This window comes from Aptenodytes patagonicus, chromosome 8, assembly GCF_965638725.1.
Source record: "Aptenodytes patagonicus chromosome 8, bAptPat1.pri.cur, whole genome shotgun sequence".
NCBI classification, from domain to species: Eukaryota; Metazoa; Chordata; class Aves; order Sphenisciformes; family Spheniscidae; genus Aptenodytes; species Aptenodytes patagonicus.
Window position 1 is genome coordinate 5,914,278 of NC_134956.1, and position 142,160 is coordinate 6,056,437.

Here is a 142,160-nt window from a genome sequence, read left to right on the forward strand (position 1 = left end):
ACTCTTCTCTGATCTGCTTTCAAAGAGAATCTATTAATTTCTATATCAAGGAGGACTGATGCTCAACCCCTGAGCTAAACATACAGCCCAACAGAACATGAAATTCAACATTTGGCTATTCCCTGATGATCTCTTTTCCCGCTCCCATTGTATAATGGGATGGCAGCTTGTACATGTCCCCATCATGTGAGTGGTGTATTTCCACTTTCGTGACAACTGGTCGCGTATGAGGTTTTGTCCCTGCCAATTGTCACACAGAGGTGCCTGCCTAAAATATGTTCAAACACTTGTTGTAGAAACTGCTGTGTACCTCCCCGTGTCCTTCTAGATAAGAATATGTTGTCCATGCTGTCTGGGCTGGGCAGAAAGACTGGACATCACTGGTCTATGATATTGCCACAACACATTGACTTGTGTCACCTGGACTTCTCAGGACTTACAAAAACGGGCAGACAGCCTCCACACCTGCTCTGAGCCCTGACAACAAACACGCTGACATCTTTGTGGCTGGCAGCATTTCAGATCAAGAGCTAATACTTTAACAGGCTCCTTGATAGCTTGTAACACACAAATCAACACAAAGCTAGCATTCAGCAAATAAAATAGCCTTTCCTTAACTCTCTGTAAGAGTCTTTCAACAAAACATAGCTTTCTTATAAATCCAGTTGTATCAGGAAAAACAGAAAAAAGCCCAAGAGTATGAGTTAAAAGTGGTCAGCCAAGTGCTAACCACCACTCCATCAGAGACAGTCTATTTTTCCCCTCATTTGGCACATAGTGCAGTAGACCATATGTGGGGAGGGCTGCTAGTAACCCTGGCTGGAGGAACATCTTCTTGCATCCAGATGCTGTGAGTATGAGAGGTCCAGCCCTTAGAGCAGACATACTGCTCACTCCTGCTCACCATTCATATCACAGGACAGGTTCTCATTCTGTGCTACTATCTTCTCTCCTCCGACACATGCCTACTAGGACTGGGTACACTCTCAGGGAGAGGATGATAGGACGTGGTCTGCCAGGCAGCTTCCCACAAAACTGAAGTTTCCTATAGAGCTGAGGTACAGATAATGAGCAATACGTACGGACAGACAACTAATTCTATGTCCTTTTAGCTGACCTGCCATGCCTCATCTGCACGTGTAGAACAACACAGGCAATTCCAGCTAGAGCTCTTCCCCACTGCTTCTCTCCTCCTCTTCTTTGGACTAAGCAATGTCCAGTGGCAGATGGGAAAGAGATGACAGAGACATGAAACTACACCACATTTACTGGCAGTGAGAACCTTATTTTAATGGTACTGTGGGAAGGAAAAAAAAAAGTGAACTTGACAACAAAAGCTCAGACTAAATTTTTTGAGGCTTCGCACCAGAGTATATCTCTCTACATATGTAAATATGTAATTGATTCGAACTTCTGAATTGAAAGCATTTGGGCCACAATACTTGAAATACTTTCATGTGTACTTAACTCTAGGATATATAACTTCAAAGATGTAAGCAGGCAAAGTCACTGTTGACACAGAAATCATTGTCATACAAACAGAAGACTAGTCTTTTTTTTTTTTTTAAAAATCACTTTGGCAGAATGTTATATCTGATTAACAGAAATTTGAATTAAATTTCTCCTTTCACGTATGCAGTAGTTAATTCTAATCAAGCAAGCTCAAGGTTTTCAGTTGCCTGGATAGGACTAATTAAATTCTTCCACATTATTACTTCAACATATGCAATCATACATAGCACACAAATACCAACTTTCTTTTTAACAAATTTGAACCTTCTTTTTAGATTTTCACTGGAAATAATTTTCTGAAGTTGGGAACAAAATCTGCTCCAAAGGGAAATACACAATCTCAGGAATCCTACAAAGAAAAGTTTCAGAGTTAAAAGAAATGCTTTAAAATGAATTTGCTTAGTACAGAACACCACCACCATTTAGGTTTCATATAGAAATGAAGCAACTCTATATTAGACTGAAGTTATGGGAAGAAGGTTTGATGCATATGTGTGTGTGTGAATGACTATAGATATGCTATGAAAGCAAACAATATTAACAAACTAAAGTAATCACTTATTATTACTGAGTTCCTGTTAGCCAGGCATATAGTTATTTTAACTTGAGATGACGGAAGCTTCAAGTGATAGCACCAGATGCCTTATGACACAGAGTCGTGTACTTTTGGAGCTAATGATTGCTTACTAGATAGTTGTTCCAGGATCCTCGAGGAACAGCTTAGAAACTGACTTTGTGCAGGAACGACAAATTAATCGAGAACACATTTGATAGCTCTAGCGAGTGCCAGCCAAGGTTTGAGCTGGATGCAGAGAATCTATTACGAAACAAGGAGGCAGACCTAGCTGAGTCACTTTAAATCAGGAAATTCAATTCCTTCCTACTCCTCAGATTTTAAATATCCTATAGCAAAAAGCTTCAATAGGATTTTTTTTTCTTCATGTTTAGAGAAGAAACTGAAATACTGCAGTCAAGTCTCTCTAAAGGAAGTACTCATGACCTCCAAAAAGTGTAAAATACATCAATCTAACAAAATTAAGAAGAAAATCAAAGGATTAAAAGGAAGATAACTAGTCCATCTCATTTTACTCTTTGTAGTTAAGTGAAGTATTCCACACAAAGACTTAAAAGCCAGGAGGAGGAAATAAAAGTATTTCTGCTCTAAGTGGCTACTTCTCAGTGAGATAATGTACAACCAGCACCAAGAGATTTTGGAATAACAGTTCTATGACCCAGGACACTAGCATGGTGCTTTACAGAGTTGATTGGAAAAAAGCTTAACTTCCACGGGAAATGGGATTCTAAAGTAACAATTTCCGAAGAAATTTAAACACGTTTATTCTGAATAAAGCTGAGAAACAGCAAAGGTTATAACATCCTGTGCAGGAGTTGAAAGGGCTGATGGCTCTACTTACACCCCCCCATTCACCACAGCACCTCAGATGTGAGAAATGATGTTGGAGGAAGTGCATCAACCTCTGGGAGAAGTCTCAGCGAGGCAAGCACGGCAGAGCTGCTCGCCACACCATCATGCAGGGGACTTCTATGACTCTGAAGGGAGACCAGCATCCTTTTGGGTTATCTCTAAAGGAGGCACTCATAAACACTGGAGAGTATACCCACAGCCCATTCTCAAACAGTAAGAAAAAGTATTAAGTTCTACTTGGGTTCATTTCTTTGCGGAGGTCTTTTATTACCCTCAGAGGGATATCTTTCCTACTATTACCCATTGCTTGGAACTTTCCTCCTTAGCATTTTACATACAATGTAGCTTCTTGTTTCCTGCCAGGTAGTGGGATTCCTTGAAAATCTTCCAACACTTTACACCGCTAAAAGAAGGTCAGAAATAAGAGAAGAGGTGGTACAACTGTAATTGAGCCAAAAACTGTATCACAGAAGGTTAGCTTTGAGACAACTGATTAGATTTTTACTCAAGACAAGTGTCAAACTGTCGTGGTCACAGTGATGAACTGCAAGATAGAAATGCAAAATCTCTGAAAGCAAAAAAGAAAGTTAACTGCACCTTGACAAGGTTTCTGCAAGCAGAAAGGGAGCTCACTCAGGCAACTTTGGGAGAGCAGAACTTAATCTGCAAAGCGTATTTGTTCAGTTATTAGTTGCTCTGAAAAAAGGGCCATTTACTTGGTATACTAACAGCATTTACTCAAAAGTCTCATTTATAAACATCAAGCTGAGCCTTGCTTTAGACTACCTCAGAAAAAAAATGCAGTCTGTATTGTATATCTATCTTTAGGGAAACATGATTATTTCCGAATTCAGACACTGCTCTGAGTTGGAGCAGCAGCTAATATCCTAACCAGAATTTCCTTGACCATTACTCAAGAGGTAGCATTTTTATTTTAAAAAAACTCAGTCCTCCTCCCCCACCAGTATTTCTCTTCTAACACATTCCATTCTAATTTTAGTCTTTTGAGAAGTTTCTTTTCCAGACCAACCCACTCTTTTTCACATTTAAATAATTTTCAGTTTTTTTAAAGAGCTCAGCTTTAGCAGGTGTTTCAGTAGCTAAGCAATAAGAAATCTCTTGAGAACATATTCCATGTTTCCCAAATGGATTAGCCTGGAAGTTTTGGGAGAACAGTGTTAGGCAAAATAACCTTGCCATTTAATTTCAAAACTGGAATAAAACTCTTAAGAAAGACAAAAGAGACAAAAACACACACCCCCCAAAAAGAAGCACTTATGCTCACTGTTAACAAATAAAGAAGGTGCAATAAGAAACAGTTGTTACTCTAGCAATACCAGTAATTAACTTGAATGCAGTAAAATTCAATAGAAATAAATTTAGAAGCTTAACATGGAAGAAAACAATGCAACTCCTCCTTTTTTGAATTATTCAGCTTCAGTGCAGCCCCAGGACCAAGAATGCTAAATGGTTTGCAACCACGGACCAAATAAGTACATTTCAGTGGCTAACAGTGGAAAAAACCCAGCATGCTGTCAAAGCAGCAGAGACTTCACTAGTAATTTGGGCTTGCAGCCCCACGCAGCTAAAACATGTTTATTACCAGATCCGGAAGCTGAACTGAAGCAAGGTCAAGATACCCGTATACTATCTTCAAGTATTACCCCTCTTCAGACAAAAGATAGCCTGGCCCTTCATGTCACCTCCAGGTATTTGAAAGCTTCATTTTTTCTCTTTTGGCTTCTGGAAGCTAAAAAAAACCTGCAGTACATTTCAGCAATTGCTTCTTTTTGCAGTCTCAAGTAGTATGAGGAAACCCACTGACAATGATGCCTCCGTGCCTCTATGCAGTTAGAGCAGACCTACGAGATCTTGGCACCTGGTAGATTCATAAGGCAGGAAATTTTGAAATAAAGTTAATGCTAGGCATCATTTACAGATTTACCAATACAGGTGTTCACCTATAGTGACAGGGTTCTCTTCCACATTTCCCTAGAGTGCAGGAACATCCTCCTCCTCCAGTGGTAAAAAGGACGAATAAAAAGTTGAATCTATCCTGCTATGTCTGTACAGCGGTAGCACCTGGAGTAAAAAAAATAAGCTGGAGTAGAATACAACAGCAGACATTTCTTATCTTATTCTTCAACATGACATATCATCCCCCATTTCTACTCGCTTTGCCTGATTAAATTTTTCTAACCACACAGACTAAGAAAAATAATCCTATTTTAAAGCTGTACTTAATACTCAAAAAGCATTTTCTTACCTGGTACAAACACTTAAGGGAAACGTTTCTTCAGCAAATGTTATGACCTAGGAGTGCTCTAACCTCAATTTTCCAGATGTGAGATGCATTTAACTATGTACCTGAAGTAAACTTGCTTCTTGGCCTGCAAGAATTTTTAACAGGTTTTTTTTTTTGAGGTTTCAAGTATGTGTTCTCTGTCTTCCAAGTTTGCTTCCTTGTCTTCATCCTGTTTAGGCTCTCTAAAAGAGAATTAACTATGTTCATTCTGTTATGCCAGCTCCACTACTGAGAACAGCCAGGTGAAGAGGGAAAATACTGGAACCTAGGAAAAAGAGAATTCTGGTATTTCCACAAAAAACCCTCTAAAACTTGTACTCTTGGAAGAAAGGAGTTCTCCCACATGTAAATTCATTCCCTGCTTGCCTTCACTCCCTTTGTCCCTGTGGTTTGGTAGTGAGCGTGAAAGGGCACTGGTGAATAAGCTGGGGTGCGTCCTCAAGGACAAGTTTTCCTCCCATTAAGTAGAGCTGAGCTGGCTCCCATGGCTGGCTTCATCCTTATGAAGCATGCAAATATATCAAAGCAGCTGGACATAGATTAACATCTCTTCCCTACCTTTAACACAGGTTTAAAATAGTACATGTACTTATGATTACATGCAAGTAATTAAAAGCTTCAGTTCTCTCCTCCTCACTTAATCTTCCTTTTCTCAAAAGTGCCTTTGTCTAAACATGGGCCAAATAACATCTGAATTGAAAAGAGGACGGGAAATTAGATCAAACTGAGTATGTAGCATTCTCATTATCCCTCATGTCAGACAAGTCAGAAGCAGTTACATAATTGGGCCTCTAGACTCTAGGCAGTGAAGTGTTAAGAGAGAAAAGCAATCCCAGGACTGCACGCTGGGTTTTGACAAATAGAAAAACACCGAAGTAGGCCAAGAGCTTACCATTAGTTTTTAATTGTACCATGTCAAAAAAAAGGTTCATCGTATGGCACACGGTCAAAGAGCTAAGGAATTGTGTAGTGCAAGAAATGGTAAAGTGAGGAAAGGAATTTTACCTGTGCTTGTGTACATCCTTGTGTGTGAATCAGAGAAAGTACACTTGCCAGTGAGCGAGCAAGAATGCATGTGTACGAGAGGAGTACAGTGCAGAGAAATACAAGGGGAGGCAGCGGCCCATAAGCAATTGCTATGAAAAGGAATGGGGGTGGGGAATTGTGCACAGCCCTTTTTTAGCTTCTGCTGTAAAAAATAAATAGACCTTTTAATCTGTGTTCTCCTCGAAGCCTTCTCTATTGACCATTCATTTCTTCTTTCCCTTCCCAGCTCTTTACCTCCTCTATATGGCTGATGAATATGCAAATGCATAATCAGTTCTATAATAGCCTATCCTTTCTAAAAAACAGGCTATAAATTTGGATCCTAAGCAGCAGGTTCTAAAGAGACCATTATACTATATGGCTGGGGGAAGAGGCAAGACCCAAATACCACCACTAGCACACCAGAGTTCTTTATAATGTGTGTGAATGCAGCTAGAAGGCGGGCCCTTCTTATAAGAGAGCTAGCAGCCAGAAAGGAAAGATCTTCTGCAAAATGTACACATGAATCTCATCACAGGCTCCCGCAGGGCACAGCGCACGTGCTAGCAACAGGCAGTGCTCCCTGCAGTCTTTGGCAAGAACGCTATGTGACACAGGCCCCGAGATCCCGTAGGTTTTTGTTTGAATTGGTGCCAGCTACGGGAATTGCGGGAGCTCTCGGGAAAGCCCACTCACCTGGACGCTGATGGAGACGCGCAGGTGGCCAGGCCTGGCCAGGCCCAGCGCGCCGGGCACCCCGAGGCCTCCAGCGGCTGCAGCGGGGCGCCGCGGGCAGCAGGTGGCGCCGCGGAGCCGGGGCGGGGGGTGCTGCGCTGCCCGCGCCTGCACACGCTTACACGTGCGTGTAAGCGTCTATATACGCGTATGTGTGTCTACATAGACAGGCAAACACCACGGCCACCCTCACAGCCGCTGGGGGAACGTCTGCACCCCCCGTGAGGGGTGACAACAAGCACAGCCCCCAGACCTGGCCCCTGGCAGGTTCTCACAGCTCCGGTTGACTCGGGCACAGTTAAAACAAGACCAGAGCTCTTATACCCCGCTCCCATCGTGTTACAGAAGACAGCTGTGTTACAAGCAGGACAGCAGTTTGAGGGTCCATACGTTGCACGTCAGCCGCTTCCCAGCTCCCAAGGAGTTGCCTCCTTTCTTCTGTAAAATAAGCATAAACAATTCTGTACAACACTTGCATACACTTCCATGTCTGCCATTTTGAGGCCCTCCTCGGGTTCCCACCAGGCTTTACAGTATTCCTGGATGTTGTCACTGCAGGGTAGAACGCAAGGACTATTAGTCCAAATTTAGTGACGTGGTATTGTCCTACTATACAGGGACTGAAAGCTGCAGGTGCTGTGCCCAAATGCATCAGTTCATCACTCCAGCTTCTGAACTGCAGTGCGGTAAAGACTGGAACCCCAGAGGAAGGAATCGGGTCCAGATGTGCTTTACAGTTCCCCATGGAAAACCATTCAGGAACAGATACATGTCTTCAAGCTCCAGACTGAACTGACAAGCAAGACTTTCACAAATATTTGCTGGAAATTGAGAGTTCCTGCTCAAACTTTGGGCAAGACAGAAGCAAAAACGTGGGTTGCAACAGTTTCAATACCACTCTACCCAAGGCAGCCAGGACATCACCACTTTATACACAGGTTGCCCTATTAACTGGGATAGTGGGAGCGTGTATCACCCTGACGGGGCAGAGAGAGGGAAAGGTAGGAGTGATGTACGTAGCACCCTTAAAAAGATTTGGATAAAGGGACAGAAACTTGGATCTGGCTCTAGTCCCAACTGATGCTCCCTGAACACGTCACAACTCTTCATTCATTGTATTATCATTTACAGGTAGTGAATAATATTTGCATAATTCATAGGAGTAATGTGATAAAATAAATATATACAGGACATGCTATAGTCAGAGATACCTAGATAAACACAAAATAATTTTAAGATACATCTTTGCAGAGATTGATATTTAAAAACAAACCCCTGTAATCTTAAAAAATGCTCAGTTGGGTAGCCTTTGAATGTGGACATCATTGAACACTTTCCTTCTCTCTTTTCCCATCACCTTCAACACAGATGTACCTCGCAAAGCAATACAAACTCTGCAAAATCTCAACAAAAACAGGGATGACAGGAGGAAGGAATGTTGTAACACGATTTATTACAATCAGTTTATAAAACCCTACAAAGAAGAATGGAGGTCTCATCCAACACCTTGAAGATGGGAACAGGGCTCCCCAGACAACGTCCAAAGCCTCAAGTTGATCTTTGTTGGAGGTAACAAGATCTATGTGGCAGTCAGATTTGACGATTCAGATCCTCTCTGGAGCCTTGATTTCCTTTTTGTCTTTTAACATTCTTCTGAGCCTATTAACACAGCGGTACTCTGTGTGCCTACCACAAAGCAGTTTTTGCCTGCATCACTGGAAGCACATAATTTTCATCCTAGACTCTGATAATACTTTCACAAATATTTGCTTCACCTCAACTAAAAAAAACCCCAAAATACAGCAAGAGGAAATATTTTGATCACAAAGTAAAACAAATTAGCAAACCAAGGCTAGGATCCCATAAAACAAGAATTAGAATAGGAAAAAAAAACAATGGGTGGATATACTTATAGGTAATCTCCCTCAGGTGGCGAAAATCTTTGGATCCAGAAACACTGACAAAACACTGCAAATGAAGTAGCACCCTCCCCCCTCCCTGACCCCAGGAAACAAACCAACCCCAGCACTCCAAAATTTGCTATTATCAGCACATCTTAGGCACAGGATCTGGAGATAATTACCAGATGGGATGCTGGCAGGCACCAGGGTCCATTCAGAGAACATGCATTTGCCACTTCTTCCCAAATTTCAGAAGTCTCTCTTCTAGAGCAGTCTCTTGTACACAATTGCATGTCCAGTTGCAAGCCCTAGAGGTTGTGGATCCAAGAGGAAGAACAATATTCTCTGCAGGATACTTTCAACTAATTAAATCCTTATTAAAACTCTTCACATAAAGTACCACTTAAATTAAAAACATTACAAGACAGGGATCTGACAGTGGCATAGACACGACATAATGGTTACAGTTTAGAAAACTTACATGTTATCAAATGAGAATCCATGACAAACTCAAATCTTCACGAGACTACATGAAGACTTTATGAAAATGGAAATGTATGGATGCTTTTTCCTGTAACAGAAATAACTGTTTACTGTTTAGGTGATATTCTGTAACTATAGGAGGTAAGGTTGGAAATATTGACTATTACCAATTCTAACATGAAAAGCTGTCCAGATGCATCCATAATAGAACTACACCTGTGCTGCTCATATAAAGAACAGTGACATTTTTCTCCTTTCTCAGTACTCAAGTTTGAACTACTAAAACGCTCCTAGCAGGACACTTGGCATTTTTTCTATTCCCAAGTTTAAAACAGTAGCAGAAGTTATTCTTGTAGATGGCTGTTAAAGCCTCAGTGCATTAGCACGCTGAGACTGCCTCCTGTTCTCTCCTCTCGTCCGATGCAGTTAAAGCCAAAACAAAAACCCGTAACATTTCTGGTATTACTGTACCTTCCCTAGCAATATGCAACAGAATCATGTCATATACATTAGCTTTTAAAAGCAAAGCCCTGATTCAAGTTATAAAAATGTAATTTTTCACACTGCTCCCTCTTTGCAGGATAGCTTCTTCACGGTCTCATTGCCTTTGTGGTACGGATTGAGTTATCATACTGATTTTAAATTGTTCCTTTTCGTTTTTACCTCCCACCCACAGGTCCTCGGCTTCTCTTGTCATTGGTTGTTGCACCCTGGGGCTGCAGAAGAAGTGCCTGCCTGCTTCTGCTTCTTACGGCGTTTGTTCAGAAGGCGGTTGTTGGATGTTTTCAAGTCTTTGATTTTCACCTGATCATAGTCCACCCTCATGGTAGCCAAAGCACTGGTCATCTCCTCCTGAAACCAAGGAAACAATTTATTGAAAGCTCTGAGGCAGAGAGCACACAGCCACCCAACACTACTGCCAGGAGATGAATGTACAAAAAGGAACCCTCTGTTACACTACGGCCAGAAATAGCTGAGCCCTTTCTGCTGCACTGGACTATGACTAAAGGCTTCGTTCTACTCATGGACTCATTCAGGAGGAACTATTCACACAGTGTTTCATATGTGAGCAAGCAGGACCACACTCCGCTGGCCTAAATTCCGTGTCCCTATGCCCAGCACTTCTTACTGGCTGGCTCTGGGCCTTCACCAGCTACTGAGCCTGGGCTTCTCATACCAGAGCGCTGCTTTCCTTGCTCTGTTACCAAACTAGGTTAGCAGGAACTAGAATAAAGGAGTCCCCACAAAGCTTTTTAAAAGTACGTGCTTCAAATTCACATGCTTCCTTAGTTTGAATTAATGTTTAAGTGCAGGCAAATTTTAAAATTTTTAATAAGGCTTTGAGCAAAAATCTGCTTAAGTAAATGAATGTCTATGCGTTTAGTTCAGGAAAGGAAAAACAATTAAATATTATGGGAACGCTGGTGGCCCAAGGTAATACCTCTGGGACATATGCAAAGCACAAGTATAAGAAGTTCTTGGAAACATGGAAATGAAGAATGCTAAGTGAAACTATCTGTTTGATCTCTGACTCGGGACGCAAATGTTCCCTAGGATCTATGAAATTCTACCATTACATAGTTCAACAGCTGAGACTATACATCAGTAATTTAAATAAAACCAGTAACCAGTAAAATACACTACAGGAATGTTGCAATTATCAAAATGCCAAGCATTGTAAGTGCAAAAAATTCAGAATTAATTGTAAAAACATGCCAACCTGATAAAGGCCAGCAGGAAAGAGTTAAAGCTTGTAAACAACTTTTAGTCTGCCCTACAGTTTCTCTTTGCAGGAAGCATTCAACTGTCATCAGTACAAACAGTAGGTGAGGCACCTGGTTAGATTAAGGGAAAGACATATTTTTCTCTCCCCTCACTCAATGTCACAACAAGACAAGGCTAAGGTTATTTAATGTTGTTTTACAATACAAGAACAGAGTAGAAAACCAGAATGCAGCTCAACCCTCCCACCCCATCCCCCTACATTTTCATCATATTCTTCACTATAATGAACTTCAAGTTCCCTCAACACTGTCCCTTCTCCTCTGTGGTTACATACACTGGCTCAGCAGGTAGCATCATTAGTAACTTTGATCATAAACATCATCTTTGTTGGTATTTGGCACAGCTGTGAGGCTGTCGGATGAAGCTCAAATAGCATTATTCTTTTTTAAACTGTTACCATATACACTACTGTTCTAACCAGGACTGTTTATGCTTCCCTTGTTTAACATGGTTGTATTCAAAATAGCCATAATCTCCAAGGAACTAAGCATATGCAGAGAAGCCAGCCCGTCTAATCTCTTATCAGACTTGACTTCAAGAAATCTGAACTATGATTGACTTACTTTAACTTCATCCCAGTGGTCTTTATCCTCTTGCAGGACCCGTGCAGTATGAAGAGGAGTTGGTGGCACTGCCATTGATCTCTGAGAAAAGGGAAAAATACCAAAAGAAGTGTTCTGCAAAATCACATTTGGGAAGTGACTGCTTGCTCTTTTATGTTTATGAAGGGCACAGAAGTTTATCCAACATCCTTCAGTGGCCCTCATTATTCATGCTTTCAATCACTCAAGCTGATTCACGTGTGAGGTAGAAAAGGACTACAGTCCCCACACGACAGTATCTTTAAAGAACAAAAGGAGACAAATCAGTGCTGAGTTTGTTTCACTCTGCTCCCTTCCAGTCCAACCAATAACCCTGCGTTGGGATAAATTTTTATATACATTTTCGCTTTTAACTGTCATTTCACTATTCATTAGTCAATGTTTTGAAGTGGTTAATTTGACCTTTATCTTTTAGGATTTGTCGTAGGAGACATTTTCTTGTACATACACATTAACTGAGATTAGCAGTTTATCAGATCATAAGTGTGCCCCAAAGAGGAAATTATACTATTATTCAGAGTAAGGCACAGTTCAGAAGACAATGCATCGCTTGAGATGCTCTTCCACGTAAAATTGAGATCTATGCTCACCTGCCATGAAAGATCAGTAGATACTCTAATTTGAAGTAAGGTACAATTTCTAAAGCATGAAGCACAGTTCCCTAGCTAAATTCAGCAGAATCATAGCATTTCTCGCCAGTCCATAACTCAAACTATAAATTCATATTTTATCTCCCTTATGCTTTCTACTCAAATTTGCTGTCTACTGCTGTGGCATCCTACACCAGATGCAGCTGCATGTCAACAAAGTCTAAGGAGATCCCTGTATATGTCATTGTAAATTAAGCATTACATTGGAAGCAGTGCTTATACTCCACCGAGTTAACAGCACCACTGCAGTAGTTACAGAAGTGGAAGCAGAAATCATGACTCCTGCATCCTCTGGAAAAGGACCCTAGCTGACCAGGGTATAGTTTTATCAAGTACAGCTGGGAGGAGGGAAATGGAAAACCAGTAGACTGGCTCTAGTGGTGTCCCTGAGCAGGTGTTGAAGTTGCCCTTCTATCTGCTGTGAGCTACTTCTCGTTAAATAAATCTTATCTACAAGCTAACTAGAGGATTATGTGCTCCACGTAAACTGACAATTTTTGCATAGTCCACAATAATACTTCTGCCATCCATCTAATAAAAAAAAAAAAAAAAGAAAAAAGAGGAGAGAATACCCTCCTCCATTGTTTGTGCAAAGCATCTCCCCATACACATTCCCACTTAGGGATTTAGGAAAAGAAATGAAAAACACAGACATTCACTATGTTGGACTTTCCCTCTCCCTCCCTCTGCCTCATGGGAACAATAGGTTCAGCAGAAAAAAATGCCAATCTGCAGCTCCTAGAGCATGCTTCTAGGAACGGTATTCTAGCACGGCTCTTTGGTGCAGCAGAGTCTATAGACCTTGTCTCTAATCTCCTCCTTATTAATTGGTTATATGCATATTTCAAGTAACGTGTCGCTGTAGGTGGTAGCTTCCTTAGCTATTAGGCACTCATTCCGTGAAATTCACTGCCTGCTGACTTCTGGAACACCTCCTTCTTGGGTCTTCAAACACTTAAAGCTGGCGGTATTTATTCTGAACAGTGATTACATTTTTATTTGGTTAAAAAAGACTTAGAAACATTGTCTAGGTTCTGTTCCAGTTCTACAGAGTCTTTGTAACCTTAATTTCTCAGCTTTCACAACTCTAAATGAAGACATCTATCGACTTCATCAGGATGTTACACAGCTACATTTCTGTATGATTCTAAGGGCTTTCAGATCTTCAAACAGGCATTATAGAAATGCTGACTATTAGTCATACCTCTGTTTCTGCCCCTTCCTCTGAGGATCGGCATACACAGAGAAAGCACTGTGAGGGAATAGGGCATTCTACAGTACAAGTGATTCTGTTCCTGGCTGATGATTTTTTGGGCAGCAAGAACAAGACCAGTGTCCTTTTAGGCACAAATGTGAGAAGTATAATCTATTATTTTAAGTGACACCTACGGAGCAGAGATGATATCCTGAAACTCAGCCTGGTAACTCCTGGGATTCTTGTCTCTTGTTTGAAATAATTAATATTGTACTATTAGAGTCTTTTTTCTTTTTCCCCAAAAAGCATTTTTTAAGGGAAAGTAAATTCAACCAAGTCATAGAATGAAACCTGAACTGGAACCATTAATAGCTCTCTGTACCACCCTATCTAGCAATCTCTTACAGGGCACTAAGCCGAGACCCTTGCTCCTCCCCCACGCATTTCCAAACTCTGCCAAGGATGAGAATTCCCACTAAGCATAGAACCGTGTTCACAGTAACACAGCTATGCACAATGGTGCCTGAGACCACTAATAATAGCTCTCTTTAAATCCTGCACCGATGAAGTAAGTATATAAGTTTATTTTTATATTTTTAAAGAGAGTAACACATGCATATGCTGCAGAGTCAACAGTGACTGCCTGCTCACAGAAGATATAGATACATTTGGCTTTTGCTTCCAAGGACGCTATTGTGGGTGTCTCTCTTTGTGTGTCCTCTGGTAACACCAAGAATTGTGGTTCTACAGGCAGATGACCCTCTGTGGAGGGCACAGTAGGTTAATTAAGTTATTAACAGTAATCATCATCCTTCTCTTGCTGTGCTTTGTGGAGCTACATGTAAGTTCTGCAAGTAAGAATTCATCTTGCTACCTTGTAAAAAGAGATATGAAACTCACGTTAATCCAAGGGTGATTCATAAATTGAGAAACTGTCATCCTCTCTGTTGGGTCAGTCTTCAGTAAATGGCGAATCAGCTGTTTGGCTGAAAAACAGGACCAACATGGCATGTTGTAGTCTACTACTGCATTCCCAAATAACCTTGAGAACACAAAGACCTGCTGAATGAAGATAATTTTACAGACCTCAAAACACCTTAACACGGTAACAGCAATAGGTAGAAGCCATGTACAGTGTGGTAGGTTATGAAGTTTAAAGAGGCAGAACATGAAAACATCCAAAACAAGAGGTAAGAAGGAAAGGCAAAGGATTGGGGCTTCCATCTATGCTATCTACATCACCAAATCAACTGTTTAACTGTTTTGAGAGCAAGAACTTGAGAAAAAGAGAAACATAGGAACAGAAAGCTGCCAAGCTGCCTGTCTGAAAGATGGCGAGAAGCTTGGCATTATGGACTGAATGAATGCATAAGCTGATGTTTTGAGAAATGACAGAAGACAAAAACTAGCACAGGCTGGGGGGGGGAGGCAGGGAAAGACAATAAACTTCTCTTTGACAACTGAGAGGCCACTAAAAGGACAACAAAGTCAAAGAAATTGATTGCACGAACAGGCTTTGTAACAGCTTTCTGTGAACATGGTCTCTGCCAAAGCAAGAGTACTAAGTAACTGAGATAAGAGATGATGAGAGTCTGGACTGGACAAGAGTTTCCTTAATGCAGGTGGTCAGACAGGAAACACTACATCCAAGGGATGTTGTTTAGAAAGACTGTAACATAACTTCCTTGGGGGAACCTAGAAAAACTTCTGAATAAAAGTTCTCTTTTAGAAACTTTGAGTGCAAGATGACTAAATGCTTGTAAGAAGCTGCCAGAAGTACAAGTTGAGACTTTAGTTTGTCAAGAGAGGCTGCAAGGGAGGTTTACAGAAGAGATTACCTGGAGTCTAAAATGTACAAGGAAAAAAAAAGGAGGGGACCACAAACAGAGCCCATTAAGATGATTACAGGAAGCTGGTGGGGAATTTAGAGGAAGCCTCCATAGATGATGCAATGAAGGAATGATTAAAGAAAACCATGATAAGAACAGTATAAAGGAGGGCAAAAAGAAGCTGTCTGCTGAAGGTGCCTGATCAGCCTAAAAGAGTGCACATAAACTAGCTGATCTTAATAGGTTCAAAGGTAGAGGGCACCTATCTTCATTCAGGCAAGCATACAGAAACCCTACAGATTTTCCAAGCGAATGTTCTCTCACTAATCTCCCCTAGCATTTTAATAACTGCTGTAATATGAACAAGACAAGACCCGAGGCAGATGAAATATTAAGCCAGCAACCCATAGGTAAACCATCTTCCTTATTAATGTTCGGTAGTCCATGCTGCACACGCAACCATGAGATCCAATGAGCGGTTAAAGTGCCACAGATCACAGTATTATCCAATGATAATTTGTTATTGCTAAACAGCAGACAGTAATATGATGCTAGCAACAGCAATATAAAGGGCTTGTTAGAAAAAAAGATGTGCTCAGAGGTTGCTGACCTTTCTCTCTAATATGATGGGCAGGTGAGACTTCCAGCTTATGAGACTGTCAGAATAAGAAGGAATCAAAAACATCCACTTTCAGGACACTGGTTTGAGCCCATCCAGGTCACAGCTGAACAGCAGCAGCTTTTGGTCAATGACTTATACAAAATAAATTGTTGACCTTGATTTAAGTGGTGGCTGGCAAGTTCCCACATCACAAAAAGCTAGCATGAAAACTTGCCATCCTTGCTGGCTGTATCACCAAGGAAGGAAAAGACTGAATGAGTTCTTAAGACAGTTTGCCTTTCTTCCAACTCAGCTTGCATTGCAGCTGTCCTGGCAGTCTCCTTTCTCAGGATTAAAGACTTTTGTTTCCACAGGGTTTAATCTCGGCATTCACTAGCACTAGCTGGAATTTGAAAGAAAGTTTTCAGTAGTCATTTACTTTCTGTAGTACTTAGGTTGCTGGCTAGTGTCTGAGTTCCCAGTCGTTCTCTGTATCACCTTACAAAGAATTGATTTAAATTCTAAAAAGAAGGGAAACAAAATCTAAGACAGGTTTTTAGAAATAGTCTCTTGTAAGCACTCTACCACTGCACACCATGCACATACTCATCAGTAGCAGTGAGCATTGTTACCTTCCTCTGATACTTCAGCCCACTCTGGATTGGGAAACCCATATTGCCCCATCCGAATTCGTCTCTTCATCCCTGGAGAAATGGCTTGACCAGTGTTTGAGTAGAATGGAGGGAACCCACATAGGCTGTAAGAGTGGACAAAAGAACTCTTATAACTAGGGAAGTCCTTTCATCCCTTCAAAAGTCCCATACAAGCTTACATTCTTTTGCAGGTTACATGATCCTAGTGACTAATTACTTCTAAGTGCAGATTTAATACAATGTGTCCTTTTTCCGTTCATCAAGCCTCTTTCCAAATACTTACAGAATATATGTGATGACACCCAATGACCACATGTCACATGATTTGTCATACTTCTCAGGACCAAGGACTTCTGGGGCTGAAGAAGATTAAAAAACAGATATTAACAGAGTACCAGATATCTCCTTTCTTCTCCATCACCTTATAAGTAGCAGCACACTTCAACAACAAATATTGGAGGCATTAAAAATTGCAACTCACTGCAGTAACTGGGTAGTATTTTCTATTGACAAGTTCCTAAATACATCTAATATAGCTTTAAAAAGGAGGAATGGAGCTGGCAAAACACCCTACTCTTCACCTTAGTGTCTCTCTGCTCAAGAGAGCACTAAGATTACAGAAAAGCAGAAGGAGCTATAGCTAAATGTGTACAGGGAGACACTGCACTGAACAGGCAGAAGCATATGTTCCAGAAATCAGAACAGAAAGGACCTACTTGAGTTGTGATAAAATTTTGATCGGTACCTGGGTAGCGTGTGTTTAGCTCCAGCAACTACAGAGCAATGTCTTTTTCTTTGGCCTCCAGAGCATTACATTTTTTCACTAAGTAACAAAATTATAGAGAGATACATTTAGAGGGCATTTTTTTTTTTCCCCTGGGGCAGGTGAACTGGCAGGGAGCTTGATTTTGTAAGGAAAATGATTCTCTAAACATACGAGCAATCATGCGGGTTTATAAAAAGGTGTTGAGAAGGGAAATGTCAGCCTGTTTGTATACAAATCTAAGGGCATAAAAACATATATGCGTAAATTCCTTAACATTTTATCAGTAATTCCAGCTAAAAAATATAGAAGAAAGCATCAGAAAAAAAAAATTGCTATTGTAATTCTCTGCTAACAATGAGTAACAGTATCTTTCAATACAAAAAACTATAAAAACTTACATGGTAGAAGAGAACTAATTCTTCCAAAAAAATCAAGCCCTTTTTCCTCCAAAGAAATTCCATGCGCAGACTGCCTCAGTCATACCATATGATGAATGACTATTAACTTAAAGACCAAAAGGGACATACTCTAAAATGAGTGCATAAAGGACAGTCTACTGTGGCATTCATTACACAGTGCTCTGTCTTTGGACAAAATGCAGGCTAAAATTCAGTTGTGATTAAGTGTTTTATTACTTAATTCTTCCATTTGCCAGCTTTAAGAAGCTTTACAGCTGAGGCAATACTCTCCCTGTTCTCTTTTATTGCATTAGTTAAGCTAAGGGAAGTTTTGCGAGGAAACACCCAAATAATCATGAAGCTGAGTTCAAATTATGGCTTTTATCGCATCATTCAGAGGAAACATCAGGATTACTTCAAGTGTAATCAGAAGCAACATGTTCTTTCTTCTTGATCCTCATTTGCATCCCCTGTTAAGGCTGTTTCCTCTGCAACCAAGGAAGAAAGCAGGAGCACTGAAATGTACTGGAACCAGACTAGGTTTGGGTTGGATGCCAGTTTAAATTCTGCAGGCTACCTCTTTGCATTACCTCCACAGTAGAAGATTTCCCATCCATTCCTACAGTCCACAGGCCCACTATAAGGGGAGGGATGACAGACTGAAACACAGAAGAAATGCATCTTGGATAACTTACCCACATAATAAGGAGTGTAACAGGGGGTCTGCAGTGCATTTTGTACAGTGGTTTCTTTGGCAAAGCCGAAGTCTGTGAGTTTGAGTACAGCATCCTTCTCTTTAGATGTGTAAAGCAAGTTTTCAGGCTGAAAGGCCACCAAGAGAAAGGATAAACTGGACAATGAAGAGATGTCTCTAATGAGCTGAAAGGTCAAACCATTCCCGCTTGCCTGGATCACCACCAACATCTGGGTCTTCTTACTTCTCTCACCCCCCCCACCATACGATGCAGAAAGTTCCCTCCCAACATGTAGCATTTTTGCTCAGACTAAGGATCAACATCCTTCTCAACATGGTATTTAGGAGAGCAAATCACAAGGCTCTCATCAGGTCCAACGGGCATCAAGTCTGGCTTCTTGAACCTCTCTCTAGTTCACTGCACTTACTAGGATTGTTCTGTCTGATCAACACCAGTTGATCTGACAGCATTCTGTACCGCACTCAAGTAGCTGAGGTGGAAGACATGAGAAGTCATCAGCCAAACTCTCTGTGAGCAACTGACATAACTCCATCAGAATTAACTGATGCAGACACAGTCTCCTCCCTGCTCCCCCTCCTCCTCTGTCTCCTGGAACCTCAGTTAATTCCACTCTTGCTCCACACTCCATAAAGGCTCTCCAAAACCAGAAGTGGCACAGAGGGAAGTACAAGCTCTCATGCACAAGAACAGGGACAACAGCACATCTCCAGAATCTGCAATTGTTTGAACTTGTTTTCCAGTTTCCCAGTCATAAGGAAGCTACATCCTCTCTGATGCTAGTGTTTAGGGACATATAGAAGAAGGGCGGGCTTGAAAGAAAACAGGATTTAGGATCTATTAAGCAATTTGAACCGTTTCTATGTTAATTCACTGAGTGTGTGTAGGTGGTGTTTGGGGCTAAGTGCTTCAGTTTCTGTGCTGGTGATAGGCAATGGCACATAGCTCCAGAAAAGTGAATAGATTTTTAGTCTCTGAACTGTTAAGTCATTCTCCAGTTCCTACCTAAAGAACCCTCAAACACACCCCTCAGTGATAGCAAGCAATGGCAGTTCTCCCTCCAGCTAAACACACAGAAGCACCTGTAGAAAATTAACAAACTCAGAACTGCAGAATCAATCAGATGCCTCAGTCTATCATTATGTGACCTGCTCTCCAGCACATTCCATCACACTGCTGTATCACTGCGCTAGAAATGCCTTGGTGCAGCTATCTTGTCTTCGCTTATGCTGCGCGCTTTACAGAATGAAAACAAAATACAACACTACAAACCCTGTCAAATCTCTACAACAACATTTGGGTACAAGCTTTAGCTAATAAAACATACTGTTCCACATGGTAGTAACTGAGATTTTCCCAAATATTTACATATACTATTAAAGTGGGTTGGATGCATGGAATTGGTATTATTCCTCCCATATATGCAGTTTCTCCTGTTTCTGAAGGGGGGTTTGGTGTTTGGCTTTTTTGTTTGCTTGTTTTGGGGTTGGTTTTTTTTGTTTGTTTGTTTTTAGGCAAGTATGATTCCAAAACCAACTAATAAAGACTGTACATAGAGGTATAGCATCTAGTGTAAGTTCACTTCAGGCAGTGTTATTTTTTTGTTAATTAACTGGATTGCAAGTTGGTAGTACCTCTTTAACTAACCATCTGACTACTACCAGATTCTTCTGCATTCTGTACACAACTGGAAGGCATTAGCACACATGAATACTCTGACCTTTGACTAGTTGCAAACTAGTTGTGAACAGATCCCTTCTCACACTGGCAGAGGAATAGAAACACTTCGACCATCTGATTGTACTCCTAGTTCTATTTCAACCACCACTGCCCATTTATTTTCTGCCTTAGGCTCTTTTCTCCCTGACCACACACCTTCAGGCCTCACCTTGACATCTCTATGGGCAATGTTCATTGAATGCAGATACTGGATGGCTGTTCCGATGTCTCTCATTATTTCAGAGGCCTCTATAAATACAATTTTAGAGAAAGGTCACATTAACATTCCCACTGTAATTCAGGGACATGCTTGGGAATGCTTATGACTTACAAACAGCTTGCTGGAATACAGGGCTAGCGTCAAGACTAGAAAACCTAAAATTAGCCCTAACAGCTGTGTTTTGGTTTTGCAGGCAACCATACCCCCCAATTCCCCGGCTGCTCAGCCCTCCTCCTGAGCAGGCACTGCAGCTGAACAGTTGAGACTCCTGCTTCTTATAAGCTTGTAAATTGGTGCTTTAATTTGCTCACCAGAAAAGCAGCAAGAGCAGAGCAGGTACACAAGCAACATGCAAGACTGGAGAAAGGAGCCCCAACCAGGACATATCTCTGATTGTCCAGGACACGTCCTTGGTTGTCCAAGACAGAAGTTTAACTTTCAGCTTCTAGTTCAGGGGTAATATGAGGATCTAACAGATTTTCTAAAAATAGAGCAACATAACAATATAGTAATTTTAGGATAGGTCACATCTTCATTCCTCACTGTCTTCAGAAGTTTTTCCTCAGGAGAAACAAAATCAACAGTTCTATTTTGCAAAGCCCAAACTGCCACCTTTGAAATAGTATGTTTCTAAAATTTAACATAACCCCAGTGGGAAATTCTAGTGATGGTGAGCTGCCTTGCAACAGCAGTACTCTTGAAGCCTGGAAGAGTTCAGTTACACAGGGAGAGGTTTCAGAGCAGGGAGGAGTGACATTCCCATTGTACCAAATGAGCATTATATTACATCTCCACTGACAGGGAAACGGAATTAGCAACTTCAGCCTGATCCTCTGTTTTCTGCATAGGTAGAAACCTCAGCTGCAGCAGTGAGAAAGTAGAAATTATTGTAGTGTAACCTGGAATCCTTTTTCGTGTGGCTTGAGACTGAAATTACACAATCTCAAGCAAGGACAATCAGAAGGCAGAAACACTCATCTTTGGGGAAAACCTTGCACAACCTCCTCCTTCCTGGCCCAGGCCAAAAACCCTGGCTCCTAATGGGAAGCCGTGGCTGATATATAAACAGCCAGTGAACCTGGGGAATCCAGTGGAACAGGACTCATTTATCTCAGGAAAGAATAAAGGTGGTTTTTTTGTTTAACACTCCCAGATGATTTCTGAGTAAGTATTTAGAATGTTATACACTGGTATTTAATGTAGAAAAATCATGGTTTTAGCAGAGTGGAGTCACTAATGATCACAGAACCAGCTTCTCCCCCCGGAATCTTGTATTTTAGAGAGGAACAAATAAAGTTCCTGAAAATGCTTGTTTTCCCTACATGAGTCTTTCATTCCACTTAAAGGATTCATCCCAGGCTAGGAAACAAAGGATCACAGAATAAAAAAAAGCCTGGCCTCTATACCAGACTTGCAAACCATTCACAGTAATTTACAAGCTCAGGTGTGAGTTTTTCTTCTAATTGTTTTGTCACAGTGCTAGTTACAAACACTAACATTTTTGCTCTTGAGAAGAAACAAGCTCTTGTCTGTTGTGAACAAGCAAGGAGAACCAGAGTCAAGCACACCCGTGGTACTCTGCAAATAATAAATAGCAAAGACAATAAAAATGGCAAGACTATTCTATCGCAAGCTGTCACTGACTCATAGTAGCTCTTTAAACTTGCACATAGTCCCTATTATAGATGAGCAGGCTTGTTTACAGTGTGGCTAATAACACTTCCTTTCAAGTAGTACTTTAAACCCCTCGAATAAGAGATGTTTCATCAAATGTGATTTGCTCGTTATATTCATCACCTAACAGTATAGCTGTGTACAGTGATGCTGCTTGAGGGACAGCCAGAAGAGAAATCACAGTAGGAGCTGCGTTGATCATGTTAGAGGTGGACTGGCAGGAGACCAGGGACTAGAGTAACAGAGGCTGCGGTGGTTCAGAAATGAAGAAGCTGAGCAGATTTGTATGAAGAATTTTCCTCTAAACCTTCCACTTTGTGCCTGAACTTGGCCAATTGTGGTAATTCCTGATTTTCAGGAACTTTTAAAAATAACTGTTTAATATGCAGTTGGATAGAAAACTAAAAAGAAAAAGAAATTAAAAATTACAAACAAAAATCGTATCAAAGAAAAATTCCTGTAAGGGAACTAAGCAAGGGGACAGAGAAAGGGAGAAGCAATCTTTCACAAACTTTAAAATTAAAACTTGTGATTTTTCACCTCTCTCAGTGAAAGCTTGATCTCCTCTCTCCTGGATCCTGCTAAACAGCTCTCCTCCCTCCATGCTGAAACAAAGAACACAAAAAAACCCCACACCTTACATGAGCAGAAAAGATCAAATTAACACCTGACTGTGCATCAATATAATCGCACAGAACCATGGCAGGAACAGATTAGAAGATATTACAGGCCTCCTATGCCAATGCTTCCTAAACATCACACTCATTTGAATCAATGCACAAAGCCATTCTGATACGGAATAAACAGAAAACAAAACAAGACCAAGAAGTTCTGATGCTTTCAGTTTAATGTACCCTGTCACAAGGAACATGACACACACAGCTGGGAAGTCAGATACACTGGCACTAGGAGGCTGACAGTAATCTTCTTTTATGTAAGGGTTGGAGATGAAGAAAAAAGAAAGAAGGAAGCAAAAATACTGAAAAGAATTATTAATTTGTCCCCAGTGAAGACAACAATAACTGTGGTATTACAGGTTAAGGAGAGAATAGGAAAAGTTAGAGTCAAAATAGTAGCAAAAAGGATCATGTCAGATCATAAAATTTACATCTCAAGTTGGAAGCCAATCACAATCAGAGTGCATCATATTTGTAGAGATGTATCTTTCAAGATTGTATTAATCAGTCAATGGTTTAACGAGGACAATTGTCATGGAGTACAAGGAAAACTTATTTTCTGGTTAAGGTTCCTCATTCTTCCATCATACAAGATGGCTGGAGCAGCTATACATTTCCCTGCCAATTCCATAAAGACAACAAAAGGTTTGCTGTGCAACTAAAATCGTGCTGCTGAGAAAGCTCACCTAACTCTCATCTAACTCAACACATTCTCCCACTCTATCCACCCCCTCAAAGAGCAGTGCTTGGTGGGGGGCTGCTGCTGGTCCATACCATTCCATGACAATGAGGAGGCATCTCTTTCCATGATGTATATTCTCATAAACATCCAGGACATGGACAATGTGGGGACACCCTGATGCTCGCCAATGATATTCTACTTCCTGACGGGCTTTTGGGTTGTCATACAGGAGCTGTAAAGAAACAGGAGAGACCAATGTCAGTGAGCCAGCATCATTCTGCTTTAAATTGGCACCTACATGCATTTGAGCTCAAAGATGATGGCAAAGGCTACTCTTAGCACTTTCTCCAGCCAAAGGATGCCAATCCATCGCAAGACTTTCACCGTCTCTGGGCTGTCCAACTTCCTAGATTGAAGAATACAGAAACAGCTGGTTCCTTGGAACTGGAAGGACCTTGAGTGGCAGTGAGGAGAGATTTTGAATCTGAGATGGAGACAGACCTATTTCACCCACCTCCGGATGGGAAACAGCAATTTTTTTCCTACTTGTTTACAGTACTTGCAAACAGAGGAGAATCCCTCTGCTAAGGACAATAACCCTCCCACCTGCCCCCCAGCTGCTGGGAGAAGAGACTTTTAGGTGCAATTAAAAAGTTAAAGTTCAGTGAGATTTAAAACAATAAGGACTTTCACACTGACCCTGAATGTGCTTCTTAAACACTACACAAACTTCTGACCCCATCAGGGTCAGAAAGGAACCTTTGACTATCTAGATGCTTGAACTTCTTTCTCTGTCACATGCAAGGCCAGTTTGTTTTAGAGGCGCTAATCTTGAGAAGGAAGGTAAGAGCTCATCTTTCCCGATCCTGCAACCTCGTACACAAGAAATGTGTCCCTTCCCATTTGAAGAACTGCTCTGTATCAGACTCTGCAACTGAGCTTTTGTGCAACAGGGGCACATTGCTGAATCATGCCTTTTCTTCTCTGCCTCATCTCTCTAGACACCACAAACACTTTGTGACAGAGACTGTCTCTTTACTGCACATTTATACAGTTCCTACACAATACGGCTGTGATCTGAATTTGATACTTTATGCCCTGTAGTAATATTCATTGTAATGATGGAGCAGCAACAAAACGGATGCTATATAAAGCATCGTCAAATGCATTGAAACAGAATAAAAAACAAGCAAAGAGCAACCACCTCTGATCTATTCGCCTTAGAAAAGGACTACAACAACTGTGGGGGAACTGTTTTCAAACAGGCAAACAAAAACTACCATTGCTACCCTATTAGGCCTTAGCCTGAAGCTCTTCTCACTCATGTTTGCTATCAGATCCCAGTCAAAACACAACTGCATGATAATTACTGAAAACAAGTATTAACATGTAACCTGTCATTAGGGACCTATGAATCAGCTCAGGAAAATGAGATTGCTTTTCCATCCAATTGCCAAGCTAAGGCACAAATGGTGTCACAGGCACCTCTCAATATAGGGAAACGCATGATTTAAAGGTCACAGGAAGGAAGTTGCAAATTCTGGTTTCTTTATTGACTCCAATACAGACAATTTGCATCACTGGAAAAAAAAGCTTACACTTCTTTGCTGCTTCAACATCCCTTTCAGCAAAGCAGACACAATAACATGGCAGGAAAGGCCTGTAACACTTTATGAAATGCTGGGGAAGCGCTCGGGAACCACTGGACAGAAGGTAAGAGGCTTCTCTTCTTTTCCAGGCTGGTAACGGGAAAAGGGTGACAAGTACTCCTTTGCCAAGTGCACATTTTTGTCTTTTTGTGAAGCACAGAGAGGTTGCAGGAGGGGACAAGTGGCCTCAGAAGGGCTGCTGGCTCCTTAGCTGTAACGGGCAGCGAGCCTCACCACTGTGACTGCCCTCCAGGCTCCCTCAGCTCTGCTCCAAAGGCTCCAGCGTGACACCAGATTTTCAGCGGTGCAAGGAGCTGAAGAAGCTTTCTTGCCAAGTTCAATGCCCTTGCAGCCAACCTACTTCTTCCACAGCTGTCATTCTGCACCCAGAGCACACCCTTTTGAGATCACTAACTATCCGCCTCTTCCTTCCTGCTCCAGCCTGGCTACGGCCTGATTTCCAACACAAATAACTTCCTAAAGAAAGAGATGGCTCCAATTTGGACAAAAAGCCTATTAGCGAGTCCAAGTGCAGTTGCTTTACTTCTTTCAGCCATCAGCCCATTCAGCGGCTTTTCCTTCACAGCCACTGTGTTCTAGCTCAGTAGGACTGTCTATCAGCATTTTCCCCTCTGCCCTTCTGAGTTTGGGCTGTTGCCTAGAGGTCTCTTTAAAGTTCATTAAATTACGTGTGCAACAAAGCCCAAACACCCTCAGGACTAACCAGGCCATTTAGAAAAGCATTACAGGGTTTACTGCTTGGCTATTACTGGATTAATGCCACTTCTGAGCAGGACACTTCAAAAACCTTCTCACCTATCCTGTGCTACTAATTAGACATAACCATTCTCTTTACTAACGTTAACTGCACTATAATCTGTGTATCTTATGCTTGCACAGTGTGCAGAGATGTTGTTTTTCATGTTTGTACCAAGTGCTTATGAAAATTGTTTCACAGAATTGAATTCTCACTCTCTGAAGAGCTTTTACAAGGCATTTTGATACACAAAGGATGCTGCAGTTTCTTTTCTCCACATCTACAAGCAAGTTTCATATACTCCTTAGTGCCAAGCTTGAATGTACTCACTTCAAGATGACACCTGGAGAAGCAGAGAAAAGGAAATGCAAAAATAAAGAGCAGACACACATAGCAAGCAACATCTGAAACATCAACCAACTGTTAACCTTTGGATTTCTCCTTCTGAGCCTTAAAAATAAATTAAATCTTTTCCTTTTGTCTAAAACTGGAAGTCATAACTATACCTTTTAAGACATCTTAGAGGCGCAGACACCTGTAAAATGAAAGCCAGGCAGGGTTGAAAGGTGACTATTTAGAAACAGACTGAAATTCTAGCCGTATGGTTAAATTTAACAAACTTGCAAAAAACATAAATGGACATTCTGCCATCTTCCTGAGCCTGGAGAGAGACTGTGCTTCTGTTGCTGCAATAGCTTTGATAAGACTATGACCAGGTTCCCCTGACATTCTACAAAAGTGCAGAGGTAGTTGTGAACAAACCCAGAGTTTCAGGTAAGTTTTCCAGCACTGCTGGTTCATGCTGGTTTGAGGAAAGAGCCGCTTTGTCAAACTGTATCAGCTCAAGGAGCCCCCAGTCATCCCCCTAGAGTTCCCACACAGTTCAGCTGAGTCACAGCTTGTCATGATGGGCTGTGGGCAGGATCATGAACCAACCTAACCTCAAAACAAGACAAACCCAAGAAACATGCCCCATCTCCCCATTTTTCTTGAAGCCAGATCAGTGATCCAATGTACAATGCACAGCCGCCTTTGCATAACAGCGAGGGGATGCCCATGCATGCGGTCAGGCAACACAGTTTGGAACAAGAGCTGCACAGTAGAAAACTGTATTTTTGCTGGAGCTCAGCATTACCAAACCGCTGCCTAAAAGAAGCAGATGAAGCAAGTATTAGCAGTTATTCACAGAAGATCACCAAAAACAGAGGTGACAGAAGGCAAGAAAGTACAAGAGCTGTAGAGCCCTCACCCCTAGTGATTCACACAGCTCTTCTCGATACCTGAAAAAGCTGGAGAGGGAAGGGAGCTGTGCCAGGGGGTGTGCTCTGCCTGTTTCAGAGGAACAGCAGGGCAGATGCCAGCACACACTCCAGGATGCCCTGCTAATTCAGGGTCTGGCGGTGGAGGGAGGCCTGAACTCTAAATTCTGGGGTAATGGCCTAACTCAGGTTAGCAAGCTCCTGCAAAACAAAACAGACTCTAAACTGCAGCTTGGAAGGCCAGCTTTGTGAAGTTTCTTCCTGTGCAGAATTTCTTGATAGAAAAAAAATGGAGACTAAAAAGTGACACAGTATCTTCTAATTGCTTTTCTATCGATTCAGTGTTTTGTAAGCAAGGGAGGATAGCAGGAACCCTCATACCTTAATGGTCTGATCTATACAGGAAATAGCCTTCTAAGGACTCCAGGGAGTGGCAAGTATTTTCTGGACTCTGAAATTGTAACAGAGAGAGAAAATATTCATGGGCACAGGTATGAAACAGGCTGAGGACAGGAAGCAATGACTTCTTTGTGACTTTCTCTTTAGTGCGCACTAGCAGATTACACAGATTACTATTACACCTGCTATCTGTTCCCTACATAGGGGATTAAGACCCCCACATACGCTTTTTTATTTATTTTAAACTTCAGCAATTCCTCCTAGTTCCAAACAGTTGTGGTGCTTGGATTAGACCTGTTACAGGCTCAGTTCTCATCTACTGCACGTGCCACGTTAAAGCAGCATCTGACACTGCAAGCATCTTTTATTTACTTGCACCAATTCCAGAATCTGAACTCTCCTTCAGTAGACAACCAGTTTTTGTAATCTCCATGCTCTTTTCCTCACAGGAAGGCTTCCCATTATTAAAACAGAAATGGGACCAGCAGAAACTTTCAGTCCCAGGGGTCCTCAACATGTAATACTGATATATAGGCACTTATGTATAGCTTTGTTTATTTTTCTAGCTGGGGAAAAAAAAGTCTCTGCTCAGGCATAAGTGGGTAAATGTCTAGCTTCTTTTGCTTTCTTTGCTCTTTGCATGTAGCTGTTACAAAAATGCTGAATCCTACAAATAAGCCTTGGAATCTAAATTCATGCTGATGCACAGAAACTAACACCATTTGCTGCAGAGCAGCTCTTCCAGTCATTCGTTATTCAAGAGGGGTTGATGGCAAAAGGAGGCTTGGATAATGTTTCTTTCATCTCTTCCCTCCCCTATGCTACAAAAAGAAGAGGGGGGGGAAGAAAAAAGAGCTATCACTATGGCTTTGGACACTTTGTCTTTTATTACATCCTGATTATTTGCACTACATCTATTAATTCAATGTTAACAAGCTTTATCTGTTTCCAGATCTCTTCATAAGGGATAAAGCCATCCTTTGTGTTAGAATGCTAAAGGAATTGAAATTATCGAGGTTTTCTCCTTCACGCATCAGCATTGCCAGTCAGTCAAGCTGCAGCAAGAAGCATGTGTCTTTTTGCAATGGCAGCCCAGCAAGCAGGGAAATCCACAAATGCAAATCTCAAAGAAAGCATTGAATTTTTTTTCTCAAAATAAAAAATAGGACACATTTCTGCTCAAATTATTTAGTACTGAAGCATCAGTCTATAGACAAGGGATAAAACCAGGGTAAGCACAGGTGGGTCGTCACTAAATCTTTCACTTCTCTGCTTTTATCTCAAATCCAGCTTAGGCTATTAGAAATTAAATCTGCTTGGAGGCTTCATTGAAACAAACTGTCATCCCGATTCCTGCAGAGCATTCCAAGCTGCTGCCGCAGTTGGCATTAACTGGCATCTCCATCAGTGCTCAGGTAGACAGCCAGTCCCAGAGGTGGGCTTTTCCAAGTTAATAAAGCACAGTCAAGTAGCACGATTTTCCAGCACTCCTGCCTGTGGTATCTAATCCTTTCACTCAACCTACTGAGTATCAGGGTTTTACTGTCCGCACTGAGGGACTCTTCCCTCCAGTCTTCCAGTCTCTGCTCTGCTTATCTTTTGAAATGGCAAACGCTGCAACAGATCTTTGGTATCTTGCCAGCATAAGTGAGAATGAAGAGGACTCAGAGAGGACTGCTTGCATGTGGTGTCAGAGTCACACTCTGAAACCAATTTCCTGCTGACACGCAAGGCTTCAAATTTCTTAAGCATGCATTTTAAGGGGAAAACAGGAGGAAAGAATAGAATGGACAAACTTAAAAAGAACAGGTTAACAGAGAGATGTGCTCTTTTGTAAGAGTTTGCGCACTGGACATACAGCAAATCCGCTGAAGAATTCAGCTCTCCAAGCACTCCTGCTTCTCCATCCCCAGAGAGCACACACCACAAATACTATTTTGCTCCAAGCCTCTCTCCTGCAGTGAATCAACAAGGTCTCTCAAAAATAACTTTGGTGTGGTTCTGAATTTTATTTATTGTAGCAGTATGCAAATCACCACCAGGCACTGAATATGATTCTACAAACTGGAGTAAATAAATAAGACATACCACTACTAATTCTCTAATTACACATGCACCTAGCCATTCACTCTGCAAAGGTCAACTGTCTTTGTTCATAAATGTTAGTGGAGATCTGGCAAATACAACTGAAATGGCAAAGCAGTGGGCCAGTTTCACATCTTAAAAGGTATCCCCTTGCACACGTGACGTTAGCATAAAAGGCAGGCACAAAAACAAGCAAAAATGCCCATGAAGAAAAGCTACTGTCCTGATAAATACTCTGATAATATTACATGAATCTATTTGAACTGCAGTGCCAAAAGTACGCAACTGTATATTCAGTACTATGGGGTATATATAGATTTAAATAAAAAACATGCTATGCATTTTGCTACATCCATAAGACTACTTTGTATTTTAATACTGCGCTTGCTCTGCTGTGTGGATGGAAAAATAATTCTTACTGGCACCTTAACATTCCAGTTATACTCAGTTGTGACAGGCTACAAACCAGCTACATGCAGCTTCTATTTTATTCAAAATACTGCAACTGTATTTTAAGAGAAAAATAAATTGCCAACAGCTACTAACATGCTGTTACCAGACAAGAACATCCTCAAATGCTTGTTTATACAAGAAGGCCTAGAGATTATCTCCTCTCTCTGCCTTCTCCTTATGACAACTTCTACCACAAAACACTGCCGTTTAGCCAGCACTGACAACTGCATTCAATATCTGCAGTCAATATTCAGCATCTGGGGAGACCTGCTGCAAAGCCTTTCTGAAACCCAGACACACTACAAAACATCCTTTCTTTCCTCGATTCTTTAATATGCATATTATGACCATCTGAGATGAAACAAAATTGTTAAGTGCTCTGGAGGTCTGTCCACCCTTCGTTTTAAAACCTCCCCTTCTCCGGGGATAGGTGGAAATGCAGGACGAATAGGCAAGCCACAGGATTTGTGTTCACACTCTTTTGATGTCTGATCTTTGGTCTGTAGGACCTTGATATGGCTTTCCTCCGTGCTGAGATGCTCTTCACCACCAAAACCATTGCCTCCTTCCTCGCAGCAGGATTTTGACTGTAGTGCCCGCGCACACACAGCACAGGACACCCAGCAGTTGCAGCACCTAAAACGCAGGATGTTCAGCCTGATGTGCCAACATTGCTCTCCCTATAGTGTACTCAGGTTATCAGCATAATGCCAAATTTTCCAAAATCTTGTATGGCATAAATACCTACAATAAACTGGGATTGTGATTAAAATAAAATAATCTGTAGCCCTACCACTATTTTTACTCTTCCTAAATTTCTGAGTTGAGGAAAAGGAAATCTAAACTCCCAGCTGAAAATTACTTTATAGTTTCACTCTAGTGCCTGATATGAGGTTTGCCTTTGAAAGGGAAAAGAAAAAAAAGAGGGAAAAAAATCCTTAACAAAAACTTCCCTCCTGCCAGCTATGAGTTCATAAATTCTGATAACAAGGATTCAGGTGACTTGGCTTCAGTAATTCATGTATCTATCTCAGTCCTTGGCTGGTCAAAAAATAATAGGGCTTGCTTGTGAAACTTTGCCGTTTAAGAAAATTCCAGCAGTACAAAATGCCGTGGCACCTCCTCAGATCATGAGGCTCAAACTTTCCCTCTGCTTTGACTTTAGCTACTCATAGAACACTAAAACAAATTCACGACTATAATCTTGATCTTCTAGGTCTCTAACACCTTTATATGCTTGAATCAAGGCATCTAAAAGACCACTTAAAACTTTGAGACATACACTATGGCCAACAGTTTTGCTACCCTGTCATAGTGAAATTTCCTACAATGAGGATACATCTTGTCTGTACAGGAGTCAGACCTGTCTTAGGGGCTAATCTGAGACTGAGACACAGATTTCCACAAGAACTACAGCCATCACAAAAAACCTCTTCCATTTGTTTTTTTAAGTGCCAGTTGTATTTTCTTACCTTTGCCTTTCTCCTGTGCAATGACTGTAATGCAGCAATACCTCCAAAAAACATACTAGCGCTTTTCATGGTCATGAAATGGGATGAAATGTGTGTCTGCCAGGACGTGACCCTCTCACATGCTTCCCAATATTGACAGCCACAGTTGCTAAATTCCATTTTAACCACCCCTAACGCCCCCTCTCAATAATATGACATTTTTGTTATATATATATATATATAGTCTTACACTTTTGAATTTCTTTAAAAAAAAAACCACACGAAAACCCCCAACAACATACCTAGTTACTCTAGTAGTAATAGTCATTGCACTCTACACACATTTTCCACATGAAGAAATGGAAAGAGCAAACATCACAGATGTTTTTCAGCGTGCTTAATGCTCATTTCAGTGCTAAATGCCATGAAACCCACCTGTATAGCTGTGTGGGACAGCAGGACAATGATACCAAGATTAGTGAGGCATGGCACACCTTTGTTGGAACAGGATGTGGCAGAAGGCACAGACCAGAAAAAAGTAGTGAGAAGATCTAAGTCTGATGTTCTCTTTCCTAGTCTTCATGCTAATAAGCAGTATCAAAATTAACACAGAAGTGATAATACTGAACAAGGTAGAAGCACAAATTAGCAACATGTTTAATCTCATTAACCACAGATAACAGTAGCTCCAAGAAAAACCCGTGCTGCCCCCCAGCTTTTCTCTCTATTTCTTGCATGTGTGACTACAGTCATGAAGATTAAATCACTCAAGAACTCCCAAGAAGGATTTGGCATCCTTCCCCAATACACAGAGGCTCTTCGGGGTGCATGCTGGATTTCATACTGCAGGCACTTCCCACGCATCTGTCTTTTCACTCTGCTCTGCACTCCAGCCCCACTTTTCAACAGTTAATACCTTAATGAGCTTCCCCCAGCAACTGCAGCTATATTGTCCTCTACGGCCCCACCATTTGGTAGCAGAATTCAGAATTAAGATAGTGTCCTCTCATACCACTGCCCACACGCCTAAACCCCCTTTTAGCTGACTTCCCCTTCCCTTCCACATGAATTTAAGATTGCCATCCATACATGCAAAGTTTGGCAATATGCCACCCCAGGCCAGTTCTCTCTCATATATTGCTGTTTTTCCTCTTCTTTCACATTTCCTTTCTCTACACCTACATTTGTGCTTTCTGTCACATAACCTATGAGGCCAAGCAGCCTCTCTCTCTTCTGTTGCACCATCTATCTCAAGTATTACTAAATCATCCAAACACAAGAACCCAGAAATAAACAAAGAAGTCTCAAATCTTCATTCTCCTATTCCACAGGGCTCATCTACTTCTTTTAAGCATTACCTGAAGGGGAGACTTGCTAAATCCCAGACGTACGTGGCACTGACAGCAACTGTGCCTCATGTCCCTCACAGAAGAGAGGCTGAGATTTCACCCAGTTCTTGGGAATCTAATTGGAGTGACTCTGGCCAACATAACATCAAATACTCACTCCTGAAAGCTGTCACCTGTGGGAACTTGACTTGTCTTCAAAAATAAAACACAGCCCTAAAATCTTCAGCAAGGACATCTGTAAGATTTCTCTAGAGCTTCAAATCACTGCTATATATGTTTTCACGCTCACGTTTGTGCAAGCTCTGCTGTTGGCATTTTCAAGCAAAGATCTGTATCTATTTCTAAGTCACAACTCTGTAGATAGCTCAGTGGTTGATGGTTTAAAGGTCCATCAGGCATGAAGATCCCTGGAACTGCTTATTGTGTACAGCAAAGATATGACAGAGAATGGTGTGACTATGAACGGAAACAAAACCATGCAGCATTCAGCAGAGGCTAGAAATACAAAGGAAGCCATTAAGAGAAAGAGGAAAGTAAATTGCTCTCCCAAGACTTCTTGTGCTTATTTTGTCTGAATATATATTCTAAAGCCAAGTAAACTATTACACAGGAAAGGAAAGAAAAGAAATAAACTGGGGGAAGGGGGAATTCAACAGATGGAGTCAACATAAGCAAGTGACAGTGCAGTAAAACTGTTATTTATGTTGCAATTCCCATTGATTAATTTTGCTCTGTGCACTAGCTTAGCCACCCAGGGTTACAGTTCTGCTTCACCAGAACGGCATCAGAATCCAGCAATCAAAAACATTACTTTTCTCCCGAGCCCCAGAGCACACTCCTAGAGCAGCTAATGCATTACAGCACTCACTACTTGATTAAGTGCTCTTTAATATCCAGAACACTGGAAAACACACACTTTCTAGAACACAACTGGGAGCTGCCAGTTCATACACAGCCTAACAGTCCTTCCCAGTTCCTTTCAGAAACCTTCAAGAAACACCATGCAAGCTGCCTTTAAGGAAGATCCCCTCATCACATAAATGCCCCATCCTTCTAATCTAAAACCATCCTGAGCCACAGCTCCCCTTCTTCATCCAAACCTCTTCAGTTACTTGCCCAGCCCATCCAGACTCCCACCCTGCCTGGTCGAGCACCAAACCTCTGGAGGCTCTCCTTCAACAGCCGAGAACTTCTGCTAGCCCCCGACAAGTCATTGTTCCCAGCTACTCTGTGCAACCAGACCTTATTTCCCCTAAGTTCCAGAGGGTATGGAACATCCTTCCATTTTGCTGCCCACTTGATTTCAGTTTTTAGCCACCTAGCCTCCCTCTAAAGATTTTCCCTATACCAGGGAAAATATGCTGTGGAGTGAGAGGTGGGAGCAGAGGGCTCCCTCCCCAACATCCATGTTTCATTACTTTGACAGATGTTAGAAAGAACTGCTTCACATTCCCTGCAACCAGATGACAGAAAGCAGTCAGACACCACAAAGGTAGAACAGAGCAGCTTAAATGGAAGGGTGGTTTTTTTGCCAAAATCAAGAGCATTTCCTTCACATTCCTGAATAGATTTCCTCTCCGCTCCTGCGTTGTGTTGTGTTGGCTGCCTCATGACTACACACGCAAAAGGAAGAGGAGGAGGATCCCAAGAATATTTGGAAGTCTAATGTTTTGATGTCTCAGCTAAAGCGGCACCATGCTGAGGACTGCACAGGGGTCAGAAAAATAAGATGTATCAAAAGCACTGCTGAACAAAAATCATTCCAGAAATTTCAGTCCTCTTCATCTTTCCAAGCTGAAATATATACATCCATATCCCTGTTGTAAGATGCTGTCCTTTCCCCCCCTCTCCCTGCAGCAGTATCTGCTTGTGGTACACTGCAACATTGGCTCATTTCCACAAGTCAGTGTGCCTGAAGGAGAAGTCTGGGCTTGAGGAAGGGGGAGGAGGGAGTGAGAAAGCTGGGGCAATGGAGAAAAGGGACTCGAAGATCTTTCTGGCCTAAAGTCACCTGCCCAATTCCAACTAACATCAGTAGTGTGGAAGCAGCTGCCCCACGAAAGTGTTAATGACTTCTGAGGTGATGATTTCACAGAAGCAATGTGCCATCCAGTATCATTCTCCTAGATGTAACACATCAGGGAATCAGGAAAACATAACCCGCACTAAAGCCATGTTAACAGAGAAACAGATTGTCTGAGCTGTGCAGCTGCTGGTCTCTCAACAGAGCTGATTCAACACTTCACAGCAAGCAGTGGCAAGGGGAGAAGGCACTCAGCCATGATGCTCTTCCCATCAGTCGGGAAGACAGATTCCCAAGTGGAGACAGGAAGGGTAAGGGAAATTTGCAGATTTTGAACATCACGCAGCACTCCGTAAGACCTGGATGATACCTGCTTAATATGCAGGATTTTGTCCAAGACCTGTCAGGTGGTGGTAATTTCAACTTTCATGGGTTAATCCATCTCCTATCACCAAAAATGCTTGTGTATTTATTTGTATATGGCCACATAACACTTTTCCAAGCAGTGGCCCCTTTGAAAACCTTTAGAAACCATCTCTTGGTTGTCTTCACGATTTGATAATCATGTGTCAAGGAGGGGGTTATCTGTCCAAATTCACAGGCACACTTGTGACCCTCCTACCCCCCATTAGTTACTAATGGAAGTTTTAAGGGCTGCTCACAACCAGCAAGAGACCAGCTCTGAAGAGCACCCCAGCATCCCTACCACCGCAAGCTTCCTGACTCTCATTGCTCTGTTTTGGGTGAGGGAGGAGAATCCCTGAAGGTCCGGTGAAAGAACATCAAGACAGTGATATATCGTTTTCATCATACAACTATGCAGTACAAGCTCAACCAGGTCAAATGTGATCACTTTCAAAACAATTCTTAATACTAAATGATGATACCAACTATTGCAGAATCTGGAGACATTTTTCAAACCTTAATGCGTTAAACCTTAAAGCTCCTGAAGTCTCGATTTCTTCTTAGCAGTTGACTGTTCTAAACTAAGAAACTGTGATATTTTGAACATGGGAGGTGCTCTGCCAGAATTCATAATTATCCATCACTAACTGTATCTCCAACTGCAAGATCAGAACTATTTTAGTCAAAACTAAAAGTTTCCACATGAAAATATACAACAGATTGGTAGAAAAGCATTCTTAGGTCCTGGAAAGAACTGCCATTCAAAACCTCCAAGAGACCCTGCATTTACATATCAGATAACCAACAGCTGATTTGCCTATTAAGTCTGGGTGCAGAAATCCACTTTCCTTGGAAGAAGGATTTCCTTGCAGAAATCCAGATCCTCGCGCTGCCTGAATTAGATCAGGGTCTTCCAATGAGTCCTTACAGCTCTTACAGAGGACTCTTTGCTTGTCTGCAGTGTGCTATGTCTTCCAGTTTGCACTACCGAAACACAAGTTAGCAAAGTAGGGACATAGCCCTGAATTTCTCAGATCCCAGCTGAGTGGGAACCACTGTCTATTTTGGGTTGGGTATGGCTATTCTCATTTCTTATGAGGAGTTTTTAAAGTTCCTGGCTGTTTCTAAATGTGAAAAATACAAATTTTTGTATTTGATAAAGTTTTCATGCAATCAAAATACCATTTCTTGTCCAGTTAAGGGAGGTATTTCTAAAAACAATTATCACAAAAGAAAGGAAAAGGTGAGCCTTAGCAAGAAAACCTCCTCGGGAGTACGTGCACTCATTACATGCAGCGTGAGGGGGATTCAGAAGAGAGCCCGAGAAAACAAGACAAGACCCCCTAAGACAAGTTTCATGAACGCTGGCAGAACTGAAGAGCTGCACACCAGGACTCTCACATCTGGGGGATACTGTGCAATAGCTGCACTTAGTTTCTAGAACATACACTGACATAGCAAGCACTACTGGAATAATATTATTTCATTTCCCAAAGGACTGTTACATAAATACCTATGCCTGTTTCGCTCATTTATTCCTGTAAGCCTTAGGTGAAAAGACCACAAGACTTGAGACTTGGAATATGAAAGTGAAGCTTTTGCATAACTCTGCAACATGCTTACCAAGGCAATTTCTAACAAAGGGTGTTCCAGCCTCTGTATCAGAAAGAAAAATTCTCTTGCCTTTTGAGAAAGACGGAATAAGGCTTGACTGCAGAAACACAACTGAACTCTGGATGCTTACTCAAATGACTAAGCACATACTTCTTGTGACCCCAATTCTGGATACACCATAATAGCACCAAAAAAAAAAAAAAAAAGGCAACCAACCTTATTGATAGATTCAGTACAGCTAAAGAGAGACCCATGCTCACCCACAAGTTACAAGTCTGATGAAACATTATAAAGCATACAGCTTCAGATTTGAATAAAGCAATTATTTAGGGAAGCTAAACTAAGCAAAAACCAATCCAAGAATATGCATCAAATGAAGTGAGCAACAGAGCTCACCATCCTCCTTTACAGACACGTCTGGAAAGTTGAAATGGTGACATTTAGCCACAGCCCATAATCCCACCTCTTGGTTTGCCCAAAAAAGGCCTGACTGAAACTTTTAAAGCTGCACAGCCTACATGTCTTTGGAAGCTTGTAAATAAATGCTCCCCCCCTTTGAGCTCTGTTCCCCTTGACAACCCTGCAGGCCTTGGCCATGAATCCCCTCCTGTTTTGCAATAGAATCATAGAATCATTAAGGTTGGAAGAGACCTCTAAGATCATCGAGTCCAACCATCAACCCAACACCACCACGCCCACTAAACCATGTCCCTAAGCGCCGCATCTACACGTCTTTTAAATACCTCCAGGGATGGGGACTCCACCACTTCCCTGGGCAGCCTGTTCCAATGTTTCACCACTCTTTCAGTAAAGACATTTTTCCTCATGTCCAATCTAAACCTCCCCTGGCGCAACTTGAGGCCATTTCCTCTCGTCCTATCGCTTGTTACTTGGGAGAAGAGACCGACACCCACCTCGCTACAACCTCCTTTCAGGGAGTTGTGGAGAGCGACGAGGTCTCCCCTCAGCCTCCTTTTCTCCAGGCTAAACAACCCCAGTTCCCTCAGCCGCTCCTCATCAGACTTGTTCTCCACACCCCTCACCAGCCTCGTTGCCCTTCTCTGGACACGCTCCAGCACCTCGACGTCCTTCTTGTAGTGAGGGGCCCAAAACTGAACACAGTATTCAAGGTGCGGCCTCACCAGTGCCGAGTACAGGGGCACCATCACTTCCCTCCTCCTGCTGGCCACACTATTGCTGATACAGGCCAGGATGCCATTGGCCTTCTTGGCCGCCTGGGCACACTGCCGGCTCATGTTCAGCCGGCTGTCGACCAGCACCCCCAGGTCCTCTTCCACCAGGCAGCTTTCCAGCCACTCTTCCCCAAGCCTGTAGCGCTGCATGGGGTTGTTGTGGCTGAAATGCAGGACCCAGCACACGGCCTTGTTGAACCTCATACAGTTGGCCTCGGCCCATCGATCCAGCCTGTCCAGGTCCCTCTGCAGAGCTTTCCTACCCTCGAGCAGATCAACACTCCCGCCCAACTTGGTGTCGTCTGCAAACTTACTGAGGGTGCACTCGATCCCCTCATCCAGATCATTGATAAAGATATTGAACAAGACCAGCCCCAAAACTGAGCCCTGGGGAACACCGCTCGTGACCGGCCGCCAACTGGATGTAACCCCATTCACCACAACTCTCTGGGCCCGGCCGTCCAGCCAGTTTTTTTACCCAGTGCAGAGTACACCTGTCTAAGCTGTGAGCCGCCAATACATGCAATACATGCAAAAGCTTTGTTCTCTCATAGATACAGCCACCCGGTTGTCTTACATACCCTGCAAAAGGTACAAAAACCAACAAATAACTGGCAGAAGCCAAAGAGGGAAAGATTTAAATCCCAGGATCCAGCAGTGCTCTCTAGCACTTCAAAGATGAACTTTAAAGGTTCCATTCTGCAAAGATACTATAAAAGATTACAGATTTATAGATTATAAATACTCCATAGTGTTGTAGATTCTTGCGATACTCCTCAGTCCAGATTTCATCTAGACCACATTTGTTAACATCATCTCCTTTGACTATGCAAACCTTCCAAAAAACATTTGTTGTTGCCTGTCCCAAAATTCAGGACACCCAGTCAATAGTCACACTCCTCTTCCTATCTTTGCTGATCTCCATGCTGTTAGCCTGTAAATATTGTTGCCATAGATTTCCTTATTATCAATAATCTATCGTGTTCAGTGTGTGTTTATTATTTATTGTACCTTTAGCTCAGACATCCTGTCTCCAAGTTTTTATTGTTTGGGTAAAGTTAGCATAGAAGCTTACTGTGGTAGTCCTACCAATTTAACACGTGAAAGACAGGAGACATCACATGCACAATCCCATGTCTTCCCTCCCTCTCTCCTAGCCCATGTGGAGCCTCCTGTCTCTCCTGCAATACCTTAATATGGACCCTTTTCACTGCTCAGAACACACAGGGCTACGGGTTTAAAAACTCCAAGCGATGTTTGGATTTTTCAGATACATTAACATTCTTTTACATAGCTAAGCTGTCAAAGCCATGCCGCTAAAAATTAAAAGGGAAAACACAGCCTATATAGCTTATTTTCCCACCAGGACCATTTGCAGTGTTTGTTTCAACTGCTACACACATCTAGAAGCACCTATAAAAGAAACTGCATGGCAGTTCAAAAACCTGAAGTTCTGATCCAGTCTAGGCAAATGAGGTAACCTTTGTAAAACAAAGAAAAAGAAATGAAAGCTGAATCCTCTTCTTTGCAGATTCCTGACAAAAAAAAAAAAAAAAAAAAAGCAAAACAGTAAAGCAGGCAAGGCCCAGGTTGCAGTTTTCACTGAAAAGGCTTCAGTGAAAGAGAGGAAGAATAGTGACGCTATACTGGAAGTGATTGTTAGTAGAAGTAAAAATAACCCTACCAGCAGTTGAATTTCTGAAAAGTGTTTATTGAAAGCTGTTGTGTGATACAGTCTTTACATGTTGCGTGGACTGCAAGTTTTCTGCAGTTCATGGCCCTGGAAAGTGCCTGTAAGATTACACCATGGATTTTTCTGACAGAATAATTTACATACACGTTGCCTATATGAACTGCTATGGCATAGTTAAGAGGCCATGCTCTTGCCATTAAGAGACTGGACTCAGGAATCTCAGATCCTTTTTAAGTCACAGGCTTTTTGGGGGACAAAAACTGTCTCTGGATGTCAATTTCCTCATGTTTTAATGCAACGGGGTGCTTTGGGCAGACTGTTTGAGAATCTCCAACACAGAGATGACAGAGGCTGTAATAAATCCTGATAATATAAATTCTGTGCATACAGCATAACTTGGCAATTTCATCATTCTGATGTTTCTCTAAATTGTTTTCTCTGAACCATTTAATACCCCCTCAATAAATACATAATAAAAAAATGTGGCAGATGAAAAAAGAACCATTAGTCTATCTTGTTCTTGATATCAACAGGTCTCTGTGATAATTAACAGAAACAAAATACAGATTTCATAATATGATTAAAATTGCCCTTTTAGACCTTCTAACATTAAGTGAATTCCAGGATTAAGGTGCTTGAGTAACCTGAATATTGCTCCCTTTGTATGTATGTATTAAACATAGTATTATTATACACTATTCCTCTTCAACTTCATCCTTACAACAGTCAGAGTACAACCTGAACCTGATCAGGATGCAAGTCAGGATTGCGGAGTGACAGGAACTGCTATCTGTAGCCTCTCCCACCTCCTCTTCATTTTACATAGAAACTGGAAAGTGTAATATAAGAAAGAAGGGTCTTGAGGTTACCACAGCTGAATGCTACTCTCAAAAATCTGGATTCTACTCTCGTCCCTTTCTGATGCCTTACGCAATGCTCAGGAAGTCAACTGAGCCAAACAGGTAGTCACTAATTGCCTATACCTAATTTCTTAGAAGCCTGAACTGCAGCCTCATTTGCAAAAGTCCTGAGGACTCCCAGCTGTAACAGAGCTTGGATCTAAAAAGCTTGGCTTGAGTTAAAGTGCAGTCTGCTACTCAGTACACTGAGGAGGAGTGTGTGTGTGGGGTGGTCCAAAAAACAAACCACTCTCGTCCAAGACATTTCAAATGGAGCTCCCAAAATGCAGTGGATACTTTTACTCTTAGAAGTCTACCCTATTCCTCTGCTCCCCATATGTGAAGTAGGGACAATACAAACTTATCTTAAAGTAATGTTGTGAAAATAACAGTGATCCAGCCATCATAGTGAAAATACCATAAAGCACAACCAGGAGGAAATGAAAAAATCTGTTTTCAGAGTAGGTCTAAAATAACCTGAAGTAAAGAAGCCTTGTCCATGTGATGAACAATGACAATGAAACCAGCTATCGAAACCAATCATTTAACAATCTAATAATTTTGTCTGTGCACTGAAAAAGGCTGAAGTGTGATGGAAAATACAGAGTGCAAGATAGTCAAAGTATATACGCAGCATGGATCCTGACATTTACTACATCTGAATGCTCAGTTTCCCAACCCAAAACTGCTACTTTAGGAAGGAGTTTTGTGTATGTGAGAGAGATTGTCTAGTTTTTGTGGTGTTTTGGGGTTGGTTTTTTTTTTTAGCAACAGCAAGACAACCCTGAAAATAATAAATCCCCTTATGCATCTTCATACTGATATCCCTCATGATTTACCTGCAGAGTTAAAGCTCACATATCTACTGCATAGACCTCTGCCAGTTAGCTAAAAAAAGTAGCTAATGACAATAACAGAATATAACAGCTGTGGATAAACAAGAGGGTGTAAAACATTTTATACCAATGAGTTTTACAGCTACTTGGTGGCTAGAGAGAAACCAGGAAACTATGAGAGTCTGGGATGCAGTCCTGCCTGGAGGGGTGAGCAGTATGCTAGGCAGCTTTCTATTTATTTTCTGGAAAAAAAAAACAACACAACAACAAAAAAACCCAACCCTCCTGCTGGTCCCATCTGCACCTCTGGCCCCTTGCCTTAATCCCATCATCCTCTCCTACCAAGCCTCATCACCCAAGGTCTTTTCCCACCCCTTGAAACTAAGGCCAGGGCCCTTACTCGGTCAGCTCTTCCTTCGTTCCTGTGGTCTGTTTCTCTACCTCCAAATCCCAGACTCCAGCTATTTTTCTTCCCCCTCCCCATTCTCCACCCCCTGTCTCTGCCTCTCTGTTGGGGCTCCTCATCCAAACTCAGCCTTGACCCTCTGCTCCCCATCCATCATCTTATTGCTCCTGTCTCTGCGTCCTGGCTGCTCCTTCAGCAGTGCCTCCTCATCAGATCTCATTCTCTACCACCTCCAGGCCCCAGTTTCTCTGCTCCCCATTCTCTCTGCTGGTACGCAACAGATCTCTGTTCCTCTGTGCTTTTGGGGACAGTGGCAGAGTCAAAGGCCAGAATAGAGATTACTTCTCTTAGTACTTGTGTCCAGAGCCAGGACAGATTTCAGGAGGACAGGGATTCAATCCCTAGAAAATACCTGCTCCGCTGTAGTCTGCGACACACCCAGCACAAATGCACCATTGGGAAAGTCAACTGTTAAAATTGAACACAGCTCCACTGACCATTAAAGATTTAGAATTTGGCTGAACTTGGGATCATTTTAAGGGTGACAGGGCAAGACACTCCTAGAACAAAATTCACCCCTCAAACTTCAAATCCAAGTAACAGGCAAATCACTAGAAACTTAATTTGTATTTATGTAGACAAAACCATTTTTTCCTCTAGTCTTATTACTGGACATGGTTGAAAAATTTCTGCCAAAACAACTCTCGCAAAACTATTTCTGTTCAGCACAGGAAATACCATCCTTCAGGTCTGTCAGAATATTAAGATGAGAGGCCATGTAGATCAAGGCAATCCCACCAGGAAGCTAAGCTATGAGCCCTGCCTACAGGCATGTGGTTTGTCTAGCCCAATTCTGCGTCTTTCCAGAGGCACAGCAGAGTTCCCCAGTAAGAGCACTCATAGCACTGACCTCACAACATCATAATTTTTCCTGATGTCTATTTTTTTCTTTTTACACGAGATTTATCACATTAGTCACAGTCCTGATGTCTCCACCAAGATAAACCGCTCTCTTAACAGATATTTTGCCTGATCAAGGACAATGACTTTGGCAGTTATTTTTGTTTCTTTCCACAATTAACTCTGATACTGCCTGAGAAGCTAATTACATCAGAAAAATAATCAGTATTTTACCTGAGATTCCTTTTCCCGATGCTGTCTTCAAACCGTATATATTCAGCTTTCATCATTGCTCACCCTTGCAAACACCCATTATCCAGAACAATCTACTCTTGGAGCAAATCAGATAGTTGATGTTTCCCTGTCTTTGATAGGCGGTATCTGTCATTTGATGCTGAAATTTGCAGGGTGCAGATGGTAGTTCCGTCCACACATTAAGTAGTTCCAACACCAGCACTATTGTAGCGAATCAGATGAATCCTGATGCACCAAATGTAACTGAGGGTCTCTAGGTGCAGCTGCACAGAAAGTTCTTTATAACTTTTTAAATGCTACCGTGCTGTCATTAATTAATCCCCAAAAGGAATAAACTTGTACTCAAGTATCCGTCTGCATCATTCTCAATATTTTACTTCTACCTATTTCTCCCATATTCTGGAGAGCTACATGTCTTCCACTTTGTTTTGATTTTGTAACATCATATTGATTACTTTACTCTGTTATTATTCTGTACCTTTTACTTCTGCTTGAAAATCATTTACAAAAACAGAGGAATCAACGACTTAACACAACCCTCAGCATCTTTTACTGTAACTTCTTCATTTGCTTTGCTCAAATTCAGCCTCATTTTTCTAGGAAGACTGGGTATAGTAAAGAACCAAAGACTTGAATAAAAGACTTTCTAACTTTATTAATGCCTGCTCAATCCAATAATCAAAACTAGGCGTTATCTTTATCTCACTGTTATATTACACAAAATTGTGCCACTACATTGCTTTTAAAAAGAATATGTAATTTTCTACCACTCTGATTTTGGTTTATTTTAATTAAGATCAATAATTCTTAGACCCATTTATCTGATTGCTCTTCTCTTTCAGCAACAGTCATTATCTCTGTCTTTCAATTCCAGTATACTTATTAGTTGTTTTTATTTTCCTCAGTTCTACTGGGCAACACTAGATCATTTGCATGCCTTATTTCTTTGTCATACAAAGTCCACGGATAAGTAATTTGCTGCCTCCTATTCTCCCATTTCAAACTAACAATAAAATGAGTGAAATTAGAAGATACTTATTTCATGCTTCCTTACTTTTGGGGCAACCAACAACAAATTACATTTTAAGAATAGAAGAGAATTTTAAATAAACATAGTCAAGCTAAAGAAGTCTGACAGTATTTGGCCAATTCTGTGCTAGGCTTTTTATAATACTTATGTCTCTTGCTCCAGCAGAGAGACCCCAATTCAACAGCAACGGCAAGAAAGGGGAAGCAGGCTAACGTACAATGCATAGAAGCAGCTCTTGGAGCAGCCAAGCTTCCTGGAAGGCAGTGCTAACAGTTGGCTCATGTTTTCCATCAGCTAGCTACAGAAGCTATATAAATCGTTACTGCTAGCGCAGAATGAGATGCTGTAACTTCAGGTTACCGGAGACTACAGTCTTTGATACCTGTATTCAATTTCAGGTTACAGCCCTCACGCTAAGAGCTTGAGTTGGGCACACCCTTATCATCTGTGGGGTCATCATCCCATATCACCCTTATCAACTTACCTGCTCTCGCCCTTGTACCTGGGTCACCTCACCAGAGAAGCCATTTGGGAGGTGCTAAGGGAGATGCCATCCTGGAAGACTTATCTGACTACATACTAAGGAAAACTCAGATTAGTGGACAGCATGTGCATTGGGAGAACAGATACACACATCCCAGAATACTCCCTTGTTCTTGTGTAATCAAAGCCCGTCCTTTACAGGGAGTCATTCTGGGGCAGCGATTGTGCTGTTTACCCCAGAACAGCTCTGTAGGTAGGCAGCCATGCTGCGCAGTGCAACACACAGACTCGTAATACAGCCTAGCAGGAAGCAGGCACAGGGGACACTTCCCCAGTGCTCTCCAAGCCCTTTAAAATTGCATGTAAAAGGAACAATTGCATGTAAAAAGTACTTTGGCCAAACAGTAGAAGTACTGGGTAAACATGCCTCATAGCTCCTCCAAGTCTCCGATAGGAGCACTTAAACAAAATAACTAGGTAAACTTTGGTATATTCTGCTGAGTAAAATCCTCATCTATCCAAGTTTTTCTCCTCACACATCCAAATTTTTCTCCTCACACATTTGGCAGATTTTAAGATATAAATTATAATCCTGGGTGGATAGACAGGAAAATGTAAATGTTGAAATTGGAACACAGACCTCATGGGCCTGGTGTTAAATCACAGAAACTTGGATTACTGTAGGGTCATCAGAAGCACAAATGCAGTACACTTATGTCGAACTGCAGAAGTAGCATGCCTTCTATTTTGGGACTACTTTTTCCTATATCCTTGATTTATATTATGCATGGAAGCCTGAGTATTTCCTGAAAATGTCAATGCTTACTGAATTCTATTTTCACAGTCAGTGAGAAAACAAGTATAAGACTAAAACTGAATTCCTAATTCAAGCCAAACTCCAACAGACTTTTCAGGAAAAAGGCAGAAAGGAATCTAACATTTTTGTTTTAGTTACTCATCCTACAAGTTTGATTTTGTTGTATATTTGTGGTTGCTAACAAGCCTCTAGTGGGCTACAGTTCCCAGTAATTAATGCTTATTTGTTCCCCTTTTTCTAAATAATATAAATTTTGGCTCTCATCTTCTCACACAAAGATATATACAAACATGCAAAAAGGGCGAAACAATGTATTTTATTTTGAGCTAATGAGCTCTATGATTTCAGAAAACAGGAAACATGCAAATAATATACCAGAGCTTACATTTCTATACAACTAGTAAAAAAAAATAAATTAGGAATTGTTAAAAACTAAACTAATCAGGGAGCATATCAACTGTAAAGAAAAAGCAGAGTAGAGAGATAATACACTTCTACCTGGCCTCAGAAAAAGTTCAAATGCAAATACTCGTTTTATTTTTAAAGCAATTTTACTTTTTTCTTCTTCAATGTATGCCTTATTAAATGAAAAGTTAGATACTGAAACTCCAAATTTAGTAGTTTGGAAAAAGATTAACAGCAAATTTAATCATACTTCGGAAGTACAGTTTCTATTTATTGAATGCTAAATGGATCTGAGAGAAGAAAAAGGGAAAAATTGTGAAGAGTGATGTCTCACAGATTACTTTCCCCTCATATAATTTTTAATAATACAATGGAAGTTTTGGGGTGGAAGGAAAAATTGACATTTACTGACATTTAGCAGTTAAAATGTAATCCTTCCAGAGAATGAATAGAAGAAAAAGGTGGGGGTGGAAGAGAAGGGAATCAACTTCTGCCCTGATTACACAGAAGAAAAAGTTAAAAAGCGTGGAATAAACTGACTGAAAGCACAAAACCACGAGTATTTGCAGATGAAGTTCTCCCAAGCCTGGAGGAGGATGTCAGAAGTCCCAGGAATACTGATTTTGGGCTCCCTAGAAATATTCCCTACAAAACAAGCAGTCAGCTACAAACCATTAATGGTAATCAGTCATACTGAACTGGAAAAGAGATCATGGCTCCTGATGTCTCAGTGGCAGTAATTGGTGACCAATACACACTAACACACAGCTCAAAATCTGCATAGGATTCTATTTATTTATTTAGGAAAATGCTTTATAAATTTAATTAACCCATTTTAAAAAAGCAAATAGAAAAGAAGAAAATCCCCACAAGTTTTGTAGCAGGGACACCAATCACTCTACATAGATGCAACCTGAAATGCAAAACATCAGCCAAGATTTCTGTATGATCATGCAACAAAATGTGCATAGGAATCTAAAGACTGACCACAGTTCAAAGGTATAAGGTATTTAGATTAATAACTTGCAGATTTATATTAAATGTGGTATGAAAGTGTAAATTATCTTGATTAAAGTTAATTTATTTTTAATTAAAGTTTAAGTATTATTTGAAGGCTTGAACAGACAGCTTAAGATAACTCAGTGCAGCCTGATTTCTCAGTAGGGTCACCACATTAGAAAGTCATTCCTCCTTTGAATCGTTTCAAGTTAAGTAGTTGAAATTGAGGGAGCATTACTCTGGTGAACTCTTATTAAAAAAGCCTGATGTACTAGGGAGCTTTGAAAGATACTGTCCTTCAGAGAAGGTGAGAAACCTTTGGGTAATAAGAAACAATTATAAAACAGAACCTTGATTCATATTAATAATATATTAACAGTGCTTATCCTAACCAAAGAGAATAAGCATTTAATGCTCTTGTACACATAAAGTAGGGAGTAATGATATGCAGTTGTCTACTGGTAATCCCCTACGCAGCAGGAAACCAAATGAAGATGGAAAACATTAGTGTTACTCATTTTTAATATAAAACAGTGCAATGTTCCTCAGTGATGTAGGTGGTGTGTTGTGCACATGAGAAGTTGGTGACTAGCAGTGATATTAACAATACCTTCCCCTACCAAGTCATCCCTATTTTTAACTTGCTCAAATGCAGGTCAGTAAATCAATTTTAAAAGACAGAAATGACCATTTTGGTTTGCCGAGTCAGAGCATTGTCAAGAAACAGAGATGAAGAAGTCATGTCTGGAATACACGACTTTCGTTAGAAAATGGTTGTTCAGCACACAATACAAAGTCATAGCACACTGAATGGGCTCAGATTTTAGAGTTTAGAAGGTTTACATAAACAGAGAACACCAATCTCCTCACAACCTTTGATGCTTGGGATAGATGGGAAAGATGACATGTGAGAAACACCACGTTCAGCAGTGTCATGAATGCCTTCCCATCCCATCCTTAAGAGGACTGCCACACAGCCCTTTCTCACACTGACTCTACCCAGGCTCCAAGCTCAAACCATTCTCCTTCTCCAAAACTGCCTTCCTGTGAAGCAACATCCTCCTTTGCTGGTAGGATGCAGGCAAACTCCTGCTCTAGTTTTTAAATTAAACAGTCCTACACAGTTATTAACTCATATTGCCAAAAATCAAGACTGTCACAGACACCAAGAACCAGTTTGGGGTATTTTGATTTAACAAAATTATTATTGCTGTGTTGGATGTTTTATTGAACCAACACTTTTGAGAACTTTCTCCGTATTTCCCCTATGAGACTTGGCTTTTGTGCACAAACACACAACATTGCAGTCATTCACCCTCCCTCACACCTCCACAACAGTGATTCAGACAACAGAGAGGTGGGAAAGAGTCAGAATTAATTGCTCTTGTATAAAGTCTTTTATCAATAAAGTACATTGCTGTTTTCTCCTCCTCCCTACTGCAGTAAGAAGTTAGTTTTTGTAGATCTTGAGTGTCATACCCCATTTTTCAACAGTAACAGGCATATAGCCCCAGCCCAAGTCAAGGCAGTCACACTCACCTGCCAAAACAGAGGCGTGCCTGGCAATCAGGGTTTGTGAAATGCAACTGAAACTAACTCACTCTCACACTCCCTCCGCCCTCAAGAGGGCTTTAATCACAGCATCTCAGCAACAGGAAAAAAGCTATTACAGAGCTGAGAGACTGGAGGAAAATTCCACTTGATACCAATCCACCAGAACTGAGACCATTTCTAAATTAATTGACCTTTCCTCATCCACCACTCTCACTTTGTCAGTCTGCTTCCCTGTACCCTGGTGCCAGAAATCCTGTGAGATGCTACTTTGTAGGTTTCCAAACATACAGAAAATCAACTGAAAAACCACCCAACTAAATCTGATAAACCTGGCAAAACACCTAATTCCAGTAGACAAGACACAGCCTTCCAGATTTTGCCCTTTGTAAGAATGACTTGTGTACCACGAACTCCAATGCAGAGCCAGATACTTGTTAAGAAAGTGACAGAAATAAACAGTAAGAATACAACCAGCTATCAAAAGCAAGTTGAGATTCTATTCTAAGTTGCAGATACAAAGCTTAGTCTTTAAAAGTCATTAATAGGCATCCAAAAATTGAATTAAAACCGTATCTGCATTTGGGTACATGATTTCATCATGTATTTGAGCCAGATTAAAGCATTAACTTCCCATTTCTCTGAAGTTTCAGCTTCTGGTTTTAACTGTCTTCAGCAGTTGCTTTCTACCATAATTTCTATTAAAAGTGAAAATAAGCAGCAGAATGTGCCTGAAAAGAAGTCTCAACAACATTACACTGTTTGCATTTCCATGGGCCAAGTATGGTAAAAGTGCTTTCCTGCCCTGCCCTTCATAGGAGGAAAAAGAAAAGGGTATAAATATGAATGGCCATTGTGAAAAATCTATTTCACTTTATGTTTACACCCTAGTTTAGATAAGAACAACTTGCCCAGGAAGACACACCCTTACACGAAACTATTATGCAAGTGATGGACACTACCCAGCGCTACAGCCGTCTGCAAAGCTGAGACCAAAGCTCCACCTCCCTCTCCTTGCACAGGAGGAGATTTTACACCTGCAGCAGCAATACACAACACAAGAGAAGCAGTAAGATGCCTTCTGAAGCTCAAAGTTTCATTACTTATCCTGACAAGTTTGTAATTATAAGTTGTAACAACAGGATCTAGAAGACCACAGGCAAATTTGTACAGTATAGTGGAACTACACGGTTTTTCTTCACGTTTGCAATACTCAGAGAAGCGCTGTTTTCTCTCAAGATCTTCACAGCATCACTACCACTCAGCTCCTGAGGCAATGAATTTCACAGGTTAACTGTGTATTAGAAAATACTTTTAAACAATACAATTTTCCAAGGTCAATAGGAGCGAGGCTTAGTTCCCACCCTAAGGGGATGGGTGCCGCAGAAAACCCATCCAAGCGGGTTTAATTGGAGCAGGTTTCACATTACTGGGCAAGGTAAAAGGACTGATCATTTTTCATGTTATCATTCATAAGCAGACATTGAACATGGGTCAAGAAGAATAGTGCTCTACTCTCCTTTATCACAAACTTACTGCTACAGGTTTTGCATGTATGCAAGTGCTATTTGGTTCACAGAAAAACTCTTTAAAAAGCAGACAACAGAGGAGTGCCCTTCAGAACAGAGGGCTTGAAAGAACAGGAAGCTTCTAAGCATCAAGGAACCATCAAGCCTCGTCACCCTCCCAAGTGTCAAATTTTGACTGTAAATTGATTGGAAAGGGAAGAGTAGAACAAAATGAAAGGCTTTTACTCTTCACAAAGACAATGGAGACGTTGTACTGTAGCGTGGCTGCAGCAAGGGCCTCTACCGTGGCAAGGCAGCTGAGCCAGAAAATGCAGCCCCCTCCCCTCCCTACCTTCGAGCACTGACATCTTTGGTGTTAACAACTCCGTTGCTGTGGAAACCAGACTGCTTTTGACAAAGCCACATTGACTAAAAGCAACATGTGGGAAAATGGAATAAGGCCCTGAGAGAAATTAATTGTTTACAAGAAAAATAAATACATTTTTGGTTAAAAACAAAGCAAGTAAAGGATAGTATTTCTCATCATTAGCGCTACAGGCAAGGAGAATGCTGGTAGCTATGGCAGTACCAAACGCCAGGCCTTGTGGCACTGCAAATGGGGTTTTAAGGACTCTTCATCCCTGAAATATATGGTAGATCTGACGCTAAGGAGTACACAGGAGTCCCACACAGAACACAGGTGTGTGAGGCAGCTGCTCCCTATCCAGTTTTTAACTGGCCTCCTTTGGAAACAAAAACCAAAACCAAATCCACCCCACAGTATAATAGAAACCAACTGCAGTTACAAATCACTACTCAAGTGCTTTCATAAGGGCTTACAGCTGATTCACACCTAGGCAAACTACTCGCCCCAGCCAAAATTTCACCACACAAGAAAGTTCAGTGGATGAAGAGCATGAGTCACTCCATACCCTACCGTTTCCAAACAGTTTATATATTTTAGAAGTGCCATCCAAAAAAACAAACAAAAAAAAGTTTTTCTGAGCTCTCCCCTTACAACAGGCTTAGTAAATCTGTCCTCAGCCCTAGCTGACTCAGATCCCAGGAGCTGCCTTAGGGCCTGTTACTTGGAATGCCAGTGTACTTGAGAGGATTCAAGAGAAGAAGAAAAAAAAAAAAAAGAGTCCTGGGAAAAAGCCCATGGAGAAGAGCCAGAGTTTGAACTGGCAAGACGTAAGATCTGTGAACAGTGCAACTTTAATAAGATTGGCTCCTTAGCCAGAACATCTGAAATTACTCGTAAAGATGGCACATTCAGGGTGGTTTGTTTTGGTTTTTTTGAAGTAAGTTCAGCAAGCAAACTTTTCTGGAGGAAAAATTAATTTTACACAAATTTAGTATTTGCTTTTTCTCTTAAAACAGGCCATGAAAGCTTCAGTGCAAAATGCCATATATTACAAAGATTCAGGGAACGAGGGGGGCCACGCGTGATTTACAGGCTGAGCAAGAATTCTCTCCCCCTTCACTGCTGAGGTGTTAAAATTCTGGAGCGTTATAGCTTAATCTCAATTACGGAGCTTTGAATCATCTTAAGTACTTAGGAAGCCTGTGTAAAATACCACAATCCATGCAGTTTATACACTCTAATCCAGACAGACCACACCACCAGCTTTCACTGGTGATGACGGAAAGAAGTTATCACAGTTTTCCAGTTAAGTAAACAGGTCATCTACTCTCCACCTCCAAGACTGGCCACATCCCTTTCCATGAATGTTGCCATGTCTTCTTACAGTATAAGAGCCACAACGTAAACAGTTCAAACAACTCCACCGTACCCAAAGAAATGAGGATAGCTATGCAGACAGTTATACTGTTGCTATTAGAATATTACACACGATCCTGAAGTCTGGCATTCTAAAGACATATTTAACATGGAAAAATTCCATAACAAGGAAACATATGCACATCGTGTAAGAAATGGGAACTTTTTCAGGGTCAAGTAAATAGTAACTGCAAAAACATTTAGGGATGCAAAATGTTGCATATGATCATGTAAATAAATCAATGATTGTATCTTTTTTAAAAAAATCACTGTATACAGTTAAGAGATTAACAGACAACAGTCTTTATATGGAAGAGATTCGTCTATTAACTTTCTCAAATTCAGATTGGGTCTTGCTCCCAATGACAGTGACATCTTCCTTCTCTATGCTTCCCATGAATTTATGACAGCATGAAGATAATCTCTTTTTCATGTTGAGACTTAACTGGCAGCAAGCTATCATGAGAAGTCATTTATTCTCAGACCAGGCTGCTCTTACACAGGGTGCTACCACAGAGAGAAAAATGTACTAAGGAAAAAAAGATGCATGTGAGCCGTGACATTCAGGTGTGGCCTTGATTCTTCCCAAATTATAGAAGATGTTATCAGGTTTTTCCAGTCTGGGCATCTCTCTAGATGGTATTACCATAAGTAAATGAGGCTGACGTACACTTGTCTTGTAAATGAACTTTAAAATTCTTGCTTATTGTTCCCGTGCACTAAAGCTGATTTGCAAAATCCAGTTATCTGTAATGAGACTCCCAGCTAGCATGAATCAGGGAGGTTTTACTTTAGTTAAATGGAAAAGGAGGATTTAGACTCTAAAGGAAGGAGGGAGAGACAAAGAGGGATCTTCTAGTCCAAAGAGGGTGTCAAGTGATCAGTCGTGTCCGACCGATACGCATACGTGCTCTCCCTTTAAGCACCTTCCCCTGCAGTTGAAAGACACATGTCTATACTACTTTCTCAGATATTTGAACCTGGGTGAAGGCAGGGGAACACACCTTGATCTTCCTGAGATTTGCTGCTACACAAGTCAGGGTATAACTTGCGCCAGCTTGCTAGTAGACTGGAAGAGAACACAGAAGGTGCAAAGTAGCATCAACACAGTTTGTTTTTTCAAGATGACTTAATGGTTTATAGCATTTGCCTTTCTGTTTGCACTTTAGAGGCTTAATGAACTGCCATTGAACCTAGTAAGAATTTACTACACATGGTTTTATTATTTCAGACCAAGCCCATCATTTTTTTTATTATTATTTGCCATATTTCAAATAAGGAGAAGACCAGTCAAGAATGTCAGATCTTCAAAGCAAATTGATAAAGTCCACCTTTTTTAAATTAACTAGTTCAACTGACACTCTGGAAGGTGCCATTCTGGCCCAAATACGTATGAAGTGCTGAAAGACTCAGGTCTTGAATGACTCACTGGTTTAAAAACAATTCTTGTAGCAGTAGAAACGACCCACTTTTTAATTGACTGAATGTTATTTTAGGTATTTTATGCATATTTACGTAATACTTACCAAGATTGGCACTGAAGGATAAAATTCAAGGACCAGTCTCATGCCATCCATATTTTAGGTACTCCTCCATACACTGGGGGCTGCCATTTAACTAGAACTTTCCTGAACTCATATTCATGCTACGCTGTATCTGGCTTTGATCTACAATACACAGCTCCTGGAGTTTATTACTCATACTTAGCTGTGTTACCGACACTGAATTTACTGTAGCATGAGATAAACCAGTATAAATAGGCTGCAGGAAACATGGTAGGTATATACTTCATTAGAAAGTGGTAATTTCCTCCTGAAACATACAATCACTCCAGTAAAACAAGAGCTCCTTCATCCTGCACAGAACCTAACCAACAATTACACTTGGTTCCCCTGAATTCCCACCACAGTTCTAGCTTAGTACAACATTATTCTTCCTTATTCTAAAAATGTTGAAATGTTTCATTCCTAATCTGGCATAATTTTCTTCTCTTCTAAAAATGCAAACTATAGCATCTAAGAAGCTTGTTAACATTTCCTATTCTACAATCAATCATCAGCCTAAAATAACCTTCACTTTCACTGCATGCATTGCCTTTTCCACTGCTACATTCTTTTCCTTAATCATCATCTTATTTCAGGCAATGAACAGGATATTTTAAAAGTATCAGCTATTTAGATAACTTGCAAAACAAATACTTTGGACTGTACAGTCTCCTGTTTGTGAGCAATCATGACCTGACTTCAGGGTATACTAAATGAAAACAGATTATCTAGCAATTAGCTTACGTGATGTAGTATTATTTAACATAATCAGAAACATTAAAATTGAGTGAGAGGCAGAAATGTATCTCAAGACTAAATTAAGGTGATGCAGAATGACTATCTTTCTCCACAGAGACTCCACTTTGGGAAGCAGAACAACATTATCTATATAGTCCTATGTGTGGTTTCCAAGAACCATTTCGGGAATAATTTTTCTGCAAAATTTCTTTCTCCATTACCTTCTTTCCTTCCTTCTGAGCACAAAGATATGCTAATACTCTTACGGATAACAGTAGAGCCTCCTACCTTATGATTATCATTTATATCATTCACCAAAAGTTCCTTAAATCTAAAAGGCAAGGCGCCTATTCCTTTTTGTTTGCTTTTTTTAACATTCAGGCTTCACCTATTCGTCTCCAAATTAGCAAGTCACATACACTGTATTGTTGGTACTTCGCAGCACAGGACATTCTCCATGAGGCAGGTCATGCCTTAACTCACTACTTATTCTAGAGGATAAGACCTATGAACTAGCAGGTCCATTCATATATACTCCACCTTAACCTAGAAGTCTCAGATGACTGGAAGGCAGCCGCAGTATAAGGCGCATATGTAAAGTGCATCTTTCCTAAGCACCGTGCAACTGCTATACTGTTATTCAGGAGAGTTTTCATATCAAAAGTACCAATACACTCATAACCAATGTACTTTGTTTTCCTGAAGTTCCAACAGTCTTTGTTTTGCTGCTATGCCTGAATTGTCCTCCCTCTCCTTCTGGAAAGAAGCAACATCTGTTTACTGAAGGTGAATAGTATGCCAACGACATGTAACACACTTTTTACATCCTGAATCATCCAACAAAATCCTGAAGCTGCAGATACAGAGAAGTCCCAATACTCCAGCAGAACTCTCTCTAGCTCTCTTTTCTTGATCCCAACTCTGTCTGAGTCCTTTCTACCATCTTTCACAAAAATAAAGCAGGTCATCAAATCCATTGAAATATTATTTTGACAACACTTAGCAGGAATTTGTGCCAAAAAAAAAAAAGTAGTGAGGGAAAAAGAAAGAACGAACAAGGAACTGTACGTTGGGGTTTTTTTTTAATGGGAGGCAAGTCCCAGCAGTCCACATTTATCCACACAGGTAGTCAGCTATTTTGGTCTCCTCCTCTCCCTAAAAACAGGGAGGAGTGTGAAAAACAGCAGAGAACACTCAGGCCGATGACAGTGTTAAAGGAGTGGAGGTTAAATTTTAGCCCCAAAAGGTAAAGTGAACAGAAGGGGGCAGGCTGGCAAAGAGGAGATAAAAATAGAAGAGTGACTAGACTTCACTTGAGTGCTATTTCTGGATCAACTATGGAAAGAGGTCTGAGGAGGTTTTCTATTTGCAAGGGGAGAGAGAGACTAAAACATAGTTGCCTTCTAGAAGGCCACAGTCCTGCATAGCAGTTTTGTTTATGCTTCTAGTTTTCTAAATCCTTGCATTCTCACTATTTGGAAACAGTGCTGTTCAGCCAAAATGTCATTATGCGTCTAAGTGAGTAACCAGATTAGATTTTCTGGAGCAGGACAGCAATGCGTGTGGCATTTCAATCTAACAGAAACAAAGCTGACAGCACATTGTAAAGGTGTGTAGCAAATCACAATGCCAGGCAGAGTAAACTAAGCCACATAATACTTTAGGAAAATAACCAAAGCCCTGCAGTATCTCTGAGAGGATGTCTTGTGTTTTCCCACTCTAAAATGATCAGTGAAATTCTAACTAGTTCCAATTACGGACACAGACTAAAGAAGACAACAGGGACCTCCCAATTACAGTATGTAGTGCTTGACTGACACATGGCTCTGGGGATGAATGTTTCTGCCTGTTCAAGCCCTTTCCTCTTGAGTACCTCAGTTAAAATTCCCTCCATTGAGTAATTTCTATCCAGATCCTGGCTGTGCTGGCTTTGTTCCCATATAAAAGAAAACCTGCAGGCAGAAAGCAGTACCATCTGCCAAGTCAGATGCTTTAATGGGCAAGTTTGGTGTGAAGGGGAACAGACTATTAGGCTTTATCTTCAGCAGCAGGAGTGATGTTTTTCCTTTCCCAGGAGTAGGTTACAGTGAGCACACTCATGCCTGAAGTATTTTGTCCACAAATATATGTAGATCTCAATGGATACTGCACAAGCAACCTTCAGAAAAAAAAAGAAAAAAATGCATGTAGCATCCCTTTTTTCCTGTTCAACTTGCAATTCAATCTTTACATTTCTCTTTACCTGTCAGACCAGTTGTTTTTTTCTGTGACAGCTTCATCAGCCTCCACTTTCTACTCCTGTAAGTGAATGATAACCCCGCCATCACACCTAGGAAGTATGAGCAGTGGCAAGGCAGAAATGCCAAGGCCCTATTGTCCCTACACAGAGAATTCTGCACTGAAACTGTTTCTGTACATTTCTGTACATCCTTGCAAATATCTTCAGGGCTAGGAAAAGATCTTTTTATTCTTGCCAATTAACCAAGTAGCTTTTATCCTTCCTTGTTGGGTAATCTTCTCATTAGACCATCTTTGGAGAGAATAGCGGATTCTCTCTGGGCTGCTGGCAGTTTTACTTAATTGCATATTTAACTTTTTATTCAGCACTTAAACACATAACAATGAGAAATACATACACGCAAGCAGCAAACTATTATCTGCCATTTAAACTCCCTAGAGAACTCATAACCATCTTAAAATTTCTGTCCCTTTCAGAAGAAAAGTGCACACATTCCAAAGCTTGGGGTGGTGGTGGTGGTGGTGTGTTAACAAACACATATATAACGTAATTTCAGTGATATATTAGTCATTACTGACAAAACTCCAGTTTGGGAAGGGGAGGCGTGCTTTGGTCCTTAATATATTTCAAAAGTTCTGAAAACAATCAGCCAACTTAATCAGTGCTAAACAGAAACTCGTATTAGAGGATCTACTATAGGTTCCTCCTCCCCATCAGGCAGAGGACATTGTGTCAGGGCACAGCAACTTAATCTCTCTTCTCCCCTTCCCCAACTCTGAGCGCTGAATTAAAAAAATATTTTACAGATGCTAGTATCCATAGGAACATATTTCCTATTTGATTCCAGAGCTACAGAATTTGCTCTGGAACACACTTGTTGCCACTGGATTGTGCTCTGGAATGGCAACTTCTATTTAAAAATGCCTCCAGCCCTTACGACTTGCAAAACCTTTGAAGTATGAATGGTATACAATCAGCAACAAAGCCGCTTAACTCTTCAGAAACAGCAGAACAGCTTCAGTATTAACTATTATCCTTCATCACAGTATGCTAAGTACAGAAATTAATGTTGCTAACACTTCAAACGGATCTGATTAATGGATCACCTCAGAGTTGTAAAAACCTGACACTCCCCTGTGCAGGCGCAAAACCCCAGTACTTCCAGTCTGTTTGCCAAAACCTCCAGTTTCCCCATGATAAACTTCTGAGAGTCAGCCACATGAAGCTAACACAAAAACCAGTGTGATAAAGAAAATGAGAGTGTTGGAAATAATGTGAATTACTCAACGTGTTATTGTATTATAAGCTTTTCTAGTTCCTCTATTAAAAATCTTTTCAATACACAAAGCTACCAGGTATTTCCAGTCTGTTCTATGAAAGTGCAAAGGCTTTGCTGGGGACAGCAGTTCTAGCTTGGTAAGACCATATCCAGACCTTGGCAGACCTTCCAGCTGACCGCTAGCAGATTTGTCCTGCTGTCAGCAAACATGGAGTGTGAGGTTTAAGAAAAGGAAGGGTACCTGAAAGCCTTCTAGACATCCCAACTAATCAGATTAACACCAGTAAGGACTCAGTAACATTCTTAAGTAATTCTCATGACAATTACTTCAGCTGGTTTTCAGTCTTACCATACAGAACCATCCTGGTTCTCATTTGAGCTGCTTTTTTCTAATGATGTGGTTTAAAAGCATCAGGGAAATCTTCAAGTTTAAAAGCTGCAGAGCAAAAGGCAGGTAAGCTTTATTCATTTATAGCTTCATTTATCTAATGAATGGTTCTTGCTGCATTTATTTAAGTGGTACTTATCACCATAAATATCTACTAAACTTACTTGCCAATACTGGTGTAATCAGTGCTTTCCCAGGTAATACCCTTCTGCAAATGAATCGCAAAAATAAAGACGAGAATAAGTGAGTAAACAACTAGAAATGCCCCTTAAGAAAAGTCTTCAAAGGGGGGAAAGCCTGAAGACCAATGAGCATTTAACTGTTTCCCAGTTTAGGCCTATTTCATTGCACAAGATCCAAAATAGTTTCCTTCCCAAGTATTGCATAATACGTTCATTCAAAATCTAGCAAGCTTTCTCACAGAACACACCAAGACACTGTTCTCTCCCCCGCTTTTTTGTCTTTTAAATATGAACAAGAGAATTTCACAGCTGATAACATTCTTCTGGAAACCTCACACAGAATATTCTGGAAAAGACTCAAGTTTGGACTACAATGTTGTAAGTAAGAGCAAACATCTCCACATATTCAAAGTCTTCATGCAGCACTCTGTGAAATGTAAGCAACAGAACAAGTAGCTTTTACAGGGCTTTGGAAGTGAACTCTGGCTATAAATAAGGAAAAAAAAGAAAAAGCCTACATACCTTCAAAGCACATTTCTGGCCTGTCTCCTTGTTGAAACACTCCAGTACTTTGCCATTGATTCCTAAACCTAGCACCCGTTTGGAGAGTTTGTAGTCATCCGTAACTGCATGTTTTTTTATCTCCAGTTTGACATGGGCCACTCCCCCAGGCAAGGATTTCACGCTGCTCTTGCTATCCACGTGACTCTCTGGCTGGGATTCCTGTTCACCTTCACTTTGTTCCATATCAGGGAAGAGTCTGAGATGACAGAGATACCCCACAGGGAATCTGTGGGGTATCCTCAGCAGTGTCCCTCCTCTTAGGTGATCAAACCCAGTGCTTCAAACAGTCCATTTGCTCGCCATTTAGTCCTGAGTAAAGATGTAAATGAGTATTAATATAGAATAAATTAATTATATTAAATTATATTAGTTATTATAATAATAAACCCATCAGGTTGGATGGGGCTCTGAGCAACCTGATCTAGTTGAAGATGTCCCTGCCCACGGCAGGGGGGTTGGACCTTTAGAGGTCCCTTCCAACCCAAACTATTCTATTCTATTAGTAATTGATGTGAACTAACCATTCTCCCACCTAACCACTTTTCTCTCTTCCTTTCTTAACAAGATGACCAGGCGCTAGGGAGACCAAAAGTGGAGGTTCACCTCAGGAAAGCACACTTTGTTTAGCTTTACAGACCAGTCACCCCAGTTCCAATATACACAGATATCAATCCGCAGTTATAAATTACTGCTTTTACTGCAACAAGTGTCTGCGCTGAGTCTTGGACTAAAGTCTTACTCATCTAAACTCTGTACAACAGAACAGCAATGGCCTCTGCTTTGAGGAGCTTATAAACCTGCATCAACAACTTGTTGCCTCAACTTTTTGTGTAGAAATCTCCACAATGGTCCCCTGCCTCATCCCGACGCTCCAAGTTATGCACAAGAACCACAAATACCTGGATTCAATCCCAGGGGGGCACTGCCTGGGCAGGCATTGGACCTAATGCCAGGCCAGCGCTTACCAAATTGCCCCAGTCCACAGAGCAAGGGGCAGGTGCAGCATTACTTAGGCGACCATCGAACCACCCAAAAACTCGGGTACGCGGGGATGTAACGGCATGGCTTCCAAAACCAAGGAGCTGCCTGACACCACTGGGGACCAGGTGGCCTCTGGCCTCTCAGGAGCACAGCCCCGGGGGAGGTACGGGTGCCGGGGCCTCCGAGCCCCGTTAACACGGCTGAGCCACGAGCAGGCAACGTGCCACGGGGAGGCTAAGGGCCGTTCCTCACGCCGGGGGGCTGCCGGGCCCGAGGCCTACCCCGCAGACAAGCCGCCCTGGAGGAGGGAGCAGCTCCCTCAGCGAGGGGCAGCGGGGCGGCTCCCTCAGCCCCCCGCACTGTGAGGCGGAGGGCGGGAAAGCTCCGAGGCGGGAAAACCCGGAGGTGAGGTGAAGTGAGGCGAGGCGGGCCCCGCGGCGCGCAGGGGGGCGGCGGGGGAACCGCCGGGGTGGTAGCGGCGGGCTCCGCCGCCGGGCCCCGCCGGAGGACGGTTACCTGCCTGTGGCGGCGCGGCGCGGCCCCAGCCGAGGCTTCCCGGTGCGGAGTCCCGGAAGGCGGGGTCTGCTTGGGCCCGCCCCGACGCCCTGGGCAGGTGCGCGCCGCCTTCCCCCAGCGCTGAGGGCAGGCCGCCCGCGGCGGGGCCCGGCCCGGCCCGGCCCCGGACGAACCGACAGGTTCCCCCGGGGTCGGGCCGGACTGGGCCACGCACGGGCTGAAGGGGGAGCGGGAGGCCGCGGCCGGAGCTGCCTCATCCCCCCCCCCGCTGCTGCGTGAGGCAGAGCGGGCGGTGCCCGGCGGCAGGTTCCCCGGGGAAGGACGAACGGCTGGTGGGGAACATCCCGTGCGTAGGGCGGTGTTTTTAAGGCACCGGCCACGTTATTTATTTATTGGGGTAAACAGCCCTGCTAGAGGGGGAGTGGTGGGGGACGAAGCTGCCTCGGCGGCTCCGGGCTTGTGCCGCAGCGCGCCCGCGCGGTGACGGGGCGGGGCGGCGAGGCCCGGAACACCGCCAGCCCCTTCCCCCCCGGTCGCTCGGTTTAGGAAGGGGAAAGGACTGACGCGTTCACTCTAAAACCTGTTTTAAACAGTAAGGCTGTTGCTATGGAGCAAAGCATTGAGACTCCATACTGGACAGGCTATGGTCCTTCAGGCACTACGGCTACTGAAATAGTCGGTGCTGTTACTAAAGGCGACCTTTTCTGCCAAATAAGCAGCCAGTATTTCTTTGCACTGTTGTATGCACGGTTAGGATGCTAAAAGTGATGGTTCCCACAGCAACTGTCACTCATCACTGGTGCAGAGAGTGTAGTTACAGGGATGTGAAATGCTGAGTTTTTCCTACATGTGAAGATGAGTCACGCATTGAAATGGAGCTGTATTTGTATCACTGGAAAGAGCTTTAAGTTCACATGCTTTACAAGTTAAAAATACAATTGTCATTTTACATAACATAATGGCATCTGGAGTTCTAGCAGTTAGGAAAATAATTAAAAGGGCTAATGAGTCCTTTCTCCAAGGGATAAAAAGTAGTTCAACTTAGCAGGATGCAGATCTGCAGTACATCGCCACGTGATGTGACGCTACAGCTATTCTGCCTCAGGTTTCCCTTCCAGGCTTTCAGCAGTTCAGCTGCTGAAGGGCCTGGTCCCCTGATTCAGTTCACCTATTCTGGGCTAATCAAATCCCAGAGGAACACAGCTATTTCCAACCTTTCCTTCTCAGGTTTGGCTTCCAGCCTTCTTAGGCTTTGCACCACCTCCCACTGTGGCAATCTCAGGGAAACGTATACATAACTGTAAGCTCCCAGGTTGCAAACCTTCAATAACACTGTTCTGTAGTCAGCAGCTTGCTCTTATTTTCCTTCCCACGGCTTCTGCCTGTATTTGCTGTTTTATTTGTCCTGGATGGTAATTTCCTTCTCCTTGCAACAGGTAACTATAGTCCTCTTCCCAGCTCACAGTCACTGGGGGCCAGACCCTTCAGAAACCTTCTAAATCTCTCAGCTCTCTTCTGTATCTTATAATTTGAGAAAATATACTCGCTCGCACCCATTTGTAGCTCCCATTCTCAGCCCCTCTTCTGGTCTTTCCATGTAACTCTTACACAAAAGTCTATGGCTGACCAAAGCAAGCAGAAGTTACAACGGCTAGCGCATTAAAGCTAGCAGAAGGCAATTTATGGCCCTATTCTGGGAAGTATTAAACGTTGCAAAAATCCCAAACAGATGTCTACTTAAGGGGTTGCTATTTTTTACAGAGTGTGTCAGGAGCAAGGAATTTCATTAAGAAATTATGACTCTTTCTAACTATTACAAGAATGAGTTTCTACAAAATAAGCTTTGTGTGGAAAGAGAGGAAAGATGAGGGAGTAAGACAGGATTCTTCTGTGTGAAGTTAGTTGGTTCTACACGTCTCAGTTACGAACAGTCTCCCACTGAGAAGAGTTCAACTGGTAGGATACAAAACATTTTTCAAGTCACTGCTTGAAATGATATCTTACTGAAAGCTATGCTTGTTTGGGTTCACTACTCGATATTGTCTACATATGCTCTTAGCAAAGTTCACCGTTTTACCAGCAACCAGTAGCAAGTTTAAACAGGGCAAAGACCTTAAAAATCCAGTGTGAATCATGGTTAATAAGGCTTTACGCCAACCCTCTGCTAATTTCACCCACCATAAACTCCGACAAAGCCTTTCCAGCATCAGCCCAAGCATCAAATAGCCTCACTGTACACAAGGATGACAGCTGAGGAGCAAAAAGCAAATATATTCCCTTGCTTTTTGTATTCATTTTTTGTCTTAGATAGGCTGTCCGAGCACAAAGCGTCTCTCTACCCCAGGCAAAACACGAATATCGTGTGCAGAAAATCTTTAAAACCAGTGACAAAGACAGTATTTCTCAATATCTAAAAGTCTTTGCAACAGAGTGTTTTCACAAGTAACAAGGTGGCAATCTGATGCTGTAAGTAACAGCCAAAAGCATCCCGTGCTCTTACACTAAACTTCTAAATCTCTTCCACCAGACATCTCTCCTGATTTTGCTTAGCTGATGCTTTTTATTCAATGTTATTCTGACCACGCTGGGCAGCCCCAAAGCAGGCTGGTTTGGGTGCTGCGCTAGTGAAACGACTCTGCTCTAGTGACCTGGTGTGGTGTCTTAGGTGACTGTACCTGCAAACCCGCGTTGGGTACCCATTCTGAAGTTCCCGCACTTGTAAATCCTGGCCTTTGCAATCCACACGCAGTTTGTACAGAGCCGAGAACGTTCATTTGTGCAATATCCTTCTCTTAAGCTGCTTAAGGTTTTATAATTTCTCTGACAAGCTCTGGGGGAGGGACAAGCATGCTGGGTCCAGGCACACATCTTGGAGTTAACAACTGGGTTAACCATTTAGCCCCAACACTTCTGACATCCTAAAGGCGAGCAAGCGCAGTGTGGTCATCTTGGCTGCAGTTGTACCCCTGTCTGGCCCTGGGAGCGTTTCTCACAATGTCTGCTTTCAAATGCCAGTTTTAGATCTCCCTGGGAATTACATCTCGTGTGATCAAAAACTTACACTGCGGATCCTGCGGCTTCTCTTTGTGCTCGTGGCAGGTCGAACCGCATTAGCATCCTTTGGAGATACTGAGGGAGGACATGCTGACAGGCCCACTGCAGCTTATTGTGCCGGGGGACATTTTTCATTGAAAAAGACATTTTTATTTATTTATTGATGTTTGCTTTTTGAAGTTTAAAAAAACCCAGTACTGTTACAGGATAAGAGCCCACTACGGCAAAAGTTCTTTCATCCTCACAAAAATCCCTAAAACTGCAAATTAAATATTAATCCTGATTTTACCAAAAATCCCCAACAGCAACAACACAAAACAACTTATTTCAAGAGAGAATTTAGTAGCTCAGCTATGCCTGCCTTGCCCCAAACTAGAAGAGTAGCTTATAGGAGAAAATAACCAAACAATAAGGCCCGAATCTTGCAATAAGCTTTGGGGCAGCAGCCCTGTCTCTCTAAGCTAGTGTGTTAACCCTGTGAAGCTTCATATTTTAGCCAGCACGCAGTCTAGATATGCTGTTCCTGATTTTGTTGTATCTTGGATATCACAGATACCTGGTTTACACAGAGAGAGCACTACTGTTTAAATACAGGAGGTTAATTTTGGCTATCCCACTGGGTATTTTCACTGCCTTTTTGCCATGCTGTAGCAATTCAGTAACAGTAATATCTGGGATCAAAGACATTTCAGACTTTCAAATATCTCATTTCTTAACAAGAATGAAATATCTGAGTTTGCTCTCACCTGGAGAGCTAAGAAAGCTGATGTCATCAAATGTTCTTTGAGAGATGGCATATCTTGGAGGAGTGATACTTACCTGAATGCTACAGTTACCCGAGTTTGTTTATATACAAAAGTGATTTGCACAGAGGTTTGTCCTTGATAGCACTGTCTTGTGGAAATCGGTATCAGCTACAATAAAGAAAAGATCACCATCAGCTGAAAATATAGTGATGTTTTTTTCTGAAACATTGCTTCCTCTGAGTAACAGCTATATATTTTTTCTGGTGTTATGAGAAATTCACTCTCTGGGATGCATTATATAGATGTACAGATGTCAGGCTGTATGTCAGGTTGAAGTGAGGACACAGCTTTGTCTGACTGGGCGGTTGCAACAACCTTATTAAATCTCTCAGAAAGTTCTTTAGAAACCGCATCTGTGATATTAGAAGAAAGAAAGGGCAGCTCTACAGAACAATATTGTGATATGAAGGAGAAGAAAAGCAGCTTCTTACAGGATCTTTAGTTTAGTCTGTCATGTACACAGTGGTCTGAAACAGAGACTATATACATGGTTTTTTTGCCTGTCTTTCAGTTCTGCTCTGGAGGTGTTTGTCTCAGACTTATCAAAAAGAAAAAAAAAGAAAGAAAGAAAAGCCCAACAACAAGCCAGAAACTGAAATAGTTTCTTTTACCCGTACAACTAGGAAAGCTCATCAGCAAGCAGCCTGGCTCCTTTCTCTCCATTGCTGAGGAAAAAACAGGTTTATAGAGCTCTTTCGCAAGCAATGATGTTTACCTGATGCTTTGTGATCACCAAACTAGAACAACTTCTCTTTTATTCTCAACACCCTCCGCCCTGACCTGGGATTATAACATGGTTTCTAGGAGGAATTACAAGTTCTAGCTATGAACCAGCCGCTAGTGAAGGAAAGGGAAGTCTCAAGAGCACCAGTCTCACAATCCGGAGAGTGTGTCCTAATACCTGGCTTAGTTCCTCAAGATTACTTCCTCCCTGTTAGCACATACTCAGCAGGTATTTTTCTACAGAAATACAGAAAAGGGTAGGACAGTTGCTTTTATAATCCTGGACTCTGACACCTTATTACAGATACATTGTCTTGGTCACAGAGAAGGTTTTGGGAGGCTCCATCCCTGCTTCTCCACTAAGGGTTGCTGTCCAGGGATCTTAGAGCAGAAGGAGCTCTGAGACAAAGCGTATTTACAGAGGGAGTCAGAGAGATACCGGTTGGACATTTCCATTTCAGCAGAGAGAAAAAAAAAGGACGAGGTTTTTCATAGAAGTATCATAAATCAAAAGCATCATAAATCTTCCAGTCTGTCTACAGAAGATGGTGCTTCATTTTATGCTGCAGTGGAGCACAAGAAATTAATCTCTCTTTCATTGAAAAAGATCCTGCAACTAATGGGTATGGCAACATTGTCTGACAGTCCTAGGGTGGCCTTCCAGGCCACTCAGGAATACAATTTTTGCAGAAACACAGCATTTGATACAAGCAGAACAGTTCCTAACAGATGCCACACTGCAATCATCTTCTACGTCACCCCATGCCAGCGAGCCTCGGGACAACGAATATTGTGAGTTCCTTACAGTAACACCACGGTATATTTTTGTAGCCTGAAATGAAGCCCATTGCTGTCCTGCACATCCTACTTCTGCATGGAGCCAGCTCGGATGTCCCCGCATCCATGGCACAGCTCACTCACACCCTGGAGACTCCTCCATTGCTCCACACCAGGTTGGGAAATCAAAACCACAACAGTAAGTTCATCACCCTCCTGTGTGTTGTTGATTACAGAAATTGGTGTGCCCTACTCAAATAACGAGATGGCCCATCTAAACAAGGAATAGATGCTTATTATTGTTAATGTTTGTTCGGTCGCATGCTATTCCTTACATTACAACACAGAGTAAGGGTCGGAGATGGCCTTATGGCCACAGAGCAGCCAGAGGGGCAACTTTCTTTCAGTCTTTCATACACAAGCTTATAGTGAAGGTAAATCTAGTCTCCAGACACACAGACCTCTCTCAAGAGTTATGATTTTGGATGTCATTTTACATTTACACCAACTCTACAAGATTACGGAAATGTCCAACTGTACAGCTGAAGCAGTGTAACTTACCCTCCGTGGAAAGGGAACTCTGGCCGCCTGTCTTCTCAAACACGTTTATCAGTAGATGGTGCTGTTGTGTTGGTGAATTTTCCTACGGGACAACTGACAAACGATTTCTGGATTTTCTTACCTCCCTGATTTTATTGTGAGCTTTCTTTGGTACCTTTGATAACTAAAGCCTATAACTGAACGATATTGCTCAGCAATATTTCTTGTAACTGCCTCTGCAATGTCCTAATTCTTCAACGCTGAACCCTGGAGAACCATTTATATCAGTATAAAATGGGTTTAAACAACTCATTTGTTGGAATGGCAGCAATTTATATTGACTGTGCGCAGGTAACCAACTGCACACGGCCTGGGGCATTGGCAAATGGGGCACACTGTTCTGTTTCCTACTTAGGGCATTACCATGTGCATGAGGAATGCCAATGAGGGACAAAACGTTCAGGTAGAGTGATGAAGTACTACTGAACACTCCTGACTTAAAACTGATCACTAATATTGTAGGTAAAATAGCCCAGGCATTAGCCTGAATATTTTTTTGAGGTGGACCCCTAAAAAAGTTTCCAATGAAAATGAAAGCTCCTTCCATTAATTCTCATATGCATTAGATACTTCAATTTAACGGTCATCTTTCAGGGTCCTGTAGGACTCATGAAAAGAGCGGCACGGACCTAGTGATTGCGGGTGGAAAACCACTGCATCAGAATGCAATGCATACTGAATAACGTAGCGTCTGCACTGGTGCGAACTCCTATGCTGCCTCCACAGAGCAGAAATACAGAGCTGCCAAGTGAGACCCGTTTCTGCATGTGATGTTTCCACTGTACAGTTCTTAGCATTGTTTTCCTGCTCCGGAGATACAAATGGCTACTCAAACAACAGCACAGAGCCTGCACACAAAGACTTTTCCAGAAGATCACTAGATGGAGCCCAATTCTAAGTAAAAAAACATGTAAAGCTAGCTTCTCAGTGTCTGCGCCGGGCTGCAGCGCTCCTGCCTTACGGCACGCTACAGCTATGATCTCAGTGTCCCCTCCAAGGCTGAAGATGAAATACCTTCTGAATGTGCAGGTTAACTACAGTTTGCATGAAACAGCAGCCACTTCCTACTCTCTAGTCCAGCTCTGTTCAAATCCATCGTGCTGCTGCAACACCAACACAGTAAGAGGTTTTAAACAATGCCGAATTTAGATCTGAAGGAGCACATGCATGCAGACGTCCCCCTGCAACCCTGTGCCACAACTGCAAAGGTAAGCCTTCGAATATCTTTTGACTGTTGTGCTTGCTGTGCACAGAAAGGGCGAGGACTGAAACTCCTCTCTCACCTGCTATCCCCTCGCCTCTCCTGTGAATTTACATGTATTCAGATGAAGTGTCAGCTGAAGTCCATCTTAGGGTCAGAAGCAAACTGGTCAAGGGGTGCATGCGTGATGACATTCCCATCCGTCTGGATACTTAGATGGCCCTTGGCATCTCCCTCTTTGAATAGCTCAGTATTATTAGTAGTACTCATTACTGCACTGTCCCTGATGTAGTAAAGACAACGAATGGAGGCGTGCAGAAGGCTAACCGGCTGCTAGCTGAAACGGCAGGGAGTTAAAGGCTGAGTCAGGAGCTGAACATAGGCTTCCTGCTCAGGCTCATGTCCTGCCCATGAGAACATCCTTCTAACCTTATCCTTATCATCATCTTCCCCTCCCTTCCCCTCCCTTCCCCTCCCCTCATGGCCCCATCCACTTTGGTTCTGAACAACACAATGATTACTAATGTTTTTAAATATTCAGTCTACTTCAATGGAGGTGACAGACAGCCCACTCTCACATTCTCTTATCTCCGATATGTGAAGAGGTGGCAAGGAAAAGAACGATCAAGCTTTTGGTATGAAGTGTTTAAAAATAAAAGGTTCAATAACCCTAAAAGTAACTGAAATACTTCCTCCCGGGTCACCCAATTTTAACGTGACAACGATCTATAAACGCAGGACAAAATGGTGGTGGTGGTGCGACCTTTTCCAGGAGACTCAGCCGAGCTGAAGTCCAAATTCACAGGGGATTCCCAGGTGACCAAGACACGGGGCCACCCTGCGCAGCGTGACAACCGTATTTCCGCTGTCCAGACTACAAGACGCTACAGCACACCGTCCTCCCACGGACCGCCTCTCGCCACCTGTCCCCCATCCCCTGCTAGCGCGGGCAGGCGACACCCCAGGCGCGCCGGCGGGAGGAGGCGGGGAGGGCAGGGGCAGCCGAGGGGGCGGCCGCACCTCCCCGAGCCGTCGCTCCCTCGGCCTCGTCGCATCCCAGGGAAACGCCCGGCCTCCGGGTGCCTCACCCCCGCGGCCTGCCCCCCTCCCTCGGCGCCCAAGCGCACAAGCGCTCCTGCCACCCAGGCAGACGCCGCCGGCTTGGGGAGAACGCTGAAGCGCGAGAAGGGCGTTAAAACCAGATTTCGAAAATTACGAACAAAAAGAGTAACTACAAATACATAAAAATAAACAAACGAATGCTGCAAGCGAATGGCGGGGCGGCGCGGGGAGCCCAGCGTGAGCGCCGGCGGCAGACCCCCGCCCCGCGGACCGGGCGCTGCCTGCGGGGCCGCCGCTCCCCCGCGCTCCGCCCGCGGCGGGCGGCCCCGCGCATGCGGCCGGCGGGCGGGCGGGCGGCGGCGGCGCCCATTGGCAGCGCCCGCCCCGGCGGCCCCGCGTTCCTGGAAAGTTCTTGGAAATGGATCAAAGGCGTTTCCGCGAACACGCGCGGCGGCGCCGGCTCCGCGCGGCCGGCAGCGCCCGGCAGCCCGCCCTCCTCTCCCCTCCCGCCCGGCCTCCCGGGAGGGCTCCGCTCCGCTCCCCTCCCCCGGCGAGCGGCGCTGACATCAACGCGGCCGTTACGGACACATCTATTTATACCTTCTCTTTTTTTTTTTTTCTTCCCCCCGCGTGGCTGCTATCGGAAGAGTGATGTGAATACAATACGATTCCAGGAATCCCTCACTTCCTGGAACAGATTAAAAGGGGCAAACAAAAGATTACTTAGTAGGTTGGGTTTTTTTCTCGGAGCTTCATTACTGCTGGAGTCAGTGAAAAAGCAGGTTGCTGCTCTCCCGGCTCTCTTCCCCCAAGCATTCGGGGAGATATTATTTATTGGTATCTATTTATTATTATTTCAGAGTGCTCTGAGTATTTTTTCTAAAAGATTGCTCTGAAGGAAGATTATTTCCTCTTTAAATATATGTAATTTCCCTTTTCTCTGGTTATTTTAAAAACTTTTTTTGTCGTCGTTTTCCGAAAAAGCAGAACAAGAATACGTTATTTTCTAAAGCACTGAAAGTGCACACATTTTCCTGGCCAAAGTTGCTAAACAATCCGCAAAGTCTTTCTCGGACAGCCTGATTCGCCTTCTGCTTGGCTTTTTCTGTGTCTGAAACACAACCTACCGCGGAAGGGGTTTGCTGGGACTCTCCAGCCTTCTCTTACCGTGAACCCCTAACCAGAGGCTGGAACTAGCTCGCTCCTTCTGGGAAGCAAAGAAAAAGGAGACGAGAAGAAAAAAAGAGAAGAGGAGAAAGCATTTCCCACCTTCTTGAAGACTTAATGCTTTTCCCTTGGTCCAGGAGTGACATGATCCTCTGCGTTCAGGGGTAAGATACTTTGCAGCCTTCTTTTAAAAGCTGTGGTCTGATAATTGTAATTAGTAAGATTCTCTGGGACAGTTTTTCAGCTCGTGTGAGTTGCCATGTGCGATTGTAATGGAACGGGAATGACTTACGCTGGCCGAGTGCTAAGTTGTGCGTCTGTGTCCTATGTGTCTGCTTTTTAGATTCCACAGCCAAAATCATAGCACCATAAAGTGTTCCCGATTTTCGTGTTTTCTATTGCTGAAAAACTACATGGTATTCAAAGCCTTTGGGGGAGTAAAAATTAGTAAAAACGTGGAGTGTGTTGTTCAGTGGTGTGTGTGCAGCAGCAGCGGGGACACAAACTCGAGACCGTAGGTGTTCTCTAATGTCCCGGTGGAAACAAACTGCTCACAGGAAAAAACTTCCCTGGACTTCAGATGCTTTTGTCTATTTCTAAGTAAATATTTATGCTAAACATATTTATTTGGTTTTCTACTTATTTGTTTTTCTCCATTTATTTGGTTTTCTATTGCTTTTACAGGTAAGATTAAATGTATGTACATATATAGAGACTTACACATACAGAGCATTCTGCCGAATGAAGGCCACAGGGGGCACATATGTAGTTACACCACCTTTGTTCAGTAGAACAGGTAACATCCAAGTCCCTTCGCCGGTACTGGTGTCTGGTACCTGTGTGTTGGCACTTCAGTGTCTGTATGATCAGCTCAGGTCATCAACATGCATAAATACCTGGTCTGCAGGAATCACCCAGCATTTTTACACATGCTGCATATTTGGAAAGTGTCAGCATTTGTTTCAGCCTGAGCTGTAATGTCAGTATTACCCATCCCTCCTGCCCTCAGTGGATTTTCCTCAGAGATAATGCATTTGCCCTTGTCTGCTTTATATGACTAAAGCACAGGGATTTTTCTGCCATTTCCCCCCAAAATCTGTTCCACAGACAAGCAGAGCTCATGCTTACCAATACTTTCCTACTACTCAAGTGGATTTGCTTTTGCTTTTATTTTCAGTCTACTGCTGCAGTTCCTACAGCCACGGCAAAGGGAATTCATTTTTCAACTTAGGCTTTGTGGAACCCTTATCTGAAGCTTTTCTCCAGGGTTAACATACTAGAGCTACTCCTTCCCTTCACCCACTAAGAACTTGTGTAGATGGTTGTCTCTTAGTATCTTTTTTATGACCATTTATTGCTTGGTTTTCATTATCCTCTAGGATTTCATATGTCCTGGACTCCATGCTCTGCCTCCTATTCAGACCAAGCTCCCATGGGAGTCTTGGGACGTGGCTGATGGAAGGGAGAGCAGCTCGACGCACTTTTTCTTGTACTATTTGTACTGTGTTACAAAGTTTTAGCTTATCAGCAAAGTAACTGCAAAGCTAACACTAAATGGTATCAGACATATCTGGTTCTCTTGAACTTTCTTGGCTTTCCAAGGCTTTTTGAAACACTAATTGCCAAAGCACAGGGAAGTTCATTTGCTGTTTCTCTCGAGACTCTACACAGACTACCAGCTAGACATGCCAAATTTTATATATTTGTTTTCTTCCTCATCGCAGCTGTTGTACTAACACTCTACTCTGTTCAGTCTTGATCCTCCATGTGTCTCTCCTCTACTTTCTTTCTTACAAGCACTAATTATTTTCAAATACTTACTTTGCCCCATTAAAGGGCTGACTTTTTCATGTGGGCATACCTTTTTCAACATGTTCTTATCCCAGCAAACTCTTCTTCTCCCTCTTGCAAATGTACTTGCATTAAAAGTTGTAGACTGGCATTACTCGCCGATCCCTCTGCTCTCCCTTTCCTGTGCTTGGAGCTGCTCTGGTCACACCAGCAACTCTTTTTTCTTCAGCCTGTGTACAAAGTTGTTTAGCACACAATCACCTCCCAGTCCGTGAGAATTTCTAATCCCGTGCTCCTTTGAGACTACAGCTGCACTAGGGCTGTTTGTAGGGGGAGAGAGGGGCATAAGGCAGGTCTATAGAAGGAAAATAGGAAGAGTATAAGCATGGTCCTTCTCTGGCTGCAGTGGAAGAATCCTCACAGTCACTGCATGGGGTTTGGGCTCCTTCAGCTTCAGGTGGCAGAAAGCATAAGGTAGCAGAGAGCAAGCACAGTGGGAAACCTCGTCTTAAGCACATGGGCTCAGCTTCAGGGAGACCCACAGTGGCTCTATAAAAGAAACCTACTGACAAATTCACGTAGTTGATGTGTCTTTTGGAGGACTGAACTGTGAACTGGTACAGCCCTTGAAATTAACAACTTTCTGCAATGAAACGGGAGTACAGTTCCCCATGCAGCTTTGCTGTCTCTCCCTTCCTTCCCAGGCTCTTAGCCAATTCCTAATTTCCTCTCTAAAGTAGGTATATAAAAAGAAAAAAAAGTAGTTCCGTGCTAGAACACGAAAAGTTTTCTTTGTGTTCAAAACCTTTCCCGAAGGGTAGGCCAGAAAAATTTTCCAGGAGAAAATAAGTTTGGAGAGATTTGGAATTTGGACTGCAGTATTTAAGTTCCGGGGAGCGAGTGGGCAGTGAGCGGTGCAGGACTGATTTTACTTAACATTGGTCACAGTCATTTTCAGCTCAGTGAACAGTTGGTGTAAGAACGCACCTGAGAGAGAATGCTCTGCCAACAGCCCTGTGTAACACCCTCTGCACAGCGCGAACTGTTATATTAGGTTCAATACAGTGAAGGATCTGGTTTATAGTCCTCCTTGCTCAAAAAGGGGGGAAATGGAGAATCAGGAATCTCCTTTCCCCAAGAAGGCAGGTAGCTAGACATTTGTGAAGACCGTGACATTGAGAGGGAGACATCCAAATATCTTTAAAAATGCAGCCCTCAACACTTACAAATGTAGCTCAGGTGGGACTTAAAAGAGAACTCAGAGGCTTCCTAACAGCCATCTCCAGGTATAAAAGTATATTCAGATCCACTGTTCTGTAAAAGCCACTGAAGACACAGTCCCTGTGGTCAAGGGTGCCTGGTGGGGATATGGGCCAGCAATCACTTTTATTAGGTTTGGCTTCCTATCCATGAAGAGAAATTAAGGAATGAGGATCAGATGCCATGAATGCCAAGTAGATATCCTGCTTTGAAATGTGATTTGACATATGGAAAAAGGAAGAATGTTCTTTTCTAAATGCCAACAGAATAGTGGGGTTTTGCCATGTATTGCATAGGCAGGAAGCGTCTCTCCGTAGATTCAATTCTTCCAGTGGTTTTACAAAAACCTTACCCCAAACCTACGTGGTTTTATTAGAAATGCAGAGTCATGGAACTGACTGTGGCTCTCACTCACAAATCATTGTGAAGTCATTTTCAGGTTATCTCTAATCTACTTTTCCCCCAAATCCCTTCTTTGTGCTCCTGGTCCCATACCTGAGACTCAGCAGTTTGAGAAGGTGGAGTGCTATGATCAGGTGCAGATCAGTTTACAACACATTTATGTATGTACCTGAAGTGTCACTGTTTGCATAAAGCACAGAGAAGGAGGAAGGTTGGAAGGGAAGTGCTTATGACTTTAGAGTCTCCTTCCACTTCTCTCTTCAGTGATGTGGGAGGAGGTGGCTGCTGCCTTTGCAATCACCATCAGCTCCAGTGGTGCTGTGACGGTCTTACATTGAGGACTGTGTTGTATTTCTCTGGAAACTCAGCCATCTTTTATGTTAAGTGTCTGAAAGAACATCTCAAGCAAGTGAGTGCATGTGGGGGATATAACACAGGACATGCAGCAGTACAGGGCACACAAAGGCAAAGAGCCTAGAAGAAAAAACAGAAACTAATGTTTTTGCTCAGGAGATTGCCTGGGAACAAAGACTTCCCTGGCCCCCAACATCCATCCTTCCTCTGGAGCTCTGCCTTCCTTTAGGAATCTCCATGCTGCAGAGAAGGAGCTCCTATGGCCCACGAGAGCTCCAGGCTTTGTGAAACTGCACTTAGATGCTGAATGGCTACGCTAACACTCTCTTCAGGCTACAGAGGGAGTAATGTTCATAGCAGCGCAGTCTTGGCAGAACCTCCTACTACTATAATCCTGCAGGGGTTACAGTCGCACTATCATCTCCGTCGTGCCGTTGAACGCTAGGGTTTGTGTAGTGCACAGGCTTGGCTAAAACAAGAATTCCCATTATTCTACTACAAGATCAGCTCACCCTGAGTTCTAACAGACACATTTAGGATCACATCAACCTTGAGCAGAAAGCGGGTAGGACAAAACCCAAGCTATTCCCCATTCTGCTTCTAATTACATTACAGTAAATGCCTAACAACCCACTAGCAGAAAAAGATACTCCAACATTGTAATGATGTAAGTGAAGCTGTAATGCTGCAAGTGAAGCTGTAATGGTGCTATGAACCTTACTGCCTCTGAAACTACATATTAAAAGGCAAGATCTAAAAATATCAGGTTTCAAATCAACCTAAATTGCACGATAGACCACCTTTTACAAGGCGAAAAAGGCCAACTCCCTCTCCCTGTTTCTAAGGGCTCATCTTTAGCTGTGTAATTTTCCCCCCTTGCCTCTCTGAAACATAATCATAGTGAAGGTCTGTTTATAAAACATAACATGTTGTAATACAATGTAGCATGCACTGAGCAGAAACTGCAACCTATTTCAAGGCAAGGAAAAACAGCAGAGTATGCCCTTCATTTCAGACCTCATCCTTTGCTGGCAGAGGAAAAGATCAGGAGACTGTCACTCGGGGGCATTGCGGTGGATTTGTCAGAGCCGATCATGCAGCCTCTCCCAGTTATGGCCTTCCAGGAGGAGTCTGCACCTGCCTTTGCAGCACCAGTTCCAGACAGCAACCCACCTCAGACACGAGACCCTGAAGAAGACCTTCTCTGCATTGCAAAAACCTTCTCCTATCTGCGAGAATCTGGTAAGGCTCAACTCACAAAGTCAAGGGGTCAGGCGGCTACAGGGAGCAGGGAGCCAACTCTGCAATCTGAGCTCCAGGAAGAATCTCCTGATCCCACTTCAGATAGGAACCTGGTTCTGTCACAACCATAGCTGACTCTTGTGGGTGCAGCAAGTGTATTTTCAGTCTCTATAAACTTGTATCATGAAGTAATTTATTACTAGTGTAAGCAAAAGCTTTGTCTTTTATAACTGAATCAGGAGAAAGAATTGCAAGAAGGCCCCTCTTTCTCTGTAAACTGTAGTAGCTGCAAAAGTAGTCATCCCCATCCCAAGCCCCAGCGCAGCAATGACAGGCATAGGTAGGAAACCCTGGTTACTTCCCAAGCCCTGAATTCAGTAGGCTTCAAGGCTTCTCTAAATACACTGCCGGTCCTTTAATATGTTCTTTCCCTAACAAGTTCTTTCTGGAATGCTTTTCCAGGTTGGTACTGGGGATCTATCACTGCCAGCGAGGCCAAGCAGCATCTCCAAAAGATGCCTGAGGGCACCTTCCTGGTACGGGACAGCACCCACCCCAGCTACCTGTTCACACTCTCTGTCAAGACAAATCGAGGTCCCACCAACGTGCGCATCGAATACACTGACAGCAAGTTCCGGCTAGACTCAAACTACTTGTCCAAACCTCGCATCCTGGCCTTCCCGGATGTGGTCAGTCTTATCCAGCATTATGTCATGTCCTGCACAATGGAAAGCAAGAATGAGGCTCCTTACCCACCTCCGTCTCCTCTACCTCCCATGCAAAAAGAGATGGCAGCAGCTGCAGTACACTTGAAACTCATCCGGCCGCTCAGCCGCAAAGACAACATCCCCAGTCTACAGCACCTGTGCCGGCTACGGATTAACAAGTCTACAGCCAACGTGGACCAGCTCCCTCTACCTAGGCGGATGGGGGACTATTTGAAGCAATACCCTTTCCAACTCTGAAGCGTGGCCATTTTGTCTCAGGCATGACAGACAGGGACAGAAATAAGAGAACTTTGTGTCTTTGTCCCGCTAAAGCACGGCATCAGGTGGGCACAGTAAAGACCTGATTATCAACAGAGACTGCATCCATCTTTCCTCTCCCCTTCTCTCTAAATCCATTCCAACGCCAGGGAGGAGTTGGTTGTTTCAGTGAACAACGGGACACAATTTGAGCTCTGAACCTCAGGCTGCGCCGATAGTGGCTGTGAGAAAGTGCTGTAGGCATGTGCACACTACTTGAATTTCAGAGTTGCTGTGACACCGGAAATGTTAACATTGTTATTTTTGCTATTTATTTCCATGGCAGTTTCTCTCCTCGTGGTATTTTAAAAGCACCTTTTACTTTATTGTTTTTTGTTTCTTTTTCTTTTGTGAAATTAGAGATAGAATAAAGACTCCCAGCCAACTGGCAGCCAAAAATCTGTGGGAATTTGGATTTGGATTCACATCCAAATAGTACCTGTCTGAGCCTGTCCTTGCAACAGGTCACAGGAGTCCACATCCAAGCTCCCCCAGACTTCTGAGGTATGTGGGACTCAGATGACTGTATCTAGACCCACCTCTACAGAGGTAAAGAATATTTTTTTTCTTCCTGGGCTACAGGGGGCTGGGTATCGTAACCTCAAAGCACATTGGTAGCAGCTTGTGCATCTCCCAGAAATGCATGCTGCATCATAGGTTGTGGACAGGAGACTTCTTTGAGGAAGCCCTTCTTCCTTGAGACCTCTAAGCAGAGATTCTGGATATTGAGCTTGGACCAGGGAGCACTCATCCCATTTTTTTTTTCATCTTCCCCGTCTCCAAAGGAAGTTTGTGGCAAAACATTTAGAAACAAGTAATCAGAAACCCAACTTTCTTATTTGCAGGCAGAGGGATTTGGTTTCAGAGCACTCTGCATTTGGCTTGCGTTTTAAAAGTGCTGTTCCCTGACATTGCCCTTGCCTTGCAAGACGTGGGGCAAGAACGACGTCTCCTTGACCAGGGGTTCAGAGACAACTCTGCTGAGCTGCACCAAAGACACACACAGCTTCAGGATATTTATTTATTTATTTCTGGGGGGTAACAAGTTAAAAGCACCTCAGTAGAAAGAGCTGTCCTTCCTCTCTGCTAACACAATGCCAAACTGCCAGTTGCTCTGCTTCTGCCAGCATTATTCACGTGGCTTCAATCAGAGCTAGGCTCTAGTACACGCTGGAAACCACAGTTCAACTTTTCTGTTTGCCAAGGTCCAGACCTCTCCTCTCCCTTTCTCCCACTTGCATGTTTGTTATCCTTAATTAGATTTTTTGCTCTGGGTTTACTTCTCGCACCCCATCCCTTTCACACCCTTGCAAATGAAGCACAATGGCTCTCCCTTGCTCTTTTGCGGATAGGAGGGATAAACAGCAGATGGGATCTGCCCAAAAACAAGCATAGACAGAGAAGTTGCCCCTTCCTCTTCATTTGCATGATCCCATCATCCTTCCAGCCTGTAGGAGCCAGTCCATGCCACTGAGTGAGAGTAGAGAAAGGAACAGACAGGTCTAGAGAATTATCTTTTGGCTTCTTTCACCCGTAAGATCTCATAACTTGATCAAGCAGGAACCAATGTTAAGGATTCCTCGTTCATCCCTCCCTGGGACTGTCTCTCTAAGGCTCTGTAAGTGAGAAGAGACAAATCCCAGCTATACCTGAGGGTTGAGAGAGGAGGTAGAAAAGGATGGGATGGTGACTCAGGAGACAAGCTCAAAGCATTTCTTCCACCCTAACTTAAAGCTGCCCAAAGGGACAAGATCGGCTGATGTGCTTAGTCAGTGTCCTTTTTTTTTCCCCCCTCCACATTTATACAAGTTTGTGCTCTTGCAAGCTTTGTTTTTGATACTTTGATGATTGACAGAGTGCATGCGTGATGTCAGGTTTGCTTTTTATTATATCCTTCCCCCTTGCCCCATATGGCAGGAACCGCGGGAAGGTACTGAATGAGAATGAAAACTTAGAAGGCAAAACAAAAAAGAAAACTTTTTTTTTTTTAAATAATGTAAACCATAAACCACTGAAAAGGCTTCCTTTTATCCAAACACCTCTGTCTGCCTGAGGACACTGGGAACAAGGAAACCACAGCTCTTCAAGGAGCAGCAGTGATCTCAGGAAGCCCACATGGCTCGGCCACAAGCTTGGTATCTATTGCGTGTGAAAAGCCAGTTTGAGAAAGGTACAGCAGGAAAGGGCAAGTTGTTCAGCTCTCTGAAACTTGCCTCCTACTCGATCTTTTCTCTGTTGGGGGTAATGAGGAAATCAAGCTTGCAGGTTTGACCGCAATGAGGTCAGTCATTGCGCCATGAGAGCTCAGCTAAAATGGCAGAAGCATGGAACAAGAATGAATGCCTGGTTAATCCCCCAGCAGGACGATGCAGAGGCTAAGCTGAAGGCTGTAAGCTCATATGGGCAGGGACCATCTCTGTTATATGTTTGTTCTGCATCTAGCACAATAGGGTTCTCTAGGTGCTACTGCAATACAAAGAATAAACGATACAGTTACTCCAAAACGTCAGTTTCTTCTATCTTGAGTCAGTTTGTTAAAAATCATTTGACTTGGATTTTAAATAAACATTTTAAATATATTTTAAAGCCACTTGATGTAGAAGTCTTTGGTAAAATCCAAATGGATTAATTCATTTCCTGTTCACAGAAATTCTCCCCAAGACCAAACAAACTCTTGATTTTTTTCAAACAAGACACAAAAACCTTTAACAAAAAGGAAAGCCCTTCAGATACTGGGAGAGTTAACCCCAAAATCATCATCAGTGTGGGCCTGGTTTCTACTGCACACAGACGAGCAGCAGCAGGTCCCAAGATACCAGGGGCTTAAGGAACGTTCTTTAATGATGTAGAAAAACACAGGAATGATTTTTGTATTGCTTCTATGTGCCATAGAAAACCATTACAATCTAGGGGAAAGGAGATGGAATGTAAGTGGAAGTTTGGCAACTTGTTTACAGCAGGCTTCAAGTTGGCCCCAAAGAAAAATTCTGCTCACGGTAGTGTTGAAAGACAAGTTCATGAAAGGCAAACCATGCTTTGGATGCGAGACTCACGGCATCAGCTTCTTCCCCATGTTCTGCTGCTGCTGGGCCTCAGTCTCCCCGTATTTGCAGTCTGGCCCAGCACCCTTTCCCCTTCTCATCACCTCACGTGCCAGACACAGCAGGCATGGAAACCACCGGGAAGCTGGATCTCCCCTCCCGTGTCAGAGAGAGACAGAGGCCGCCCCATCTGTCCTGCCTCTGTGAAATGCAGGGAATACACTGAGGGAACCCCACTACTGGCACATGACTCCACTGTGGCCCCTTTGCACCCACTTCCCAGGAGGGATACTCATGCCACAGTCCCCCCATCCTGCCCGAAGCAAGGCACAGCGTGCTCTCAACCACTGGAAACAATAAAACATGCTCAGAAAAAAACAGAAGCTTAACTAGTTCCTCTCCATCATTCTCCCTTTCTGAATCCACTGGCTTCAAAGTTCAAAATAGTGCTTGAAAGTATTCTTGAAGCATGTGCTGTCCTTTCTGTGCCAGTCATGGGGCTGGCATTCGCTAGCAAACATTGTTTCCACAACCTCATCAACGTGAGTCCATGGGTAGATTTCCATTGCACACCAACCAGGAAACGTTGGCAATGGAATAATCTGCTCAAGTTTAAGTTGTTAAACAAAAACAATCACGTCCCTCTTGGTTTTAGGGGAAATGTGGAAAGCAAGCTAGACAGGGTAGAAACAAAACACAATCAAAGTCAGTGGAAAAACAAAAACAAAAGGAAGGAAAAGCTGCATCCATCTTTAAAAGGGAACTTTGAAAACCCTGGAAAATACTGAAAAGAAAGATGCAGCATTTCTGACACATTATTAAGTAATTTCTTAATTTCTTAGCTGGGCTAAACTCTTTCCCTAGCTACGTATATGAAACCCTGCTGCTCCCTTTCCGCAGATTAAAGGCAGAAACGATTGGCATGAGTCAAGCCAACACATAACTGCAGTTACACATGGTTTTACTGCATTGGCTGTTATCTTAACGACTCCCACTCCTGCATCTTCAGCACATTTTGTTAAAGCAAACAGGTTCGTGTTCTGAGAACTGCGCCAAACCTCCGTGCAGACTGAACTGATTTTTACAATTGAATTCCACATCTCTGGAAACAGGAGCATTCGTGGAAATGCAAACTGACCTTTATAATCACTGAAGTACAGCTGCAACACCTCTCCCAGCGACACCTGTATAGTTTGCTGAGCCAATGCACGACAATTTGGTTGGATTCCCTCTTGCTTTTTCTGACTACAGATAGAAACATGGATGTGGAGACCTCACTGAGAGTCTAAAAAGCAGACTGATAGGATCGGGAGTAGAAATCCCAGTCCAATGCTGAAACCATGCTGCTATGGCTCACTGCCACAGCAGAAATACCCTGCAGTTTGTCAGGCACATATGGTATCATTTTCCGTCTTAAATAATCAGCCTTCTGAAACAGCAACACATGCAAGGGAAAAATAACCCGTTTACGTGCACGTGTTCCTATCCTCTCAAACTTACTGAAATCTTATTCCTTTCCCCAGATCCTCTCAAGTGCACAACTTCCCTTAGCCCAAGCCAGATGAACCAGCAAGAAATGAAGTGAATCAGCAGAGTGTATTTAATTCTCTTATGACAGACATGGTCAGGTGTTTCCAGCTCTCAACCCATTACATGGCATTTCTAGTCCAAATTCCATTGTCAGTCTTACCTGCTATCTATGAAATTAAGAAAATTAAAATCAAAATTAACTGGACGCTGTATGTATGGCTCTTCTGCTCTGCTGAATCATGTTCTCATGTCCAGATCTGTCAGAAGCCAATTATCACCGTCCTTTCCTCTCTCTCCCTAATGACTGCTGAAACACTTGCAATCTGCACGGAAATGCACTATCCCCTTCCCCACCCCTGAACTCATCAGCAGTCCAAAGGTCTGGAGCATAGGGTAAAGCAATATCCAGTAAAGATGTGCCAGAGCAACTTTGGATGCCAAGTAACATCTTCCAATTCACTCAGTTCCTAGCAGCATTATCACAACATCTACGTCTCATTTTCAGTGAACCCCACCTATCATTCACAGGAGAAAATGAAAGAAAAAAACACCAGACTAGGCAGCTCCTTATGAAACAAACCAGCCAAAGGTAAAAATGAGATATTATTTACAGAGATCTGCCCTGTCCTTGGGCAGAAACGTTCATCCTTTTGCCTTTTTCTGTTCACAGCAACTTAACATTGAACTTTTAAGAGGGAGTACAAGGGAACCCAGTCCTGCCAGTATTGCCTAATGGCATGATAGCGAAAAGAGGGCTATGCAGTTACTAAGTGCGTTGATAACACGTTCAGACTCAGACTAATTTCTTTTGAGACATGCCTGTTTTCTGCCTGCACCTAGTCCTGCCTATTTTTTTTTTTTTTTTTATAACCACGGGTGCCAGAGTGTCAGGGAATAGGAACGCGTGGAGACACGGTTTTATCTGGAGGCTAACGCTGCCTCATGTGAACCCCCTTTTGATCTTCCACTTACGCTTCCTGAGAAACACAACGATTGTGTGGCTTCTGCTACGCACTGCACAAACAAGTAAGGCAAGTGGCCTTTGGGAGCAGGCATAATGCTGCAACATCAATCAGACATCCATCATCACCTCTGCTGTACATCAAAAAACAAGTTTAAAGAAAAATGACGAAGTGGGCCTAGGAATAAAATTAGATCAGAGGTTTTCAGTATTCACATCACGTAGACAGATGAGTGTACACAAACATACTCTTCTAAATTTTAGCAAGAACATGGGGGGTTTTTTTACTTGAAAAAAAGGTTATATTGTTCAAAGGAAAAGGCTACTGGTAGGCAAAATGTAGACCAGACAGAAGAAAAATCATTCTAACGGCTTCACTGTTAGCCTAGGCAATAAACTTCAAAAGGAAACTACGAAAAGGATTCCCGTAAGTAAAATACAATTCGGGTTTTACATAATAACGTAACAGTCTTAACATAATAATTTAGAGGGCTTTTAGATTGGGAAAGGGGAGGGAATACAACAAAACTTCAGAACTTCAGCTAATATTCATTAAAGATGAGATTCAACGAAAAAGGAAATTTTACTGCAAATCATTGGTGGCTTAGTCCTTGCAATTTCCTCTTAATCAGCTGTGGTAGCGGTCACTGCTGGAGACACGTTGTTGGGCTAGACGGCCCACAGGTCAGCTCCACATAGAGCTGGTCTTGCATTCTTGCAAAATCATCATTTGAATAATTTAAATATAGAAAAGACCAGACCCCAGAGGAAGCAGCCTGCCCCAGCAGAGGAAAGGATCCAGTCAGAGCTGCTCCCGGTCTGACATACCAACCTAGATTTGCAGAAGAGGGTTTCCTTTTGCCAACAGGAACTACTCTCACCCTTTTGCTCCTCTTTCTCAGACCTTACTGGCAAGGGTTTTCTCCTGAATGCCATTACTTCCTAAATGTAGTGTAACTGCAGTTTGCAGCAGCTCAGATTTGAGTTGCAAAAATGAATACAATGTCAGGTTTTGTAAAAATAGCTATTTTAAGAGAGCACTCTATCTAGGCAGGAAAGGCATTTGCTCTAATGTACCCCCACGCAACTACAGCGACAATAAAAACTTGAAATAATACTGGCTACTGCAGCATTAGATTGTCCAAACATATAATCAGAGACTTGGTATTTCTCAAAAACCTATGATATAAATACGCCAGATGGGAGGACAAAGGAAGAGCTGGTCAACCAAAAATCAGTGGCAGAGCTCAGCCAGAACTTGAGTTTCTTGGACTCCAGCCTGGCAGCCTGCGTAACTCCATCATGTGATTGCCTTGATCTAGAAGATACGCTGCAACTTTTCCAATTGGGGCTGTCGGAGAAGTGCTGCTCTCACTGAAACAGCCCTGCCCGTGAAACCTGTAAACCAAAATCAGCTAAATCCAGGTTCGTTTCCCATTGAGTGTGACGGGAATTCACTTATTTCAGGGCTGAATTTGGTCCACTTGATATTCCAGGTTTTACAGACAAGGATTTTATCCCTGGTGTAATTCTGACGTGAATTTGGCTTTAGAGGAAACCGTAATGCTGAAGTGCAGCTTACTTAATACAAGAAAAACCTTCCTTCGCACACTGCCCCACCAGCATGCACAAACCCTATCTGACATTTATTTATTAAAAGCAAAAGGAAAGCTCATCATGCATTGTACAGTTAAGTTCTGGCTTCACTTGAATTCACCTACAAATACGCCAGTCAGAACATCTGCAATGCCACTTTGGGATGTAAACATTAGTCTGTGGAAAACTGAGCAGACAAACCTGGATTGATCTCAGCAAACTCATTTCACATTGGCTAAGATAGAGCTTTCAGCGATGACAACTCCTAAAACCAACAGATCTAGGTTATATTTGCGACAAAGAGACAGCAGGACCCCGTGCTAAGCTCCTGGGACACCCATCCCATCCAACTGCGCCTCGCTGCTTGTTCTTTATAGGCTCACTCAATGCAAACCTGCAGAGAGATTTAATAGCTGATCAGAGAGACTGTATATTCTTTAATGTCAGGACTGTCTCTTCCCCAGAACAGCAATATGGTTTGAAATCTAGTTTACAGAAGGCAGAGCTGTGTTTATACTTGTCAGAAGTTACCCAACTTGGCAACGAATCTTCCCATCATGCAAGTGTCATCGCTGTCATTGCCAAACACTGCAGAGGCAGAGTTCAAAACACTACCTCCAAGCCTGCAAATATGTTGAAGAAACATGTTGCACAGTGCACATGCTATGTGTTTGCACATGTCTGAAAGCGTTAAGTAGCAGTAAAAGGTGTTGTTATGATTAAAATGTAAATCTGAAAAAGCCTAAAACATGACCTAATATTATTTCCCGGGAACCTTTTGGAAAACCTCTGTAACTTTTTGAAAATACCTCCTTCTTTTCTAAGCCTTTGGTTTTGGAATACTCCGTACATTCTTCTAAGACTCTGTAATTCACACCTCTAATTCCCTTCTCTCCAGTCCTGTGCTATGAAAACCATCTTGGCTGAGAGGCGCTGGGCAACATTTCAGAAAGAACACGTACAAAATAGCACTGCAAGTCTGCTGGAATGAGGCGGATCAGCTGGGGGCTGAACAGTTCCCATATGAGGCCAACATGGGGACTCCATATTACTCTTTTCTTTCCAAGAATATAGGCGATTGAAGGCCTCCCTGTGCATGCAAAAGCTTTTCTTGCTGGTCAAATCCTTAGGAGTGAGGAGCGGAGTTAGTGCGACCTGCCAGGCTGCTGACTCAGGGGTATTCACAAACAGCGGTTCCAAGCAAGAGTGTGCAAATGTCATCATAACCTCAGTGCCTCAGGATACTGAAAACTAGCTGGGAGGAAGAGTTTGGTCATTAAGGTAGTGGGGAAACACTTTGCTGCAGAAGTCGTTGATTCTGTTCCCAAGTGAATAGCTGCACTTCCCACTTTCAACGTAGACCACTCAGACGACACAAACCAGACTGGTTTGTGCCACTCCTACAGCTGCCTGTTTCGCAATTCAATCCATCTCTCTTCATCCACACCATTTTCCTTCTGACATACTCGTGAACCCCCAGGCTGCGTATAACCTTCTAGCTTGGCTCTAGGTTAAGGGAAGAATTTCATCGTACCTTGCCAATCTGTGTTTCAGGCAGGGAGGAAGCCAGATCTGCACACTCCCTGGTATGCGGGTCCCTCGTGTTCGGATGTGCTGCGTGAAGAAGGTACCTGAAGGCTATTATTTTTTACGTCCCTTAGTTCTCTACTGCCTGGCTATATAACACAGCCTGTCTTACCTGAAAAGATGAGTCTTTATTACATGAAACAGTACAAATCAGGCACACAACCAAAACCAAAATAACTCATGTTAGTGTCAAGTCACAGCGTGACACGGGCTTGTGTAGCAAGTGAAAATGTCACATGCTGGCTTCTGTTGTTTCCAAACATAGAAGTGTATTAGCAGACTTTGACAGAAAATATGCATTGAAAATCATGTTGGTATTACTTCTTCATATAAATCATGGTTTCGAAGGGACGGTCCATCACAACTACTGGAAGGGGAAATACTCCACTCAGTTTTGTATGGGAAGAGAGGCGAGTTCAGAAAGAGACAGTCCACTCTATAACACAGCCAGATAACCCCTCCCGCACATTATCAATCCAGTCCGACTTGACTAATAAACAATAAAAATAAATATATTGTCTTGCTTATGCTTTTTACCCCATTTGCAGGAGGCAACAAGCAGAAGGTTTTGTGTGTTCATTTTGCAGTTTATCTTCTATTTTCCTTTCAGCCTGTTACCACTCTAATAATCACCTCCTTTGTCTCAGCTCTTCTTAGAGGAATTAGCTGATGGAAGAGCAATACTCCTGTGAAAGAGCTTCTTAAACCAAGGACAATCCTTTTCCTGTGAGCCAAAAGGAACGTTCTCTTCTTACACTTGGGTTAAGGGAAATAGGTAACTGTCAAAGAAGCTGTTTCTTAATTATCTCTTCCCATTCCCTCAGCAGCAGCAGCCAGCACCCCTCTTCAGCCTATTACTTAGGTGGAATTAAAACCCCAAAGGTTTACAGCAAATGCTGTATATCCTATAGTGATCCCTATACCTAGCATCATTAATTCTTACTGGAGCAAAAAGGAAAGCTCTCAAAATTCTCTCTGCAGTCATTGACAAAACAAATGACTTAATGAAAAGGGAACACGTTATGGACACTGGTGGATTCTAGGTAGCCAGCTATCTCATGTAATGACCCAACAAATACCAGATGACATAGCTAGCTGAGGTCAACACTCCTCATAGGGTTTACCTTGACCAACTACAGAGATAAGTATTCCCTATGCCTTGCTGTTCCAGTATGTTTCCTTTCTAAGACTGGCACTTCAAAAGACGGTATCTCGGGAAACCAAAGTATAAAGGAATTATTTGTTTTACCCATGCCCTCCAGCCTTCCTATGGCTGATATAATCAGTACCACAGTGCTGTTTTGGAGGCAATTGATGATTAAAGCCTACAAAAGGAAGCACTTCAAATTATGTCAGGGAACACTGATTTTTCATGTATCTTTTGCCTTGTAGAGATGGCTTTTTGATGCAAAGGGAGATGAAGTCAAGTGAGGTTTATACGTTATGGTGTCAACCAAAGGAAAAGGGGAAAACCCAGGCCCTTTACCATCTCTGTCATTAAGGCATTCATGCCAGTTAGAACCATTGCCAAAGAGCCCAGCTCCTAACTGTAGAAGACACCCCCAAAATCATACATGTGTGTTTGTGTGTGTGTGTTTGTGTGAAGAATGTAGTGGTCAAATATTGTTCACGTAGGCTCTCTTCAGCTTCAGCTTCCAGCCCCAGTTTCTAAACTTCGGGATCAGTATGTATGCCGAGATGATTCTGTTAAAAATCAACAAGAAACATGTTCTGAAGTCTTACGCCATGGACACAAACCTCTTAACTTGCCCCCTGTCTTGAAAGAATCATGGCTGTGATACTTCCTAACAGCAACAAGGGAAAGGATGGTGGTACACAGATACTAGCAAACCTATAAGTAGTTAAAGCAATGGAGTCAGTATAGCAAAATAGCAGAGACATCAGCAATCTGTATGGAAAAGGCTCTGGATAATTTTTTAAAAATTGGATTATTTATATCTATGAACCCCAGCAACTTTTTTTTTTTTCTCGTGCACGTTCAGGGAACATAAGGAAAACTGGCAGATAAAGGAAGTTTCCTCTTTTGTTCTGCTGAGGCAGAGAGATGTTGGGGCTTTGTGTCCCCCCTCCATGGTCTCCAGTGGGGAGGCAGGAACTAAAAGGCTGAGGACAAAAGGACCGCATGTACATCTCCTACATGGCACTTGACAGAAGTGCCTGGATGAGTGGAGTTTTCATGTCATTCCTCCTTTCTGTTCCCTGTACTGGTGATCTGCTTCCACATCATCAGAAAATATCTGAGCGATACAAAATTATCAGTGGTGACCAGCCTGACCTGGAGACCACAAAGGCAGCTACAAAATTCAGCAGCTGCCCACAAAGTGGGACTATTAAAGGTACTTCAAACCCTACACAGTTACCAAGTAACAATTTAACGTCTGTTTTAAAATGACAGCTCTCCCTGCAGAAAGTAGGTCATTTCTTCAACGCCAAATTCAAAACAGACAGACCATAGCTGTGTTCCCTTAGACCAGTTATTCTAGCTATCAGGCAGTTTCTATTGCTATCTTAAGCTAGAAGTAATCCTTTGCACCTTATTCAAAATCCTTTGAACAATCCAAGAACAGAGGATGTGTTCAAAGCATTCCTTTATCCCCAGGGATGACACAGGACTACATCAACGCTTCATGTTTGGTCAGTGGATTTACACGCGGTGGCGCAGAGGGAAGGGCTGCCCATGGGTGGCCTGGGAAGGTCCCCTGGGTGAGGGACATAGGGGACCAAACTGAGCTCAAATCCCCTGGACTTTCTTCTCTGACCTAAAACCTCAGCTCAAATCCTCGCGCAGAGCCCCGGGCCACACGCCCAGCTGGGAGCCGCCACAACGGGAATGCCCTTTACGAGCAATGGGCAAAAAGCCTGTCACCAAAATTAACGTGGCTCTACCCAAGCCTGAAGAGTCTCCTGCAGTGCAATTTAAAAACAACCTAAAAACAATTCTGGAGAAATGGTTACGGCCAGTGCACAAAGGGGTTGGTTCTCTGCGCTACCGCCTCCGCTGAGGTCAAACCAACACAAGTAACCTTAACAAAAAGAAAGTCAGGCCCAAAGCTATTCTGTACAAAGGTGACTTTTTCTTGCCCTCTGCAATGCTGCCTCAAATCCTAGCGAGAACTATTTGTAAGCGGCCCAACCTCCCTTCTCCCCAGCACTGCCAGAGAAGAGCCAAGTCCATCAGACTGGTAGGACAATAAAGGAAAGCACAAGTGACTTAACTAAATCTTTTCTCTTGTCCCTAGGGTAATCAACCACATATCCCCATGCAGAGAAAAAAAACACATTTCTAAGCCTAGCTTTATAAGCTCAGGAACTAAAGCTGTCTCTTGGGCTCCTAACCATATAAGGTCTTCCCTTGGTCCTTTCCCTCTCAAATGGAAAACACCCTGACTTGACCTCTTGTCCGACAGCTCGCACCCTGTGTTTTTATTGCTCTTGCATAAACACAAGCAGTCTGCTTGCCGGAGTGCTAAAGACAGCCCACCCTTTCCCCATCGTGGTGGTGGGTAGCTCGCTGCTGGCTGTGATAAATCACAGTTGCTCTTTGGAAACTCACTCTGATTTAGCAGGAGCAGCGTAACATTAGAGTACCTGAACAGGTCTGACTCCGCACGTCAGCTAATAAGCTTCATGGAAAGTTGGATTCTGTTACTAGTTACATCTAGCTACACTCTTCTTATGACAAACACCTATTCCACCCTGTCTTTGCTTGACAGAAGATGACTAAGATGATTTGCTTGGAAAGAAACCAACTACAAAAGAGCATTTCCCTCCTGCTGTCTTCATACACCATAGCTGATTAGTTTCATTTCCCTGTGCTGTTAAATGTCAAGTACCTTTGTTATGTGTACACTTATTTTTTTGAGTCTCCAAAGCAGACCAAAGGAGTTTGGAAAGATAATTTTTTAATTGTACTCCACCTCCCCTGCTTGAAAAGTACTTTTTGCCTCTTCCCTATGGTGCACTAATATTTTTTAACCTATGCACAACACTTCGGACTTGATTTTCCTCCCATATTGTGGTAAATGTGGCGCAGCTCCCAGCTAAGTCACCCAAGCTATGGAAGTGTGTGTGAAAGGGGAGTCACACCGACTACGTGCAGCAGTGACTGCAGACAGCCTAAGAAAAGGCTTTGATGTGGGAATGGAGGAGCCGGTGTGGGAAGCTCATGTTGCTGGGCTGCTCATGCATCCTAGGGTGGGAAACGAAAGCAGAGCCATTTCTGAATTTTCACTAGCTAAGAAGCAGAGTTATATTTGCTGCTGGTTGAGCAGGATCCATCCACAGATCAAGCACAACATCAATAGCAGCATGCCTCTTTCTTCTGCTTAAACTTTGAAGAACCACCTATGCAGGCAAGAAAGCAATTTAGATCTTAATGCCAACGGGGCCTGCAGTCTGAGACGATGCTCGCCCTACACTACAGGAGTGGGAATAAGTCCTGAGTGGGTTTCTTTTCAGTGCAATAGTTTGTCATGCTCAGAGCCTGGCAGCACCTGCAGGAGAATGGCATAACTCTTCACCGTCAGAGTACCCTGAGTCCCCCATGGTTCTGGTCTCGGTTTCAGACACAGGGTAATTAAATTATTTCAGTGAGTCAGTAAGTTACATCGACCTCTTGGAAAACACCACGAGTGCACAGAGAGCAGCGAGCACACTATAAATCCATGCACTGGCTTAGTGCACTCTGACTTCTTGATAGACAGGCTCCTGAACTCAAAGCAGTTGAAGCCATAGGCTCCAAAGGTTTGCTGTCTTCCCGCTGTGCAACATACAGCAATCATGACTGCTCTCATGCAAAGCAGGTGCATGCATTTTCCTGTAAAGCAGTTTCAGTCTGACAGCAGCAAAGCAGGAGCACCTTCCCCTGCTTGCTCACGTCTCAGACTGCACTCAGAGAACACGACTCTCGGCACTCAAAGGCAAGCAAGCTGGAGCGGAAAGCAATGTCCAGATCTTTCCTTTCCACTGCTGTCTTATTTCCAGATTGTAGCATGGGCAGATTTTTCATTTAATGTTAATTCCCTTAGGCCTCTGCTGTAAGGACCGAGGTGGTATTTTTCCCTTCTTCCCTGAATGCGCTCAAACAGCAGGCAAAAGACATTTGGTCCAGATAAAAGAAGATACAAGCTTGAAGCGACTCTGTAAATACCAGAACATCTGTGGGATTACAATGATCCTAAAAGATGAGAACAGGCCCTATCACCAGATCAGCCCAGAAGTACAAGCCAAGGAAACGACCAAATCACAGCCATGAAATTTGCAATTCATGTTTGTTTCTTTAAAAAAGTAGACAGGCAGGTACAGTGCAAGTAAAATAGTGAAAGGTGAAGGAAAACATCACACAAATGGGAATACGATCTAGAATTAAAAATTTATAGCGTAAATAAGGAGTGGACAAGTTATCTGCTGAGCTTTTGGGTCTCCAGAAATGAGAACGATGCTGACGGTACCTGCAGGGTGCCCTGCGGCACACAGAAAAACCACAAAAGGATGGCCCAGTGCCTTTACCGTGCACAATGCTGCAGGAAGCATTAAGACCCTACTGATGAAGGATATGACTGAAGCTGTGTGCAGCACTGTCACTCCCTCCATTTCTCTGCCATGCTGCGGAAAGGAAACTAAATGAGCTCTTAAAACCATCCAGTCTCAGTCAGCCCTCCCCCAAACTGTTGGGTTTCTGTGGAAAGCCCATTGCTCCCTGGGGTCATTTTCATTGCACTTCAGCTCTTCCAGGAACTCAGACATGCTGACAGCAGTCCCTCCTCTGCCAGACACCCAATCAGAGCACCGAGGGAGGTTTTTCTAAGGAAGCTAATTGAACATGTTTTATTAAAAAGAAAAAAAAAAAAACCAACCAACACCCACTGCTTTGCTCTACAGGCAAATTCTATGAAACACAGAAAACCCAGAGGACAACATGCTAGGCACAGGATCAGCTGGAAATATTGTTTACGGAACCACACAAAGCTGACAATGAACTTTCCCTGGTGTCTGGAAGGGACATAAGACCCACACCTGGCCTGCACCTTACACCTTGTCAAAGGGGTGTCTTGGGTTGCATATCAATGCCTGGAAAAGTGTAAAATGGCAGTTTTACGCACACTTCTCAGTGTGAGCTGTGGGGTAAAAAATGACTCAGAATTCACCATGTGACAGGAATTGCTATTCACTATGCGAATCCATTAGCAGTGATTAGCACACCGAAGTGGTGGAAGTAAGGCCAAGGACACTGAGCCCACACTCTTTATTTGTAGAGCTCCAGTTGCCCTCTCTGTACTGTAATAACTCATAAAGCAACCTATCTTCCTGCTGCACCGAGGTTCTGAAATTAATCCCAACATTACAAGGACATAGAGCACTGCAAGGTTGGGAGAGTCATACTTTGATTTCCTAAAAAGTGCAAGGGGATATACCACTGGGATATACAAGATGACTCCATTCAATCCCACCTATACTCTTTACAATCCCACTTAGAAGCGGAAGGCTATCTCAGAAGGGTCCAGAGCCCACGTGGGGCTGAATGGGAAGGCACTCATCAGGCACCGGCCACGGTTTTACGAGCTTGGGGACACAGGGTCCCGCAGAGAGCTACGCTGCTCTTGGGACCCAAGCTGGTATCACCATGGCCGTGTACTGAATGGACACAGAAGCTCCGATTAGCTCCGGTTTGAGCATCTCTGCAACATGACTTGTTGCAGTATGTGAACGTTTCTCCGGACTTTAAAAAGAGAGTAGGTCACTCACTGCTGTAGGTCACAGGTATGGACGTAAAGACAGAGCAGAGAGGAAAAAAGCTTTGAAACCTCATACACACCATAGCTCTCACTGCAAAGGCAAGATAAATAGAAATATAGCAACATGCCACAGTTATTTATAGCAATTGGCTTTACAGATTTTTCATCTGAGGTTTTCTAAAGGCTTTACGAAAATGTGCCAAATTCAGCACAGGTGTAATTTTGTCATGGCTAGAACTTTATCCTTAATCCACACATTGATGCACAAGTCACTACAGAATATATAGGAATTACCCCATATATCTCTATCCCACTAAACAAAGACAGCAATTCATTACTAGGCAGCACCTCTGAACTACAGTTTGGAACTGGAAGTCAGAAAGTGTTCACAAGGAATATAGGGAGGTGAAACACATTATCCATAAACGTAGGCTGAGCAGGATGCAAACATTATTGCTCGCTTTTTTACATTATATTGTCTTGGGCTTTTTGACTATAAGTGCACCTCTCTCCCATCTGAGCGGAGGATCTCTAATCCTGCGCAAGGTGAAGGGCTCAGGCACAGCTGAAAAGCAGATAATCATGAAGTTGATGAACTGGGTTGAGACATCTTCTTCAATGTCCCCCTGATGCCATCTATTTATGGGAGTAAATTCACACAAAGGCTTGCGTAGCTGCCAGATTCATGAAGTCTATTTAAATTCCTCCAGCAGTTGCAGCTAGAAAACAAGTGTTATCAAATTCCTAACATTTCTGAGCAGGAAACACCACAAATGGCCCACTGCAGATGTGTCTGCTCTCCCCAGGAAGACCCAGGAGCAGGGAAGGAGAGCTGAGTGCAGATGTTCTCACTGTAGCAGATTATCCAGCTGCAAAGGCACCAGACCTCACTGTACCACGTGCACTCTCCTGCTCTGGTCTGCAGGCAGCATAGCTATGCCGCTGGAGCACGAGTAGGTCCTCCTGCCAAAGTGAGTCATTGCTGGTAGGGTGCAAATCATGTAAACACACCTCATTCACATCCAGGCGGTTTTAGAGGCTCAGCCTTTCCAGCTGTGGGGTTAGTGAGGCTGTGCCAGCTCAGGTTCAGCCTCTGCATTGTGATTTACTGTTATCACAGATGGTTTGCACAGCCTTCAAGCTGCTTAAACATCCCGTTTGGACTGAGAAGCATCAATGAAGACAACTGCTAATGCATTACTTCAGGATATTGCGTGGTTCCTAAACCTTTCAGCTGCCTCTGTTCCCTCCAACCTTCTCCCAGATAGTCTCATGCAACAGGAGAATAAACTAACAAGTGAGAAGGCAAACAAATAGGGAAAGATATGCAGTATCAGGAGGGAATTAATACATTGGCACTAGATCACGTTGCAACCATATGGTGCTGTGAATACCTTTGGAAGCTTCCCATCCACTGCCGAGCAAGAAATCTGCATGGGCTTTCCCCAAACCCCACCTGAGAGCCAGTTCGCAGGGAAAAGTCTCTTCCAATGATAGCGCTAATTTCAGATTGGACAGATGTCTCCCATGACTAACGAAACAGGGAGTCTCATGCCTTCTGCACCCTTCTGAGGTCACCACAGAGAGACAGGGACAGTTTTTAAACATTACACTGCAACTATTCCCACTTCTTTCCAGCTGCTCCAAACTCCCTGCTGTGCCAACCCCTCCTGTCAGCCTGCAGGTTCCATGGAGTCCAGCAAGCAGGATTTTCCACTGCAACTCTTGGCATGACAGTGTGGCACAGAGAACACCCAAGAGGGGGAAGGGCAAAAGCTGCTTTACTCTAGGAGCCAAAATAGCATGTGGCACAATTCAGTTAGCCAAAGTGCCATGGATAGCCAGTCCAAGTTGCAGAGGACACAGCCATGCTCAGATTCTCAATCCCAGGCATTGCTCATCACTTGCAAGGAAACTTTCTCAGGCAGAAAATAACTATGCATTTAATGTTTGGAAGAGAGGGGGTTTCTCTGAGAGGACAAAGGAAGTGTTATAGCAATGTATCTGTATGTTTAAGGAGGGGTAGGATCTGTTTGCTTCAGGATACCAGTTTCCCATAGGAAAAGCAAGCTGATCATCTTCCTTATCCTTCAGATTAGGTAACAAATTCATAAAAAGTTAACTCATCGATAGCTACTTTGAGGAAGCATCGCACAGCTTGTTTGAAAGCTAACGTTGAGACTTATTTCACCTTTTAGAGACGCACATAATAAACAAGTTATGTGCAAACTTCAAACCACACCTTTCCTAGAGGGAAAGTAAATAGAAAATGCAACAATGGATGGATCAAAAATCACTCAAGACTTCACAAACAAAAATGATAATTGCTCTACTATTCTACTGCTGATCTGCGATGGCAGCAAGAAGTTTCTGTCATCAAAAAACCCCCTCTTATCTTGGCAGTAAGTAACATCTGAAATGCAGGTTCTATCCACATAAGCAGTAGCTGCTGACACTGCATATAACTGAGCGAATAATGACATGTGGCACCTGCACCTATTTATGCCAGTTGCAGCAATGGAAAGAGAGAAGCAGTAAGGATTTCTTTTTTTTTTTAAACTTGGTATAGAATTTCTTGGCTTCCCTCAGCTCCATCCTGTCTCTTTGCTGCAGCAAAGCAACAAGTCACAAAACCAAGGAGTCCTGTGTATTTTAAACATGTGCCTGCATCCAAAAGGAGAATATTTGGTATAATAATATTATTATTTATTTATCTCCAATAAATGGAGACATGAAAGAAAAAGCTACTTACTTAGCTGTTCTAGCTACATTCAGGCACAGTGAAGACACCCTAAAAGGCCTGGGAATAACTCCATTAAACCAGAGTATCTACAAACAACCCGGATATATTGTTCTCCAAGTCTCTCAAGGACTTAGCACAGAAAGGCAACTAAGAAGAAATTGAACCTGTTAGGAGAAAAAGGAAGATTCCAGATGAAGAGTCTACAGGCAATCTTTGCAAGACGGCTGCTAAGTGTGTGCACTCTCATTTATCAGAGCCTGGATCAACTACACACCAGCAAAAACTCAGGAGACCGCGAAGAAGCATCACCCTCTACTAAGCATTCACCCTTGTGGTATAAAAGCACAACAGGGAGGAAGCAGCAGGTATAGGGAGATGGGTTGAGGGAGGGTGGACTCTGGAGGGTCTGAATTCAGGATTTCAGGTGCTTCCAGGTAAGCAAGAAGCGTGCAGGACTCCCTCCACGCCAGGGGCAGGAAGGATGGATACTCTCAGTGTAGCTGGCAGAGCTGCTCCTGCCTGTGGCACCAGGAGATTCCCAGGTTCTGGTTTGGCCACCGGGCACACACCCCCCACCGCACCTTCCTTTCACGTACCCCCAGTGGCAGCGGTCTCTGCCCATATCTTTGCAGAGCACATGAAGTTATTAGAGGGAGATTATCCTAGCACAGCACTGCAACCTTTTTGTTATCTTTCTAGGAAAGAGCGAAGCCTTTTGATCTCCTACCAAAAACTAAAAAGCAAATGAAATGTTAATAAAACCTTAAAATAGAGCTACTCTTCTGCATTTTAATTAGTTGTTCATAGAAACCAAATACATCTAATAGCCTAAGAAAATGAAAGGCAACAAGGAAGTTGCTATGGCTTTATTGGAACAGCTACTGCAGCAGCATAATCCTGTGAATCCATTAAGGTCTTTTACATGAAGAGCAAGAACAGCTGCCTCCCCCCCCCAAACACGAGCATACGCTTCTTCCCAAACCAAGGGCATATACAAGCTGAAAAGATTTTGCTAGCTCTCATTTTATGAAAATTTCTCTACAGTAGAAAAATACACAGGAAAAAACAAAAAATGGAGAAGAGGAAAGGCTCAAAAGCAGTATCGGAAAGTCTGATCAAACACTAAAAGCAGAATCACAATAAATACATGGGAAGGAAGAGGTTTGGTGGCTGACTGATACCTTAGAAAGACATTAAATGTAAAAGCAAAAAACCCAATCTGCTACGATGTCTAGGGGAAAGCTGATGGCATTAAATGAACAACCCCAGAAGACAATGCACTTGCTGGCTGGAGCACAACGTGCCAGAGCTGTGGTTACCAGCTCGAGTCAAAAAAGAGCAGCAATACTCAGGGTCAGAGATGGAACAGAGTTCACAGGACTTTTCAAAGAGTAGGACTAGACTCAAAACAGTGTGCAGAATGATAATATCCCAATAAAATTCATGGCACTGATGATGTCAAGGCCTAAGGGACCCATCTGGTCTGGCCTAGGAGAAGGCCAGAAAATGTGACTCCTGGCCTCCTCTCTTTGAACAACTCACAGTGGGTTAGACCACCTCTTCCAGGAAAGCAACCCTTCCATGCACGCACAACACAAAACCAGAAAAAGCTGGCACTATCTGCAGCCTGCAGCATTGCTACAGTGACTTATAAAAGTAAGTCACTGGAAGCCAATATCCAACTTCAACATTTCCTCTCCTCAAATCTCTGCTAATTTGAAGTGAACCCAGAGCAACTCAGTAACCACATGTAGAAGATGTATTTAAAGTCTGGGGCTGTGAGAAATTCACTCCTCCCAGGCTGCCAGCAGCACACAAAATAATTTTATCTTGTAAATGGGCAGTAAGAATAACATTAATTTGTCAGTGTCGTGCTGAGTGCTTTCCTTATAGAAGCTCTGTAGGGCTTGGGAGAAAAGCTCCCATCGTCTCCTGCTTTGGGAGGAAGGGACATGCAGCAGATCTGAACCTGGAACAGGCAAATGACTGGTGGGAGCCACGGCACTGGGAAGCAGAAAGTGCGGGACAGCAGCACAAGCCAGGCTCAACCTCGATTTGCTGCCTCTTGTTTCATTTATTCAAAGTCATGTGGTTGTGGGAGGTTTCAGGGTCTTGAAATCTGTCTGAGCTTCTGGCACCCTCTCCGACTCCTACCAAGGAGATGACTGATGGCAGGAAATTTTGACCTTTTAACTCCATATCCCTTTTCTAAATTCCTGTGGTCACTACTGGTATCTCCTGTGTAGCAAATTCTTTCTCTCTCTCCCCCAAGAAGCCAAACAACTTACTGTAATACAGTTCTGAGCCGGGCATAAATCTCCAGGCCCTTGTGTCTCTGGTAATCTTCCCAGTCCCATGGCACAACTCCAAACTTTTGCCCCCTGCCGCTGGGGAGCCTCAGGTCACTGGACGAGCTCTTTTGCCATCCTTGGAATGGCAGAGAGAATTCCCTGAAGCGTCCCGCGGGGCCGCGGTTCCCAGAACTGGCGGCTGCTGACTCGGCTTGAGCTCTTCCTAGAACCGCTGGGCCATTGCTCACCCCCCGGGGCTGGGGAGGTACGGGGAGAAGAGGGGCCAAGGAGGGGGAGGAAGGATGACAGGAGAGAGGCCACGTTGCGCAGAGCCTTCAGCACTCCAGACATCCTCCTCTCCTTTTTCACGTGAATCCCAGGAGGATTACTTTTACCTTATTTTTAAGCACTGGGAAGCACAGGATAAGCCCAGCTGCAGCCTGTCTGGACTGTCAGCTGGCAGCAGCAGCTCCCACCTCTTCCCCAGCTCCTCTGCCCGGCGCTGCCTCCCTGCTCCTGCCACCCCCTGCCCCTGGCAACCCCTGCCCGGCTCTGCCTCCCTGCTCCTGCCGTACCTCAGGTTTGCTTTCAGTAATTCCAGCTCCTGGATTTGAAAGTGACTCTGCAAGCGGCAGAAGCCATGCCTAGGTATCACACCGAAACTCCTTTCCAAGCATCAGCACACGCTATACCAGGAAACATCAGGGGTAACAAATATCACTAAGAAGGAAATTTGCCACACAACAGTAAGTTTTAAACTAGGTTGAGCCTAACACAGGCAATCTATGCTGCGAATGATCATAGAATCATAGAATGGTTTGGGTTGGAAGGGACTTTAAAGATGATCTAGTCCAACCCCGCTGCCATGGGCAGGGACACCTTCCACTAGACCAGGTTGCTCAAAGCCCCCTCCAACCTGGCCTTGAACAATTCCACGGATGGGGCATCCACAACTTCTCCGGGCAACCTGTTCCAGTGCCTCACCACCCTCAATGATCTCCATGAAATGACCTCCATTACCAGCTCCCCGTATGGCGGCTGTGTACAAAGGCTGTGTGCTAGTGCAGTTGTGTCATCACACTTCTGACAGTGCGCTTATTTTATATAACAGCTTTTCTATGTCACTGCTTTCTCAAGCATTCACATGGAGCCACCTCGGCTCCTAACTCCACCCTAAGCAGCTATGTGTACAGCCCATCACACACCTAGCTAGAAAATTTATTTCTAGGGAATCGATAGATGTCTATAGTGTGAGCCAGACATGTCTGGGACCAAATTCTTTTCTTAGCTAATCACATGCAATTTCTCTTGCTTCAAGAAAACTGTGCCAAGGTGATGGAGAAAGAATTTGGCCCACAGTCTGGCTCTTCCCCAGCACAGCATTTAGCTGTAGACAGACTCAGGGTTTTCAGAAGGAAGGTCTCAGAGCACCTGGCTGAAAAATAACAGCCAGAAAACCCCAGAACACGGTGGATGAAAATGAGGAGCTGAAAGAAAGTAAATAAACTAAATGGGTTTCCCTGCTCTGACAGCACAAGTTTTTCCTTCAATCATCTGCACTGCAATGAAAGGTGATGGTATTGCTCCATTTACAGAGTTTTTCCTGGCCTGTCCCCAAGGCCACAATACAGTGTGTTTATTTGGTTTTCATAAGGTCAAAGAAGCATATTTGGGTAACACAGAAAGTTTACTATGGACTTTCACCTTCGCGATCTTAAACCAAGTGCGACAGTTGCAATGAGAAATATTTACTTCTGTTTACATATATTGGGGGGGTGCTTTTGGAAGAGAGAAGGCTTTCAGTCTCATTCCACATCCTCCTCAACAGCTTTTTAAAAAATTATTTCTTACACACAAGAGGAAAAAGAAGAAAATGTCAAGATCTAGACTTTACAGTGTTCCCAGAACACGTTGCTGATCCTCTCAAGCTACCGATCGCAGACAAGTCAGGCACAACCAGGGAGTTACTCACACTGATCTGTGCAGAAGAATTCTAGCAATAAGTACTGATCTAGTTGAAGATGTCAGTTAAGCAACCTGATCTAGTTGAAGATGTCCTTGCTCATTGCAGGGGGGTTGGACTAGAGATGACCTTTGAAGGTCCCTTCCAACCCAAACTATTCTGTGATTCTGTGATACTGTTATTACGGATCACATACCTGGGGCTACTGTGCTCACGTACTACTTTAAACAGGTGGGCAGAAGCTGCAGTAAGCAAGTCATGTGCAACACTGCCTTTTCCATGGAAGTCAAAAAAACGCTGGCATGGCTTATCAGCTTACTTTATCTGGAAACCTCAACAGGCTGGAACTTCATGTACTTACACACCCCACACCACGGTTTGTAAAAACAGGCCATCAAGCATGCACGCTACCCAAAAGGTTGTCTGTCCTACTCTCCACATCCCCAAACTCCATGGTCTATTTGGTGACAGTCCTTTTTCTGTTTGTAGTGGCCATGGAAACAGCCAGAAATCAAGAGGATTGGGAGCCTGACTTTGGTTCTCAACTTGGTCTAACTTTTCCAGAAGGTACAACTGCAAAGGAAACCATCCCTCCCTACCCAAGTGGAGAACGACCGGCAAAATTCCACACTCCTGAGACACCTCCAGAAGTCATAACATGCCAGATGGGGAAGGACATGAGCTGATGCTGAAGTCCCACCACCACTATCTCTGGACAAACCTGCACTGGCTTTGACCCAGCAGCACAATGACTACAGTGACCACATGGGAATGCAGATTCCGACTTCCCTCAGATCCAAGCCCCTTTCTGACACAGAAAGGGAAGAAGAAAAGACATGATAAAATACACACTGATGTCACCAGAGGCATCATCAAACAATCTTAAACCAGTGGTTTTCAAGCTGCAGTCCTCAGAACTTGGGGGGTTTCCATGGATTACTGATGACTTCCATGAAAGATGATTAATTAGAGGATGCCTACTGTCAGGAGGACTTTCTGATGGAAAGTTCTGAGTTACTCATGTCAAAAGTGTTGACAACCAGTACCCTAGGTGATGAGTTACAAACAGTTTCTCTGAGCCTTTGAATGCCTTGGGTGGGGGCTGACAAGTAATGCTTTTCCTCCTCCCATCTACATACTGAGTTATAGTCACTCCTTCCTAATTTAGCTCCTCCTGTTAAATTCCAAGCAGCTTCCCCAAGTAATCATCTCTAAAACTGAGACTACAATACAACAGACCCCAAACTCTCCCCAGACAGCAGATACGTGAAAAGGTTAACCATGTTCTTAACCCCCTTTGCCTGCACCAACATTACGTAAGCAGAAATCCCTTTTCAAGTGACAGGAGAACAGCATCAAATGAGCTGGGCAACAGCTTTACGGACAATTCTTTGCAGAAGGTGGCAGCTGGGCCTCCTCAGCTCTACTACAATGAGCCTAGTAGAAACCTATCTATTAAGTATTAATGTGTGGTATATGAGGTATAAATATATAATATTTATAATAAGCATACAGCTACATAGAAAATGTCTTAAATCTGCTTTTTAAGTTACAGTTGCTGTAACTCAAATGGCTATTAAGTTACAGACAATACAGCTAAATTAACTCTCACTCAGGCAAAGCAAGTTAGGTGATTTTACTGATATGAGAGAAGAAAGATACAGGAAGCACTCCAAGAAAACCACTTCTTCTTTCTATTTAGAAAACGAGCTATTTTTTATCCTTCACTCCAATTCTGCTAGCCAAAACAGTGAAGTTTTGAATCCCAGCAGCAAAATACAAGAAAAACAAAATAGATGTGATTCCACCCTCCAGGTGATGCAAAACTGCACAAACCGAGTACATAACCCTTCCTTCATGTATTGACCTCTTAATAGAGAGTATACCATCACTGCTGCCAATTTGCACACACAGCCGTACTCAAGTCTAGGAAATGGTTGCCCTTAATTCCTTCTCCACAACTTTAATTGTGCTGCTGCTTTGTCTTGTCTACGTACGACAGGACCACAGAGCTTCCACCTTTTCTCAGAGAACGGCTGATTAGCTGAACAAGACGTTCCTTTCTTTCTTCTTCGTTCTGGGCGTACTGTTTCTGCAGCCATCAAGGCCTAACTGCACAAACTATAAATAATACCTAATCCTCAAGATGGTGATTAAACTTGCTCATTATTGCTACAGCATCAGACACCTGCCTCTTACACTATGTCCCATGTGATGGAGGTGTAAGGAAGCATCTAGGAGAGAACAGCAGGTCTGCAATAGGCTTTAGGAACTACCTCCTGAATTCCTGATGAGCCAGTGAAGAATTTGCCCCCAGCACAGGGGATGGAGCTGCTCGCATCCCAACCAGCCCTCCGTAGTCCTGCCAAGGACGGGAAGATGCTGTGAATGTTCACTGACGTCAAAGCAACCCCAGTTGTACTGTACGACCGGCAGTTTTCAAAAAAGCTCCCGCACATTTGCATACAATGTAAAGCACAGAAAGGAATAAGCAGTCTGACGTTAGCTGGTGCCATGGAAATTCAATGAAATACAGAACCAAATGTAAAAACCATACCAATTCACACACTTTTGCTGCTTTCTTTCCCCCTGTTTTATTCAGGCCATATTCCACTCACCCTCTTCTTTCACAGTTGCTGTTTTCACCCTTTTCACTCCCTGCATTGTTTCCACTTTTTCTTTTTAAAAGAAAGCTGCTCCTGAGTTGATTTCTAGACTTCACAGATTCTCTCAGCTTCTCAATTCTTTTATCACACATTCCCTCCCCATCTTACCCATTTTCCACAGGGGACTTCCAATATCCTTTATTTCCCCCAGTTATTTGCCCCTGTTTTCTTCTGGTCCCAACATAAACGCACAAACATGTTCTAAACTAAAAGGAACAGCCATTGCAAATGCAGTCAGTCATTTGCCTGACCTCATACCACTGCATGGTTAAAAAAAAATTTAAAAACACCCAACAAAACAGCACCTTTCCCTTTCCTGCTGTTCTCCATGCCCCTGCCTATTTCTTCTGGGTTCTCAGAGTTTGAGCACAAAACCAACTGAAAGTCTGTCCAAAGAGACATAGCCCATTCCTCAGTTAACTTCTTCAGCCACCGCTAAGGTAACTGCTGCATTTTTCCAGCAAACCACTCGTGTCACAGGCTCACCTCTCAGGGCTTAACTCTATACGCATCATCAGCAAGTATTTCTGTCCGGCTAGCGTAAAATGCAAAGCCATTTCCCACAGAGCTGGTTTCCAAACAGGGCTTTGATTGCCAGGATTTGCCTTTATCGATACTCAGAAATTGTCCACTTGCCCGTTTTCATACCCCAGCCACAACTATCATAGCTGGGCAGCCACACGACTTATCACACCAGTTTCCCCTCTACTGTGACAAACTGCAGTTCACCAGTGGGGTTGCTAGGACCAGGACTTGGGCAAAAAACCTTGAAAGCCTGATCCAAGCAAATTGCATCAATACTCGTTGATGGCAGCGTGCCAGTGCTAATTACTTCGCTGCCAATCAGTTTATCAGAAGCACCCAGCCAGTGTGGTCATCTTTCAAGTCCTCCCCCGTGTCTCCAAGTGCCCCACCTTGCCTTCCTCTGCTGCTGAAACATCTGGGTGGCCCCTTCTCTTCTCACAGTGCAGTCTAAAGAGACGACAAAGGCTCTAAGTAACAACATAATATAAGCTCTAATTAAAATGCAGGGGAAAACAGAGTGAGAAACCACAGTATAATCTAAAGTGTTAAGATGCTTTAAGTCCAGACTGGAGCATCATCTTTGCTGCTCAACATGGAAACATTGAGCTAGTGCCTATCTGGAAGGGCAGAAGGCAGCTGGAACAGTGCAGTGCTGGAGAGCTGTATTCATTCTCCTCCCTTTCTTAGGAAGGCTGGGGAAATTAAACTAGATCCAAGAACTCTTTCTTCTCCGTTAGCACTCATCTTCCACCAGCTTTTTTGCAAGACGGTCCCTCCCATCCTCTTTCCTGCGGTCACTTCAGCCAGCAGCCAGGCTTTTCCAGGAAATCAGACAAGACAAGAGCAGAAGCACTCATCTGCCAACCACCCGATCATACAGCAGGGGCAAGAGATTGTAAGAGGAAACTCATTTTTTAAAAGAAGCTTTTTACTGCTTCTCGGGATCTGGCTTCTGTGTAGAATGACACACAAAGAAACTCTTACAACACATACACAGTGAGGAGTTCAGATTAGGGAAGTACAGAGAGAAGTGGAGACAGCTCTGAACCAAGCTTGAAAACTTGCAGATCCTCAAATGCGTGTCGTAAGATGAGCACAACAGGCTTGTACTAGGAACTAGGAGGGAAAAACAACCCCTTTTAAATCCTCCTATTTGAGGAGCTGCTGAACACTCAGTTTAAACTTTTTTTTTTGGACATAGATAATATCCATGATGTTAACACTCAAATTTGAGGTGGGAGGGGGAAACAACTGACCACCAACATAGCAAAGCAACTCAGATCTCACCAGGGACAATCTAGAGTAACTGACCATGAACGGAAGAAGTGAACTCATGTATTTTAAAGGGGTGAATTTAACTCAAAAATATCAAAACCTAAAAGAGCTATAAACTCTCATGCCACTAATATCTCGTAGACCTATTTTCAATACTTCTCATTCATATCGCATGTATACATAAAAAGAATGGCAACACACTTTCATGATCTTAAATCTCAGAAGGGTTAAATAAGAGCTGGTGAAAAAGTCCATAACTAACAGTCTAAGTAGCAGTACTGCCTTGTGCAGTGTTGGGAATGCTTATTTACAGGTTGCTCCCTGCAGTCAACCTAAAGAACAAGTGATCAGGGATTACAACTCGTAAGACACTGAGACAAACTTGCATTTGATTTACTGAGTGAAGCTTTCCAAAGCTGGTCATAAAGTTCCCCTTCATCTCCTCCTGGCTCATACGCAGCCAAATACAGCTACACCTGAGAGTGCCGTTGCCATCCATCAGAGGCTGGGATTCAGCTCCTAAACTTTCAAAGGCTGCACAGTGTTCATAAGCGCACGGGGGGCAAATGCTCACTGACCTGAACTGCAGAGCTAGGAAAGATGAATAAAACAGAAAATACGGGACAGTTTACTAAAGGTTTGGTCCATGACTAAACAGTTTGTAATGTCTTCCCAGGAAAGGCTGGCAACCTGAAACTGATGTAAAAATAGTGCCTTTTTTTAACAAATCCAGAGCCAATCAAAATCATGTAACAAATCCACTGAACTTCAGGTTGTTACCACATTGCGTTGCAACATTTTGAAACTTCCCAGAACAAAGCTTTCGTCCACAGGACAGAGCCATTTGCTCAAACCAGAAACATCCGCTGCTGTTAACACAGTGAATTCTATGTACATACACACAGCCACAGAGACCATTCCTCCTTAGCAGGCAGGAATGATACTTACTTGAACATCTACACATATGCGTGCAGCCACACACAAACACAGTAAACAGCATGCGTATGTGTTTATTAAATTGTACCAGCAAAAGCTTCAGTAAGAGAAAGTTGCAGTCATGAACTTGTCAAAGCAAAGAAACAAAACAAATATGCAGTGTAGCTCTTCAGAGAAGTGGGTATGGAGAACAGGGAGTCTGCAGATAAGATTTTTCCTAGGCTCTGATGACTTTATGGTAGAGACAGGTGAAGTGAAACCTGACTAGGGTAGCTTAAGCCAGAGAGAGTGGGATAGAAATAAACAGTATTATTCCTGGAAAGAAGGGGTAGTAGCTGTCCCTCTGCCAAAGTGCACTCCAGTCCAGAGCCTATTAGCTGCGGATTCCTTTCCGCGCTCCACCTCCCAGTGTCAGGGCAATGGTCCCAGGCCTTGATGTCAAAGCCGCCTTTTGTTTGCTGCGCAGACTTTCCCCTTTTGCAGGTTTAGCAGACCGAGGCATGGAAGCAGCTGGGCAAAGGGCTCTACTCTGGGCAGATCTGCAAACTCAACGCAAGACTCCAAGGAAAGTCCTCTCCCCACGTTACTAATTTCAACCTTTCCAGTGAAAAAAAAAATTAGTTCAGTATGTCTAAATTGGTTTATGTCTAAATTGTCCTCTTGCTAACCTTTCCTTTGATTCGTGCCCTGTATTCTATCTGTTGCGGTTTTATCTAGCATTATTTAGATTGCAAGAGCTGCCAAGCAAGAATTCTTTCCATAAGCATTAAGACAAGACTGTAAAACTACTTCTTTAACTATCAGATATATTAGGAGAAAATCCTCGCAGAGATAGGGGGATAAACTCCCAGTGTTCCAGGATAGTACTTGGGGATATCGGAGGAGACAGGAAGAATGAGACCAGGTGCTATTACGAAATCCTTCCACCTCTCTGAACGTGGGACAGCTAGAGCCAAACTGGTTGTTTTCCAAAGTTAGCAGAGGAGCTTCTCCTCCACTAGTCACGATGACTTGGGCCCATACAAGTCATTCCTTGCCCTTCATATCCACCTGACTGCCTGTCCCAAAACACAAGCTACCCTGTAGGAGTATAGAGGAAGAGGGGCCTGCGGTAGAGCTAGCTGTGTTAGGGCTTCTCCTGCTAAAGAGGCCCTTAAAGATACAGTTATAGCAGTCACAGTAAGATTATGACACTCCTAATATAAATTCAACACCATTATATCCCATAGCTTTTTTGTTTAAAGGCCAAAGATTGTAAGTCACTAAACGGGGCAAAAAGAAACGGAAAAATGCAGTGACATAATACACACAAAAATGGGCACAGTAATCAGCTGCTACGTATTTCCGAGAGAAGATGCCAGTCTTCTCTCATGATCAGAGTTAAGATCTGACCACATTTGTAAATCCCTCCTTTTGACAGCAATAAACCTGACACTTGCTGGGATATTCCACAACAGGGCCCTTCTATTCCCCTGCTGCTGAGACTCCCAAACCCACTTCCCTCTGCGCAAAGCAGAGGCCAATGCTCTTACTCCTGTTCTCCAAGCATAGGTGTGCTGCAGGCTCTCCTTTTTTCCCCCTTCTGAAAGCTTAAAGCTGGGGAACCTTTGGTATCTTTCCTTCTTGTAAGACTCTCAAACTAGTACTTGACTTTGTGATTCCTGCACGAGTACTGTTCCTGGCTTTGTATACCTGTAACCGAGATGAAAAACATGAGTATTATCTCCTGGCTAAGGCAGAGGGTCATCATTGCTGGGACGCAGCATTCCTAGGCTATTAGTAGCTAACAAGATGAGTAGCGTATGCTCCTGCTAGTGAAAAGTCAGGAAAAAAAGACAGAAAGAAAAAAAAAAAAAGACCTTTCTATCATCTCTGCTGTCAGAGTAACAGAAAACTATACGCTCAACCCAGGCCAAAGTGTTTCATCCCTTGTAAAGTGTTAATTTGCAAAGCAGAATGCAAGCTGCCTGCATCTCAATGGAGCCTGCTTGTCCCATGCCATCCTACTGACCTGTACAGAAAGCCAAACTTCCCAAAGAAATAACCCACGTCCAGTTCCCTGGGACAACTTATTCACTCACTAGTGTGAGTAAATATTCATTCAACAACGCACATCCTGGGTAGGAGGAAGGAGTCCCAAGCGGAATCTCACACAGTCACACTTCCCTCTCCTGTCTTTGACCCAAACTACAAGCACACAAATAAACAGGGGAACCAGGTGTCACACTTACTCTCTTCTAAGCTTCTTCTAGTGCTTTCAGGGAAGTCATATTAAACAAAATGGAAAGGCCTGTTCATTTTCGCTTGTTCTCTAACAGCAAGGAGACACAAGCTAGCAGGTCAGTAGGGTAACTTTGTATTACCGACTTAAAAGCGCACATGGGTGCTATCGGGGGCAGATGTCAGGAAGTCCGCCAGCTGCCACGGTCTGATCTAGAGCTCTGCACGGGAGCGCTACACCAAACCAGGCTCTGACTTTCTATCAATGTGTCCTGGAAATGCACACTGCCAGTCAGGTCACCATGGAGATAAACAGGACCTTTTAGACCTCATACAGATCCTTTCTCTAATATAAAGGCTTCACAAAATTGAGCCCTGAGGATGACTAGCAACTTGAACTTAATTTATGTCACACAGCACGCTCTAAAACTAGGCTGTGATGCAGAGAGAAAGAGTATTTCCAGGTATTGAAGAGACAGCTATTCCAGTAACTCATCACTCCCCTCCCACTCCACCGAAGTAGGTGAGCGAGTGACATGAGGCTTATTCCAAGCGCTCTGAACCCAGGAGTCAGGTCTCAAGAAATCAATAGACCGAAATGCTAGGAGTAGGGGTGTCAGGGTGGAACAGTTGCATGTGGCTGGTTATTGGCCTTCAGACTGTTGACCCTTTAGAGAGTCATATTTTCCAAGCAATCCCTGTCACTACAAGAGCTGAGAATCTTCCTTTTTAAAAATCATAGACTATCTCATCACAAGAGAGAATTATGAATCCAGAGCCAGAGGCTTGAAGAAAAACAGTAAGTATGCAGAGAGCTAACAACTACCGGAGCATCCCCCTGATGCTGGAAATAGTTTAGGCTGGTGCCAGCTCTCAAAGAGGCAGCAGCAAGGCAAGCCCACCATCATTGCCTAGAAGATCTGCTTTTAGCAACCAGCTGGCTCCCAGGGCAGGATTTGTGCCACAGCAGCTCTGCCCACTCCCAACTCCCACCCATTCTCTCCCTTCCAGACTCATGATACAGGAACAAGCTGCCTACCACAGGAGGGTGATCACTTGTATGCATTTCATTTGTAAATGTATGATGGAGTGTTTCAGAGTTAAAAAAACACAAAACAGCAACATAGCTGAAAATGTTCAGCTAGGTCCTAAGTCTCAGCAAGCCAAATAAAACTCCTACTGCCTCCCCAGCACTGAGCAGTGAGCAGCTCTTTGTGCCCTGCCTGCTGAGCAGCACCGACTTCCCACCCACAGTCAGAACAGACAAGGAACACGGGGCAGGCGCTACCATGGCTTGGAGGCCATGGCTGCCTTGACTTCCCCGTCACATTTTTTTTGCTTGTGATGTTGGTGCAGAGACCTACGGAAACAGAAGTCCCGGGAGGAAGTGAGTCAGGAAACCTGTACCACGTAGCAGGGGGAAGTGTGACTCAGAGCGCACGGTGCTTGCTGCTCCCCAGCGCCCTGGAGGAGGTGATAAGATTGTGTAATCCCCAAGATAACTTGCTGCACATCCTAATTCTGCTGATCCTCCCAGGGGAGGGGTGCCTCTGCTGAGTACTGTACATTAGCTGATTTCTTAGAATAAACTGTGACAGCTCCCTGTGAGCTCATCGTGTGGGAGGGGGGATGCTGGGCTCCCTGCCTGTGCTGTCAGAAGAACGAGGAGTTACAGAAGCACTGAATTTATCAAGAGCACAGCAAAGACCTGGCAAACCTCTTGTTTAGTCTAGTTGTTCTTCTTTCACAGAGAGTGTAGGGACATAAGTACTTGAAAGTGACAGAGGAACCAGCTATAAAGCAGAGGGGAGGATTTAAGAAAGAGAGAATTTGAGAAAGAAGAGGAAGACAAATGTGGTGACAATAGGAGGGGAAGAGACAGTCTGTGTGGTCAGGACTGGTGAGGGGACGGCTGGGGAGAGAGGTACATGAGATACCAGGAGGAAAGAAGCCAAGAGTGTAGGCCAAGCAAGGGAAGAGGGCAGAGAGAGGATAGAGAAAAGGTCCTAGGGAGAGTCGCTTAGGAGTGATGAGGAAGGTACAGCGAAAACAAAATGCCCCTGGGATTGAGAGAGCAAAGAAACATTACACTGAGGGAAAGAGGCCGCCATCCATTTTGAGTTCTCAGTACACACCAGAGCCAGCGTTCGCATTTCTGGGTCTCTGTTCATCTGTGTAAGGGCCATTCCTGAAAAATAACCAGAGCCCTAAAGCAGGGGGGCAGAATACGATACAAAAAAAATCACCCTTTTTCAGCCATACAGGATTGTCCTTGTTTCGTCACCATGAATGCAGGCACGAGCAGCGTTAGCACTCACAAGCTCAGCCCTTTGCCTGTGTCAGTACAGCACCTGGTGCAAAAGGGTGTCAGGACACGAGTAGACTTCTGGAAATTTCTGCTCCCAGGCACCTCGGGGAGCTTGATGCCAGCTGAACTTCCAAACTCCCGCCCTGTGCTCCCCGGAGACAAAATCGTGCCCACAAAATTGCTTTTGCAAACAAAGTACTGAATATGAACAAAGAGAGAAGGAAGCGTTCACTGTCCCAGCACAGGCACGGCTGGCACGCGCGCACACCGAAGCACACGCTGCTGCTACACGTGGGCTTTCACAAAAACTTGTCACAGAGTCAGAAAAGGCCCCGTCCTGTTCCTACTCACCAGTGTCAAAATCCACTAAACAATCATGAACACAGCACGAGTTAGGGAAATCCAGGCCTGGTTATACAGAAAATTCACTCTCAAGAAGTATCATTTTCAGAAGGGACTGTTCTGTGCTTCCCAGGAGAGCTTCATGCTCCAACACACAGGTACACTCTGGGGCTGCAGCTGCACAGAGGCTCTGTCCATCTGAAGTAGATCTAAACTGTATTTCAAGCACTGTTTCAGAGTCCTAACCATGCACAACATGGCACTAAAAAATACCACACAGTCTTTCAACTGCAAATTTGTTATGCTATGTATGTTTGAGTCAGGAGCCAGAAGTGATCAAACCATCAATTTCAGAGACTTTTACACTCAACTGAGGGGAGAAGATGCTGGCTGAGACTCAGAAGACCTAAAGCCTATTTCCATTTCTGCCCCGACCTGTCAGCTATCTTGGGACAAACCACTGTGTGTCCTTGGGCTCCAGGTCCCTTTTCTCCCTTTGTTTGCCTCGCTGGTATCCAATGCAAGCTTCCTGGGCGTTGGCTGCTGGACAGTATATGCCTGTAACATTAAATGCATCCCAGACTGCAAAATGCTAAATGGTTCTGTAATGGAAATAATAACGAGTACTTTAAGTTTCAAGCCTGGTATTTCTAGGACAAATGTCACAGCTCATACGACCTAACGTCCCAGGGCTACCGAGCCTGGGAAGGGGAGCTGCGTATCAGAACCGCGCATAGGGGAGCAGGCAACTGACCCTACATTTTCTGGTAACAAAAGAAGTAACGTTTTTATCATAAAACCCAAATCAAAGGAAATTCTTATTCCTCACCCATGAAAAGTAAAGGCTGCTGGAAAACCAATTCGCTGGAAATTTGCGATTGTTATCATGAGTTTAGCGAGACCCTATACTGTAATTCCTTATTTCACTGTGATCAGTCTGATACTCAGAAACAGAACAACTGTATTTTGTTCCTGTAGGTGGTATCCATAAAGCCACCGTGCAAGGACCAAAACTATTGGTATCGTGCTTTATAAGTGTGTGTTAGTTATTCTGCCCCCTACAAACACTCACCCACCTTGTGGGCACAGTGCAGGGATGAAGCTGTGCCCAGCTGAGCAGGTACTCGCGGATTTTTGTTTAAATGATGTTTCGTAAGCCTGACTCAGCTGCTGACACCTCCTCACCACACTTTTGCCACACTCTTTTGCAGCAGCTCTGTTTTTCCCTTTGAATCTGTGCTAATAGGAAAGCATCAGGTGGAAGAGTTTATTTTTCTAGTTACTGTTTTTCAAGATGCTGCCTGGCCTAGATCAATTCCAAGAACTGAGGCAGTTGAACAAAGAAACTTCTACAGGCTCAGCAGCAGCATGAACAGCACTGCTCTGGCAACTTCCCACGCTGTAGCAAGAATTTGCACAAACCAAAACGAGACCACACGCAACAGAAGGGCTGAGCAGCGCATGCAGGGAACCGCCAGCGACAGCACCTTCAGCACCTCTGCAGACAGCAGAGGCAGCAGGCAGCCTCCAGCACCATGCCGTTACACTTCCCCAGAATACATGCTCGAGTAGAAAAACCTCCCCACCGCTGTTTATCCAGGCAACTAACCAAACCGCAGTGCTTCCACGGCAGTGGTGGGGGGAAGGCATGAGATAGGGTTGTTCACTCAGTTCCCTCCCAAGAGGCCACACTCTCGGACAGGATTCACACACCACAGTCTCTTCTCTGCCTGGCAATACTACAGGTTGCTGACTATGAAGCCTGAAACTTGGAACAGCAGTAAATTTCTTTAGGGGACAGGATGGGGCAAAACAGAGACTCGTAAGATCCCAGTGCTTCAGCCCTTCTTCCTTCACTCCCCATGCCAGGAGAAAAATCAGTCACTTCCATGAACTCTGCACAGGCACAAAAATCATCTCAAAAAGTCATCTCATTACATGCAACTACCAGTGCCAGCTTAGAAACAGTGAATTTGACATCCCAGGTTAACCCAACCCCTTCTCAACTAACCCAACTCCTTCTTTGTGTGTACTTTGACAGATGCCTATGCTGGTGTTCAGGGTGGGTTTGTTTTCCTTTCTGGATTAATGCACTGAGGAGCTGAAATCAGGGGCCAGCCCTCATCAGAGCTCCACTGAGAAAGTAAAGCCCCCAGGCTGACCAAAATCAACCTGACGACCTGTGTCAAGTGAGAAGTCTAAGCCAATTTTAGGCAGAGAGGGAAAGGAAGGGATTTTCTTTCTCCCCTAAATAAAGAAAATCAAAAACATTGAAAGAGAAAAGCCTTTGGACAACTCGTCTTCGGCTAATTGCATCCATGAAAATAGCAATAGAAATGCCTATATGTGCTACGTTCTGGTCACCTTAAGCTGTTTTCCGGATCTCATCAGATTCATCACAGCCATGAGACTCAGATAAATTTGGCACTGGGGCTATGGCTGTGACAGCCACAGCTGTGGAATAACAAGCTTTGAGTCAGCCTGAAGAAAGAAGCAAATGAGCCGGTGCATTTCCAGTGACCCACTAATAGTTTGTGTTTCCAGAGAGCTCTCTGCCTGGGGACCCCACAGGCATTAACAAACCCTCACGATCCCCAATTGAACCACAGTATCAGTACATCTACACATAAGGGAAACTGAGGCATCAGAGAACAGTGCTTGGCCCCAATCATGCAGCAAGAAACAGAATCCAAATTACAAGATTATAAACTACAAACTCCTCCTCCTTACCCATAACACAAATGCAGACCCCTATATAAGTAGTTTCATTTAACTGACTGGAATTTGCCCTACAGCACACGCAGTCTTTATATGCCTCTTAAAGCACATTATCAAACATTTTGTGCATCAGCACACAGCACCATGCTGTAACTACCCTCTCAAGGTATACCTGAACCGGGACAATTTTGGGGGAGTCTGTGGCTGAGAAGTTCTTTGCACTCCAGAAGGCATTTTCCTCACTGAAGCACAGAGCCCAGGGAGGACATGGCCACTGGAGCAGTCTGCTTGGCTGAACAGCTGCTTGTGCTTCAATTCTGATAGGCAAGATAAAAAAAATAAAAGGTTGTCCTATCATAAATCTACTGAACCTGAGTTACACCAGGGATACATTTGGCCGATGATGTGACATTGTATTTCAGAGGGGCTTCCAAACACCTGGCCCCAATGAATGAAGAAAGCCTTTGTCCCTTTCTAAAAGATCACATTAAAGGCCTTTGTAGCCTCTCTTGGCGCAGTGAGGGTTAATCCAGGCTAGCAAACAAAAGGGATGAAGATCAGCTCATCTTTTCCATTCAAGCAGAGCCTGCTACAGAAAATGCTGGTTTCTCGATGCTCGGTGTCTCAGTGACTTCCAGGAACAGTGAGCTAAACTCAGCTGCTCTTCCCAGCACCAGCTGAGGGGGCGGCAGGGGATGGAACACAGCCCTGTTCTTGGAAGGCAGGAAAAAATAAGGCTCTGGCAGAGCTGTGCAAACTCTCCTCTCTCCCTCCTCCCCTCCTCAAAAGCCTCTTTCAGCATTTCTAATTCCTCACGGTACAGATGGGTTGGTTTTTCCTTTTATCAAATAAACATAAGAGCAATGCAAGAAAACTGCAGGCAATTCTCAAGCAGAGAGAGCTTAAGTTAATCAAATAAATAAATGATAAGCTCATCTCCGTGAGCTCCCACATGCCCCATGATTTTGCTCAGTTTAGTGCATGACCTACTGTACTTCTTAACATTTTCCTGTTAGATAAACACAGAAAGCTATAGAACCATCCAGCTCATGGAAACTATTTTTGGCTGCTTTATCTTCATGCAATATGAATTCCAAGGGATGATTGGATATTTGGACTTCTCCCAGTCTGGCTGACTGTGAAGGGAGCAGACAGTAACCTCATTGCTATTCTTCTGTGGAAACAAACATCTTTTAGAGATGACAAGTATCTGGCTTGTAGGTACAGTACTCAATGAGATTCAGGGAAATAGAGCAGTCACCAGCTGCGAGGAATGTGAAGATAGCCTTGAGGCACACAAAAAAAGGAAAACAGGAATCAGACCGACTGTTTCATGGTTCCTCACAAGCTGCCCTTGAAATACAAGGCAGCAGCACCGAGCCGCGAATAGAGGGAGAAACCCTGCTACAAAGTTTGCTGTCAGCAGCACAGCTGGATGAGAATTCGCACCATCTTTTATTCAGACTCAAGTCTGGCCCTGCTGAAAAATAAAAGAAAGCCTGTGACATCTGTGTTGGTAGGCCTCAGCTGAGCACCCAGCAAACTGGCTCCCTTGTCAGGCGTCTTGGCCAACGGGCCTGGGAATGAATGGGCCACAAAGCAGCTCAGACTAACAACCGGTCACTCCAGGACAGGGCCATGGCATGCTGCCACAGACGCGTTGCAGGAGAAGCTGTTCCCGAAGATACACAGTAGCTGTTCAGCAGATAAGACGTCTGTCTCCAGCACAATCAGTCTCTCACCTATTACAAGTGTTCCATGCACTTAAAATGCTGTGGTCTTCTGTTTGTTGGGTGTTTTTTTCACCTGCTAGACAGAAGGAAAATGCAAGTCTGCATGGTTACGCAGGACTCTGAAGTTCCCTGCAATGCCAAGGCCGTTCGCACATATTTAGAAGACAAGCAGACTTCATCATTATCTTTGATGGATTTCAAGGCTATAAAAAACCCAACAAAACACCCAGGGAATAGCACAGAAAGCAATGTAGATTCAGCAGCAAACTACAAGACCAGTTTACAGGTTGTTGAACATTTTCCACTTGCTGATTTCTAGGTTCTCAGACACCAGCTAAGAGATTGAAGCACTCTGCTGTCCCTCCAGGACTTCTAAACTCCACCAGCATGACACACCATTTATCTTTGCTACTTTCAATTAGAAACAGGAAGCGAAGAGTTGGGCACCAGGCTCATTTTTAGCTGTGCGAAACTGTGATGAACCAGCTACTTGCCTATAAATCAATGTAGATGTGCTGATTTACGCTCTGTGAGAAATTGGTTCATTAGGTAGAATTAAATAGAGGCCCAAGCCACACCATTTAAATTTGAACAGTGCTCTTGAACACCCTGTTCAGTCCAGGAACTGGGATTTGCTTGGTGCCTTCCTATATTTAGCATACAGTAATGTAGTTGAAGCAACAAAATTAGACCCGCAAATAGACTGGTTTCTCAGTACTTAATCAAGGACCTTTTCCTAGAACTGCAGAGGGCTGAAATTAAAAGAAAGGAATGTGTGGTAATCAGCCCCATGGAGGCAGGAGGAAACCACCACGAGTTTAAACTCCAAACACACATTCTGGCCAGCTGAATGTACCCTTGTTTAAATTAAATGTGGCTTCACAGTGACCCAGGCCAGGGATTGCATGAAACACTTCAGAGTACACAGCTCATGTACAAGGAATTACTGAGCAGATACAACTCTCAAGGTCTGCAATTCACTGTATAATAAGAATGTCCTCGGACCCCTATCCTTAACAGATGAAAGAAACGACAGGTCTGGGGTACCTCTGAATAACGCTAATGTGTTTCTGTCAGTGACTTTCGTGAACAGCAACAGGTATAGAAAGGAGTGACAGAAAGACAAATCCAGCGTACAAACTGCAACATGCATAAACCAGGCAGCAATCATACTGCAGCAGCACTTAACAACAAAGCGAGGAAAGGCAGGAGCCTGCGGCACTGCGCTCATTCATATTCACTATTAATAGATCTTACAAGACAAACTAGAAGACTCCATTTTCTGTCCTTTTCTTCTTAATCTTCTAATTTTTATCGGGGGGCTAAATAGGAGAATTAAACTTTAAAAAAAATCTTTTTTCTGTCACCAGTTTTTATATTACTATTAGGAAAATCTCCTCTTCGCATTCTAACCTAACCACTGCCAGAAGAATAAGACAAAGAAAATATTCTGTAAGCAGAAACATACTCAGACATTTAAGAAGTGCTGAAATGCTTCAGAAACTGTCAAAGCTTGCAGCTTACAGTGAATGAAAGGGAGCTTCATTTTTATGTATTTCTACAATACCAGCATCACAAGCCTCACAGTGCCAGTTAGGACATGCAAAGACATGGATGCAGAGCTAAGTCAGGGGAAGGTCTTTTTAAACGTATTTCAGAGCTGTATTTTCTAGCTTTGGCAATACCCTTGAAGAGGTCAGCTGTACCTCCCCATCTCTTCGGCTCTCACTGTCTGCAACCGTTCTGCAAACAGATGGAACAGCCTGTCATGCGCAGAGTATGCCCCTAGAAACGTCCTCCAAACAGCTTTTGCCAAAAAAGTTTTCAGATTGAATTTACTTCCCACATGTAGAAGCTACTGATTTCTCTGGGCAAATTTTTTCTGCTTAACGTGGGATCTCTACTGAATCAAGACAGATGAGGTAGAAAGATTAAGAGTACCCCCTGCACTGGTTTCATATACTGCATTCCCACTCCCTGCTATTGTGGGAGGCAGAAGGTGAGGGCAGAGCAGGAAAAGTGAGAAAGTAAGGCAAGAAATAGGATATGGGAACCAGACATCAGTAGCATAAATTTAAATCAGCCATAGTGCCTTCGATTCACCCTGAGGCAAGACAGCTGAGAAGGAAGGGCTCAGCTAGCTGCCCTCCCTGCCGTTACCCTGCAGTGGAAAAGCAGCGCTGGGCTCTAAAGCTGAAACTAAAAATCACTCACTCGAAGCTCCAGATACTAAAGAATTGATTATGTAAAGCCACATCAGGGAATGCATTTCTTGTACGGTGCAGGTCTTTTTCAATGCAGGTCTACAAAACATTATAGCGTAATTAAGATTCTATAAATATTCATAATTCCATTTGTAATTCCATTTCTAGTTCCGTTCCTTCCATTCATCTAATAATTAATATTGCTTTCACATCATCATGAAAGATACCAGCTTGATGGTAGGAACAAAAGATTAGGCTGAGAACCTTACTCATAATGAATGGTGACGAATAATATCAGGTGCAAATTGCACACTCTCTCAGGTGTGAGAGTGCAGAAAGTGACTGCCCTAACCTCCGAGTTAACCTAACAACACAAAAGCCTCTCTGATATTCACAGATACTAGCATTTCCTAGAAGAAAACTGAGAAGAAATCATTTACTCTTAAATTATGAAACACTCACTGGAGACGTTAAGTACATTTGAAAAATACATGTCAAATGCAGTTCAGGGAAACGCACTCCAGCGTTTTAAGAAAAGCCAAGTTACCTTCCTATCAAGGCAACATCAAGGAAATAGAAGTGGAATTACCACCTCCGCCACTGCGGTGAGCCCGTTCAAGCTGAGGACAGCAGAGCTGTAATGGAGGGTAAATGAGAAGCTGTGAGGCAAAGCTGATGGGGAGGTGGGGGACTGTGCAGATATAGACAATAAATACCTTTTATCATACAATTCAAAGCAGAATCAGCATGTGAACTAGTTTAATGCTTCATCCTTAGCCTTGCCTTCTTTTTCTCTGCAAAGGCATGCTGTTTCTTTGAACAGGCTTTTCCTTACCGCTGCATGCTTTTGGGGGGAGGAGCTCAAAGGCACTGGCTGGTAAGTGGCACCGAGGCATGTCTTTCCTGTATCTTTGAAAAGCTTCCTTGGGCATCATCTCACACTTTTATGCTCCAATTTGTTACGTAGGAGCAGTCTGGGCTTTTGCGTCTCATCCAGGCCTTGAGTCCATAGCGGGCAAGGCCCTGTTAGTGCCCCAGTGGAGACACAGCCAGCACGTAGAAAGGCCTTCCTATAGTTAATCTTATAAATCCTTTTTTGGAGCAGGTGCAAAGGTGGGAAAATTCCCTCATCTCACAGGCATGCTCTCTACAGAGCATCCGAGCCCTGCAGCTGGACAGTGTCACGGCAAGCACAAAAGCTCCACAGTGAGCATACCTTTTCTACAGCACGGAGGCTCAAAGCTGTACAGACTCCACGCTCCCCTCCTAGCCCATCAAAAGAAGAACTACCATTTCAGCATCTGCATCATCATTCAGAACATTTCCGAAGGAAATTAACTTGGTAAGTAAGCAGGAGCTTAACTCACCGGTGGACAGAATATCCAAGAATAACCAGCATGCTACCACCTCCCACCGACAGTTAATCCAAAATTGATATTGCTTCGGGGGATGATGGCTTTGAATCTTCAGCCGGCTCACTTCCCTCTCAAACCAGCAGCGCTTTGTGGCCTTTTTTGACCCAGCGCCTTTTTTTTTGATTCAATGGCTCTGAACGACCTATTTCTAAAGAAGCTGAAGTGTCGTTCTGTCCTGTAAGAGTCACACTAGGCCTTAAATCCAGCAGGTACACAGAGGGATCATCTCCCCCAGGGCTTGTCCCTAAGCCCACAGAGAAAGAAGGAGCCGGGGAAGAAGTCCTTCACTCTAAACTCCCCATGTGAATGTTTTGCTTGACTAATCCAGTTTCCCTTTTGGCATATTGAAACCTCAGCCAAAAATCCAGTGTCCTGGATTTCCCCAGTATTAAAAATTGCCATCTGCAAACCACCTATCTTCTTAGCACCTCCGCTGGGGCCCTTGCCTGCAAGTTATCTGCACGTGTACTTTCTAAAATGCTTATTACTAGTCAATGTTTTATAATACTTTTTTCTTGAGGCCTAATAATTTAGAAATTAATTTATTATCCTCCTGTGATTCTAGCATATTATTCTGCTGTCATCCAGATCAGAGATACTTACTAAATGCTTCTACTTATTTTCATGATCATTAACAATTGCACCATTTCCATTTCAGAGGCCTTACACAATTCTTTTTCTGTTTCAAGCAGAATGTTTAAATCCTTTATCGTCCTTGAAGATAGCAGCCAAGGATAATTTACATTTTCCTTTTCATTTCCAGTTTTCTGCACTTCATTTCTAATTTATATTAACTGTGCCCCACTCTCCCTCCCCTTCCACGTTGCTTTTACTTTTTTGTTCCTAATGCTGTCTTCACCACTGAACAATGGTCAACTTTTATGAAGATGCCTCTTTCCTGAGGGCAGAATCACAGTTCTTTGCCATATAATGCACTGTTCTTAAAGAATACCTAATTCTAATATTTTTTCCTATAAAACACTCCCCAAGTTTAACTCAAAAAGTCTTTTAACTTTGGGTAAATTATATGTTACATTATTAGTTGGGAAAGCCTTCTTTTTATTTAATCTTTAACAAGGTCACAGTCATGCAGATACTGCCAACTTCTAATCCAGCTCTGAAATCCTTTGCTCCCAGATGTGCTGGGTCTGTTAAAACACTACTCAATGATTTCTTGAAGGCCACGCAGCACATAAATCCTTCCACTCTGAGATGCTGTACCTGCTGATTCGCGTAATCATCATGCACTTACCTTCTCTGGATGCATATTCCTGGACTCTGGTTACACAACAGCCACTGAGTCAATGTGGCAGCAGGGACTAACATGCACCTCCACCCCCACCACCAAGTGAGAACATTTCTGCTCTCCCTGGCATGCAGATCATCCTCCCGCTGCTTTGGCTGGGTGCTGGGCTTAGAGTTAGACCTTGAAAAAGTGCTCCCAAAATGGGTGTGAAAGGAAGGGATGAAAAATACCATGGCTGGAAAACAGCAGAGAGGGACAAAGTAAGAGCCTGAATTCTGCACAGTGCTGATCATGATGCAGGCTGGCAGCTGGGGATTGAGACCCCACTGCCCCTGTGGGATTCCAGCAAGGACAAAAGGAAAGGCAAGGGAAGAGATCATCAGTGAAAGGAGTAGAAATATCTTACTGAGTCTCTCTTTTGGGGCAGAACCCTCCTAAGGTGGAACCCAGAGGAAAAAAAGAAGAATGGAAAAGGGTCAGATGAACAACTGCATTTACTGAAAAGCTTTTAACTTCTAGGACCACAGATATCTCATGCCACCCAACAAGAAATTGTTGCTTTCAGCATTTGATTAAGTAAGAGTTTGGTCAAACTGCTCCCTCCTGGCACCTCCACTGAACCATCCTGTGCAAAGCTGAAGACAAACCCCCTCTGAGTGGCCAGCCCCAACTGCGCAAGATACTTCCAGCAGGCTGAAGTCAGGCCCATCAGCCCTTCTGCCCAGGAAACTGGGGTTTTCACTAAATCTCACTGTGGGAACACTTCTGGCCCCAACCCAAACAGATACTTGCCCACACCTCTTGCTAATATTCCCAGGTCAGAGCATGAAACGATTCTTCAAAGTTCTTCAAAGAAGAACTGCATTTTCTGGTCTTGGAGAAGGGTAGAAAGAGGTAGAAAAAAACCTGGGTTTGGAATCTCACTGGACAAATTAACGGTTTGATCTTAAAGAAGTCCAAGTACTTGGTGTATTCAGAACTAACTAAAAAAATCAGGGTAGCTTAAAAATTGCCCCCCAAAATTGCCAAACAGGATCAATGCTATGATCCAGCCAAATCCTTACCCACATCTGACAGTGCTCAAGACTTCAAAGGGAAGTAAAAAACAAATAAACAAACAAAAATCCATTATATAGAATTAAGAAAGAGGTTCTTCTGAAGGCTTATGCTGGGAAATTGACTCTTCTGCTTTCCCCAGCCCTCTCTCTCCTATCTTGTCCGTTTTTGCACAAGAATTCCCAAAGACAGATCCTGAAGAACATAGCAAAGATCACAGAATACACCCATTTGCTGGAAACTACCATGGAGAAGATTCAGACTTAAAGCTAAAGACAGTTGTCAGTGACTAAACAAAGGCTCTCGGCCTTCTTGCTACACGACCAGCCACTAAGCAGCAAGTGCTACAACCAGCACCAGAGCAATTCAGTATGTCTGTCATAATATAACTGAGGTTGGAAGGGATCTCTGGGTTTCATTTAGTCCATCAAGTTAGCTCAAAGCAGGGATAACCTCCGAGTTAGACCAGGTTGCTCAAGTCTTTGTCCATATGAGTTCTGACACACTGAGTCTGCAATTGGTTAGGCTGCAAAAGAGGAGACATACGAACAGACCAAATACTGGAATAAACTGCTGCATTTGCAAATGGGCTTTTCCCATTTGTAAAGTGAAAGTATTGCGACAAACCAGGACAACTGTTTAACCACAGTTCCTGAAAGCCAAACTGGTGTTACTCTTGGATGTGGAGAGCAGCCTACCAGCAGGGAGAACAGCCAAGGGGCTCCCTGATGACCTTCTAGCTTCCTTAAGTGGTTTCCAAATGGTACACTACACTCACAGGCAATCCATGCAATAATATAGTATCAAATAAAATTGAAAGTTTATCTTTTCAAAGCTAGATACATTTGAGTTACAGAAACAGCACAAAGTCACTAAAGAATTATCTCAGATTAACATACTACACAATCACATTTCTTTTAAAACCTCTTCAGCTCCATCCTATACAAATGGAGAACTGTTCTAAACTCCGAGTAAATCTGCTGCCATCCTGATACATCTGGTTTTCAATAGTTTTTTACTAAAGAACTAAGTGGAGGAATAAACCCACGTTTGGTGACACTGTAGTCTGACTCTAAACTATCAAAACCATGGATGCCAAGAGGTAACACTTTCCTTTGGAATTTTAATTCCCTGCACTAAGTACAGTATTAAGTACAGCAGAAGATAAAGCATCCAGTCCTCTCTACACATAGTTCACCCAGGTATGTTGTGTGGATGCTGTGTGCATTCACTCACATGCAAAGTACATCCTACAGTGTGTATGCCCTGCAGTCATTATCCATTAGCTTCCTACCAGTGCTTCAGTTCAAATCTTCAAGTTATTTTGGGATGTCATTTAGCCTCACAAGTTATTAGAACATCACTTTTCTCTGGCTTGGTTGCCTACATTATCAAAGGTAACCTTAAAAGGACAAAAAAAGAAAACGGGGAAGAATATTGCACTACTCTACCTTTGGAAGCAAGGATCTACCAAGCATAGTACCACATGAGTAGCTTTAGGAAGAGTAAATAAGGTTTACTTTACCACAAAACACCTGAGACGTTCACCCTGTGGTATTTTGAAGCTGCAGGTGTTCTTTTGAGGAGCATGCTTTGCAACGCACTGTTCTTCACTCAAACACTGTCCTTGAGACTTTTCACCTATGCAGCACAGGCCGTTAAGAGGTCAGAGGTCTGATAGGGATTATCTGGAAAGATCTGGTCTTGCCCTGGGACAAGACAGACGGACTTTCCTGCCTTATTTTCTGTAATTCTTTCATGCTTTACTAAATGTAATTGCTTGTATTTTATGATGATGTGGTACCAAATGATGATTTTATGAAGATATTTAAGTTGCCTTCACTGCAATCTTCTTTAAATTGGTTGAACACAGGCAAACTCAAAAAGCTGTTATGACCTTTGCACTAGAGCATTAGTGCCTATCCACTGTTTTTATTTCAATTCTGTGCTGGAGTCAGCTCACCTGTATAGACCTAATAAAGCTGTTAAAGAACAAAACAGCCCCAGAAAATCAGGAAAGGGCAATGTGGCTTGATTTATTTTGAAGATTTTTTCACTCACCACTGTATTTTCCACTTACAAATTATATTTTACCCAAACCTGCACTGTTTTGATACTTCAGCAATTCATTTAATTCATTACTAACGCAATGCAGTTTACAAGGGACACATTTCTGGCACTCAGGGGTTAGCGTCTCTCAGCTATGGTCTGGTGTCCTAAGTTAATCTTATCTCAAGGGCTCTGTGTAAAACCCACAGAGAAACATATCTCAGCTGGATCCACCTGCTGCAGGGAAAGAAGTACTCTCCCAAAGTGAAAAGGTAAAGAGATCATCTCAATATGTTTATGAACACATATGACGTGGTTCCTAAGCCGTGGTACTGGAATCACCGAAGGAGGAACTACCCAGGTCACAGGGCAAACATCTCCATGAGCACAGTTAAAGCTGATGGAGATGGGGTTTGGTAAATGAAAGGGTGCAGTGCGGGTCTTTACTCAGCACAGGGAGGATGGGTCCCTCTGGGGAGGAATATGGTAGCTTAAGGATTAGAAAAGTATATGACAGGAGGGCGTGAACAGGAAACTAGAGGCGCATCTTCCTACACGCATGAAACAGCACATTTCCAGTGGCCACTGTCTCACGATCTGCCCTTGACTCCAGTACTGATAATGATGGTTGTTGCTAATACCTATGGTTGCTATTGCTGCTGCCTGTGCATTAGAGCAACACAAATCTGGGAACCCCTGGCACAGGTTACAACCACAGGCTGAATTCCTCTTTGGTACCACTTAAGCCAGTATGAGTTCTGAGAAACTGTTGCCACATGTTCTCTCCATGATGCGCTGCTTAACAAGCAGCTCTTATTTTGTGCTGGCTTCAGTTTCAGAGTGATTTCAGTGTATGGTCCCATATTCAATGCTTTGCAGTGGAGTGAATTGGAGCTGGGTAACCGTGGCAATACCAGTGTCTATGAAGACAGCTGTATGCTCTTCTAGTTACATATGAACAGAAACAATAGTACTCAGGGCTGTTCCTATCCATTGGAAACATTCACCTACACAACAAAAACACTGTGAGGAATGCTTATGTTATTTGGGTATCACTTAACCTCTCATACATGACACAAGACAAGTCTGTCCCAAAGCCTTAAAAAAAACCAGCACCCCTCATCTCTGAGACTCTGACGACAGCCTGGGTTTAGCAAGCAACCACCACTTAGGTCAGGTTAGCCAGCTGACACATTACCTGTGATATGTCCTTACTTGCAGTGCCGTCACTCCATAAGGTGTGAAGGGCTGTTTTCACCACTGGTCAGATTCACCGCAAAAATCACAAGGCATCTTCCCTTTCCCCTCACCTGCCACAACTTAATTATAGACCACAAAGGTCTCCAGGAATGAAACATTACCAACAGTGATCAGGGGATTCTGTGCTGTTGCCCAGAGTAAAAAGCAGTCTTTGTGGATAAGTTTTTCTAGATCAGCACCCTGACCCTTCGACCAGGAGAAAGGCAATTAGTTTCAATGCTTTGTCAGGTTCCCTTCTGTGCAGAGGGAACTCTGAGAAGGAGGTGGCGTGAGAAACCTTGCCATAATGGGAAACCTCTTTGAGGAAACCAAAGAGCTTTTGTCCTTCTTTCTGGAGCCTGCCTTGTTCTTTTCTGTGTAACTGGGTCTGATGAACTTTGAGATGTGCTGCATAGTTTCCTACTTACCCAAGCTTTCAGGAAGGAGAAGTCAGGGAAGAAAAAGCCATTTATGAGAAAAGGTGGGTTTTGTGGGAGCTTATCGAGCCGCAGCACATAGCCTTTAGGGTATACGACTACTTCTGCTCGAGCTGTACTTTTAGCTTTCAGCAATGACAGCTACAGTCCTTTTTTTAATTTAAAATTACTCAATGTTAACCGAAATAAGTTTTAACTTGAAATGCTAACTGACTTCCAAGAGAGGGAAGATTCTTTAAGAATTCACTAACCAGTCCTGAGGAGTCAGGCTAAAGCCAAAAGGCCCATTTCTTCAGCTTGTCCCACATCGATCCATCCTGTTCACGTGGAGCTCTGCAGTCCTGAGAGCTGCAGCTACTTCTAAAAGTTCTCATGATCAAAAGTTCATGAGATATTTACATCACCGTTTACCAGATACCCAAGGGAATTACAGCTTAAATATATAAATTCCATCCTCAAATATACATTACGCTTTCATTTTTTACCTATATATGTACACAAATAACTTGTTAAAAATTAAGAGCTTTTTGAGAAACTGGGAGAAGAAACGGATTTATTAAATGTAAATTGATTTTTTTCAGCCAAAAAAATCCCAGCCAATCACATGTAAGTGCTCTTTATTTTTTTTTTTTTTTTAAACAATTAGCCTTCGGTTGGATTGGCTTTTACCATTTGTTGCTAACTCGTGGCTCCTCAGCCAACCAAACACAACTAACAACTGCTGTTCAGATGATATTATAATATAGCACCAGTATCTTGTGGGTTTTGTGACGCTCTGCTGCTGCCTTGAATTCTCCTGTGCACAGAAATAGTGCTTTGGAAGGAGCGTCTGTGTTTTACCCACATTACTTCATTGTCATATCGACAGGAAAAAACTCTGAGGGAAGCACGTTCACTAAAGCCATTATAAAAAACACAGACACAGAACAAAGCAAGAGACAACAGCCAAAGACAACTCCTCTGGCACACAGCATAAGGGGACAGGAGAGCCTTGGGCATCCCCCCCCGCCCTCTTTTCTTGCATGATATTCCTTATTTTTAAGGCACTCCTAGGAGTCCCCTTCCAGCAAGCCCCAACTCAGAGGGCAGCGTGTAGGGCAGGAGCTGTGGACCCACCATACATCACATTAGAAACAGTCTCAGCAATTTCCACCTGCCAGAGCTCGCCCCGAGCGCTGTGTTTCATTTGGTTAGTACCCCAAGCTACCTTAGGCCTGCTGGGCCCATCAGAATAGAAAAGGTATAAAAGAGCGTCATTCTCTCTCCCCAGCACTGCAGGTTTTACACTGTTACCACAGGGCACAAAGCACGACACTGATCGCGACACAATCTTAAAGCAGGGGAGTGACTTACCTTGAGTGACATTCACAGCTGACAGAGGATTCTGCCCAGACTTGTGCACCGCTTTGGCTCCATTCACACCATTGAAACTGGTTTAAAGAAAGCAAAAAATAGGTAATCTCACTCTTTGGGAATATCTTTTTCCAGGAAAAACTGATTCACTAAACAACACATTGGACTATTTTTTTTTTTTTTAAACTGATTCAGCACAAGACTAGTATAGGCCCTTGCTGCCTATATTGACCCAGTTAAATGCAGACATCTAACTGAAATTCTTAGAACAGGAGCTTCTTCGAGCGTCAGTGGTGACAGAAAGATACATTCCACCTGAATCTGACTTACACTCATTTGTCAGTGCCCAGATTGCTCTGCTGGAGGATCCAGCATTTCTTAGGTTTGTAGGCTCATATTCTATGACTCTACCAAGTTTATTCTGCTGTACCTTCAAGGATCAGAGGCAAAGGGCTTGATCTACCTGGCCTGTTAGTCAAAAAAATCTTTTTAACCCTCTTTCTGCTCCTTTCTCCGTGGCAGCTGAGCCCATTTTCAGCAGCTCCTTGTTCACTGCCTGCTTCTGCGCTTTCTAGAGCTCATAAATCCCCCTGGACTGGGAGGTAGGGGGGATTTACGTTGCAATTTGCTGTATGATATGGACAATGGCTACTGCCCCATTTTGAAATCCAGCACACTCTTCTTGCTTCCTCCTCAAAGTGGAAAGAATTAAACACTTGTTCCTGGGTGAGGCAGCAGCTCCTGACCTTGCAGAAACTCAGTGGGAACCAGGAACTGTTGCCACCCCAAAGGTGAGAACCTGCTGACGTGCTGTGAAGAAGGAGTTGCAATGCTTCTGGAACCATACCCCCAACTTTCCCTTCCCCTTCATTCTATCCCTGCTCTGCCTGATGAAATCCTAAGAGGACAAACTGTAGTTGGCAGCTTCTCAAGCAGTGTGAAGAATGGACTCCTCCCACTCAGCGCTGTGGTCCCCGCTCGCTGGCACACTGAGGCAAGCCGTGCAGTTCACTGTCAGGTACAGTCAGTGCCTTCTGCGCTGTGGCGTCGCTAAAGGCTTCACATTTATGGCCGCCACAAAGGCCTTTGTGCATGAGACAGCTTCCTGAGTCAGCAGAGGGTCTCTGCTGTCTACTGTTGTGGAGGCTGATCAACCTCAAAAAAGACAGGAGAAGTTTTTCCCATTTTTACGAGAGTCCTATAAGCCTCGCTGTGCAGGACTGCTCAGGTGCTTTGCCTTTCCTTGTTTCCCTGTTTAATCCACACCCTGCAAACATGACTCTAATGCTCAAACAGAGCCACAGTTTATCTACAGATGCCTCTGGTGAGAAAACAACGTGGAGAGCAGGTGCTGCTACATACAGAAGCGGAAAGACAGGAGGGGCTCAGGCCACAGTTGGATCACTCGCTGGGGAAGAGTTTCACTAGTGTGTTTCAGGCATGAACACCACTGAATATATAGCAGCCTGTAGCACAGAGGCACTTTCTTGGGAAACAAATGTGATGTAAAGTCCTCCTGGTTTTACATCTCAGTGCATCTTTTGAGTAACAAAACTCAAACACCACCAAACCATACGAGGACCACATACATTTTTGTGAGTGATACTAAGTCCCAGCACTGCTGACTTACAGAGCACAAGATTGAGCCTGCCCACGTTTATGGGGCCACAGTATTTAACCTGAACTAAGACAGGAAATAAGCAGCTCAGAGGTCCTCGTTTTATCACAGATGTCTGAGAGAGATATTACTTGAAACCTGGGACTACCCTTCTAAACAAAACATGTTTGTCTGTTAAAACCCAGCAACACCGTTCCAAGAAAAGAAAAGGCTGTTTTTATTGTCATTCCATCGCTATAGAAGTGAAATTGGTAACTTTGTCATACAATCCTGGTAAGCGTTTACTTTCTCCTACAGATACTTTTCCTTTCCCAAAGCTTTCAGCATAGCCCATTTTCATGCTCCACTGTAAACTGGATCACTGTCTACCTTGTACGATTTTTGTTATATAAAAGCTGTACTGGGCATATTATTATTTTTACACACTATCCTTTCTCTTCTATACCTCTTATTAGATCACAAAGAATAAAGAGTTGATCTCGGCTATCAAATAAACATAAATGCCTGCTGCAAGTCTGAACCAGGCTGCGGTACAAATATTACATACAGACAAGCAGAGTGATCTAAGCTGCAATAACCATCTTTCAGTTAAGTGTAATGCACAATGTGCTGTTCAAACCACAAATTAGCAATAATATGGAATCAATTTGAGTAAAAAAATAAATCAGAACTTTGCCTTAAAGAATGGCCTTTTTAAATCAAAACAATTCTGTGAAAAATAATTTTCTCTCCCAGCATTTCTAAGGACTATGGTTATTTTTCCATTTCTTGTGCAGATCTACATAAAACCTTTTCTTTTTTACATATACTAAAACCCAAACATTTCAGTTTTCAAAGGCTATCAGGGTTGGTCTGACTCTCCTTTCTGAAGAAAGAAGCGAGAACTATATTTAAGCCTCATCTTTCAGGCACACAAGTAAGGCTGGATTTGTTTCCTTTTAATACACATGGAACAGTGGGAAGCCAATGCTTTCACCTATGTTTAGTTTAACAGAGGGGGGAACACTGGAAAATTCACTTTTCAGAGAACTCTACAATTAACTGTAACTGAACTAACAATTAACTGCAACGCTGAAAATTAATATTAAGCACAATTCTCCACTTCTTCCTTCCTTGCTTGCATGGGAACAAACAATGCTAGCATTTGGAATAAAGCAACACAAAGTTAATAGAGCACCATTTTGTCAGCACACTGTTGCAGCCTCATCACCACCATCGTGCTGACCAGAACTGATCAATTTGCTTCGTCCTCATGTCACAGTGCCTCTCTACTACTCTGTCAGTGAGGAAAGGAGGTCAAACAGATGAAAAATTAATTCATGCCTACTTTGAGACACCTTTACTCTACCAGAGAGATGTAAAGAACCACACTGCCAACCAGACCTGTGCCCAAGCTGCTCCATGTGCTCTCTGCAGGAGACATACTCCTGATTTACACCTAGCACCTGCCTGGTTCTGAGTAACACCTGCAAACATTTAGCAGCCCTCACCAGCCAGGTAAAAGAGCCATTTGTCACAGGTGTCTCCCAGTTACCAATCCAATCACTTAAATACTTCAGAGATCATCCATCCCCAACATGGACCAAGCTCTGCACAGAGCGGTGGCAGAACCCAACAGACACAGGCTCAAGAACCAGAATATTTTCAAATAATCTGGTCATTGTTTTTGTTGTCACTTCAAAGAGAATGAAAAAAAATCCCAAACTATTTGATGCTCCTCAACCTATGACACAATATGTTACATCATAAATACAGCTCTTGGATATCCTTCTGCTAAAGTCGCTGAAAAGCCCATGAGCTTGATGTGAGCTGTTAACTTCAAATCTTCAAATAAGATGTCTGCCAGCAGAGACAGGAGCTTGGGGACAAGCACCCACATGAGCTGGTATGATCAGAGCAAGTCATCCTCCAAACCCTCTTTGCAGAGATTTTATCAGAGCTGGGCAGGCAACAGGCAGGTCATGAGTCACTTGCATGAGTCACACTACCATTAACCCCTCCCAGCAGGATTAGGATTTAAGGTGGAAAATTACAGGTGTGTTGTGGACCAGGGTTGTGTAACAGGTCAGTCTGCATGGCTGCATTTCAGATACTTCCAACAGGTGTCAATGTGAATGGCTCAAGCATGGTGAAGGTGTAAGCACTTCAGAAAAGTGGTTAAAACGAGAAGCACTACACCTTCATAGTAACAGGTTAGAGGAGAAGCACCTCACACAACTATCACTGTGATATGTCATGACATTTGCAGCTAAACTTAACTTTTACTAGATGATGTCCTGTCTCTATATGATATCCCTTATCCTGACCCAGTGAAATGAAAGGCAAATGCCTCATCATCTGCAGGGACTGTTTAGCATTGCTCCTCCTGGTCAACAGCAGCACAGAAGAGTCAGACCGAAAGGCACAACACTGAGGCTAGTGTAGTTCCTCATTTGTATAGGTTTTCCTCAGAGCATTACATCATGTTAGTTTGCTTCCTCAAGCGGACTACCTCTCCAGAGTCTGGCACTACTGTCTTGAACACAGACTTCAGCATCACACAAACATCCCTTCCTCCTCCTCCCTGACTGTTCGGCTACATTTAAATCTGACCTTTGGGCAGCAGACAGCACAGAATGCAGACTCCCTTGCATTCAGATGTTAAAAAGAAGCGTCATTATCCATCATCCTAGATAGAGAAGTGGACATTAAAAACTACATCCACCTCAGTAGTTGGACCATACTTCTCAGCTAGGCGCTGAGGTCTGTATTACAAAGACTGTAGAAAGCCCGTGCCTAGCCAGGAAAAGGGAAAGATGGGGGTAATTCCCACTGCCTGCAGCCTTCTTCCTCATTTTATTAACCCATCTTCTAATGCCATCTGTTCCTTCTTTTTATCTGCTTCATCCTCACAATGAGACTGCAAGCAGCAATTGAACTGAGCATGGGAGGCCCTCCACATCCAAAATGACCAAGATTTGCCCCCTCAGATATTTCTAGTCAAAGTGGTACAAAATATGATGCCATGGCACTGGTTATAATTGACATATTTCAAGAACAGGCTCACATCACTTGAGTCTGAACCAAGCCACAGGGATGTGCCAAGTTCTGCCCTGCCAAACTCCCCATCCGCCGTATGGAAGGGTATTTATAAATCCCCCGTAGCTGGCTTGTCTTTCAGAGAAGGTGGCAAGGTCCAGTCCATCGGGTGTTGGAATTCTACAAAGCAGAAGCAGCACCAGGCTCCTAATGCCTTACAGATGATGGCAGAGCTCATTTTAGTTCTTAACCTTTTCTTTCATGGCAGCAAGAAACCATCTCAGCGCGAGCAAACATGCTGCACTGGCACAAGGAACAACCCCAGCTGCCAAGCTAATTGTGGAGACAGGAACGGCTAGTAGGAGGATAGGACAGGAGATGGGGTGTCCTTTATATCAGAGTTGCACTAATGTCCTAAGTGAGCCACAAGTGGGGAATGTAACTTCTAGGATAAAGACCTTTCATTATTCAGTGCAGGGATTTTATCCTTTTAATGGAAAAAACTTGACAATCATGAATAGGAGCATTCAGATTACAGGGAAACTGTGGCTGGGTTTTTCAATACATCTTGTGCAACACACTCCAAACTCAACCAGTTTCTTCAATCTGAATTTATGAACACACTCTTTGGGATTCACATACTCCACCCTTCATTACTTATTGTCAGACTGAAGCTAATGCAACAAGAGCTGAACAGGTTCAAGAAGAACCTCTTTGCAATGACCCTCACCACTGGCACAAGTAAGTGGAAGGACTCAAACTCAGCTTGAGGGAGGTGCTGAGCGTGTCATTCTGACAGGATAAGCAGGACTGCATTTGTGTGTGGAAAAAGAACTCCCTGATTAGAAAAAACGCCTTGAAATTTCTTTCAACCCAGCTATCTCTGCTAACTAGCAAATACCATTCAACTTTCTTTTCTTACTGGAGAAGTCTGCTTGGGTTGCTCTATGGATGCCTGCTTTTCCATCCAGTTGAGAGTGCGGTTTGACACCCACTGTTTGCTCTTACAAGCTCTCAAGTCTCTAGGGCAGCCCTTGTGGTTGTGTAAACAAGGCTAAACATGATTTTGTGGCTAACTCGTACAAGGCAGCAGACAGGAGATGTGGCAGTGACACAAGGTAAAAAGACACAGCAAACATTTTCCAAACATTTCCATTATTCTGAGGGCACTGCCATTCTAGAATGTCCATAGCTGAGACAGATTCTCAATATGATTTACAGGAATATACAAACTCTTGAGGACCCACTGTTCTAAGCTCAAACACCTTGCAAAAATGAAAGTTTCAAAACTGAGCATGCACTCAGAGCAAAACTTGCAAATTTACAACTACTTATTTTTCAGAATTCTTTCAGTCTTCTTTTACATCCACTGCAATTACATCCACTGCTCTGGTTTGGAGTAAGCAATAACAAAAAGGGAAGGCAAATGAGATTTGAGCCCTTTGTTTCCGTTATTGCTATTTTGCTGGAACTAATATAATAAAAAATAGCTCCTCAATGTGCAAAAGTTTCTTACATTAACTAACAGAGTTACAAAGAAAAGGAATTAAAACAGTACAACACTTACCCAGCACCTTATTTGGTTTCATTTAAGCTGCGGGGGAAAGAAGAGAAAGAATGGAGTGGCAAGGGAAGAAAGGAAAACAAATGGAAAGAAATACAGAAATTTGTTTTGACTATCCCCTATACAGACTATCCTCTATGTTAAATTGACAGAAAGTACAAAAGAATTTGTGGAAGATCTCAGAAGGAGATAGATTCATCTTAGTTACGGTTTCTTGAGGCTTTCAACTTCTTAGTGAGCAGCATTTGTTGTATTCACCTCTTCTATTTGCCAAAAGAGAAGGCTGTGAGCTACTCAGAATGTAGGTAGGCTTCTTCCAAATGCCTCTATGTTGCTCAGGCAAACATCCTAAGACAGCTTGGAACAGAGATATTCTTGTCATATCTGAACAGGCATTGTTTGGACAATTGAGGACAAAACTTTTGTCTCTACAGAATAGTAAGTCTCTAACTCCATTTTTCAGATATTGCAGAAAAAGAGAAGTGAAAGAAAATCCCTTTTTCCTGCAGACTACAGATCTAGGTCTCGCAGAATCCAGCCACAGCTTTTAACTCCTGGAAACCAGACAGAAATTCAGATTTATCACAATGGTATCTGGAATATTTAACACCCCAAATATTCAGAAGAGTGAGGTAATGTTGTAGGAATTATTCCATTAACAGATTTAGATTCATTTAAATTTTATAACCTTCAGCTGATGAAACAGTCAGCTTATTGTGCCAGTCTACTAGTAACTTCTTCTGACCATCAATTTTTTTTTTTTTTTTGTAATATTGAAAGACACTGCAGGGAAGATTTAGGGTAAGATTACACTCATTTCCAGACAGGATATGTTAGAATACAGTTTTGAGCAACTTTTTGTCTTAATTTATAGCAGGTAAGACCAGGATTCAATCCTGTCTCTCTTGACCTGTCAGGTCAAACGGGGAGAAACATCCCTCAGAGTCAACAGCAACTGCAGGTCATGCATCCCTGAGGCCTGGCTTTAATCACACCATTTCTGTGCACCAAAAGAATATAAAAACAACATCCCAAATCAGCATATGCACAGGACAGTTAAATTCACCACAAGTAGGCCAAATGGTCCAAAGACACTGAAAAGGAATAAGCTAAGAGCTCAAGCCACTGCGTAAGGACTACAGGTGTCAAGCTGGGCTGCAGAGGAGGACTAGGCTTGTTGTCCTTGCCAACTATTAGATCACATTGGTGTCGGTCCCTCATGATTTCCCCTCTCCCTAGCGCAATTCCCTGCTGGTCCCATGATCACTTGAAAATGCAAGGACAGAATGCTTTAATGAGCTGGAGGCAAGAGAAGCTGGCTACTTCTGAAAGACCTACGACTTCTCACATCCCAGAGCCTCCTCTGGGAAATGCAATTTTTATATTCACTTTATCCCTCCAATACATTGACTCCATCGATTAATGGCAACTTTCCAATGCTCTGCTTAGTTTTACTGCCAAGTCAGGATCATGCTGGGGGACAAATAAGTAAAGTCTATTAGTAAGAGAAAAATGCTGCACAGAAAACCAAACTCAGCAGAGCTACACCATGGATATTGTGGCAAAATTCAAAGCAGCAGCAGATTTTTTTCTTCAGATGGGCAATAATGCTCCTCTAGCTTTCTCCCATATATCTCTGATGCTCTCCAGGTCTGCGGCCAGAAGGAATGGGAAGTAAACTCCTTCTTTGCCCTGAATGCTCATGTCTGATTAGGAGCTGAAAGAAGATACTTGCTCTGCCTGCCCTACTATCCCTTCTTTCATTCCTCATGTTTCTGTCCAGATGCATCTTCTATTTATTGCTTGCTTCTTGCATTCTTCATCCCAATTCCAAAAAATTGCCATTTCCGGGAATACCTTTCTGTGTACCACCATTAAGGGCTGAAGTTCTTGTTTTAGCTGGTTGGTTTTTTGCTTATCTATTTACATTTTCCTCTCATTTTCTAGCCTGAAAAGTTAATCTTGTCCTATAGGTTAGCGTTCCTCAGTTCTGACCCGGGATAACACTGTAATTTTCAAAACACTTTCAAGAAATTACTTCATTTTCTCTTAATCCAAAATTTTAATCCAAAAATTTACCGACACAATTTCAAGCTTGTTGCAAACCAACAAGCTGGTTTGCAAAAGGATCCTAGCACCTCCTCTGACAAAGGCAGTTCTGCTAAACTTTGCTAACCTTCCTTCTACAATTTCATGCCAAAAGGCTCTCTTGGGAAGTCTCCAGCAAAATTGGAGGCATTCTCAAAATATGTCCTAAAACATATCCTAACCTTTTATGAACGAGGAATTAGGGGCACAGAGACAAAGCTACCCTACTACAGCCACAATGCAGTTCTGCGGCAGAATGGAGCAGAAAATGGCAGCAGCTAGGAAGTGGAGAGGGAAGATTTAGCACAGAGTCCTACTGTGCAAGTTTTGGTTCTAAAAGATGCTGTGAAAAGGCTCTAAATCTAGTCAATTTGGCGAAAACTCTGTTCTTAAACACTAGACACAGCCAAAGCTGGATAACTGCACAGCTCAGCTATCCTGAAACTCCCCAACTCCTGCAGCTGACTTGTAACTTGGCTATCGATTCTTAATTACGGCTGCTGACTGCTGCTTCCACCTTCTACTGCAACTTGCCCTCCTGCCTAGACGATTGGGTCAGGCTGTCTATAGCATCAACATGCATAAAATAAAATGAGACTGTGTCAGAGATTTAATTTACTCTCCCTTTGCTACGGCAGGCTCCTCAGGCTTCTTTACAATGATTCTTTGGTTTCCATTTCTCCCTTTGAGAGACTGCTCCAGAATCTCACTCCTCTAGTGGTTGAAAATCTAATTTCCAGGCTAAGTTTATTAATAGCAAATTTGTACCAATCTGTTCTTGTGCCAGCATTGATCTTTATTATAAAGACCTTTTCTTCCCCTCTAGTATTTACTTTGCAATGAAGTGTTTACAGAGAGACATCACATTCCTCTCCCAGTCTTTGTTTTGCTAGGCAAAACAAACTCATCTCTTTTAGTTTTCTCTCATCTGCTAAGCTTTCTGACCCTTACTCATCCTCCTAGCCCTGTTCTGCACCTGCTCCTCTGCGAGTACATTTTTCTGACAGAACTGTACACAGTGTTCTTGGCACACTCTTGCATCTTGGTTTTAAACCTCCCTATTTGTAGCAGGACTGTCTCCTTGAAACTATCCTACAACCGTATCAGCCCTGACACTTCTCCACCATATGTTCCTATCGCTATCAAAGTTCCTCTACTGCCTCCAGCAGCCTCCTCAGCACTCAGCTCGTTCCCTCCTCTCCTCCCACCTGTCAGCACCTCGTGCACATCATTCCCACACTGGCTGAGGACGCACACGGCCCGAAGCCGGTGCCAGCACTCAGTCCCACGCTCTCTGTGCTTCCGTAGGGCTCTCCCACACACACTGCAGGTACTAGTCACACTGCCCTGCTCCTCAACTTTAAAACAGCGAACTCCCACAGAAGACTCCCCTGATCCTATGCCTCCTGGGCCTCCTTCCCTGGTTGGTAGGCTCTTCTGAACACCACTGACTCTCTGGCTTTCAACCTTGGATCTTCTATGGCTCAGTCAGTGGTGACAGAATGACAGAGTCTCCCCTAGGCCCTCAAATCTTAGACCTCTCTCCTACTCAGAAGTACACAGCCCTTAACTAGACTCTGAAAGCTCTAAAATGCAACCAAACAACCCCTTCAGAATGGTCAGATACATCCACTGAACTTTCCCTGCTGCCATGATCAATGGGAACATCCTTTTCCTAACATGGGCCAGTTCTCCTCAGGCTTCCCTGCTAATGAAACACCAGTTCCCTGCTCATGGGCAAAATTCCTGCCGACTTCATTACATTGGGGTTTCCCTGTAGCTTCTAGTGTCTTACGCATAGCTACGATGTCTCCCAGATTACAGCCTTTTGCCTAGCCTTTCAAAGACCCACTTTCAGTATAAACCCAGAAAGGGCAAAAATGGCATACAAAATACCATTTAAAAACAAGCAAAGGCATTTTCATACTTGCATAAAGAACGAATTTGGACATAGCTAAACCCAGATCTTAGCCTAGGGAATAAAGAATTCTTCCATTTTCCAACCCTCAATCTAATTCTGTGAACTGGGGCAAGCGCAGACATCTGTTGCCTTGTGGAAATAAAATTCAGAGGAGCACACCCATGGGAACTCGTCCAGTGCTATTTCAGTGGCATGGTTCCAGAAACTGCCCTCATACCCTGTCTTCACTCATGCACTGCTCCCAGATCCTCGCAGTAATAATGGTATTAAGGTCACACAGCATAAACCAGTTCATAAAATCTGCTTGTCCTACACTAGCTCAAAAACTGTCACTCATCTTCTTATCTCTGCATTTGCAACAAAGCTGTCAGCATCTTTATCTCTGACTTTTGGAGAGCTTAGCCCTCTCTGTTAGGTAAGAGTTTCTTTCACTGATACTATTAAGAAAAAGAAAGTTTTTAAATCAGTGGAGTGCGGTGAACATGGCAGCTATGTCTTGCTAAGGGCAGACCAGTTTCGGCAGCACATTGCTGACTCATGCTTCTCTGCTGGGATGCTTTACACCTTAAAACTATTGATGCCTGGATTGTGTACCAACCCCCATGAAAATATCCTACTTATAAATCCCACTGCCACTGCAGTCCTTTGCCATGCCACAGCCCAGATCTGCTCCTCCACTGTGGATGCTATTCCCAAATTGAACATGTTTGCTTAAAACAAGCAAACAAGCTGCTTCTACAGTATCAGTTTGTTTTCTTTTAACTATATGGTGTAATAGCTGCATGGATTTAATTTAAGACTGATAAACTCTTCATCTGTGCTGTGAGCCACACTGGAATTGGGTTCCCCAAACTGTGGCTTCCCACCTGTGTCTGCAGTGATGAATGTTGAAAGGTAACACAGAAACACCTTCCTCCACAAGAGCAGCAAAGGCCCACCCACGAGTCATCAAGTGTCAAAGCAAAGCATGACAGGCAAGGAAACTCTGGCTCCATTAATTTTGCGGCCTCCCTGTCATGCAAGCTATCTTTCCCGCTCAGGCCATCCTGGGTTTTTTTGGAACTCGTTTGTGTTGCTTGATCGGGCTGCACCTTGGAAAACAGAAACAGGCATGACAACATTTGCCATTTCCTCCGTGTGGAGAGAGGCCTCCATGGAAGAGGTCCAACAGCGAGAGCACACTGTCCTTTCCCCGTCTGAAGGGCAGGAAAGACAGCAGCTGCTTGAACAGCATGCTCCTGCCTCAGGATAAGAAGAATTATTTCACACCTGACGTGATGCGTTACAAGCAGCACAAAAGCAGCACGGGAACCAGAGAACGGCAGCTTGTGCAATGAAGGAATTTTTAGGACTTTACTATGGAGACTTGGGTTTAAGTCTCAGTGAGAAACGTCTGAGTCTTCTCTACTCACAATGATAAGGAGCATAACAAAGAGTGCCTTTGCTGGGACAGAAAGACAGCTAGTAGAAAAGCACCATCAAGACATCCTCTTGGGAAGAACTTCTTTTAGGAACAGGTTTTTTTTTTTTAATTTGTTTTTGAAAGAGCATTGATTTTGATAAAAGTTCCTGCCAAAGCTACTCAGAACAGCTTTGTTTCTGGCAGTTCAGAAGCTCTATTTCAGAACTTCTAAATTGTACATATTTTATCTTGGAGGTTTTTATCTCACATGCATCGTTATTACCTTGCCCTAACATGACAGAAGTAGTGAAATATTGTATTACTTTTTAGATCATTAAGATGAATTGCTACTTACTACAGAACGAAATGTTACCTGCTTTTCTAGATGAAGGCGTTCCTGAGTGTTGTAACGGCACTGCCAGACTTTCATTACATTGTAAACAAGGGACTTCTTGTTCTAGAGAATAAGATAAGATGCTTCAGTCATATTAAGCAGCAGCTGTTCTTATCGATTTAAAAAAAAAAAAAAAGAGGTAACGACTGTGTTTTCTTATATAATATACACAGTGACCTACTGCTAGTCTTTACTTAGCAAATCAGCAGTAAGCATAAGCAGTACAACAACTTAAAATGGATATAACTCAAAACAAAGATTCAGAAATCCCAGGGCAAAACCTTTCCAAAACTCAAAATCTGGGACACAGTGTCCTCATAGGAAATTCTAAAAATAAATTATTTAATTCTGATTAAAGGCGGGGAAACAAACAAGCTTTACAGTGTCAGAACTTCCCACGAAATGGCAATTCTGAGTTAGGCTAATGCGTGTTAATTCTGAGAGGCCTGAGCAGGATTTTTTGCTAGGGACAAAGTCCAAGAAGATCAGGACAGAGGGAATTCTGCAGGGATCCACGGCACAAACAGCAAGGCTACGGGAAGCCAGGCACAGCTGGGCGTGACAGCGCTCCAGGGCTGAGCAGAGCTTTGGTGGAGGACTAAGGCACTGCCAGATCAGAAGAGCAAGGAAAAAGGGAGCTACCTTCACTCTTCTGCCCGCTGTCTGCAGAAAAGCAGCAGGTCAGACCTTCTGAGGCAGAAGCATCATGCTCCTGTGTGGGATGTACACTGCTATCCATAAATGGATGCTCGAGGCTCTACTGGCAAGCGCCCACACTTTCTAGAGGGGTGCTCAGGAAAAGGTATGCCATCAGCAACTGGATGGTGCCTCCCTTCTTGCTTTTCCAGACACTGCATGAGCAGAGGAGGGTGCTAGCAAGCACCAACTGCTGCAAAGACAGGATTTCAAGCAGTTATTTTGTGATCAGGACACCAACAGGCTACACGCCATTCATCCGGATGCGTTCCTCTTAATTTTTGTGCTCATGACTCATGACCTTTCATGCTCATGACCTAGCCTGGCCTTAATCCTGCCCCTACTTAGTAACAAAGTTACTTAATTACTAAATTAAATACCTAATTTATTTAATACTTGACTAATTTCATTAAATTATCCAGCTTTCACAAGTTACAAAGGCCACCTCTCCAAAGACACAATTTTCACTCTCAAAGTATTTATACCCCTTTTCTTTCCCACATAGGCAATGATGGATGGAAAAGCCAAAATAAATAACTAACTACCTCCATGCTCTTGGCTTTATTGCTGGTCAATAGGCCACACAATCAAGCCCTGAAGCAGAACAGATGATGTATTTGCTGGGCTTATGGAACTTACCGCGGAGTTTATTGCACAATTCAGGATCTGTATCGTGTGTGTATGTGCGCGCATGTTGCTGAGGTGGAAAAAGCTGTGATGCTGAACAAAGGGCTACTGTCTGATGACAAAAACAAGACAAAAAACTCACTGACCTGGAAGTTAAAGTACGAAATCTACTTTCAGCCTGAGTGCTGGCTGCTCATACACGTTAAAAGAAGCAGCCTTGTCTGAGCGAAGTATGATCTTAATCTGCTCTTCTCAAGCAAAGAGAGCACATGCCAGGACCGTGACTCCCACCCCAGCAAACACCATCAGCAGCAAAATCAAGTGAAGGACAATGCAAGAGGAAACTGCCTTTTAAACTAGGATTTTTCTGTCACAAGCTTACTCCAAATTATCTAGCATAAAGAAATTTATCCATGCAAGCCAACAATATTAGCAGGGGGAGAATTACACAACAAGATACTGGCAGGCGAATAGAGTACTGAAAGCTTAGAGAGATGGAGCAACCTGTGAGAAAAGCTTCTAAGCACTATGGCAATACAAACACACCATGAACTGCAAAGGCTCAGAGAAGGACTCCAGAGAAGCAGCAAGCTCAAAGTCAAAAGGGATGGCGAGAAGAGCACTCCCAGATAAGTGGCAGAGCAACATGGAAAAGGAGAAAAGATTTATCAGTTTAACAGCCTCCAGTCCCTGGAAAGGCTTAAATCAATGACTGGACGCTTGTTTCACAGAATACAAATACCACATATCACCAGGTGAGCCAACTTCAACCCAACCGGACTGAGTGGGATGACTCCGCTGAGGTCAACAGAATTGTAACAGCTTACTCTGGATTTACAGCTGGAACAACAAAGCACTACGCAAACCTAAGTAATTAATTATAAGCCAAATGCCAGGCCAGGAATTTTATAATAATTCAAGCCTTTTTCAACAACCCAAGCAACTGTGTTCACATTCTAGACAGTCTTGGATGAATATTTCAGATAAACAGTGAGGATTTTGATAGCAGAAGCCACTCTTCTACCAGCATTGCTGGGTACTGTGGCTCTTGCAGCAGCTCAGGCTGCCAGGTAAGGACTCCACTGCAGTAGGCACCCTGCTATCAAGCTGATGGGCATGCCCCACTGTGTGCATGCTACAGTGTATACACAAAACACAGGAGACAAGCTAACCGTCAAGAAAGTAAGAAGCAGCTGGTGGGGAGCTAAAACTATAGGCAGCAGCTAGCATAAAGCAGAAATCAAAATCTCCCATGTAAGAATTGCTGAAGACATCCCACTGGAAGCAGAGTTCTGCCTCCCATACACTCATACCTAACTGTGCAACTGGCGTTTATAGAAACTCAGGCAAGTGGCATCTTTGTGACACACTAAGCAGTGCTCTGCTCTCGATCAACAAGGCTCCTCACAGTCCTGTGCTCTGTCCACTGTTGCTTGCCCATCGCCTGTGGTCCACCAGAAAGCCATTCACATTGGAGAAGAGGCTCCATTCACTCTCTGAAGTACAGACATTAAGCAGGGATGCTCAGAGTTTGCCTCCTACATGCAACTTGTACCTTATGGAGACTCAGCCCCACATTTCTACTTACCATTTCAGAGTGGCAAAGCAGGAATGTGGCAGCACAGGCCATCCCTCCTAAAACCTTAGCTTCATTTTAACACACCCTTTCTCAAGAATCTTGTCTTCTTTAGATGAAGTTCATGTAACAGTTTCTTCACCACTCCCTTCCTCCTCCATCACATCTGTCATTTGCGTACATCCAGGTCCTGCAGTGTTTAGTAATGGCTGTGCCAGTAACACAACCTGTGAAAATTACCCTCATACCATATCTCAAGACTGAGGCTCTCCAAAGTGAACATTTCTCTGGTCACACTTTCCCACCTTTTCTTCATGCAAACAGGAAGGAATAACAATACAGGAGGAACAACTTCCTACTCTCAAGGCACTGCCATCCTCCCAAGTGACAGCTGGGATGGCTATACTATTTAAAGAACCAGTAAAGGGAGAAACAAGTACAGCTAGAGCTAGGTTGCAGCCGTTAAGAGCATTCGAGCTCTTCCTGTGACTCTGCCATGGTTCTTCCTTTACTGTGCCTCAGTTTCTCGCTACACCTGTTGGCCCTAGATATTTAGATGGCAAACTCTTCTTTGCCATACTGCAAATTCCAGCCTGGGAGCTGAGAATCCCTGCAATGTCTCCTGATGCTCCCTGTCATGGACAGGATGATCTCAGAACATCCCGGCTGTCACAAAAGGATGAAGCCTGAGACTACTTATGCAGCCCTAACCCAGAGCAAATATTTAATGGAGACAAGGCCCTTTCCTCCCCAGGCAGCAGCCTGTTCACATGCAGTTGTTCCAAGGCCTTCTATCCTGTGGTAACCTTGCTCATGTAGCCACGGTTACCATCGTAACACTGGTGGGGTAGCTGCAACTGAAATGACATGTTGATGCCCACTCTGCCCAAAATGCTGGGATGAGCACGCAAGACACAGAAGAGTGACCATTCAGGTTTGCTGGTGAAGGGAGAAGATGAAGCAGATCTTTAGAGCTAGAAGCTGCCACTTAAACAAAGCTACAGTTCTGACATAACCACATAAAGGAGACAAACCATGGAGACCACAACATGTGGCAGCACTTCTCTCCGCCTGTCTGCAATACCAACATATTTGATGTTCATGCACTGTAAAAGCACCACTTGCTTTTGTGAACAGGATGCACTTTCTCAGCACTCTGCAGCAGGCTGGTTTGTCTGTGCATCATGCTCTCATCATGCTCAGAGATGCGCTTGCCGCAGAAAAACTAGTGCTGGTACTTTGGCTTACTGCCACATCCTTTGGTTTTGCACTGGCAGCACTGGAAATCAGCAAAGCGAATCTGATTTATCATGCTGCAGCAGAGCGGTGTGCCCTGCCACCAAGAAACAGATGAGATGGATTTCATGTAAGTTGGCTCATTCTTTGCTCTTTCTGGATGTAATTGAAGAAGAGGTTGCCATAGGACAGTCAGTCCTTTCTGAAGTAACCAAGTACGCCACATCCTCTATATAAGGTACTCTTACAATGGTCTGTTAAGACAGCAAAGGGATATTGTTCCAACCGTAACAGCAGAAAACAGACTAAGCAATAATACACCCAAGGTCAGGCCTGCAGTTTGTCACACAGCAGGGATCTGAACCCAGGTTTGGTGAACCCCAGTATAGGACAGAACCACTGGCAAGTTTCCAGCAAATGCAGCATTAAACCTCCCAAAGGGAGCAAAGTGGAACGACAGCTTATTTGCCTCTGACCTAGCAGTAGCAGATGGAGAAGAGACTGCAAGTCACACCTGCTTTGGGGCACAGCTGGAATTGCTTGCGGGCAGGAACTACTGCAAACAGGTTCCCCCTTCTTTGTCATCCCTACCCACTCTGAGCCCACAGTGAAATCCACAAGCATGTGGATTTCTTTCCTCAGGCATGAGAGAAAGAAATCTAAAGCAGTTTGCTCAAGAGCAAATCCCTTGAAAAACAGCTGACTTTGCAAACACTCCAGTGCATCTGTACGCACCATATTCCCCAAAGGCCTGATCCTAGGATCCAGCCCAGAAGGAAAACCATCGTGGTATTCAGTTCTGCACAGCACACACAGGTTAGCACGATCACACCTCTTACAACTAGCATGTTCCTTGATCTGCTCCATTCATTCTACCTAAGAGGTAACATAACCCTTATGTACCCTCTCTGGAGGGGATCAAAAACCCCAGGTAACATGAGCAGGCAACTTAGCAAATCACTTACACTTCTATTCTACCCTCAGAAGGCTGTTCTGCCAGACCCATCATGGCAGTGACAGGCGAGACCAGAGTCCAGGGGCAGACAGATCATATAGGTCAGTATCCTGCAAGACACCACCTCCTGCTTGCAGGCACACTTACAAGACGACTACCCCAGGCCGGAGGGCAAATCTTGGGAATAGTTCAGATGCAGACTCCGAAGCCTGGGCATGTCAGCCTAAGCCCATCTGGCACAGGGAGGTGACTGCAAGGCAGGAGAAAGCTGGGTACAGGTCTGATTCTGCAACTAGGACGCATTTTAGAACACCCTTGAGGCTACAGTAACTTCTGCTACCTGTCCCAATTGCAACAGCTGAATGCAGAGCATGCTTTGGCCATGAGCCCAGGACTGCACGGTGGTAGCATGTAAATAGCCTACTGCATTCACCGGGGACTGGATGGACCATGCTGAGATTTGCAAGCAGCTGCCAGGCAAAAGAAACGGAGGAGGACTGTGACGTGACCCTCCACAGGAAGGAACATCTGAAACTTCCAACGCTTAACTCAAAGCATATCAAAACATCTATGGAAGAGGAAATAGGCTGGAAACTGGATAAAGTCTCTCTTGGTATCTCATCATCTTCTTGACTGTGAGAGAAGCCTTCTCTCACTGGGTATTTTTCCCTCTGGATGCAACCCAGAGTAGAAAAAGTAGTTTATTAAAACTTAAATACAGCTTTTGAAAACTTGCCCAGACAAACAAAATGTTAATGCAAGTTTTGGCTTGGTCTTCACTGCTTGGGAAATGACTTCTCTCCTGTAATAAGATGAGCTGTAGCAGCTCTGTTATTCCAATCACTAAAGGCACAAGTATCACCTACAACATGTCTGAAGCACAATACCCTTCAGCACACCTGGTCCCCCTTTACATCTCTCAAGCAGGGAGGGAAGGATGTGCAAGCAGCCTACAGAAACAACACAATGTTGGTGTTCTTTCCTCAGAAATGAAGACTGTGAGGAAACACAGGAACAGACTATCACATGGAAGCTGCTCTAAGGAAAGTGTGAGCTGTTCTCCACCTCAGGACAGAAGTAGTACTCAGCTTTAATGGCAGCAAGGAAGACGAGGTACGAAGGATAACTTTCTAGCAGGAAGAACAACAAAGCACCAGAACAGCTTCCATGCAAAAGTCCTTATCAGCACTCCGGGAGGCGTTTTAGATCAGGTTGGGCAAACGTTTG

General features: G+C 43.3%; 2 protein-coding genes across 7 annotated transcripts; one reads left to right on the plus strand and one right to left on the minus strand.

Moving 5' to 3' along the window:
* Positions 1-7,416: 7,416 nt before the first annotated feature.
* Positions 7,417-60,272, minus strand: MAPKAPK3 (MAPK activated protein kinase 3). Of its 6 annotated transcripts, none has more exons than XR_012996016.1 (12): positions 60,186-60,272; positions 58,647-58,997; positions 23,645-23,784; positions 22,734-22,798; positions 20,469-20,548; positions 18,563-18,689; positions 16,987-17,062; positions 16,683-16,807; positions 14,521-14,606; positions 11,737-11,817; positions 9,088-10,240; positions 7,417-7,442 (listed from the first exon to the last, which is right to left on the minus strand). XR_012996016.1 is itself a non-coding variant. In XM_076346112.1 (12 exons), exons 2-11 carry the CDS (start codon positions 58,869-58,871, stop codon positions 10,082-10,084), a joined length of 1,164 nt encoding a protein of 387 aa, XP_076202227.1. In that variant the 5' UTR covers positions 58,872-58,997; positions 60,186-60,272; the 3' UTR covers positions 8,438-9,213; positions 10,052-10,081. The 6 variants fall into 6 exon arrangements, 4 of the variants coding, with proteins under 4 accessions (XP_076202227.1, XP_076202226.1, XP_076202224.1 ...); XR_012996017.1 differs by lacking the exon at positions 7,417-7,442 and having other exon boundaries at positions 8,438-9,213; positions 9,387-10,240; XM_076346112.1 differs by lacking the exon at positions 7,417-7,442 and having other exon boundaries at positions 8,438-9,213; positions 10,052-10,240.
* An 8,677-nt stretch (positions 60,273-68,949) lies between these two features.
* CISH (cytokine inducible SH2 containing protein) lies at positions 68,950-78,228 on the plus strand. The gene is made up of 3 exons (XM_076346113.1): positions 68,950-69,739; positions 74,398-74,624; positions 75,087-78,228. Exons 1-3 carry the CDS (start codon positions 69,693-69,695, stop codon positions 75,587-75,589), a joined length of 777 nt encoding a protein of 258 aa, XP_076202228.1. The 5' UTR covers positions 68,950-69,692; the 3' UTR covers positions 75,590-78,228.
* The last annotated feature ends 63,932 nt before the right edge of the window (positions 78,229-142,160 follow it).

What these genes read in the sequence shown, in the direction of transcription:
- MAPKAPK3 (XM_076346109.1), bottom strand. Translation starts at nt 58,871, where the DNA reads ATGGAACAAAGTGAAGGTGAACAGGAATCCCAGCCAGAGAGTCACGTG. An exon ending in CTCCTCATTGTCATGGAATG is followed by an intron (nt 22,799 to 23,644) that starts GTATGGACCAGC and finishes TCTTTGTTTCAG; the next exon opens with CATGGAGGGAGGAGAGCTGT. An exon ending in TGAATCACCCTTGGATTAAC is followed by an intron (nt 11,818 to 14,520) that starts GTGAGTTTCATA and finishes CCCTTTTCTCAG; the next exon opens with AGATCAATGGCAGTGCCACC.
- CISH (XM_076346113.1), top strand. Translation starts at nt 69,693, where the DNA reads ATGCTTTTCCCTTGGTCCAGGAGTGACATGATCCTCTGCGTTCAGGG. An exon ending in ATGATCCTCTGCGTTCAGGG is followed by an intron (nt 69,740 to 74,397) that starts GTAAGATACTTT and finishes CCTTCATTTCAG; the next exon opens with ACCTCATCCTTTGCTGGCAG. An exon ending in CTCCTATCTGCGAGAATCTG is followed by an intron (nt 74,625 to 75,086) that starts GTAAGGCTCAAC and finishes ATGCTTTTCCAG; the next exon opens with GTTGGTACTGGGGATCTATC.